We start from the raw sequence: 144,179 nt of genomic DNA, 5'->3' as shown, positions 1-144,179 counted from the left end.
ACAATGGTTATCTATCTACACAGGGGTGTCACTAATTGCCCTTCTCCAAAGCCCAAATTCAATACCCCTAACTTTCATAAAGGAAAAACCAATCTACCTTTCTCATCTCCATAAGTAGAGTCACCAGTGAGGTTCCTCAAATGTATCTGAGACTTCCTTTTGTTCTTCTACTGTATGTATATGATCACTCATCAATTCATTCATGTTGTTTCTTGTAATTTTTAATCAAATTTTTTAATATACTGAACCTCTTGAAAAGCAATCTATGTTAAGTCACCCTAGATTATAATTTATGTGCTAAGTCTCACTTGATTTCTTCAAAAACCTTAAATACATTCTCTGCAACACAGCAAATAGGAATATTTATGAATTTAAAAATGCTTCACTTATAAACACTGTTATATTTAACACCTCAGGGTCTTGAAAATGTAGATTGCATCACATGATTTATATAGTTGTCCACGTTTACGGTTCTGCTTCCTCTTTCATCATTATCTTCTCTACCTTTTGCTTCATGAGCTTAATCAGGTGGTGCTCTATATGGAATGTATCTTCTAGGTATTAGCTCCTAGTATGGAACAGTTAATTTAGTGCTTGGTTCTGGATTCTCACCTCTTGACTTAATGAATTCATTTCTTCAATTTTTATAAACAAAAACATCAGAATATATTTGATTTTACATCACTGAGACAAGAGAATACTTTTGCTATTCAGTCTAAGCAGTAATTTTTTCTTCTCAAGAGATGTGCTGTATGTGGAAGAATTCAGGATATAGATCATGTTATCTACAATGTCTTTCAAATGGTTCAGGAAATAACTCTTTTTCTTTTCTTTTCTTTCTTTTTTTTTTTTTTCGAGATGAAGTTTCGCTCTGGTTGCCCAGGCTGGAGTACAATGGCGCAATCTCAGCTCACTGCAACCTCTGCCTCCAAGGTTCAAGCAATTCTGCCTCAGCCTCCCAAGTAGTTGGGATTAGAGGCATGCGCCACCACGCCCAGATAATTTTGTATTTTTAGTAGATATGGGGTTTCACCATGTTGGTCACGCTGGTTTGGAACTCCAGACCTCAGGAGATCTGCCCCACCTTGGCCTCCCAAAGTGCTGGGATTACAGGTGTGAGCCACCGCATCCGGCCCTATTTTCTTAATATATATAGAAATAAAGAAGGCAGAATTTTAAAAATTAATGAATCTAAGCAAAGGGTAATTAGGTATTGATTATAGTCTTGAAAATTTACTATAATTTTATATTGTTCAAAATATTTTAAAGATAAAAGTAAGTTCTTATGCAATAACAGGGACCAAATTCCCATTTGAAACAACCGAAAACCAACATAAATATATGAAAAAAATTGTTCAAAGATATTGGATAAATAACAAGTAAATCTAATAATCACTAAGCGTCAATGAGCAAAGCAACCGAGACCTAAAATTTTCCCAGCTTACTAGCCAGAAAGAATCAAGGCTGTGACATACAAAGGAGGAACCCAGGAAGTACTCCCTGAATTGAGGAGACTGATAGTATTCCAGGGAAGCCAATGTATCTCGAGTTTGTAGGTCAGAAAACCAACATGCCAACGAGCAAAAAGCTGTGCAGAGAAAAGACATTGCGGATGTGCAAATTTCTCATCATACCTTACAGATCCGGGTATAGATTAGGATACATGTAAGAGAAATTCACCTGGGCCAGGGAAACATTGCCTGAAATGCTTAGAAGTAACTGTGCCAACACACACACGTGACAAGTAAGAAGGGCCTTACTTTGGTACCCACAAAAAATTAGCCAGAGACAAAGTAAACACTGCATAAGCAAAGCATAAAGACTCGAGAGAATCAAATTGGTTTTAAGTAACTTAACTGAATTCCCCAATAATCTCAAGAATATTTATTTAGCAAAGCAAATATTTAGCACCCAACAGGGTAAATTCACATTATCTAGTATGCACTCAAAATTACCAGACATTCAAAAAGGCAGAGAAATACAACTCATAGTTAAGAAAAATATAAAATTAACCAAACATAACCAAAACGAAATGACAGTCATAACAAATTAGTAGAAAAATCTTAAAATACTTTAAAAATAAGAATTTTGAAAGAGTCTAAACAAAATGAAACATAGCAAAATTATTATTTCATCCAATTATATCTGCATCATTGAAAAGCCAAAATAAAACCTGTTTTCCTGTATTTATTTACCCAGTGAACATATATTTCAAAAAGAAAGTGAGAAACTTTGCTTAATATATAAAAACTTAAAGACTTAATCACCAGTGGATATGTACTATAGTATATTTTAAGGGAGTCCTTAAAACAGAAGAAAATGGTAGCAGATAGAAACCCGGATATATAAAGAGTACTGTCAATGGTAGCTACATGGATTACAAAAGATCTTTTACCTCTTATCCTTAATTGAATGTTTAAAGTAAAAATACTAATGGTATTTTTAGAGTCTAAAACATATGTACCAGGAACATCACAAAACTTGATAGGGAGAAATGGAAATACACTGTTGTAAGAGTCTTCATGCATAATTTGAAGGTATATTGTGACAACTTAAAGCTGCATACTACAAACCTTAGAGTAACCACAAAAATAATGCGAAGTGCTATAGCTAATAACCTGGAAAAGGTGATGACCTAGATAAAATGAATAGAATAATATTTAAACCCAAAGAAGGTTACAAAAAGAGGAAAGAAAAAAAAACGAATGAAGAGACAAAAAGAAAAAAATAGCAAAATGGTAGACACAATATTTGCTTTACAAAGATGTGATGTCCTAATTCCCATAACCAGTAAATATGTTATTTTACATGGCAATAAGAACATCACATATATGTCTAAGTTAATGATTTTAAGAGAGGGAGATTATCCTGAATTATTAAGTTGAGCTCAGTGTAATCACAAGTTTGTAAGAGAGAGGGAAGTTTCAATGTCAGAGAAGTAATATGACAACAGAAGCATAGGTATGTGTTTGTGTGTGTGTGTGTGTGTGTGTGTGTGAGAAAGAGAGAGAGAAAGAGATTTAAAGATACTTTACTTTTGTTCATTTAACTTCATTTTTTAAATCTTCAACTTTTAAGTTCAGGGTACACGTGCAGGATGTGCAGGTTTCTTACATGGGTAAACACGTGCCTTGGTAGTTTGCTGCACTGATCAACGCATCACCTAGGTATTAAGCCCAGCATTCATGAGCTATTCTTCCTAATGCTCTCCCTCCTCCCACTCCATCCCCATGATAGGGCCCAGTGTGTGTTGTTCCTCTCTCTGTGTTCTCATTGTTCAGCTCCCACTTATAAGTGAGAACATGTGATGTTGGTTTTCTGATCCTGCATTAGTTTGATGAGGATAACGGCTTCCAGCTCCATCCATGTTCCTGCAAAGGACATGATCTCATTCCTTTTTATGGCCTCATGGTATTCCATGGTGTATATGTACCACATTTTCTGTATTCAGTCTATTATTTATGGGCATTTTGGTTGATTCCATGTCTTTGCTATTGTGAATAGTGCTGCAATAAACATACACATGCATGTATCTTTATAATAGGATGATTTACATTCCTTTGGGTATATACTCAGTAATGGGACTCCTGGGTCAAATGGAATTTCTGCCTCTAGATTTTTGAGGAATCGCCACACTGTCTTCCATGATGATTGAACTAATTTACACTCCCACCAATAGCATAAAAGTGTTCCTTTTTCTCCACAACTGAGCCAGCATTAGATTTTTTTTTACTTTTTAATAATCACCATTCTGATTGGTGTGAGATGCTATGTCATTGTGGTTTTGATTTGCATTTCTCTAATGATTGGTGATGTTGCGCTTCTTTTCATATATTGGTTGGTTGCATGTATGTCTTCTTTTGAGACATGTCTTTTCGTGTCCTTTGCCCACTTTTCTTGTAAACTTGTTAAAGTTTCTTACGGACTCTAGGTATTAGGCCTTTGTCAGATGGATAGGTTGCAAAAATTGTCTCCCGTTTTGCAGGTTGTTTGTTCACTCTGATGATAGTCTATTTTGCTGGGCAGAAGCTCCTTTTAATTAGATCCCATTTGTCAATTTTTGCTTTTCCTCCTATTGCTTTTGGTGTTTTTGTCCTGAATGGTATTGCTTAGGTTGTTTTCCAAGGTTTTTATAGTTTGGAGTTTTACATTTAAGTCTTTACTCATTCTTGAGTTAATTTTAGTATAAGGTGTAAGGAAGAAGTCTAGTTTCAATTTCTTTTTGCGTATGGCTAGCCAGTTCTCCCAACACCATGTATTGAATAGGGAATCCTTTCCCCATTGCTTGTTTTTGTCAGATTTGTCAAAAATCAGATGTTTGAAGGTGTGTGGTCTTATATCTGAGTTTTCTATTCTGTTGTTTTGGTCTATGTGTCTGTTTTTGTACCAGCACCATGCTCTTTTAATTACTGTAGCCTTGTAGTATAGTTTGAGGTTGGGTAGTGTGATAATCTCCTGCTTTGTTCTTTTTGCCTAGGATTGTCTCGGCTATTTGGACTCTTTTTTGGTTCTATATGAATTAAAAAAATTTTTTTTTCTAATTCTGTGATGAATGTCAGTGTTAGTTTAATGGGAACAGCATGGAATCTATAAATTGCTTTGGGTGGTATGGCCATTTTAACAATACTGATTCTTTCTACCCATGAGCATGGAATATTTTTCTATTTGTTTGTGTCCTCTCTGATTTCTTTTAGTAGTGGTTTGTAATTCTTCTTGAAGAGGTCCTTCATTTCCCTTGTTAGTTGTATTTCTAGGTTTCTTATTCTTTTTCTAGCAATTGTGAATGGGAGTTCATTCATGATTTTGCTCTCTGCTTGCCTGTTGTTGGTGTATAGGAATGCTAGTGATTTTTGCACATTCATTTTATATCCTGAGACTTTGCTGAAGTTGCCTATCAGCTTAAGAAGCTTTTGTGCTGAGGCGATGCAGGTTTCTAGATATGTCATCTGCAAACAAAGATAACTTGACTTCCTCTTTTCCTATTTTTTTCCTTTATTTTTTTCTCTTGCCTGATTGCCCTGGCCAGAACTTCCAATACTATTTTGAATAGCAGTGGTGAGAGAGGGCATTCTTGTCTTGTGCCAGCTTTCAAGGGGAATGCTTCTGGCTTTTATCCATTCAGTATGTTATTGGCAACAGATTTGTCATGTATGGCTCTTATTATTTTTAGCTATGTTCCTTCAATACCTAGTTTATTGAGAGACTTTAACATGAATGGATGTTGAATTTTATTGAGGGCCTTTTCTGCATCTATTGAGATAATCATATGGTTTTTATCTTTAGTTCCATTTATGTGATGAATCACATTTATTGATTTGTGCGTGTTGACCCAATCTTGCATCCCAGGGATGAAGCCAACCTGATCATAGTGGATAAGCTTTTTGATGTGCCGCTGTATTCTGTTTCTTAGTATTTTATTGAGGATTTTTGCATCAGTGTTCATCAGGGATATTAGCCTGAAGTTTCCTTTTTATGTTGTATCTCTGCCAGGTTTTGGTATCAGGATGATGCTGGCCTCATAAAATGAGTTAGGAAGGAGTTCCTCCTTTGTAATTTTTTGAAATAGTTTCAGAGAAATGGTACAGCTTTTCTTAAGATATTTTATTTAAGTGATGGATTTGAAAATGGAAGACAGAGTCATGAGATAAGAAGTACATGCAGTCTCTAGAAGTTGGAAAAGCCAAAGAAACATTTTCTTAGAACATCAAGAATGCAGCCCTGTCAACATGCTGTTCCCATGACTTCTGACTTTCTGAATATAAGATAATAAATTTGGGTTGCTTTAAGGCGCCAAATTTGTGGTGATTTGTTATAATAGTAATAGAAAATTAATACCCATGTCAATAATCACAATAATGCAAATGGTCTGAACATCTCAATTAAAGGGCATAACTTTTCAGATTGGATGAAAAAGCAAGACTTAGCATATGCTTCCTCCCACTTTAACATATGAAACAAATCAGTTAAAACAAAACGATAAAAAATATATCACCTGATAACACTAAGGAAAAGCAAGCTGGGATGACTATATCAATATAAGAGAAACCATTTTCAGAACAAGGAAGATTGTCAGACAAAAAAGAGTCTTTTGATAACAGCCATTTATTAATACTTATCAATCTAAAACAGTTTTAAAATTAAACAAGGAAAATGATAAAAATGTAAAGAGAAATACAAAATCTAAAATTATAATCAGATTTTAAACATCCTTTCTCAATAGAAAAATTATGAAAAAAGTTACTAAATATGTAGAAAATTTAAACAATACTATCAATTCGACCTAATTGATATTTATGAAACACTTCACTTAGGTACAGTAGAAAAGCACTGCTTAAAATGTAGACCAGATTTTATTACCTAAAACAAATGTCAGTAAATTTAAAAGTATTCAAGTCATACACAGTATGTTCTCCAACTACAATGAAATTCCATTTAAATCAATAGCAGAACAATATCTGGAAAATCATCAAATATTTAGAAAGCAAATAATGCTTCTAAACAATTCAAGGGTCCAAGTAAAAAATCAAATGGGAAATTAAAATGTATTTTGAATTGAAAGAAAATTAAAATTCAACATATCAAAATTTGTGGGAAGTAGAGGACATAGCACTCAGAGGAAATATCGTAGCACGAAGCACTTGGGAGAAAAAGAAGAAAGCTCTTACATTGTTGAGCTCAGTTTACAAATTGAGAATCTAGAAAAATAAAATCAAATAAATCTCAAAGTAGAGTGAGCAGATAGAATAATAAAAACAGCAGTTTAATCAAATCAAAACAAGGAAAAACCAGAAGAGAAAACCAAGGAAATCAAACAATCAGATTTATCTGATCAAACAATCAAGCTTATCTAGCACTTAGGATATGAAAGAGGAGAAGAGGAAGAAGGAAAAAGAGAAGGAGCTTCAATGCAAACAAGATCCTGTCTGTCTCAGGGAGTTATTTGCAGACACTTTTGGAATAATGTATGGCCCATGGGAGGAACTCAGTAAGTAGTAGGTGAATAAATTAATTAATATTTCATTGAATATATTCTTATAAGAGCATCCTTTTTTCTGACTAAATAGCATGAGACATTAAATAGAAAGCATTCTGTGTTCCCAGGTGTGGTGTTGTGGCAAAATATTTTGTGATTAAAAAAAATACTCTCCATAGTTTTTGACATAATGAAACATCACTTTGTTAAATTTTTCCTAGCACAATGTATTATGTAAATGTAGAGAACACGCAGAGCAAAACGAAGGCTAGTCTTAAGTATATGCTACATGAGAAGAGTGAACACTGCATATAGAACATCTATCCAAACTTCAAGCAAGCAGCAAAAGCATTCAGGTGTATTTTACAATTTAATTTTACTTTCATGTAATGTTTCGCTTGTACTTGCCTGTTACGGTGATCACATTATGAATGTGTCTAGCAAAAAAAAATGCTATTTCTTGTACAATACACCTGGGCAGAATCACAAGAATTCATGCTACTTTGAAAATATACTATTCAAGGAATATATAATATTTTACAAATAAGAATATTTTCTTACTGATTCTTATTTAAAAATTCTACATTTTAATTATCTAGGGACATTTTACTTCCAAGAGGTAAGTTTCCTCAAGGTATTTAATGTCTCTAACCTATAGTTGCTAATCTAAGCTAACAGTATCCCAAATCTACAAATTTTCACCATATTTAGCATTATGTGAGAAAGCCTAAACATACATCCATTAAAATAAATATAAAATAAATGCACACCTTAAATGAAACATTCTCTCTTATACTGTCTTAAACAACACTAGAATACTAATGTCTATTTTAGCCAGGTAAAAGTGTTTTCAAACAGTTTGTAGAAACAGTAGTGTATTAGTTTTTCCCTAGTCACATCACAGTAATGTCTATTTCCTTGTGAAAGTGCTTAAACTGTAAAAGTAAACACAATAAAGTGCACAGCAGTTAAGAACCTAACAGATGCCTAAATTTGATAATTATTGCACACTTCATTTAACCATAACACAATCACACATCAGCCTGGTCTTTTCTAAAAATATTTGAATATGAAAATATTTTGCTTTGAGCAGCATGTTTTACCACTAGGTGGTAGTATCTCCTTTATTCCTCATTGAAATTGCATTCAGCATCTGAAGATCACAATTTCTGTTTATAGATTTAAATAGTGATGAATCAAAGAAAACGCATTATTTGCGGTGAAATTTTGCATCTTAACTCTCGATATTCTGTAAGACATCGGCTTTCTTTTATTTCGTGTTTCCAGGAGTCCAGTAAAGACGTATGAGCTAAATGTATTTACAATGGTTATTGTTGAGGTTTGTTATTATTAATAGAATAGGAATGTCATTGAGTTTCTTAATATCTTGAGAGTGGTCTAGACAATATGTATTGCCCCAGATTGAAATAACATCACTCTGTACAGCTGGATTATTTTGATACATAGGTTATAATTTACAGACTTTCTATCTCGCCACCCCTACAAAAATAATTGCTCTTCTATAAATGTTCTACTTGGTGAGAAGGATCAACACTTCAGTATTTTCAAAAGAGCAGAAAACACAATGTAATATAATTTATTTTTTAGTTAAGTATAACAAAAGATTTTACGGGGATATTAGTGAGCTATTTCTCTTCCTTGCTCTTTTCTTTTAATCGGTGTTTATACTGGTTCTAAAGAAGTCCTGAGCATACCTATAACATTGTTATTTTCAATACTTACCACCATACATTTTATGCAATGTTTTTGGAAATGTGATCTATTTCTACAGATTTACTTGTTATGACAAATTAAACATTCTTAATATGAAATGTTGGTAAATTCTTAGAGAGTTATGCTTCTCAAATACAAATGATATATATGTAAACCAGGATAAACAATCTGGAGGACAATTGGGCAATATGTTTGTATTTTGAAAAGATAAATGAGTACTGAATATATATTTCCAAAGAAATATTCAGAGTGAACAAATCGGCCATAAAGATGTCTAGTATATTTATAGCAGTAAAACATTTGATACAATCTCAATATTCAGTAATAAGAACTTGTCAATTTTTCATGATACATCATGTAATGGGAAATAAATATGAAAATACTATTAGATAAGAATATTTATCAACATGAAAAATTTATGGTTAAAAATCAAGGTAAATTTTTTAAAACATTAAGAAAATTACTTTTGTAAAAATATACTGATGTGTTTATACCTATGTGTGTATCTAAAACCATACGTATAACATCATGCCTCCAAATATTTTTTTTGGGTTGGCATATCTGGAAAACAACATTGGCCTTCAGATTAGCTACAATAATAAAATGCTTAACTAAATACAGGCATTTCAGAAATTTATTTTTAGAAAATCAACATCAATTAGATTTTCAGAATACTCTAATCAATGATATAGTTCGAACGTGGAATGAGAAAGCACATATTATATCATGTCATCCACATTATATCATATCTCATATCATATTATATCATATATCATATTATATCATATCTCAGATAGTTAATATAGTAACTGCGAAGTGCAAATCCGATATACAATAAATTAGGTAATCTCGACCTAAAAGTCGATTTTTAGATGCACATAAGTCCATTTGTCTTTCTTTTGGTACTATGACTAGCAAACACTTCCTAAGCTACTTTTAGGTAGAGAACACTGGACATGATGAAAATCTATTATGCATTTTGCAGTACAAGAATCTCAAATAATAAAGTTTACTTCAGCATTCCTAGTAGACACGGAAGGGGCTGCAAGCAGGTGCCGAACTTCATTTGACAATTTTCAGAGTAGGAAGGAAATGAAATGTCAAGGCTAAAGGAAAATAATTATTCTTGCAACTTCCAGGAGCATATTGTCTCTTCTTATCAATTCTTATTTCTAATTACATATGAAGTGTGTACACAAACTAATGTTTACCAAAGAAAACTCTTAAGTATAAGGCCAGTTTCATGTTTTTTCGTTGTTAATTATTTTTTGATAACCTATTTAATCTACCCTTATGAGTGCTCACTTGAAAAACAGAATATCTCATACCACCCTTTTTATATTCATGTTCTTTTTGTAAATTGATGTTACGTGATTTCTACTTCATTTCACAACAACAGTCTTAGTTTCAAATTTCAAAGTTTTTTTTTTTTAATTTGGTACCATTAATCCTCATAGCATCCACTTTTTTCTTTCTTTTTTTTTTTTTTTTTTGAGACATAATCTCACTCTGTCGCCAGGCTGGAGTGAGTGCAGTGGCTCAATCTTGGCTCACTGCAATCTTTGCCTCCTGGGTTCCAGCGATTCTCTTGCCTCAGCCTCCTAAGTAGCTGGGACTACAGGTGTGCACCACCACGCCTAGCTAATTTTTGCATTTTTAGTAGAGACAGTGTTTCACCATGTTGGCCAGGATGGTCTCGATCTCCTGACCCCATGATCTGCCCACCTTGGCCTCCCAAAGTGCTGGGATTATAGGCATGAGCCACTGCACCCAGCCCATAAGCATCCACTTTTATGACACACAATTTGAACATTTAGAAGTCAGTCATGATATTAAAGACTTTACATTATCTCATAATCTATACATTATCTATTTCTGTTTTATTAATTAGAATGTTGTTGCCTATTTTAAAGACATAGGATGATTTTTTTTCATAAAATTTTGTAACCTCTTTAAACCACACTTTAGTTGACAAATTAGGGAGCACAGGCTCTGAGTGAATAGAAAATATCAAGTAGCAAAAGTTGTAACTCATTTGTTATCCTTATATTTCAACTAAGCAATTATACTTGATTGAATTACTGTCTGTTCACTTAGAATATGACTAAATGATATAGTTGCCACATTTTGAACCAAATTCTGGTTCAAATTATATAGAATTTTTATTTTTGAGACAGGAGTTTCTGTTTAAATAAAAATACACTCTGCATAGCTCAAGCACCTATGTCTCATTCAAATCTCATATAGTTAACAGGTATCCATTTCTAAACAATATTTTTACAAAATAAATGCTCTTCAGATGACACCATTTCATTTCAGGATCTTCGCTAATGAATTTGTTAGTTGTTGTTTGTAATTATTTATGAGCCATTAGCTCAACGTTGTTATTACATCCTGACAATAGTGTCATTTTAAAGAGCTTTGGATAATAAAATACACTTCTTATATACAATGCAATGTATTCTCCATTATCTTTATAACAACGTTTCTAGAAACCAGAATTTCTAATGTCTCCCAATACAATCGTTTGCCACAAAGCAGAGGTTCCTTCTCAAAGTGTTTGTTGTGCCCCAACCAGTAGCACCAGAATAACCTGGGAAGTTTCTAAAAATAAAACATCATCAGGCCCCCCTTTTACTGAATTAATCGGAAGCATTGGCAATGGAGCTCAGCAATCCATATTTTAATACTTCTTCCAGGTGACTATGATGCATATGGCAATTTAATAGCTATTGTTATATATTTAAAAGAGAGGTGAATAGTGTTTAATTATTATGTTATTAATGTATGCTTTATGAGATACTCAAAGTTTTCACTTTAAATTACAAAGGATCTATTAAATCTGTGAATGATTAACCTGTAGGTTCAACTGTCCAGTATTAGCCCAAATGCTCGACTGTAGAGAATAATAGTGCAGGAGGTGTCACCATACTGCTTCTTCCAGAAACATAGCACATAGCTGATGCATGTAATAGAGACACGTTTGAACTTCAGTTTTTTATTAAATGAGAAACATTCTAAGGTTTTCTAGAAAACCATTCAGAGTAGATTAATTTTTTCCCAAGACAACTATGCCTGAAGACATTCATAAGTAAATGCAATAATCTTCTGATAATGATTTACCAGGTTCTCCTTGGCAGGGTAGTCTGATGGCCACATTTCAATTAGGACTTGGTGGTACAGTCACGACCAAGAAATAAATGTCACCTGTAGCTTTACTAGTCTTCACTTCCAAACATCCTCAATTCTTACTATCTAAGTAAGGTAGTCTGCCTTCCATCAATGGCAGTCTTCTTACAGCCTTCATTCTTTTCAGGGGTGTCCAATCTTTTGGCTTCCCTAGGCCACATTGGAAGAAGAATAATTATCTTGGGCTACACATAAAATACACTAACACTAATAATAGCTGATAAGCAAAAGAAAAATGCAAACTATTTTCATAATGTTTTAAGAAAGTTTACTAATTTGTGTTGGGCTGCATTCAAAGCCCTCATGAGCCACATGTGGTCTGCAGGTCATGGGTTGGACAAGCTTGTTTTAAATCTTCCTCAAGCTATTTAGTTGGTGTTTTCAAAGGTACTGGATTGTCCTTCAAACAATGCATTACTTCTCTATGTTCATATTTCTAAAGTTGTTAAGGCCTCTTAGTGATTCATGATCACATATCCAGGAAAAAAGATGATAACATGTTTTGTTTCAGTATTAAGAACCTGTTGTATTTTAACCCCTCTTAGTGTGAAATAATAAAGCTTCCACAGCGTGTAAGGGGACCTGAGTGGGTTGCTGCTGCTGCCTGGGGTGGCCAGCTTTTATTCCTTTATTTGTCCCCACCCACATCCTACTGATTGGTCCATTTTACAGAGGGCTGATTGGTGCATTTACAATCCTTTAGCTAGACACAGAAAAGTTCTCCAAGTCCCCACTCAACCCGGAAGTCCAGCTGGCTTCATCTCTCATTAGGATTTATAGAACACTGAAATCTAAATAATTATGTATGTTTAAAATGGAAGTTATAGACTTAGAAATCTAGTTATTGACCACGTGATGACTTTGTAAGAGTTTACAGAACAATATTTAACTTTTGTCAGTAGAAAGATTCTACCTGTAAAATTAGAGTACTCACAATAGTTTCTACTGAAGAGTAGGCTATCCCATGGGGATAATTTCTATATATCTGGAGACAGTGCTGTCAAAACTACTGCAAGTGATTCTCTTTCTTTCTCCTCTTCTCTCAAAATAACAGCCAACAAGTAACTGAGCCATAAATCAGATTGCTCTATTTGTTAAATCAGCTGAAGCAAGCTGGGTGACTGCTTTGTGAACCATTTATTTTAGTTGAATTCTACTCAGTTCTTCACATGCCCTAGATTTTACATGTATAATGGGTTAGTGGAGTTTTCAGAGTGTTCTGACAAAAGACCTAAATATATATGTTTGTTAAAATTCAAAGATGTGTGCTAATATGTAAAATATTTTGATGACCTTACTGCTTGGAAAAAAAACTTACTTGCTTATAATTTATTTAACAACCAGTCAGTATTAGAGTATGGCATAAATAGTCATTCTTTACAATGCACTGTGGTACAAGAGCCTTGAAAATAAGGTATACAAAATCCTTTCTTTCTGTGTGTTTAAGTAGAGGCATAAACATGGTAATACCACGTGAGAGATGACAAGAACCTTAAGAAATTAGAGTGAGCAAAGAACTGAGAAAATATCTATAAACATACATAGGTAAAATACGCAAGATTTCTTCTACAATATCCTGCTAGAGGCTGGAGTCTAGAACATGTAACACCGCTGAAACACTTTGAAAGTATTCTGAACCACATTACAGTTCACGTCTTTCCCAAAGTTGTTGCATTTCCAGAGTAACCACGAGGTAGTACAAATAACACAATCTGAAGTGATATCTGAAGGTGGAGTTGCTGGATATAAATTTCTTACACCATGTTATGTTACTGAGGTGGGGAGGGGACCGGATATTCGTGAGCATAATGAGCAGAGCATTGTTTTGGTTTTGGTCATAAAAAATAAATTGTCTGATTTTCTTTGAAGTGAAATAGAAGTAGGAAGTAGGATGAGATCTGTGAAAAATATACCTAATAACTGTTTGGAAATAAGGGAAGAAATGTTCATAGGAATAGGAATCTAGTCTCCAAGTAGTTGAGGAAATGTTTACAGCTATCTCTTTAGATACCAAGCCTTATTTTACTTATAAAATAAAATTAAATTGTGGTGATAGGGAGAGGGCATAGGTGAATGGAACAATATTCAGTATAACCACTTTTCTTTTGGTCCTAGCTTGAAGGTCTTACTAAAAATACTTCAAGTCTGTGACTATGGAAAAAAATAATATGTCAGAGGCATGCAGAATAAAATTTATGGCCAAGAGCAGTGGCTCACACCTGTAATCTCAGCACTTTGGGAGGCCGAGGTGGGTGGATCACGAGGTCAGGAGATCAAGACCATCCTGGCTAACATGGTGAAACCCCGTCTCTACTAAAAAATAAAAAAAATTAGCCAGGCATGGTGGTGGGCACCTGTAATCCAAGCTACCTGGGAGACTGAGGCAGGAGAATGGCGTGAACCCAGGGGGCAGAGCTTGCAGTGAGCCGAGATCATGCCACTGCACTCTAGCCTGGGCAACAGAGTGAGACTCTGTCTCAGAAAACATAAATAAATAGAATAAAATAAAATAAAATAAAATAAAATAAAATTTATGTATCAATGAGAAAGCAGCACTTCCAGGACGAAGAAAAAAAAATAATTCAGAGTAAAATGATGTATTAAGTAGACAAATTTAATCTCTATCCTAATTAGGTGATAGAGTTGAAAGGATTAGGTAGAAGCTCAATATAAACTTTAAAAACTCAACTCTACTAACAGAATAATGGCCCTCCAATGATGTTCACATCCAAATCTTCAGAAATTGTGAATATGTTACCCTATATGGCAAAAGGACTATAAATATGTGATTCAGTTAAGAAAATTGGAATATAGAGACTTTTCTGGATTTTCTGTATAGGCCTGATTGATCAAAAGAGTGCTTTTAAGAGGACTTAGCCAAGAGCCATGTCACGAAACAACTCCCATTCACAATTGCCACAAAAAAACAAAAAGAATAAAATATTTAGGAATACAGCTAATTAGGCAGGTGAAAGATCTCTACAAAAAGAACCACAAAACAATACTCAAAGAAACCAGAGATGACACAAACAAATGGAAAACCATTCCATGCTCATAGATAGGAAGAATCAATATCATTAAAATGGCCATACTGCCCAATGCAACTTATGGATTCAATGCTATTCCTATTAAACTACCTTTGAGATTCTTCATGGAACTAGAAGAAACTATTTTAAAATTCATATGGAAGCCAAAATTGCCTGAATACATGAGGCAATCCTAAGCAAAAAGAACAAAGCTGGAGGTATCATGCTACCTGACTTCAAACTATACTACAGGGATACAATAACCAAAACACCATGATACTGGTATAAGAACAGACACATAGACCAGTGCAACAGAATAGAGAACCCAGAAACAAGGCCACACACCAACAACTATCTGATCTTTGACAACCTTGACAAAACACAAGCAATGGGAAAGGATTCACTATTTAATAAATGGTGTTGGAATAACTGGCTAGCCATATGAAAGAAATTGAAACTGGACCTCTTCCTTACACCATATACAAAAATTAACTCAAGATGGATTAAAGACTTAAATGTAAAACCCAAAGTATAAAAACCCCGGAAGACAACCTAGGCAATACCATTCAGGACATAGCCACGGATAAAAATATTATGACACAAATGCCAAAAGCAATTGCAGCAAAAGCAAAAATTGACAATTGGTATCTAATTAAACTAAAGAGCTTCTGCACAGCAAAATAAACTATCAAAAGAAGAAACAAACAACCCACAGAATGGGAGAAATTTTTTGCAAACTATGCATCTAACAAAGATCTAATATTCAGCATCTGTAAGAAACTGAAACAAATTTACAAGAAAAAAAAACCTGATTTAAAAATGGGCAAAGGATATGAACAGACACTTTTTAAAAGAAGTTATTCATGTAGCCAACAAACATGAAAAAAAGCTCATCACTGATCATTAAAGAAATGCAAATCAAAACCACAATAAGATACCATCTCACACCAGTCAGAATGGCTATTATTAAAATGTCAAAAAATAACAGATGCTGGTGAGATTGTGTAGAAAAAGGAACAATTATACATTGTTGGCAGGGGTGTAAATTAGTTCAACCATTGTGGAAGACAGTATGGCAATTCCTCAAAGACCTAAAGACAGAAATACCATGGAACTGGAGGTCATTATCCTTAGCAAAATAATGTGGTAATAGAAAAGCAAACACCACATGTTTTCACTTGAAAGTGGGAACTGAATGATGAGAACACGTGGATACATATAAGGAAGCAACACATATTGGGGCCTGTTGGAGGGTGAAGGATGGGAAAAGAGAGAGGATTATGAAAAAGAACTAATGGGTACTATGCTTAATACCTTGGTGATGAAAAATCTGTACAACAAACCCTCATGGCACAAGTTTATCTATGTAACAAACTTGTGCGTGTACCCCTAAACAAAAAAATAAGAGTTAGAAAACAAGAACAGAAGAGGAAAAAAAAGAGTAAGGCAGGAGACACAGAGTTAGAGAAGGAGCTGAGACCATGGAAAAGTGGTCAGAACGACGGCACTGCTGGAAGGGGGCCACAAGCCAAGGAGTGTGAACAATCCTTAGAAGCTGGAAAAGACTAGGATCTTTCAAAAAAACAAAAAACAAAAAAACACACACACACACACAAACCACAGCTCTGCAGACATCTTGATTTTAATCCTGTAAAGCCCAATTTTGAATTCTGACCAAAAAGTACTATAATAAATTTGCATTGTTTTAAGGCCCTAAGTGTTTGGTAATTTGTTACAGCAACAGGAATCTAATATGCCTGCTTAAAAACATATGTAATAAAAATTTCCATAGAATTTTAGAAAGAATCGGAGCCTCATAACAATATACTGAGGATATAAACCAAATTAATCTGGCATATAAAGAACCAGGCAAATGTCAACTTGCATGGTAGAAGAAACCAATAAGTTATAAAGCATAGCTGGGCACGGTGGCTCATGCCTGTAATCCCAGCACTTTGGGAGGCCGATTTGGGTGGATCACGAGGTCAGGAGATTGAGAGCATCCTGGCTAACATGGTGAAACCCCGTCTCTACTAAAAATACAAAAAAAAAAAAATAACTGGGCGTGGTGGTGGGCGTCCGTAGTCCCAGCTACTCAGGAGGCTGAGGCAGGAGAATCGCGTGAACCTGGGAGGCGGAGCTTGCAGTGAGCCAAGATGGCGCCACTGCACTCCAGCCTGGGCAACAGAGGAAGAATCTGTCTCAAACAAACAAACAAAGCCCCCAAAAACGAAACAAAAGAGATATAAAGCCTAGATGTAACATATACTAGACTAACCAGAAATTAGTTTAAAACCTATTACTCAAATGTCCCAAGGAGTAAGGGCAGTTCTTGAAATAAATGGACACCTGGAAAGACTTAAGGAAAGAAATATAAGTTATTAAGACAAAACCACCAAAAAAAAAGACAACTGAAAAATGTAGTAACAAAAATTAGAGATTCAAATGGTTTGAGTAGCAGAATAAAGATGAGTCAGTGAATTTGAAAATACATTTAAACAAACTAAAACTATCAATTTGAATAATAGAGGACAAAAGATTGAAAAAAATATGGGCAAAACGTCAAGAACCTGTGTGACAATTACAAAATGTCTAATATTCATGTCATCAGAATTATAGAAATAAAGAGGAGAGTGTGACATGCACAAATATTATTTGAATAAATGGTGGATGAAAATTCCCAGATAAACTGAAATACATGTAACTAAAGAATCAAGAAACTCCATTATCCCCAAACAATATAAGCACAAAAAGAAATCCATTCTCAGACATATAAAAATCAAACTTAAAGACAAAGGAAAAAGTCTTGAACAGCCAGAACACAATGATACATTACTTTAGGGGGGCAATAATTTTAAATACTGAACATATCTCAGGAAATATGGAAGCAAGCAGAAATGGAACACTGTTTAAATATTGAAAGAACTGTCAACCCAGAAATTGGTATCCACCAACAATATATTTTAGGAATGAATGTAGAATATAGACATCTTATAGTAAAAAGAAACTAAGATAATTTTCTCCAGCAGTCCTGCTCTAAAAAAAATTCTATAGAATGATCTCCAGACAGGAAGGGAATTATATTAGAAGGAAACAAAGAACATCAGAATTAAGAAAAAAATTCATAAATAATAGTTATCTGAATAAATATAATTGACTATTCTTCCTCTCTTAAGTTCTTTAAGATATGCTTTATAGCTGTAAATAGAATTATAAACTTGTCTGATAGTGTTTTCAATATATGTAGAGTCAATGCATAAATAGATAACTACATCATGAACATCATGAAGAAGAGAAGTAGGCACACCAATATGGTGATAAAGTTTCTATATTTCCTAAATAAAGTGATAAAATATTGATTCTAACTAGACTGTAAACCTTAGGTGTGTATATTTTAATTTTCAGAAAAAACACTAAAAATAAAAACTAAAATATAGGTGAAATAAAAAGAAACAAAACAGACGAAATAAAAAATAGATAATAAAATATGTACAAATAATCTCAAAAAAGGATAAATTGAGAATTAAAGAACAGAGAAAACTGACAGAATGACAAACAATAATATGGTAGACATGAATTCAAACATGTATATAATTGCAATACATTTAAATGATTTTGATACTACTATGAAAATATTGAGATCGACAGACCTGATAAAAAAGACACAATTATATACTGTCTACCAGAAATTAATTTCAAAAAATAAAAGAATTAAAATTAAAGAAATGGAGATACACTATATAAAACCTCGTTTTAAAAAAATGTCTATAGTGGTGATACTAATACCAAAGTAGAATTCAGAGCAAAGAAAAGTACTAGGAATAAAGAGAGACATGAGATAATTGTAAAATTGTCTATTTACAAAAGATACGTGGCAATCCTAAATAAGTAGTATGGTGTCATAAATTATATGAAGCAAAAATGTTAGAACTGAAAATAGGCATGAAAAATCCAGAGTTTTAGAAATAACTACTGGACAAAATAATCAGTGAGATGAGAAAAATTGAACAACTTTGTCAAACTAAATCCAATTGAGATATAGAACACTTTTTTAAAAAAATGGTAGATACAAATTTTTTTCAGATACACATAAACATTAACCAAAATGGACCCTACAATTAATTATAAGTAAACAGAAACATGGATGCATACATACATACCATACATAGATATATCATACATAAATATATACATGAATATAACAAATAACAAATAAACATTTTAATAGATCTTAAAATACTTAAAAGCATGTAAAGTATGTACTCTGGCCATTCAACTAGAAATTAATACAAGAAATATTACAGAAAGATGTACAAACACTTGGAAATTAAACACTACAATTCTAAATAATCTAGGAAAGTATTAAAAGAAAATATGGTCTTGAGGGAAATTATAAATTATTTTAAACTGACCAAAAATACAATGAAGTACATTAAGTTTCTGTGACACAATTTAAGCAGTTCTTGAAGGGGAATTTATACTGTTGAATCTGTATCTTAGAAAAGAAGTCTTAAATCAATTACCTAAGCTTCAATTTGAAGAAACTAAAAAAGACCCACACACAAAAAGAAGAAAACAGCATCACATATGCAGAGGAAAAGAAATAAATATAGAGGCAGAAATCAATGAAATGTAAAACTGAAAATCAACAGAAAATCAGTGATACTAAAAGTGGTTCCTTGAAAAGATCAAGAAAACTGGTAAACTCTAGCAGTAATGACAAAGATAAAAAAAGGACACATGCAGTGACAATAGCAGGAAAGAAACAAAAGATATTAATACAAATCCAACCAGTAATAAAATGATAATAAGGTAATGCTATAATTGAGGACCTAAATAAAGCAACTTAGACAGAATAGACCAATTCCTAGAAAACCGCATTGTCAAACCAATGTCAAAATTTAACCAAAATGAAAAAGTTAACTTGTGTATACCTACACTTTAAAAGCTTGAATTTGTACTTTAAAATTTTCTAATGATTAAGTATCTAGTTTCAACTGGTTTTATGATGAGTTATACCAACCTTTTAAAGCACAAGTGACACAAAATAAACACAGGTGGGGCACAGTGGCTCATGCCTGTAATCCTAGCACTTTGGGAGGGCGAGGTGGGTGAATCACTTGAGGTTATGAGTTCAAGACCAGCCTGGCCAACATGGTGAAACTGTGTCTCTGCTAAAAATACAAAAATTAGCCAGGCATGGTGGCATGCACCTGTAATCCCAGCTATTTGGGAGGCTGAGTCAGGAGAATCACCTGAACCCAGGAGGCGGAGGTTGCTGTGAGTCAAAATTGTGCCACTGTACTCCAGCCTGGGGGACAGAGCAAGCCTCAGTCTCAGAAAAAAAAAAAGAGAGAGAAAAATAAACACAAAGCTCTTCTGAAACATAAAAGAGGTGGACATATTTCTCAACTTATTTTAGGAGGCCAGGGTTGCTCTCATATGAAAAACAAACACATATAGCTCATGATAATAAAAATGTAGACCAATTGCCCTCATGTAATAGACATAAAAATCCACAGCAAAATATCCAAAATATGACAGCAATGTATTATTGAAGTGATATTTGTCCTGTGAGTGCAAGACTGTTTCAATACTTTCAAATCAATCAAAGTGACAAATCATATTAAGAGCCTAAACAAGAAATAATCACGATTCTATCAATAAATTCAGTAAAAGTTCTTGACAAAATTCAAAATACACAGAATCAGTATGCTGTAAATGACATAACACTGATAAAATAATTAAGATAAGATGTGTAAATGAAAATATATATCACAATCATCTATTGAAAGAACAAACGTGGTAAAAACGTCAAATCTCCTAAAATTAATCTATAAATTCAGTATGTTCCAATGTATAAGCAATCCCTATTCTCCACAGCCTTGCTGGGCATTTGCTATATTTTGTTTTTTTAATAATAGCCATTCTGACTGGTGTGAGATGGTATCTCATCATAGTTTTGATTTTCATTTCTCTGATGATTAGTGATGATGAGCATTTTTTCATGTTTGTTGGCTGCTTGTAAGTCTTCTTTCTAGAAGTGTCTCTTCATGTCTTTCGCCTACTTTTTAATGGGGTTCTTCGTTTCTTGCTTGTTGAATTAAGTTCCCCATACATTCAGACCTTTGTCAGATGTATAGTTTGTGAATCCCCGTTCTGTGGATTGTTCACTCTTTTGATGGTTTCTTTTGCTGAACCGCAGCTTTTTTTGTGTGTGTGTGATGTAGTCTCACTCTGTTCCCCAGGCTGGAGTGCAGTAGCAGGATCTCGGCTCACAGGTTCAGGAGATTCTCATGCCTCAGACTCCCAAGTAGCTGGATTACAGTTGCACACCACCACACCTAGGTAACTTTTGTATTTTTTAGTAGAGACAGAGTTTCACCATGTTGGCCAGGCTGGTCTCGAATTCCTGACCTCAAGTGATCTGCCCGCCTTGGACTCCCAAGTTCTGGGATTACAGGTGTGAAGCACCGTGCTCAGCCAGAAGCTCTTTAGTTTAATTAGGTCTTTTTTGTCATTTGTTGTTGTTGTTACAATTGCTTTTAAGGAATTAATCACAAATTATTTCCCAAGGCTGATATCTGGTGCTCCTATTATTGGATAAATATTCAAAAGAAAATAAATTGTTCTACCAAAAAGACACATGCACACTTACGTTTGTTGCAGCACTATTCACAATGGCAAAGACATGGAATCAACCTAGGTGCCCATCAGTGGTGGACTGAATAAAGAAAATGTGGTACATATACGCCACAGAATACTATGCAGACACAAAAAATAATAAAATCATGTTCTTTGCGGCAACATAGATGCTGCTGGAGGCCATCATCTAAGCAAGTTAACAAGGGAACAGAAAACCAAATACTGCATATTCTGTGTGTGTGTGTGTGTGTGTGTGTGTGTGTGTGTGTGTTTTTAAATGGAGTCTCGCTCTGTCACCAGGCTGGAGTGCAGTGGTGCGATCTTGGCTCACTGCACCCTCTGCCTCCCGGGTTCAAGTGATTCTCCTGCCTCAGCCTCCCGAGTAGCTGGGGCTACAGAGGCCTGCCACCATGCCCGGCTAATTTTTGTTTTTCGTAGAGATGGGGTTTCACCATATTGGTCAGGATGGTCTCGATCTCTTGACCTCGTGATCCACCATCTCGGCTTCCCAAAGTGCTGGGATTACAGGCGCAAGCCATCACACCTGGGCTGCATATTCTTATTTAGAAGTGGGAACTAAACATTTGGCAGTCATGGACATAAAGACATCAGTGATGGATACTGGGGACTACTAAGGGAAGTGGGAGGAATGAAGGCAAGGGTTGAAAAATTATTGGGTACTATGCTCAGTACCGAGGTGACTGAATCAATTATACCCCAAACCTCAGCAACATGGAATATACTTATGTAACAAACCTGCATATGTACCCCCTGAATCTAAAATAAAAGTTTAAATTATATAAAAAGGTAAATGCAGATAATGAAAATTGTATTAGACAATAAAGAATAAAAAAAATCTGCTTATTCTTTTCAGGAGCTTAGATATATAGTGCACTTTATCAGGCTTCACCCTTTTGAAGCTCCTTTTCCTCTTTCATGGAATATTTTGATTTTAGAATTACAGGACTAATGAGAAAATTGATAAAACTATGCTGGAATTCAAAATGTAATTAGTAGAAAAGCAAAGAAAACTGAGTAGGGATGAAGAGGATTAGTATAGTAGAGACATACAGAAGTGATGGTCACTACTGAAAAAACCAAATTATCTCACTTGGTATTTTAAAAAATTGGAAGATAATTACATGAATATTAAAAACAATACAGATAATTTTTGTATATTCTTCACTGAATTTTCTCTAATATTAGTATTCTGTATGAGATACTATTGAAAAATCTTAACTAAATAAGCATTAGACTAGTTCTATTAATTAGACAGATTTATTTATAATTTGCAAATTTTTTTCAGATTGTTCTTGTTCTGTCCCAGGTTTAATCTCTGGATACCATATTGCAGTTAGGAACATGATAATTTTAATCATATACATGAGAAGATATCTTCACTACATCTTAGTTTTATAGAATTTGTAAATTCAACTAAGTGCAAACTTTTTTTTTGAGACGGAGTCTTGCTCTGTTGCCCAGGCTGGAGTTCAGTGGTGCAATCTCGGCTCACTGCAAGCTCCGCCTCCTGAGTTCACGCTATACTCCTGCCTCAGCCTCCCAAGTAGCTGGGACTACAGGCGTCCACCACCACGCCCAGCTAATTTTTTGTATTTTTAGTAAAGATGGGGTTTCACCGTGTTAGCCAGGATGGTCTCCATCTCCTGACCTCGTGATCCCCCCATCTGGGCCTCCCAAAGTGCTGGGATTACAGGCGTGAGCCACCACGCTGGGCCCAGTGCAAACTTTTAATTAAGAAGTGATGGCCGTTTCCTGTTATGTTAATCTTAGGAACTAACCTGATTCACCAAAACTTCCTCAGAGATTATGTCAATGAGCAGATTTGTACAACTGGATTCAGGTACAACTAACAAAACAGAAAAAAAAAATTTACATCTGATTTCCATTTATCACAATCTAATAAGGTACATTTTTTGCAGAAAACCCCACATTTATTATGTTTCTATAATAAATATGACAAAGAGATTATATTTGGTTATACATTTTATTTTCTAAATTTTTATTCAGATCATTGTACTTAGTAATTCTGGAAAACCTCTTTAGAAGTCAGTGGACTAACCATACAGGAAGCCTTGGTGGGCATTTGAATAACTTTACAAATGTTTTTAAAAAAGTTATATGGCTCTTAAAATTACAATTTTCCTTTTAGCACTTACCGGAAAATAGAAAGTGGCTGAAGTCATTGGTTACATTCTGCTTTTATTAAAACATTGACATTCCATTTTTCTGTGGGCTATATGCAGTAAAACTGATTTCAATTATATTGATGATTTTATGGATAAAGAGTGATCTGCTCATTAATGCATAATCTAAACCATCATATAGAATTTAATTTGGAATGAGTATCAAAATAAAATGCTTACTGAACTACTTTGAAAGTTGGATCTCCTAATGTTAAAATATTTTTATTAATCAAAACTTTTAGAAAATAGCTGGACGTGGTGGTATGCACATGTAGTCCTAGCTATTCAGCAGGCTGAATTGGGAGTATTGCTGGAACACAGGAGTTCAAGGCTAAAAGGAGATATGTTCACACCACTGCATTCCAGCCTGGATGACAAAGCAAGAACCTGCCTTTAATTGTATATATATTAAATATATATACACATATGTATATACTAAATATATATATAATATATTATATATAGTATACTAATATTAAATACATATTTAATATTAGTATTAAATATTACATATAAATTATGTATTAAATATTTATTTTTAATACTTAAATATATTTTTATACTTAAATATATTTAAGTATTTTAATATTTAAGTATATTTAATATTTAGGTATCTTTAATATTTAATATTTAAGTATATTAAATATATTTATTTAATACTTAAATATATTTATTTAATACTTAAATATATTAAGTATATTAAATATATTTATTTAATACTTAAATATATTTATTTAATACTTAAATATATTTAAGTATATTAAATATATTTATTTATTTGATACTTAATATATTTAAGTATTAAATATTACGTATAATTATGTAACTAAAAATATAAACATATTTAATACTAATATTAAATATATATATACATATTTAATACTAATATTAAATATATATATACATATTTAATATTAGTATACTATATAGTATACTAAATATATATATTAGTATACTATATATTATACTGAATATATATTAATTAATCGTTATGTCATACCAACATTCTCACATCAAAAGTAAGACCTTTAATGTAGTGGTTAAGTTGGAAGTGTGAAGTCAGTGATTGACAAGACTTTGAAGCTAGCAAGCTCACCTATCACCGTTTCGTATACAACATACACTGACAGAAAACACAGGACCCTTCCTTAAAAGACAAAGACTGTTCATTAGTCATGATAAAAGCCAGCAGCCACAAGAATATGTTGTGCTGATTCTGTGAGCCCCAATTCCCACAGGGCTATGCAGTAAAGGTCAGAGTTATTTTTCAATTTCTTCGAGAAAATATTTCTAAAACAGCAAAGTACAGTTCAGTGAAACATTATTTTAATTTATAAACAGGGTGTAGAGGTGCTTGAGTTACTTAGAAAAATAGATATTCCTGCAGTGCTTTGCATTTGTAACTTGTTTTCTTTTTTTTTGAGAGACATGCTTGGGTCTCTAAATACTAAGTGTTTTCAAATGTTAAGGCCTGTTAATGCTTAGCTTTTAATAGTATTTTCTTACAGTGCGATGAAGAAATTGATCGGGAAAAGTCAGGCTGGAAAGCAGAATTTAAGGCCCCAAATAGGAAAAACAAGATGAATAGAAAATAGGAAGAAGTTCGAATGTATACTAATGTCTGATTGTGCGTGTTCTGACCCCTTAGAACACTACTAAGGTGTTCTCTTAGTCAATGTATTTACCACATTCTACTACCAATTACAGTATTGTGAACTAAAGTATTATAAATTTAGCAATTAAAAAATCATACAATACCGATATTAATATATGTGATAAATGGTTTCCTCATGCCTGGATTTCTGCTTGGTATTCAAAGAGCATTCTGTTCATATAATTTAATCCCTTTTCCTTCCAGCGTCTCGCTTCCAATTTTCTCCTCCTTACTTTCTGTTTATTTGCCATTAATATGCTGCCTACAAATGAGCAGGTAAAACCTTTCCAAATTGGCATCTTTTTACATTTGAAACATTTTGATGCACTGCTTATTGGGCCTTTCTTAATCTCTATTAGGAAAGCCTAAATCCATCTCAAGATAACTTGTGCATTCTATTTGTATATTTTCAACTACTTTTCAGTTTGCCTTCTAGATAATATAGAAACTTGTATAATCCAAATCGGCATTTTCTTGTTTTCTCAATCAAACCTCTTGATTTGATTCTGTAATCCATTGGTCCTGTCTTTCCAGTCACCAGAACTACAACTTTAAGTACTTCCTTTCTTCTTATTGGCCTTTATAGTAAATCTATAATGAAGTTTTAATATTTTGTCATTTTGTTTATATGTTCCTGTCTGTCATATATATCCAACAACATAATCTGGGGCAATTTTTATCTCATAACTGCATTAGAGAAATTAACTGTAATTTATATTTTCTAAATGTCCTCTCATTGCAAAGTGCAAAAAAATCTAGATTAATTTTCCTTTAGGACTGATTTCATAACAAAATCCCAAACTCAATCTTCTGTACAAAATAAAGACTAATTGCTGTAATCTGATATGAGAGTCCTTCATAGCTAGGGTTCCACATTACTGTCAACTTTATTTCATCTAAATATAGTATATAAATTTTAACTGACATAGTAATTTTTAAAAAGTGAAACAATGTAATTTTCTCTATTTTTTCCTAACTCAAGTTTTCATTCTATGTGAGTGTCAGAACACTCGGAGTAGGTTTGAAATTCCATGTTGCCGGCATCTGTCCTTGAGTTGGAATTAGTTCTAGGTGGCGTATTTACTGCCAAGGCATCAATGTGGACAGGCCCACAGTCTCAGATACCTGATTGCGTTTTTCAACAAAGATATTTCGATTTTTCTTCTTGAGTCTCAGTTATTAGTCCATGTATATTGCTGCTAAGATAACCCTGATTCCCAAGAACATGTTCCCTTCTGGTCCAGTGGCAATCTCCGTGCCTTATTTTAGTGTGTGATCTGCAGGTCCAATGTCTCACTAAAGCATGAGAGTCACTGAAGTTTGTTTAAATATGTGTCTGCTTCGATCGAATATACAGCCTTTCTTTATTAGACTTCTTGAGTGTTCAGGGTTCTTCTTCTCTCCAATTTTGCAAATTTCTTTTGAGTACTACCATTTCACTCAAGCCAAGACCAGAAGCAGCAATATATTTTTCCTCCATATATGACTCGATAAATTTAAACTTCATTGTCATTCCTTCTGTCCTCTTCTCCTGCCCTAGAAATATCTATACTTCTATATCTGTATCTATATATTATGTTTCTTTTTTTTATTTGGGGAAGGGAAGGCCAAACCTAATCAAACCATATGTTAGCAAACCGTTTGTTTAAACTTCTTTATTTCCTTAAGGATATCTACTCATAGAGTTCCAGGGGAAAAAATATTTTTGTGATCATCCTTGAAGTAATGAACATAGAATAACCCTATTTGTCTATGGGAAAGGAGAGAAACACAAAGAAAAGAAATACAAAAGAAAACAATGAATAAGTAAAAATATACTCCAACATCAATTCATGTACCAGAATCTAGTGTACATTAAATATTTTTCAACTTGACAAACCAGTATATATGATGGTCCACAAAACCTGCATTGAATTTTCCCATTTCTCATTTGTGCTTACGCAAATCCTTTTACCTGTCAGTGTCCTTCAAATTTAAATTATTCTGTAAAAATTTTCATGACTACATCAGACGAAAGTGGTTTCTTTTTGTGGTTGATCCGTGCAATAAGAATGTACACCCAACCAAACATTTAGTCAAGTTGTCAAGACTGATAATACCATACACAGACATCAAGAGGCTATGAAGCAGTTTATTACTCAGGTAATGAGGCTTTGTGGGATGAACATGGCTAGTTCTTAAGCAGGAAGAAAACAGTTTGAGATAGCAGAGGTTGAGATGGGGGTGCAGCCAGCAGCTTGACTTTTCATATGGTTAGGGAGAGGAATCAGAGTGAGGGTTCACACATGCAGGCCTGAATTTGGATCTGCATTTGCCAACAACCAATATCAAGAGAATGAGATAGACTTACTTATAAGCTCCTGCTTTGCACTAAAATATTCCATAGTGTGCATAGATGATGTGACTCCAAAAATAATACATTAAAATAAAATTAAATGTTTGGCACTTACAATCAGCTTCACAGAATTGGACCTCATGGGTTGTCCTCTCTGGTCACAATACTTAATATGGCCACATACAAAGTTAAACAGAGCCTTCAAAGATCAAAACACATTATACAAGAACTATTTAGAGAAGGGGTAATTATCCCCACGGTTTCTCTTTATTTAATAACTGTATTTGGTCTATTCTTAAAACTGGAAATAATGACTAACACTTAATGATGGATTATTGCAACCTTAATGTCATAATCTCACCCATTAAGTCTTCTATACCCAATATTACTTAAATTACTGACTCTATTCAATCCAATCGGAAACCGGTAAGTACTTGGCAGTCACAGATTTAGCTAATAAATTATTTTCATTGCCTATTTCAACAGCTTCTTAGATGCAGTTTTTCTTCACCTTCAAAAAGACAATACATCCTTATGCAGCAACCCAGGGGCATCGCAACAGATTTACTGTTGCACACAGCCTTTGAAGGTAAGAACATAATCACATTAAAATTTTTCTAGGAACATATGTATGACATTATATTGATGTCATCCTCCTCCTAGGAGACTCTATTTACACATTTATTCAGGACAACCAAACAGTCACAACAGAGCTCACCAAAATTAGTGGACTATTGACTCACACAAAGCAAAAGGCCTCACCACCTCAGTAAAATTTCTCACTGTAATTTAATTAGATGGAGGGTGCTCCGTTCCTGACATGGTAAAGAAACAGTGGTTCACTCTGTCATCACCCACAATGTTAAAACGAATTCAACATCTTTTCAACCTTTTGGATTCAGAAAGAAACATATTCCTTATTTACATTTATTTAAGCTCATTTATGTTGTTGCTCACAAATTGACTTACCCTGAATGGGTCACCCTACAACAAAAGACTCTAGAATCTATCAGTATTTTAATACAACAGAGACTTAAGTTAGTGTCCCCCAAAGATTGTTCACTGTGGAAGCTTTGGCAACCTCCTCTTATGTCTTTTAGAGGTTCCAGACTACCCATGTGACATGGTTAGGCTGTGTCCCCACCCACTTCTTTTCTTGAATTGTAGTTCCCATAATCCCCACGTTTCATGGGGGGACTGGTGGGGGATAATTGAATCATGGAGGTGGGTTTTTGCCATGGTGTTCTTGTGATAGTGAATAAGTCTCACTAGATCTGATCGTTTTATAAAGTGCAGCTCCCCTGCACACTCTCTCTTGCCTGCCACCATGTAAGACGTGCCTTTGCTCCTCCTTTGATTTCCACCATGATTGTGAGACCTCCCCAGCCATGTGGAACTGCGAGTTCATTAATACACCATGATGGACGGAAGAACTGCCATTACACATAATAGAGCCCACTGCATAACAGCCACTTTCTGTTGCTTAAACAGAATGTCCCTGATCAAGAATGAGACCCAAGGCTCAGTGCAACTGGCCAAATACCATGCAGTAATCTTAACAATAAATGCTCTGGCCAAGAATCAGCCACACCTGCATAATTTTACAGAATATTTATCTGTGGACAATGGTCTGGCCATTTGGGCAGGCCAGTGGTAGCAACAAAATTTTCATGTCCATCATCCTCCTGTTTGGAAAAAATAACTCTGAAATTTTGTGAATTACAAGTATCCACTATATAACCAGGGTTGCATGTCTTTTTACATAATGATGCCACAATACAAATCTTTATCAAATTATTCCTTACCCCTTCAGGGTTCTACACATTAATAATAATGAGCAATTGATTGTGAGCAATTTATTGTGAGCAAGGAACACATTTTACTTCACAAAATACACAACGCTGGGCTCATGTACTAGTTGGAAATTTCCAGAAAAAAAAAACAAACAACAAGAGAAGGAGAGAGAGAGAGAGAACGAATGAGATTTATTAAGGAAATTAGTAATATCATGGAAGTTCATGGAGGCTAGCAGGTCCCAAGGTTTACGGGGCAAGTCACAAAACTGGAGACCCAGGAGAACAAATGAAGTAGTTCCAGTCCAAAGGCTGGCAGGCTTAAAAATCAGAAAAAACTGATCTTTCAGTTTGAGTCTGAAGTCAGGAAAAGAAGCCAATGTGACAGTTCAAAAAGTGTCAGGTAGGAGGATTCTTTCTTACTTTAGGGCGATTCCGACTTTTTGTTTTATTTAGATTTCCAACTGATTCGGTAAGGTCCAACCACAATATGGCAGAAAATCTGCTCTACTCAGTTTACTGATATAAATGCTAATTGCATCCCAAATACCCTCACAGAAACACCCAGAATAATGTTTAAGCAAACACTGGAACATCCCATCACCCAGTTAAATTGACAAATAAAATTAACCATCACATCTGCTAACCAAGGTATTCAATGGAAGTTTTATTTCCTTACTGTTCTCATGCTGTGAGCCTCATAGGTAACCATAATGGCTTACTGTAACAACTTCAAATGCAATTAAATAAATCATAGCACATTTTAATCCTCAGTCAAACATTGGAATGAGTTATAATAAAGAGTCTGGATTGATTTTTATTGCCCTATTGTTAATAATTTTTATGCCTTACCACCCGCCCTTTTGTTTTGTTCTACATCTTGGCAAGCCAGTTATATATCTTAGATCTCTACTTCAGTGCCAGTGGAAAGTTCAAACCATGTAAACTTCATCCCAAATGCATAACTCCCAACCCCAAGCAAAATAACAGGCAAGCTACTCATCCCTCCATGTTATCTTAAGCCATTTTCAGACCTGTTTTTGAGCTTGCCATCATCTGTCCACAAAGTCTCATTATGCGAGAAATAAATCTTTTCATACTTTGTGTATGTGTGATATAATCAGCTTAATATCCAAATTAAGTTTGGCTCACGGGTTTATTCTTCTATCATACAGTACTCACAGATTCTCCCTTTCTTCTGCCTTCCTGTAAAATCACATATACCACTTTCTAATCTAGAATTCTTGCCTTTATATCCTTACCTTTGCAACTAGTGATTAAGGTATGACCTTATAAAATTGGCATGAAGATGCTATATGTACCTGAAACTCAAAATTCCCAGAGAAAGTGAGGTGATTAAAAATGTGATTATTAAGAAAATAAATATGAAGCATATTGAATATGGTATTTTTTTTCTGAGAGATATAGTGAAAAGTGTTATATGTGTTATCCAGATAGGCAGCTTTTTTTGGTGCTACCTGTTAATCGAATTTTCTTGCTGGAAAATGTGTGTCAATGTGTTGTAAACTAATGATGATTAGTATTTTCCTTATTGCCTACTTTTCTGCCATATTACTAAATTGTATAAAGAAAAAAGTAAAAAAAATATAATGGAGCTTATTGAAGACTATATATAATAGTTATGGTTAACAGTATAGTGGCTCCAGATGAAGCCCTTAAAATATAAAATAACCTAAGATTATAGAGCAGAGCACTATTGTAACATTCATTATCAAGTTCAAAATGTGTTCGAAAGTAGACCACTTATTTTCTTTCCTTAAGAAGCACAGACTGTGTAGGTCAGGTAGTCAAGCAAAATCTCCACAGCAGGATACATAAATTTGAAATCTCTCAAAAGGCAATGTTTTTATTCCTTATAATTAGGCAATTAATTCTATTGGCATTTATAGGCTGCATGTGGTGAGAGAATAAGAGATAAAGAAAAGTAGTAAAATTAAATATTTCAATTTTACTTTAAAGGTCACCGAATTATATGACCCACCTTAGGAATATTTAACTTGGAATAAAGAAGTCGGGAAACAAATGAGTTGAAAAACTCAAGTTGTGAATTTTGCTACTTTAATTAGAACATAAAAGATTTCCTTTTTAAAGAACTTACTGGTGTGTTTGAATACATGATCTCTTTATGTCTTGAACTAAATCTTATTTACTCCCCATTGTTTTATTCTATATATGCATATTCTGTATTCCATATCTGGTTTCTCTTTTATGATACAAAATACAGAATTAAAATAATAGAATTTAATTTCTCTCATATGGCAGAAAATCATATTTCCACAGAGTATAAATGAGCTAGTGGAAGTTTAGATGTCATGCTCTTGGAGCAGAATGACTTTATCTGCTAATAAATCATCAATATTAACTAAATTTATTTATTATCATTCTAAAAAATTCAGGTAATAGTGTTAATAAATTTGCCTCTTTATTAATGATTTCTCCTTTACTGGAAAAAATAAATATTTCTGTAATATAAACTTTGACTCATAAAATAATTCAAGAGAGATATCTACAAAGGTTTTGAATATGATGCATAATAGCTCTATGTGAAAAATGTTTTATAAAAGAGATATGTTTTCTTTGAAAGCCCCAATAGGACACACAGGAAATATACATTTATTACATATTAGGCCATAGTAAAAATCTGAATACATTTTTGAAAGGGAAAAAAAAGTACTGACAACAAATAACTAATCTTCTATGAGTAATAGTTTATGTGGTAATTACAAATTAGTGCATTTAAAAATACTTTTCTCTTTCCTTTTTTTACATATACAGGGTCTGTTTATACACAAGAATATAAGGATGCAGCAATCTTTATCCCAGAGATAACACACATAAGTTCTCAATAACTTGATTATCCACATGAGGTGCTCTTTAAATGCTGTCTGTTATCATTATTATATTACAAGCTTTAATTTAATGCACTGAAGTTTTACTGGATTAAATGTAAATTTCAAAGTATTTTTCCTCTGCCCAGAAATATATTTTTTTATTACGCTTAAGTTCTAAGATACATGTGCAGAACGTGCAGATTTGTTACATAGGTGTACATGTGCCATGGTGGTTTGCTGCCCCCATCAACCCGCCATCTACATTATGTATTTCTCCTAATGCTATCCCTTCCATTGCCCCCAACCCCCAGACAGGCCCTAGTGTGTGATGTTCCCCTCCCTGTGCCCATATGTTCTCATCGTTCAACTCCCACTTATGAGTGACAACATGCGGTGTTTGGTTTTCTGTTCCTGTGTTAGTTTGCTGAAAATGATGGTTTCCAGCTTCAACTATGTCCCTACAAAGGACATGAACTCACTCTTTTTTATGGCTGCATAGTATCCCATGTTGTATATGTGCCACATTTTCTTAATCCAGTCTATCATTGATGGGCACTTGGGTTGGTTCTAAATCTTTGCTATTGTGAATAGTGCTGCAATAAAGATATGTGTGCGTGTGTCTTTATAGTAGAATGACTTATAATCTTTGGGTATATACCCAGTAATGGGATTTCAGGTTTAAATGTTATTTCTAGTTCTAGATTTTTGAGGAATCACCACACTGTCTTCCACAATGGTTGAACTAATTTACATTCTCACCAACAGTGTAAAACCATTTCTATTTCTCCACATTCTCTCCAGAATCTGTTGTTTCCTGACTTTTTAATGATCGCTGTTCTAACTGATGTGAGATGGTGTCTCATTATGGTTTTGATTTGCATTTCTCTAATGACCAGTGATGATGAGCTTTTTCTCATATGTTTATTGGCTGCATAAATGTCTTCTTTTGAGACGTGTCTGTTCATATCCTTCACCCAATTTCTGATGGGGTTGTTTGTTTTTTTCTTGTAAATTTGTTTAAGCTCCTTATAGATTCTGGATATTAGCCCTTTGTCAGAAGGATAGATTTCAAAAATTTTCTCCCATTCTGTAGGTTGCCTGTTCACTCTGATGATAGTTTCTTTTGCTGTGCAGAAGCTCTTTAGTTTAATTAGATCCCATTTGTCAATTTTGGCTTTTGCTGCCATTGCTTTTGGTATTTTCGTCATAAGGTTTTTGCCAATGCCTATGTCCTTAATGGTATTGCCTAGGTTTTCTTCTGGGGTTTTTTTGGTTTTAGGTCTTACACTTAAATCTTTAATCTATCCTGAGTTTAATTTTTGTATAAGGTGTAAGGAAGGGGTCCAGTTTTAGTTTTCTGCAGACGGCTAGCTAGTTTTTCCATCAGCATGTATTAAATAGGGAATCCTTTCCCCATGGCTTGTTTTTGTCAGGTTAGTCAAAGTTTCGATGGTTGTAGATGTGTGGTGTTATTTCTTAGGCCTCTGTTCTGTTCCCTTGGTCTATGTATCTGTTTTGGTACCAGTACCAAGCTGTTTTGGTTACTGTAGGCTTGTAGTATAGTTTGAAGCCAGGTAGCATGATGCCTCCAGCTTTGTTCTTTTTGCTTAGGATTGTCTTGGCTATGCAGGCTCTTTTTTGGTTCCATATGAAATTTAAAGTAGTTTTTTCTAATTCTGTGAAGAAAGTCAGTGGTAGCTTGATGGGAATAGCATTGAATCTATGAATTACTTTTGGCAGCATGGCCATTTTCATGATATTGATTCTTCTTATCCATGAGCATGGAATATAAGAGTATTTTCCTTGGCAGAGACTGCCATTTATCACTTAATGTAAGTTCTCAACTTACCTATTAACTGTAGTTTTGGATGGAACTCTGTCCAGCAACTGAAGACTACTTTAATAAGCCTCTCTTCCACGTATATGGAATTGGGCCTGGATTCTGACCCATCTTAAGAGGGTAGAAGTGGTGTGTACAACTGTTAGGTTCTGCCATTAAAAGGAAAGCACACACCACCACTCTCCTCTTTCTTCTTCCATTTGCCTGCAATGAGAATGGGATGATGAAAGCAAGAACAGCCGCAAGGATCGTTTGCTGGACATGACAGAGTAATAAGAGAGAACCTGGAACCATGACACTGTAAACTATTTCCAGCACTGAACAAAACTACTTGGATTCGTACAAGACAGCTAGCAGAACTTCAATTTTTCTACACTACCATACCTGAGATTTATATTTCCAGTTGTAACACTGGCGCTTTCCACTACAGGAGAGGGAATGCAATGCATTGCTATATCTACTGGAATTCATTTCTTGCCAAATTATTATGTAAATTAAAGTAATAACAGTAAAAATTATCACTTTAAATTAGTTCATTTGTTTGGAAAATATTTAACTGCAAAATAAAAATAATTTAAGAAAATGTAGACTTATGAAGACTTTCAAAAATGCTATTAATTATAAAGCAATTAAATGGTGATATACTAGAACAAACTGAAAGACTAGCTATAATAAGAACTGTGGTAACAAATCTTATAAGGAATTTAATATATGCAAATTTATTGATGGCATTTAAACACTTGACAACACATGTGAACAAAACAAAGTTAAAACTCCTACTTCATTGAATGTTTGCAACTTATGAGATTCACTCAGGAATAAAATTTTCAATAAAAAAGATTCAGAAAAGAAAAATCTACAAGAAAAAATAAGCAATTGGTAAAATATTTTTAAGAGACATACACCTATGTATCACAAAAGATGAAATCAAATGTTCAATTACACCAATAATCAAATAAGCAGTTGGTAAAATATTTTTAAGAGACATACACCTATGTATCACAAAAGATGAAATCAAATGTTCAATACATAATAAAAAAGAGTAAAATATTTTTAAGAGACATACACCTATGTATTACAAAAGATGAAATCAAATGTTCAATTACACTAATAATCAAGGCAATATAAACAGGAATACTAGGTTAATACTTTCCAAGCTACTAGGGGTTTCCTAATACACTATTAGACAGCATCTGGGGTTAGGGTGGGATTACCTGAATCAGCATTTTCTAATGCAGTTGGGAAACACCATGTTTGATGCAACGGGGGTTGGGAAAAGTTTGCTTTTCCTACATTTTCAATATAACTAACTCATTTGTTACGTAATAATAATAATACAGTAGGGCACTCAAGCTTAAACTCAATTTTTAACATTAATTTTATGAAAAAATAGACTTGTCAATTAGCTTCTGCATTTAATTTATTCAAATTCATGGTGTATATGACATATTTAACATTTGTTGCCAATGTCAACACTATATTAAAAAGGCGAAGTGGCTTATCTACGTAGTATTGCTTTAAACGGAACTGATGCTGGCTTGTGTTTATTTTCACTTTCTTGATGAAAACTCTACAGTTATTTTTAAATTATCCACTCAACAACAATTGGGCAATCTCGAGGTTATTATGCCTTATAATACAGAATTATCCTTTTGCCAATTTGAAAGGAAAATAGATAAGACATTACATACAAAAACCCAAACAGAACACAACAGGGGCTGATAAAGTAAAGTCTTTGACCTTTTGTCTAGATGATAATATGAGCTGCTAAAAATAAATGGAGATGACTAAAAAATAGGTGAATAGGAACTGACATAATGGGGAATGTGAAGAGGATTGGAGAAGATATATGCAAAATAGTTGAGAAGTAGATTCAGGATTCTTCTTGCTCTGAAACGTGATACTTTGTGAAGCATGCCTAGCTTAGCTAAAGATTCTGATGCTACATAAAATTTAATAAATAAATGTCTTTATTTTGGATTTTGGTTTTTGGATTTTGTTTTAGAGACAAGGTTTCACTCTGTGGGCCAGGGTGGAATGCAGTAACACGATCATAGCTCACTGAAGCCATGAACTACTGGGATAAAGGGATCTTCCCCTCTCAGTCTCCAGAGTAGCTAGGACTATAGGCATGTGCCACCAAGCCCAGCTTATATATATTATATATATATACTAGAGATGGGGGTCTTGCTATGTTGCCCAGGCTGGTCTCCCACTCCTGGCTTCAAGTGATCTTCCTGCCTTGGCCTACCAACATTTTGGGATTACAAGTGTAAGCCGCCACACCTGGCCTTTTTGTTTGTATTGACCAACTATTTTCTATTTAACACTGCACAAAAATCTATGTTTATAAGTGTGTTCTACATTTTAAGACTATCGTCACATTTTTGTATTTAAGTTACTCTAGCTTCAGAAAATGATTGAAGTAGTATTCTTTTTTTCATACAGTAGAATAATTTGTACTATATTAGAGTTATTTATCAATAAGACTATTCTATGAATTGATATATTCTATTCCCATTTCCAATGTATTCTTAAATTCATTGCATTGTTGATAATTGTTGTTTTTATGATATGCATATAGATTGATATAGATGTAGATATAAATATGTAGATATATTTTATGGTGTATAAACTTATGGCATATTATGGTATATATGCTTTTGATTCTCATTTTCATGTATTGCTTATTGGCAAATGCACTTACTTGCTCAAATTTGTTTGCAGCTTGAAAATCACTTGCTGTACTTTCATGGTCATTTATGGATATCTGCAGAGAGCCAAAAATACAAGTTGCACAGTGCATACATTCCCAAGTGAGATTAAACACAGTGACACTTTGCCTTTCTGTTTCAGCTCACTTACTGCAAGAAAATGTCCTTTCTGTGCTTTATTTAGAGCTGTGTTTTTCACATTTTTGTGGTTTTCATTGAAAATTTCATTGTTTAAGATGGCCCCCAAATGTAGTGCTTAAAGTGCTGTCTAATGTTCCTAAGTGCAAAAGGTGGTAATAAGACTTAAGGTAAAATTATGTGTGTTAGATAAGCTGTCGTCAGGCATGAGTTGCAGTGCTATTGGCTATGAGTTCAATGTTAACGAATCAACAAAATACATTAAATAAGTTATCTTTAAATGGAGACATATAAAACAAAGGTATGTGTTGATGGATTAATAAAATAATGTGAACAAAGGGTCACAAATCTAACTGTATTTTTGTCTGAGTTCAGTATTGGTTAATTCAGTGTTTGTGGGGATTTATAAAACAGAAATACTGCAAATAATAAGAATAAACTATAGGTATATGTAGTTATATTTTAGCTATACATATAGGGACATAGAGATAGAGATGCAAATAGAGATGTGTTGTATGATATATAGTGTAATTTTTATATTTCTATAATTAAATGTATACATATTTTTACGTGTCCAACTTTGATACTCATGTTTCTAGTCTCTGCACTTTCTTCCTGCATTTATGTTATTATTATTATTATTTTTGTAGAGATGGACTCTTGCTCTGTCACGCAGTCTGCAGTGCAATGCCACAATCATGGCTAGTTGCAGCCTTGAACTCTGGGCTCATATAAGCCTCCTGAGTAGCTAGGACTATAGGTATGTGCCACCATGCCTAGCTAATTTTTTATAATTATTATTGTAGAGACAGGGTCTCTCTATGTTTCAGAGACTAGTCTGGAACTCCATGCTTCAAGTGATCCTCCCGCCCTGGCTTCCCAAAATGCTGGGAGTATAGGTGTGAGCAACCACACCAAGCAGGTATTCTTAACAATGTGTATTCATGTGTTTTTTTTTTTCCCCGTATTATTCTCACTAAAGATTTGTCAGTTTTATCTCTTCAAAAATTATCTTTTGTTTTTTATATATTTCAGATTTATTATATATAATTTCTGACGATAATGTACAGTTTTGTTTGTATTCTGTATTATGTTAATTTTTCCAAGTTCTTGAGCCTTAAGTTTGGTTATTGGCTCATTCACTTTCAGTCTCTCTTTTTTATAGTATAATCAATTAAAGTTAAATATGTTTTATGTAGGTGTTAGTTTTGATATGTAATATTTATATTTTATTCAACTTTATGTGTTTTCTGATTATTGTTACAGTAACTTTGGCCCATAAGATGTTTAGAAGTGTCAGGTTTTTTTCATAATTTCTACATATAAGGGTTTTTTTTTCTCACTGTTTAAACTAACATCTAAATTTTATTGGAGTTTTAGAATATATGACCTACATTACATCAATGTTTAAAATTTGAGATTCAATTTCTGATCACTTTTTAGGCAGTTTCCATAAGCTTTTTAAATAAAAGTAATTAGCAACAAAATCACTATGAAATATTGTTGAATACGGTTTTCCATTTATTTCTGTTTAATCACCTAGCTTGTCTTCTACATTCTTATTATAGAGTCTGGTTGATTTACCAGTTTTGAAGAGAAGCAATTTATACTATATCTCTTAAAATGATAGTGAATTTTTCCCCTTTTTTAAATTGTATCAGTTTTTCTTTATCTATTTAGACCTAGATTATTAGATACATACAAATTTATTAGATGCATACAAGTTTCGATGTAATTTTATCAATAACATTCATATACTTATCTATATATATAGACAAAGTAGGTAAATCTTAGTAAGATAGAACTATTTAGCATCACACATTTTCTCCTACATTAATTTATGGATTTAATAGAAAATGGTAGCTATTTAGTTGCCAAAGGAATAACATGTGTATGATGACATTGATGCTTTTTGTTTTTGTTCCTTTGTTTCATTATTTTTACTTTTATTTTATTTTATTTTTGAGACAGAGTTTCGCTCTTATTGCCCAGGTTGGAGTGCAATGGCACAGTCTCTGCTCACTGCAACCTCTACCTCCCAGGTTCAAGCAATTCTCCTGCCTCAGCCTCCCGAGTAGCTGGGAATTTCAGGCATATGCCACCACGCCTGGCTCATTTTTGTGTTTTTAGTAGAGGTAGGCTTTCACCATGTTGGCCAGGCTGGTCTCAAACTCCCGACTTCAGGTGATCCACCTACCTTGGCCTCCCAAAGTGTTGGGATTATAGGTGTGAGCCACCGTGCCCAGCCTGTTGCATTATTTTTAAAAGTCAAGAATAGACTGTGTTTCAAAAATGAAGAGAAAGTTATCGGATGAATTTCTGGAGATAAGTAGATAAAATTAAGAAAAGGAATATAAGTATTGGGCTTAGAAATAATTTGTACCAACATATCCATTGCAAATAAGGGATAAAAGGAAAGAGTATTTGCTAATCCAGCTATATTAGCAGTTCATTTTTCAAAGATAAGATGAATTTTCTATATTTTGTATGTAAAGTCAAAGTGACAATATAAAATTTGACTTAGATGGAAGAAGGGTAGCAAGTTTAAGAAGAGTAAGGAGAGCGATGATAGAAAAGGGAGAAATAGACCAGGCTTGGTGGCTCACGCTGTAATCTCAGCACTTTGGTAGTCCAAGGCAAGCAGATCACCAGGTCAGGAGTTCAAGACCAGCCTCGTCAATATGGTGAAACCCCATCTCTACTAAAAATACAAAAAATTAGCTGGGTGTGGTGACGCGCAGCTGTAATCCTAGCTACTTGGGAGGCTGAGACAAGAGAACTGCTTGAGCCCGGGAGGTGGAGGCTGCAGTGAGCTGAGATTGCGTCACTGCACTCCAGCCTGGGTGACAGAGCAACTCTGTCTCCAAAAAAAAAAAAAAAAGAAAATAATTTCCTTGAGTAGTTCAGCGTCTAGTCAGATTAGAAACCATAAAATTGTGAACAGCATCATTTAGTAAATTTTCTTATTCTCTCAATAGTGTTCAACTTTTCACTTGTAGATTCATTGTAAGAAAAAAATTTCCAAGGAGACGAGGAAGTAGAGAAGGTCTCAAAAAAAAAAAAAATTGTTAGGATTAAAAAAGGAAAATCTCAAACAATTGAGGAAGTAAGGATGGCCACTTAGTTTAAATAAAAAGGTTCAGGTCACACTGGAAAAAGTCCTTATGAAAAAAAATAAAGGTTCAGGGAATAGATATCTTTACAGAAAATACAGGTATAGTTAAATAATTATTAAAAAAATGTACAAGATTACGGTCAAATAATAGGATACCTCAATATCCTATAACACTGAAGGTTAAAACTACTAGTAAATTCATGCGGTATGAAGAAACTTCAGTTTGAAGTAGAGGTGAATTAAAGTATCTGAAAATGTGAGGTAAAGAACTCGTCTAGAGCAGTGTTTCTCAAGAAACAGGAAAAAGAGATTTTTCTTTAATTTCAATTTTTTTTTCACAGCAGTGCTTTTATCTAAAACCAAACCAATGAATTTGGCAAATTATTATATGCAGGGATCCTGTGGTTTTAAGGTTTCTAATGTCTTACTTTCAATTTCTGTGCTTATTTCATAGGACAGAATTATAGTTTTTTGACTGGAAATCATACTTTCAGTAATACTAAACAGTTGGAATATCAACATGAAAAATCAGACTAATTAGGATGTTGGAGATAATTTGGAATCGAAAGAAAACAAAAACAAAAACAAAAAACTCCATTCGGTTGGGCACTAAGTAGAATAAATGGGGCATTAAAATGTTGGTTGAAAACCAGAGGAGAAACAGGTGAAACATGGTAAAGCCAAGATTTTCAAGAGTAAGCATATTTTCTGGAGGTTAGCAAGGTAGTAATGTAACTTATAGGATAATGGACATGGTATAGGATGCAAGAGAGATGATATAATGGAAATGCAGTTAGTTTTTAGTTATTTAAAAGCCTTTAAAAGTGTTTAAGTTTTGTTGATGTTTAAACAAACAAAGTAAAAACAAACAAGTGTTCCAGCAAGAGAAATAGGTATCCAGCTGGTAAGAAGAGAAAACTAATGAAGAGTCGGGGGTGGAGTACAGTGGATGGCCACCCAGAGGGGAAGCAAATACGACGATGACCAAAGATATGGTTGTATTGATGGGGTTAGTTGATGCTACATTGTCACAAGAATTTTGATTGAGCTAATAAATGGCTGGGGAAGGAGGGGCAGGCAGGGTTTAGGGTAACTCTGTTAAAAGCCTATTACATGGCCTTGTTTCAGAGTGCCAGGAAAATGTTCTTTTCTTACTAAGATACTATTTTTCTGCATTTTTAGATTTTATTTTTCTTTCATTTTTTTTCCTCCTCTGGTCTCTTAATGCAGACTTATGCTAAAACTGATTACAAATGAAATCAGATCAATGACCTACAAAATTAAAATTAAATATTATACCATTGTTGAATTGATTAATTCTACTTAAAGTTAATGAAAGATTATTAACTCTTTTGTAAGGTAGAACAAAAATGTGTATAGTAAATAATATCCAAAAAAGTACCTGATGAATTCCTCAGTTATCTTAGTATCTAGTTTTGATTCCTGTTTCACAAAATTGTAATTTTTTGGGAGATAGATTTCTAGGTCAATGTTCAAATTAAAGAGTTTATTGTTATATTTGCTTACAAAATGTACACGGTTTAGCTCCGAATTTTAACTTTGCAAGTGATTCGGAATTACTATTGCCACTAATAATCATGTTTATTTTTAAGGTGACAGATTTCTTCACGAGATCTTTATCTCTCAGTTTTGATTTTAGATTTCTTTTATGTAAAAGATACTGAACATTTTTGATTGGTATAGGGAGGAATAGAGGATTGGCAAGAAAACTGCATACAATAAATTTTATAAATATTCAGCACGCAAAAATCTTCCTGGCTAACATGGTGAAACCCTGTCTCCACTAAAAATACAAAAAAAAATTAGCCGGGCGTGGTGGCACGCTCCTTTTGTCCCAGCTACTTGGGAGGCTGAGGCAGGAGAATGACGTGAACCCGGGAGGCAAAGCTTGCAGTAAGGCAAGATCATGCCAGTACACTACAGCCTGGGCAACAGAGCAAGACTCCATCTAAAAAAAAAAAAATCAGCATGCAAAAATCTGTTTCTGTAGTGCATGCTTATGCTGTTGTTTCCATGTGAAAATTACTCTGTTTGTGGGGGGGAAAATAGGCTTTTGTTTTTACACATCTCAGGAAAGTGATTGGTGAAGATAAAAGTGTTGTATGATTGATAAACAAAAAACTCCACACACTTAAGATATACAATTTGGTGAGTTTTGACATATCTATATACCCATGAAACTATCATTAAAATCAAGGTAATAGACATATCCAAAACAACACATTCAGCACTTCCAGAATTGCATGCTTCATTTGTGTGTGCATGTGTGTGTTTGTGTTTTGTGGTAAAAACATTTAATATGAGATTTACCCTCATAATAAATTTTTCAATACACAGTATAGCATTGTTAACTTGTAGGCACTATGTTGCAGGGCAGATCTCAGGAACTTACTCATCTCACATGACTGAGACTTTATACTCATTAAACAGCTTCCCTTTTTCTCCTTTCCCCAATTCCTGGCAGCCACCGTTCCTCTTTCTGCTTTTATGAGCTTAATTATTTTAGATACTTTGATAAGTAGTATCATGTAATATTTGTCCTGTGACTGACTTATTTCATCTACATAATGGCCTCCAGGTTCATCATGTTGTCCCATATGGAAGGATTTTCTTCTTTTTTGAGGCTGAATAATATTCCATCATATGTATATACTGCATTTTGAAATCTATTTTTTCCATGGGTGGATATTTAGGTTAGTTCCATATCTTAGCTATGGTGGATAATTTAAATTCTTTAAACAATCATAAATGCTGATGGCTTAGAGCATGTTATTTAATGTTAACTGAAGATTACAAAATAGAAAAATAGTAATGAAGAGCTTAATTAAAAGCTACTACATTTTCAACTAAGTTAAGAAAACTCAGGTGAAATTTATTGTTTTGCATCAGTTAAATGATGATGATTTTATGTGGCAAAAATAGTCCATGCTTTTAAACGTTATACTTTAGTAATATTTCATTTATATAATAAAATGAGAAAAAGTATAACTCATTCAAAATTTCCTGTAATTCTTTGGCTTGATATATACCAAAAGAAAAATCTGGTTTTAACTGTTAGTAGGTACTGATGGGGTTGGCTATTTTCCATTATCTCTCAAGTTTCATACTAACCTTTCTCTGCTCAATCACAACATTTGCAGAGTACACTTTTCAGGCTCTTTTTATAATACATAAAATTTTTGTTTTATTCTGTCAGTAGGATGTAAATAGGCATACAGAAGATAGTACCTTTGTAGTTCTGGCTTGAACACCAAGGCGGTTACTGGTAGTTGCTGAAGGTTGAAGAAGCAGTAGCAGTTAGGTGATTCTGGAATCCAGCAGCTGAGCAAATGTAACATTATTTTGACAGTTCTAGCTTTGGTTGAAAAAGCACCTCTTCTTCATCTCTATATAAAATGCAGCAGCTGGCGTAGGCTTATGACTTCCAAACTGGGGGCTTTAGCTGCTTCAAATCTCTGAGATTAAAATATTTTTCTTTTTGTTCCTCCATTTCTTTTCACATAAACGATTCCCTGTTTCTCTTTTAATTAACTGGTTTGTAAGATTACTCTACATTAAATTGCCTCTATTTGAAAAAAAATTTATTTCTGTATTCTAGTTTTTAAAAAAGCAAAATGAGAATCTATTTTCTTAAAACATATTTTAGAGCATTTTGTATAATATTTCTTCCATATAAAATAATATTGAGGTATATACCTCGTATGTTCCAGAAATTATTTGATGCCCTTAGGAGATTAAACATGAACAAATAAGAAAGAGAAGGATCTTTTCAATGATAGTGCTTAAATTATAGCAGCACAAAATAAACAATAAATATGAGAAGTATGTTATCTAATATATCAGGTATTAAATGTTATTCATACAATGAAAACATAGAGATGGCTCAAGGAAATGGGAGGGCTAATTAGAAAGAGAAACTTAATGATTATCATTGGACATCCAAGAAAGAGCCCTCATTGTGAAGGTGATATTTGAGCAGATTTCAAAGAGATGTGAGTGAGTACTGGGAAGAACCAGTGCAAATCCTACAACGCCAGATGGTGCTTGGTTCACTGATATCTGGAAGGGACTCATGTGGCTGTAGTGTGGTGTGAAGGGAAAAGCAATACAGAAATGAGCTCACTGAGAAAGTGAGTGGAGGACAAATCACAGAGGGTGAAACTGTGTAAGGACTTTGTCTTATCTCTGAGTAAAATCCAGGACTACTTTTGGATGATGAGCTGGGTATTGACATGATCATATCTTCACTTTGAAAGGATCTTTCTGTATCAGAGAGCACATGAAGAGGTGGAGAAACTTAGGAGGCTTTTGCAGTAATACCAGTGAAGGTGGCGAAAGAGGCTGAAATAGAGATGGTAGCAATGGATGTAATCTAAAGCAATTGAATGTTGAATATATTTTGATGAAATCAGAAAGAGAATATTCCATTCCTCAGTCAAGGTACTAGAGACCTGGAGTTCCTCCTAATTTCAAAGATGTATCCAGCTTTGATCTGATGAGTATAACAAAAACAAGGTCCGAGGATAAGAAGAGTGACTCTCATTTTGCATATATATTTTTTAAAATTATACTTTAAGTCCTAGGGTACATGTGCACAACGTGTGGGTTTATTACATATGTATACATGTGCTGTGTTGGTTTGCTGCACCCATTAACTTGTCATTTACATTACATATTTCGCCTAATGCTATCCCTCCCCCATCTCCCAACACCATGACAGGCCCCGGACTGTGATGTTCCCCGCCCTGTGTCCAAGTGTTCTCATTGTTCTATTCCCACCTATGAGTGGGAACATGCGATGTTTGGTTTTCTGTCCTTGCGATAGTTTGCTCAGAATGATGGTTTCCATTTTCATCCATGTCGCTACAAAGGATGGACATGAACTCATCCTTTATTTATTTATTTTTTTTGAGATGGAGTTTTGCTCTGTCGCCCAGGCTGGAGTGGAACTCATCATTTTTTATGGCTGCATGGTATTCCATGGTGGATATGTGCCACATTTTCTTAATCCAGTCTATCACTGATGGACATTTGGTTGGTTCCAAGTCTTTGCTACTGTGAATAGTGCCACAATAAACATACGTGTGCATGTGTCTTTATAGCAGCATGATTTATAATCCTTTGGGTTTATACCCAGTGATGGGATTGCTGGGTCAAATGGTATTTCTAGTTCTAGATCCATGAGGAATCACCACACTGCCTTCCACAATGGTTGAATTAGTTTACAGTCCCACCAACAGTGTTCCTATTTCTCCACATCCTTTCCAGCACCTGTTGTTTCCTGATTTTTTAATGATAGCCATTCTAAGTGGTGTGAGATGGTATCTCATTGTGGATTTGATTTGCATTTCTCTGATGGCCAGTGATGATGAGCATCTTTTCATGTGTCTGTTGGCTGCACAAATGTCATCTTTTGAGAAGTGTCTGTTCATATCCTTTGCCCACTTTTTGATGGGGTTGTTTGATTTTTTCTTGTAAATTTATTTAAGTTCTTTGTAGATTCTGGATATTAGCTCTTTGTCAGATGGGTAGATTGCAAAAATTTTCTCCCATTCTGCAGGTTGTTTGTTCACTCTGATGGTAGTTTCTTTTGCTGTGCAGAAGCTCTTTAGTTTAATTAGATCCCATTTGTCAATTTTGGCTTTCATTGCCATTGCTTTTGGTGCTTTAGTCATGAAGTCCTTGCCCATGCCTATGTCCTTAATGATATTGCCTAGCTTTTCTTCTAGGGTTTTTATGGTTTTATGTCTAAGATTTAAGTCTTTAATCCATCTTGAATTAATTTTTGTATAAGGTGTAAGGAAGGGATCCAGTTTCAGCTTTCTACGTATGGCTGGCCAGTTTTCCCAGCACCATTTATTAAATAGGGAATCCTTTCCCCATTTCTTGTTTTTGTCAGGTTTGTCAAAGATCAGATGGTTGTAGATGTGTGGTGTTATTTCTGAGGCCTCTGTTCTGTTCCATTGATCTATATCTCTGTTTTGGTACCAGTACCATGCTGTTTTGGTTACTGTAGCCTTGTAGTATAGTTTGAAGTCAGGTAGCATGATGCCTCTAGCTTTGTTCTTTTTGCTTAGGATTATCTTGGCAATGTGGGCTCTTTTTTGGTTCCATATGAACTTTAAAGTAGTTTCTCCAATTTTGTGAAGAAAGTCATTGGTAGCTTGATGGGGATGGCATTGAATCTATAAATTACCTTGGGCAGTATGGCCATTTTCACGATATTGATTCTTCCTATCCATGAGCATGGAATATTCTTCCATTTGTTTGTGTCCTCTTTTGTTTCATTGAGCAGTGGCTTGTAGTTCTCCTTGAAGAGGTCCTTCACATCCCTTGTAAGTTGGATTCCTAGGTATTTTATTCTCTTTGTAGCAATTGTGAATGGGAGTTCACTCATGATTGGGCTCTCTGTTTGCCTGTTATTCGTGTATAAGAATGCTTGTGATTTTTGTACATTGATTTTGTATCCTGAGACTTCGCTGAAGTTGCTTATCAGCTTAAGGAGATTTTGGGCTGAGACGATGGGGTTTTCTAAATATACAGTCATGTCATCTGCAAATAGGGACCATTTGACCTCCTCTTTTCCTAATTGAATATCCTTTATTTCTTTCTCTTGCCTGATTGCTCTGGCCAGAACTTCCAACACTATGTTGAATAGGAGTGGTGAGAGAGGGCATCCTTGTCTTGTGCCAGTTTTCAAAGGGAATGCTTCCAGTTTGCATATTTTCTATAGATCACTGACCCTGCTTGGATCCTTCTTTCAGAATACTTTAACTGAACTTACTTAACACTTCAATGCATTTAAATTGACATATTGATTATATTTGACAGCACTTTTTCTTGGCAATTGTGTTTTTAAATATGTAAAGTAATGGTAGACTGTATGCATAAGTAATATAAAGTATAGCTTTGGGAAAGTGGATTACATAAAGAAGACATTTTATAGAGTATATGCTCAGTCTATTGTTTGTATAAGTAAACTAACATGGGCAATCTTCTATTATCAGTCACTATGATTAGCTGAAGGAATCCAACATGTTCTAATGTGTATTTTAAGTAAAATAATGGCTAATGTAATTGAGTTTTGCATATAAAAATTTAATAGAAAATACTTGAGCATAACAGACTTTTCTTATTATAAAATATAATGCTTTATATTTCAAATGCCGTATTTATGATAATTGTAAAGGGACAACTGAAAGAAATAAAACTAGAAAAATTATATCAATAATTTAACATTTTCTACCTTAAAGAAGAAGATTGGTATAAAAATTAAATGGTTTTATGTGTCAAACATAATTCAGTAGAAATAAACTGCCATCTGTTCCATTTAAGATCATTATAAAAAATAAGGCATATAGTGCATCTCATTTTGTGATCTTATTTAGACTATTGAGAATAATTTTTTCTCAATACTTCATAGATTGAACAGTCTGCATAAATAGCAGCCTTCTTCATTCCTTATTTAAAGTAAATGGAGCCATTTAAGTAAGATGAAAAAGATTACGGAGCAAACTAGTTTGATTTAATAATATATATTAGCATCCAAATGTAATGTTTCTTAGTATTGTTCTAAGCTATGAAATGGTGCATATTTATATCATTTTTCTTGCATGCATTTTAAAGCATTTATTCTTTATTAGTTATGAAAGTGTGAAATCAACAATAAAGCACACCTCTAACAATTTATATAAGAAACACACACATCCATATGCACACACGTACATACTCATATGTTAAAAGTTGTTTGTATAGTATATTCGTATTTTAAATAAACCGTTCATGCATACATATGATTATATCCAAATACACACATGCATATGCACTGAAAAAAAGATTCTTTGAAGTCCTACATTAAGAATGTACAGCCAGGGTTAGCCAGGGCATGAGTACCTATTCTGCTCAAGAGAAAGATAATTTTAAAATAAATTGAGCAGAGTGATCAGAAATGCAAATAACCTAAGTAAATGCAAAGTCTGGATAACAGGTGGCACATCTTTAAATTCCAAGGGGCCACTCAAGACTGATGAGGTGGTAAAGTATGTTAAATTAAGTAAAGTACATTTTAAGTGTGGAGGGAGGTTGCGTGGTGTGTTTTTCTAGACAGTGGTCTATGGAAGGCCCAATTTGCCTGTAAACTTAAGACCTGGTATCTCTGTCTCCACATTTGGCATAATCCAAACCTTTACACCTTGCCAGATATTAGTCCAACCCTGTGTGGTTTAGCCAAGGCAGGCTTAAGAACAAGCCTGACTGGATAAATAGCTAACTCATTTAGAAAAAGAATGAAAACCTGGTGGAGACTTAGCTCCAGGACCCTGAATCTTTATAGTTTTTGTTTTTATTACAAGTTTAGATGCTAAAATCAGGTAAAAACAAAGCTACGCAACATAGCATTTTTCAAAAGCATTGTCAATTATAAGCAGTTAATTTCTATTTAATGATACAAATGCATCATTTGACTTATTATTACTTCATCTGTTGATTATGCAATTAGCACTATTCTTCATACCTTGCAAAGATAGTCACTGTTTTCAGCCTTCTGTAATGTCATAAATTATGTTTCCAAGTTAATGAAGAACTGTCATTTATTAAAAATATATAACTAAAAATGTACAACATTATTATAAGATATCACTTCCTATAGTTAGAGGGTGCCCATTTAATTTTTGTTCTTTCATTTGAGTGCTGCAGAAATATTTAGTCTTGAAACTTATTGTAAGTTCTGAAACTTAGAAATTAAGCATTCTTCAGCTACTTACATTAGGTTATAGCAGGTTATCTAGAAACGATCCTGGGGCAACACACTTATTTGAAAATATTTATTCCATTCCTTTTAAAGGAGTATTTTATATAAATATCCAAAGCAAATAAACTTCTTTAAGATGAAATTTAATGTTCGCATTTTATAAGAAAAAAGATATACTTGAAATAATTACACCTGACACATGCAATCTTTACATTCATTTTCTTAATCATCTGTCTTTATATAAATAGAATTTGATGCCACCTAAAAGCATAAATACTAATAATGCATAAAACTGTTATTAAATGATATATTCAAAGGCAGTGATATAATTGGAAGTGTTAGCCTTCAGGGTGATTTCTGTGAGTTATCATTTAGTATAGCTACCTCATATAACTACCTTATAAAATCATCATTTGCCTGAAACAATGAAACAAAACATTTCCCAAAATATCATGACAGAAATGTTATTGTGAAAGCTGATATTAGTTGATGTTTAGATTTTCTGGTTAATCCAGATATTGAATAAAATAACAATTTCACATTTGAATTTAAAAGATAAAATGTTCCTTTAATGTGTTATGCATGATTGCTTAACAAGCTGATTTTTAAATCCATCTCACACCAACCAGAATGGCTATCATTAAAAAGTAAAAAAAAAAAAAAATAGCAGTTGTTAGCTGATGGGAATGTATATTAGTTCAGCAACTTTGGAAAGTGGTTTGGAGATTTCTCAAAGAACTTAAAACAGAACTGACCCAGCAATCTCATTACTAAGTATCTACCCAAAGGAATATAAGTTATTCTACCAAAAAGACACATGCACTTCTAAGTTCATAGCAGCACTATTCGTAACAACAAAGACTGGAATCAACCTAGATGCCCATCAGTGGTGAACTGGATTAAGAAAATGTGGTACATATTCACCATGGAATACTATGAATCCATTTAAAAGAAAAGAAATCATGTCCTTTGCAGCAACATGAATAGAGCTGGAGGCCACTATCCTAAGCAAATGAATACACAAACAGAAACCAAATACTGTGTGTTCTCACTTGTAAGTTGGAGTTAAACACTGAGTACACATGGATATGAAGATAGGAACAATAGACATGGGGTCTACTTGAAGGAGGAGGGTTGGAGAAGTGGGAGGGTAGAAAAACTACCTATCAGGTACTATGCTCACTACCTGGGTGATGGGATCATTTGTACATCAACCTCCAGGGACAGACAATTTATCCAAGTAATAAATCTGCACATGTAACCCTCTAAACTTAAAAGTTAAAAAATATCCAATTTTTAGAGATAGCTAAATTGTCATTGGATCTAACAAATTACAGATGTTTAAAATCAAAATCTCTGATTTTAATATTACGTAGTTGAATAATTTGGATTTAAACTCATTTTACATTGTCCTAAGCTTCTATAAGTCACCTTGATAGGTAAAGGGGAGAACAAAGGTTGATTTTCTAGGCCCCCAAACCACACTTCCTTCTGTTTTCCTGGTCAGAGGAACCTGAAGACAGAATGTTAAGAGGAATAGATTTTAAATAATAAATGAATCAATAGCAAAACTGGAGGAAAATCAAAGGTTGCTGGCTTCCTCCCTTGTACTACAAACATCTGATGTCTTTCTCAAAAAGCCTCTTAATATTTTCTTTGACTTAATTTGAGATCCCTTGAAGCCCGGTTATTTCTGTCTTAGTTGCTACTCTTTGCCCTAAATCCATCCATGACTTCACGTGCCACATACAGTTTTTTCAAATTCTTTTACTTACCGATTCTCTTATTTCACTCAAAACGCAAGCTAGCTGTTATATCAGCAAATAATGTTGAGATTAATATTTTTTATTTATCGTGACAACAGGTTTACAAGAATACAGAGCTTAGAGTTTGTCCAAAAGCTTTAACAATAAATAGGATTCAGCAAAAATTTACCACACAGTCTTAGATTGGGAGGTTATAATTCACCAGTAGGTTCAAATACTAGCCTATTTGACCAAGTAATCATGCCAATACAATAATATATATTAGTATTCATTAGTCACACTTGAATTCATCAAATATTTAAAAATCGGTCCTGTCCATTAAATACACAAGACTGGAAAAGTTGATAAACTGAAAATGATTAACACTAGAAAATTGCAGAAAATACATGAAAAGAAATAAATAAGAAGAGATATCATATTCAAAATTATAGAAGAGTAAAATTTAAAAAATGACATTTTTCAAGTAACAGCTTGGAAAAAATGTTCACAGTTTGCATTACGAGCTTTTTGCAGTATTGGGGGAGAGGTAGGTGTAATGTGAAGTTGTTATTTGTTGCCTCAATGGCTTCCTGAGTGCCAGCACCTGCCATTCTTGCTTTGAACTATTACACACTTATTGCCCATTTCTGGGTACCCATCTCCAACATGTGTCTTCAAGTGCCAAGCCTCATGATGACTTCCCCATTTTATCAGTTCCTCCTTTGCATGTTGACCCAGCTACATTCAAATTACTCAGATAGAGTGCCCCCCATGTGCCACAAACTACCCCTGCTATGAGCCTCAATAAAGGAACTAGCCCAGGGGTCCTCACTCCATTTTCTCTCTCCTTGCCATGACTTTGTGTGGCCCTCTGGACTTGCGGTGCCTCCCTCCCTAGGACCTGTGAGTATAATAATTCCTTCAATTTCATATGCCTCTCAGAGTGTAATTTCTGCGGTTAACACTGAAGTGATTCTTAAAGACTGCACAAGAGAAAATAGCTCTCTCATTGACAACACAGTGCGTAAGTATAAATCCTATACTATTTACAGGAATATGAAATAACTAATAAATGACATAACTGATAAAATAATTGTTAAAAATTTTTGGAGGAAAATGCGAAAGTGTTAATTTAAAAGGTTATGCACATGTTACGTTTCTTTCACAAATTCCAACCTTAGGGCTTCACTCTTCAGGAGGACTTAAGAAAATGTTAGGCTATAGGTATAATGTATTTACTATTGGTTACATTTGAAATAAAATAGTAGGAAATGACATTTATATTCATTAGTAGGAAACTATTTTAATATGTGGTGATTCATGCACAAGATGAAATAATTTGTAGCCATTAAAAATTAATGAAATACACCAGCATGTGATACATGGAAAGTTCTCCAATGCATATTTTTAAGGTAAGTAGAGCAAAATTCAAAGAAAGTATATGTGAAGCCTCTGAAGAAGGACTGTCTGAAATTGATATCCTCATTTTGAGGGTTATGTTACACTATTTCTATCTCTATTACACAACAAAAGTTTCAAGACAGTTATAGAGTTATTACTGATTGTTTTCTAATGATACTTTATTTTCCTTCTATTCATTACAATAAATGTAAATATTTGGCTAAATTATTGTTTAGTAAATTATACACTTTCATTTATATTGGTTTTCAACTTTGGACTTTTTGGGAGAATGGATCTGAAGCACAGAAAACATTGTTCTTTGAAGTAGTAAATCTGTTAGTTCTCAGAGTTCTCATTTACAAATTACATTTTGTTCTAAAATTTGTCTATGAACATTTGTTAGATCAATAAAATAAACAACGTTTCAAATATTTATACCATCATTTTTAGCAAAATGCACCATGAATTTACATGTAAGTCACATTTTTTGATGGTCGCATTTTTTTTCCACAAGTTGTCCATAAAATGTAGTTTCAGCCCCCACCTACTTGTTTGTCATTCAAGAGACATTTTTCCAAAATTCCCACAGTTTTCATTTCCACCAGCAATATATTAAAGGTCCTTATTTTTCACATCCTCACCAATGTTAGTTATTTCTGATTTCTGTCTTTTTTTTTTTTTTAGCTAGACATACTATTAGTTTGGTGCAAAAGTGATTGCGGTTTTTACCATTGGAAGTAATGGCAAAAACTGCAATTACTTTTGCTCCAACCTAATAGTATGTATGAAATGGTATCTATGTTTGAAATTTACATTTCCTTGATGACTAAAGATGCTTTTACTGGTAATATAAATCTCTTATTAGTAATTTATATACCTTAGTTAATAAAACATCTACTTTTATATTTGTCCATTATAAAATTAGGTTGGTTATTTTCTCATGGAGTTTCAAGAGTTGATTGTATATCCTAGATAAAAGTCCTTTGTCAGATATCTGTATCTTTGTACTTCACAAACATAGTCTCCTAGCCTCTTGCTTATAGTTTTATTTTCTTAATACTGTCTTTTGAGATGGAAAAGTTTTGAATTTTGATAAGGTCCAAATTATGTTTTGTTTGCTTAACAAATCATGTTCTCAGTATCAAATTTAAGAAACTATTACCTAGCCCAAATCTGAAAGATGTCTTTCCACATTTTCTCCTAAAATTTTTAAAATAAGCTCTCACATTCAAATATATCACCCATTTTGGGTTAGTTTCTGTGTGTTGTGTGAGATAAGGATTTAAGTTCATCTTTCTGCATGCAGATAATCAAATGTCCCAGCACCATTTGTTGAAAATGACAATATGAATGCTAACATACCCTGATTTTGTGACTGTGAGCAGGTTACTCAAGTTCCTTTGTTTCTGCATTTTTTTTTTGTTTTTTGTCTTTGTTTTTTGTTTTTTTGAAATGGAGTCTTTTTCTGTCACCCAGGCTGGGGTGCAGTGGCATGATCTCGACTCACTGCAACCTTCGTCTCCCAGGTTCAAGCGATTCTCCTGGGATTACAAGTGCCCACCACCACACACGGCTAAATTTTTGTATTTTTAGTAGAGGTGGGGTTTTGCCACGTTGCGCAGGCTGGTCTCAAACTCCTGACCTCAAATGATCCGCCTGCCTCGGCTTCCCAAAGTGCTAGGATTACAGGTGTGAGTGACCGAGCCTGGCCCTTTTTTCTTAATTAAAGGGTTGAAAAACCCCAAATATACTGTGGAAGCACATACATGTGAAAGCTCATATGAAGACTCTTATTGAGTACTGACTAAGCAACACTTAATGATATTTTGCTTTTTTAACAGAGCCTTGATAAATATAATCCATTTTTGTAATCAAAAATTAAATATCCTTCAGACATCTATATATGTTGGTAGACAGATAAAATATTTTCTCCTAGAATAAAAAGCCCACTAGTAACTATGATTAATTTGGGGAAGAAAAATTTGGACTGAGGGCTGAGAAGAGCTTTTAATTTAATTTTATATTTTCATCTACATTTTGAATTTTTAATTAAGTTTTTTATCATCAGCACTTTTGTAGTTTATGAGCTGTTTACCCATTTCTCTATTTCTTTATATGTTATTGTGTTTTTACAGTGTACCAATCAAATTTCAAAAACTATATTTAAATGTGTACCTTGTTAAAAGGTGAATCCATTGTTTCTAGACTGTTGTTAACTTAATGTATGATTTCTCACGAATTATGCTAGCTTTGATTTTAAATGGCATAATGGTAATATTAATATCAGCCTAAGTGTAAATCAGCTATTCGTTTATACTTTGTGATCTGCACATAAAACAAAATACTCACACATTCAATAGGCCTTCTAGATTAGAAGATACATTTTCCAAGTACAAACATAAGAATCTTGTAAATATGTATTGTTGGACGAAAAATATCATTTATTTATTTATTTATTTATTGTTTTGAGATGGAGTCTCGCTCTGTCACCTGGGCTACAGTGTGCAGTGGTGCGATCTCGGCTCACTGCAAGCTCCACATCCCGGGTTCGCGCCATTCTCCTGCCTCAGCCTCCCAAGTAGCTGGGACTACAGGCACCTGCCACCACGCCCGGCTAATTTTTTGTATTTTTAGTAGAGATGGGGTTTCACTGTGTTTGCCAGGATGGTCTCGATCTCCTGACCTTTTGAGCTGCCTTGCTTAGCCTCCCAAAGTGCTGGGATTACAGGCATGAGCCACCACGCCCAGCCAAAAAATATTATTTTTTTATGGTGAAATCATCAATTGCTTCGTAAGTTGAATATGAAACTGTCAGACTAGTTATTTTTGTTCAAATCTTGGCATTTCTGCTGACATCGAGCCAACTGAGAAAAATTTAAATAAAAACCCAATAGTATCATTGAGAAAGCCAATGAAAATAACCGTATACCTCCACTTTTCTAGAACTGAAAACAGTTTAATGCCTCAGCAATCAGAACATCATATACTAATCTTAGATAAAGATGCAGTGTTGATGTGGAACTTTAAAAAATATTCAACTTCTAGACATATGGAAAGAAACTTCTTAGCAATAAATAAAACATAAAACAGGCTGTGGGTTGAATATGAGATTTTTTTTCGACATTCCCTGAAATACACCAGGGGGTTCTTTTTTTCATATTGTGCCTTAGAATTCTTAATAGCTCTGTAAGGGTCTCTGAGTGAAGGCAAAATGGGCTCTGAAGGTCCTTGTGCCTCTATCAATTAGAGAAGACCAAGGTTATAGGTTGTAAACAGTTGTGTGTTTTATAATATTGCACTTGAGATAAAGTTATGCTAGATAGAATAAAAACCTATAAAAAGACATCTACGTGCAAACAGTAAATGATATAAGTCTGAACCTCATATTCAAACTCTCAACGACAATAGTAATAAATGAAAAAGAAAGCTTAGGTGGGAGATTTCATTAGGGTAAAGGATGCCTACAAAATTGGAATCTTAATATTTAGAATGCCAAATTGACTCCACTTTTAAATGTTATCGCTCCCTGAGTTTTACTGTTTAGCTCAGCGTGCTCTTCCTATTTCACCCAAAGGCCAGTCTCTTTCAGGAATATTTGTAGCTATGCCTGTACCATTAGTATCACATCAGATTTATGGTCATGCTCCCATATGCATTTGATGGTGCCTATGACCATGTTTCTTCATAAACATAACTCAGTTTCTACTTTCTTTGTATATCTTGGTAATTGGTTCATCAAATGTTTGTTTATTAGTTATCTGTCTTAAAGGGGAAGACAACTGGGTGACAAGTATGTGTACAAATAATTACATCAAAATAGTGGTAAATCTTAATAACAATACATATGGAAAGCTGCAGGGCTATGAGTTGATTTAAAAAGGTTTTAACATTTAGAATCACACTGATGTGGGAGCTATTTGATCAGTAAGCACACTCAACTTATATGTGATATACATACAAGTATGTACTTTCTACTTTCAGGGCTAGTGGAAGAGTAGATAATTACAAGAAATCTGGGGGGCATAAACAGCATTCTTTCACCTTACGAGAATTCTAAATCAGTTTAAAAATGAAGACAAAAAAACCTATACAGGTAGAACAAAAGTATCTGTTTAGTATTGTCAAACACTAAGGTAAAAGGTATAGCTTGATTAAGAGACAAAAACACTTTGTTGATGCTTTAATCCTGGAACACCTTGGGACATCCCACTGCAGGGAAAGTTGGAGCTCTTACTCTATCACATCATCAGGCTGCAAATTTTCCAAACTTTTGAGGTTTGCTTCCCTTTTAAACATAAGTTCCAATTTCAAATCATCTCTCTCAAGTTTAACGTTACACAGATCTCTAGGGCAGGGGCAAAATGCCAAGAGTCTCTTTGCTAAAGCACAGCAAAAGTGACCTTTACTCCAGTTACCAACAAGTTCATCTTCTCCATCTGAGATCACCTCAGCCTGGACTTCACTGTCCATATTAATATCAGTATTTTGGTCAACACCATTGAATAGATCTCTAGGAAGTTTCAAACTTTCGCACATCTCCCTATGTCCTCTGTGCCTTCCAAACGGTTCGATCTCTGCCTGTTACCCAGTTCCAAAGTCACTTCCACATTTTTTGGTATCTTTATAGCAGTACCCTACTCTCTGCAGTGCCAATTGACTATATTAGTTTATTCTCATACTGCTATAAAGATACTATCTGAGACCGGATAACTATAAATAATAGAGGTTTAATTGACTCAGTTCCACATGACTGGGAGGCCACAGGAAACTTAGAATCATGGCAGAAGAGGAAGTAGGCACATCTTACCTAGCAGGAGGTGCTAGAGTGTGTGTGAAGAGCGAAGGGGGAAGAGCCCCTTATAAAACCATCAGATCTTGTGAGAATTCACTCACTATGATGAGAACAGCATGGGAGAAATTGCCCCATGTTCCAATCACCTCCCTCCCTCAATACGCGGGGATTACAATTCAAGATGAGATTTCGGTGAGAACACAGAGACAAACCATATCATCTGTAGTCATAAGACTCTTCATTTGGTAGGGCTCGATGGCTTAAACCTGTAATCCCAGCACCTTGGGAAGCCAAGGTGGGTAGATCACCTGAGGCCAGGAGTTCGAGATCAGCCAGGCTGAGATGGCGAAACCCCATCTCTACTAAAAACACAAAAATTAGCTGACCGTGGTGGCGGGCACCTGTAATCCCAGCTACTCTGAAGGCTGAGGCAGCAGAATCGCTTGAACCCGGGAGGCAGAGGTTGCAGTGAACCAAGATCACACCATTGCACGCCAGCCTGGGTGGCAGAGCAAGATTCTGTCTCAAAAAAGAATCTTCATTTATTCTCTATCACAAAAATTAGCATTGCTAAAAATTATAAAGAATACGTTACTTTCCTCTCTCACTGTCACCTTGTCCTCTTACACCCAGCACTGTGCTAAGGTTATGAAAGCACCCTGCTTCCAGAATAGATGTGTACATACAAACTCATATACACAGAGTTTGGTTACTTCCGCAGATTTTATATTTGATTAATAAGTTATACACCACCATTGTTGTTTCTTTATTTCCAATATATGGCTATCTGTGTCTTTGTAGAATTAGGCAATGTTTAATGAATTACAGGCTTGGGATTTTGAATAAAAAGTATTTGTTTCAGTATGGCTTACTACATGCTCATAGATGCATGTTTACTTTTGAAATATAATCTGAAATTTCCCTGTTTTTCCAAACTCATATAACCTTATCCTTGCTAGGCAATGTTCGCTAGGCTTTTCCGATTGTCAGACAAAATTCTAAAATGTTCAGCTTTACTTCAGTAATTATGACTTTATTTAAACCACACAGGAAGAGCAGCAAAAAGACTATAAAACATTAACAAAAATCCTGCATCCTTATATCACACAGAATAAGTTATCATGCAGAAACTAGAATAGCCTTCAGGATATAACACAAACTGCGTCTTGCTCTCTTCACAAAAGACACAAATTCAATTTTCTCCCTTTCAGTATTTCTCCTTTGTAGCTATGTCTTCTTAGGCTCCAACAAACTAAAGTTATTCTTTCCTATATATTATGGCTCATGCATTTTACTTTATCTTTGTGTTTCTGTAGAATACTATGCCATTTACTATTCTGTTTCAGTTAATGACCACAAAGAGGACCCAGTTACAGAGATATCTGGAATCAGACCCTCTCTTAGGGATTTAATAGCCATCCAATAGCTGACTTAGAATTAGGTATCTATCTTTATTTGTTGTTGACAGCAACATGCTTTTACAATTACAAATATAGTACTCAGAGTATATATTTATAGTAATATTTATATGTGTACTTATTTTTAAATGTATATGTATACTTATACATATTTTTATATTTGAATATATGTATTTATAATATATATGACAACCTTTGAACATGGTAACACTTCCCAACAGTTGCATCACAAGGTGGATGAATATTATAGGATTGGCGACAAGTTGGGAAACTCTAGCATTATGTTTATTCATTATCTTTTCTGAATGAACCAAGTGTTATTTTCCTAGTTTACAATAATATTACAAATATTTCAGTTTGACCCGATCGTTCTTCTGAATGAGGAAGGTTTATGTGTGTGGGTGCATATATGCAAATGTGACGTTGGCTGTATGCATAACCTCATATGTTTCATTTGTTAAATGATAAATAAACTTTCCATAATAAAGAAAATATAAGGCCACATTAAATGAAAATACTTAAGAAGTCTAATTTTAACATAGATATTTTACAGGTCATTGTTTCATGTCACCATTCTGTGATCATCCTCAAATAATTTGAGGGTATTTACAGAGAATAAATATAAAAAAATAAAAATCATTCTCAATATCAAAAGAGAAACAGAAATATGATGGCATATATCATGAGTTTCTGACTCCTTTACTAATTTAATATAGGAATTACAAAAAAGAAAAGGGAGAAGTTGACAGACCCCAGACTCTCATAAAAGTACTAAGATACCTCAAGGATACAGAAGGTGCTCAGCCATTGCTGGGTGTATGGACTAAAGAGGAGAGTACACTGAGAGCTAAAGTTTGTGAGCTCCAAGGATCAGGGAGTCTTTTCAGGAGCTTTACATTTGTTCATTTTCACTTTTATCACATGTCCTGTTTTATTTTATTTCACTAAGTTTAATTTTAGCATTTTCCTTTGAGAATGCTAATATATGGAAATGATTTAAAAATGCGAACTATAAAATATTTACAACTGAAGTAATTTGAGGGTTTACACAAAAAATGCAGCCATCTGTTTGTATCATTCTCATAGCTCATGTTCTCACTTCCTTTAAGTCTATTTCAGTGTTGGAACACCTTAGATAAAACAGCATCTACCACCGTTTCTCTGTCCTCTTTATATTGCATTATTCTTTTTCATAAGTGCATCTCTTACTTGAAATACCAGTATTGATTGCAGGTTAGCATCTATCTCTCTACATTGGAAGGTATGTTTAGGGATATCAGTATGTCAAGATCAGTGAAGGGTATGAAAACTTACTTTATCTGTAAGCTTGTGAGTTAGTGTGTCACAGCTTTATAGATGCTGGCAGAAGACACAGGTTCCTGGTTTAGAGCCAAGGGCATTTTTTTTGTCCTCACAGCACAGTAGGTAGCATACATTTGCAACTATTCCCCTTTCCCTGAGGACCATGTGGTTGATGTGAAGTAGCACAGGATGGTACTGAAAACACAATGAATTTATGTCACAGCTGAGGAACTTTAGCTTGGGAAGCCCATAGCCTTATAAGTGTGTTGCTGGAAAAACCAGCTCAAATTTTTCCCTGAACAGGAGTATCATCTTTATTACCCTGGTCGGGAAACAAATCTGCCCTCCTGAAAGACACAAGTAAGGGAAATTTTTCTTACATCTTTCAAAACTGTTTGATATACAAAATATTCTTAAAAAAAAATCTGGAATAAGGTTGTCAATGTTCCTTGCTCAGAAAACAGGCAGTAGTGGGAGAGACCCATGGAAAATTTCCACTCCCTCTCCAAAGTTTTTCCCTTATTTCCCCACTGTTTTGGCTTCTGGAAAGTTTTCTCATGAATACATCATTTCATCAGCTAATTTGACTGATGTGTAATGGGACAACTTTGTTAAATTTGATTCATGCATCATTTAATTGAGGCCACTATCAACATACTGCAAATAGCAGAATGTTGCAAACCTTCAATGTTAACTTAGTCATGCCTGGACCTCACCAGCTCCAGTTGCCCAGCTTAACTAATCCAATAAACTATCACAACCTACCTTAGAAAGCTGAGTGTCTTTCTTTTAAGTTTCCATATTCCACTTGCCAAAATGCAAATGTTATTTTTTTCACATGCAAAATGGTACAGTCATTTTTGTTTTGTTTTGATTTTAATTTAAACCTTCAATTACCAAATGACTAAGTATTTCTACTCTATGTGTACACTCAAGAGAAATAAAACTATATGTCCACACACACTTGTAAATTAATACTCATAGAAACTTTATTCATGAGAGTCCCAAAAGGAATAAGCTAAAATGTCAAAATGATAAATGGATAAGCAAACCTTGGTGTATGCATGCAATGAAATACTGCCCAGCAAATAAAAAATAAGCAAGATACTGATACAGCAACCTTGAAACCTCTAAAAATAAACTAATGATAAGTAAAAGAAACAAGTCTCAAAAAGGACATACTGTATGATTCCATTTATATGAAATTATTTAAGAGGCATAACTATAGTGTCAGAAATCTAGTCAGTGCCAGTGGCCAAGGATCAGAGGACAAATTGAAAGCAAAGCAACATGAAAGAACATCTGGGAGAGATGGAAAGTTTTCTAAAGCTATATAGTGGTAGTGGTTACATTTCTTATAGTTTTACCAAAACTCATCCAACTGGATACACAACACGAGTGGATTTTCTTGTATGTAAATTATACTACAACAAAGCTAAGGAAAATAACCTTAGATGAAGGCATATACATTGAATTATGTTGAAACATAACTATGAAACTGATGATAGTAGTTGCCTTGAGGAGAGAAATGGATAGACATTAGGGCTGGTTTCTTCTCTAAGCAACTGACGAAGTAAGTAGGGCTCGGTGGTGGCTTGAGTACCATTAGTTACAGTCTCATATTCCACTCCCAGCTTCCACTCCAATCTTGGAGCAAGATTGGGGCTGAGTCCAGATATTGTGTCAACCTGGCTGAGTGTAAAAACACTTGAGGCAGTGTTGACATGCCAACCCTGTGCCACCTCAACCCCTCTAGACTTTGGATGTCAATAAGCATGGGAGGGAGGCCAAAGTGGGTATAACGGAAAGCTTGGCAATGGCCTGCAGGCACCCCATGGCACAAACAGCCTGGGTGCCATGAACTGTGGCAAGTGGTTGACAGGCTTCTGGGCAGAAGGTGGAGGGTCCCCAGTGGAGCTCTGCCTTCAAGCCAGGGAGGGCCTGAAGCCTGGGGGCCAGGTGGTGGGCTCTGCACACTGGAGTGGAAACTTCTGGTCCTTTTTCCAGACCAGCCCATGGCCACCCATGGATCAATGGGCACTCACTTCCTCCCCTCTGAGGCCTATAAAAGCCTGGGACTCAGCCAGACTCAGAGAGTTGATGGGATGGCAAACTGGAGAGGAGCTACCCACTCCAGGGTCTCTCTCTGCTGAGAGCTGAGCAGATCATGGAATGACTCAACTGCAGATAGCAGCTACCCATTCCATGGTCTCGTTTGCTGAGAGCTGAGAGCACCTACCTGCTCCATGGTCTCCTCTTTGCTGGGAGCTGAACATTTGCTGGGACAACAAGTCTGCAGAGAGGAGCTACTCACTGTGGGTCTCCTCTGAGTTGTTCTGTAGCTCAATAAAACTCTTTGCCTTGCTCCCCATCCACTTGTCCACATACCTCCTTCTTCCTGGATGCAGGACAAGAACTCAGGACCCACCAAATGGTGGGGGTAAAAGAGCTGTAACAAAAACAGGGCTAAAATACAATCCCTCCTTGCTCACCACAAGGTTGTGGGAGACAAGAAGGAGAGAAGGGACAAGAAGGGAGACAAGAAGGAGAGAAGAGAGAAGGAGAGAGGAGCTGCAGCCCTTTGGGGAGCCCTGACCTAGGAGCTCTCCAAGCCAGGGCTATACCCTCTTTGGGACTTTGTGGTCCCTGGCTTCTCCAAGCTTCACCACATTCCCCAGTGCCAGCCATGGAAGCTGCTTGCGGGACACCTGGTCCAGCTGCAACTTCACAGTTAGCCAGTGCCCATGCCAGAGCCTGATGCTACCCACCCTGCTACACCCAGTGTGCCCAGGCTGTGTGCAGAGAGCAGACCCCATGCTTGCTTACACACCCCTTGCCACTTTGCACTTGGCTTGCCTTTGGCAGGCATGGGCCAGTAGCACAAGCTGAGCACAGAGTGCCATGCTGAGTGGGCAGAACAAGCCCAACGGCTGAGCAAAACTCAAGCAATGGTGCCATTGACCAGAGAGGTTTCTGGCTGGTGAAGCAATACGTCAAGATTCCTGTAACATAGATATGAATGTTTTGTTAAGATGCCATTCCAGAAAATTCAGGAATGCAGTTACTGGTAATTATGGCTATTCTAAAATGAAGTTAACAATAGAAGAAAAAATTAAGGAGAGGCCAGCTTTTGTGTATAAAGGGAATGTAACCATTCTAACCTTAGGTATTAAAGCAAGAGGCTCCCAATTATATTCATCAGAATATCGGGAATATTTAGAATAATAAAGATCCAGACAATACTTCACATAGCTTTACAACATTATACGATTTAGTAGTGAGATATTTTATGTTGAATTTGTCACTTTAATCAGGCTTAGTGGTAAACTCACAATTACATATGCATCATATTTATTGTACTTGTGAACTCATGAGCAAATGCTGCTTATGACCAGATACTGTCTTCCAAAAGGTGATTGTTGCACTGGAGTAACTGACATATTTTGCAACAACCAAACATTACACAGTAGCATAACTTTTAAGTAAACTTACCATAGGAAGAGTCTACACTTGCTTTAAAAAAATGTGCACTAAATTGTTCTAGTGCCTTTTGAATTCCTCTTATCAATAAACATTATTAATGACAGTATGTGCTAAAATAATATTTTAAGTCACTAACTGTATAAAATATGTCACATAAAATTGGCAAATGCGTCTTTTCTGTAGATAAAGATTAAGGTTGCTGTTCTGATTAAGTGAAAAAGTATAATTATGTCTTTAATTAAATTCACCATGGTGTGACTCTTCTGATTACATGACAGTTAGCCCAAGTGAGCTTCATTTAAAATAATGATCTAGTGTAAAACTGGAATTCTAGTCATCTGTTTGAAGAATGAGGAAAGAATCATTCTTGATGGTTATAATTCCACATATTCACAACACAATGGCATTTAGTAACCTAAAAATGAGACAATCCATTTTACAGCCTGAGTATAAATAAAAATTCCAGGATTGATTGTCTTTGTATTAGTTCAAAATTAAGTCGAATATAAATAAATTTATCCAAATCTTATGTTTTACCCTAATTAATTCAAATGATCTAGAAAATAAGTCAGGTAAAAGATCTGTCAGTTGCTCTAGTTCTGACTTTATTTGTGTCAAGTTTCTTAATACCACACTAATGTTAGGTCACTTTTGTAATAAAACAAGCAATACTCTTAAACCCTTTTCCAAATAGAGAATAACTCCTCTGCAGGCTTCTCTGGAATTAATATAAAAAGAATGAGCTTGAGCCATTTAATTAATTATGAGAGGTCATGTGCTCATAGGCGAAGTAATTTAACATCTGATGTATTCATTAAATTTACCAAGCATGAATTTAATTTTTTTAAAATTATTACTAGAATTTATTTTTAAATACAAAATGGAAGCAATCAATAAAATTGCATTTAGAGGGCATCTATTACAGACAAACTACCTAGAATAGTGGAGTAATTTTTTGTTGCATCCCGGAGTTTTGTAATTACTTGTTTGCCAGTTTTCAATCAAATGTTTCCTAAAGGTGAAGAGCTATCACAATTTATTACACAACTGCTTTAAGAGTGCTAAAAATGTCTAGCAAATTTAAAAAATGGGGTCACAGCAATGGAAAGCTTAAAATCAGAATTTTCTTGAAATGTGTTCGATGAAAAACAAAAGTGAATGTTTGAGGAGAATAAATCATGCATGCTATTTTTACTGAGTGAAAATAGATCTAGAAAGTTTCTTATGGACAACTGCCAAACTATTGTCTTATGTAAGTCTCCTGCATAGAATAGTTCTGTCTGATTCAACATGCTTTTTCTTAATATCTGAATTTAGACATATTAGATATATTCGTCTCAATTTAGCTTATTTGAAATTAGAATCATAATGTAGAAAAAACTGGTTTTGGGAATGTAATAGAAAGTAAGAGAATAAGAGTAATTCTAACATTTAGGTCAAAGCTAATGAACTGTAACAATACTGGGGTAGGCAGGGATTTAATTGACTCAAATTTACAAATCAGCAGACACACTGTGATTAGAAGTGTAGTGTTCAGAAACAACAGAGCTCTACTCCTCAGATCACACCTTACCTAGTCTGTTTATTTTTAAGATCAATTTTCAATGAGGGATATTGACAAACTGAAGGATAACCAAAAAGATTACACATTTGAAAATTCATGTGTTATATAGTGGAATTAATTATTCTTCAGTGTGGGAAACTGCAAACCATAATAAGTTAAATATATTTTTCATTTAAAAGATTGTCTCATGAGGAGGAATGCATCCCACATCATACAATTCAAAGATCAAAACCAGGACTAAAGGAAAGATGTCATAGAAGTTTCCTGATCATATCAGCACTTTTGCAATGATGAAAGCTATTATCACACTGTGATAAAATGAGTTCCCATAATGGTGAATGCTAAATTAAAGGATTGATGACCCTATGACCTTTCAAGCAGCAGCAATTACTTCTAATTTTGGTATAGGGTTGTGCTGAATGATCCCTATTACCTGTTTATAATTTATGACCGTAATTAATTTCATCTACTATGCTATATTATTCTAGTTGGTGGAAGTATATTTGTATACAGCTTCCTGTTGATGTCCCACTAGGATGTTTTTAGAATATATTATGATATATCCTATATAGAACATATCATGCAATAAAATGCATAGATTAGTGTACAGCTCAATGATTTGTAGTGTAAGCTCAATGACAAATATATTTGTTTCTGTACTCACCATTTCAGCAAAGATACAGACCATTATCATCACTTTAGGAAGATCCTGTTTTTCCTTTTAGGAAATCTCTTTCATGCCCTATCTAATGCAAACATTGATCTGACCTTCACTATCATAATGGTGCATGTTCTAGAGCTTCTTGTAAGTGAAATTGTACAATATTTTCTGTTTGACTTCTTTCATTCAACATAAACTGAGATTCTCCCATATTGTTGCATTACTGGCAATGACTATTAGCTACACTTATTTTTGTTGTTGTTGAGTAATATTCCATTGCATGGCTGTACTATCACTTGGGTTGTTTACAGTATTAGATTTTAAAAAAATCAGAGCTCTATGAACATTAGTATAAATTCTCCCTGTGCTTATATACTCTCATTTATCTTTGGTGAATAACTATAAGTTAAACTTCTTGGTGAAAGAATGAATGTGTGTTTAGCTTGATAAGAAATTGTCATATAGATTGTAAAATGGATATACCATTATATGGTCTTTTCAGTATAATGGGTTCCAGTTGCTTCTTGTCCTCAGCAACATTTGGTATTGTCGTTCTTTCAAATTTAAGCCATGCTAGTACACTGAATAATAGTAGTATCTTGTTGTTCTTAATCTGCATTCCCTTCATGACTAATGATATATTGAGCATTGTTTTACCCACTGGTTTTCCATTTACATAAGTTTTGTTGTGAATTGCCTGTTCCAGTCTTTTTGTCTATTATTTAATTTTAATATCTTCTCATTATTGAGTTGTTGGAGTGCTTTTTTGTACTCTATTTAAAGCTTTTTAGTTATGAATTGTTTCTTTTTTGGTTAATTTTTGTATTAGTGCCATTTCTTTTTCTACAAAATAAATATTGTAATGAATAGATATTTTTAACTTTGATGTAACCCATTTGTCCTCTATTTCATATGTAGTGCTTTCATGTTCTGGCCAAGAAACATTTACCTCCCCTAGGTTTACAAATATTTTTGTACTTTTAAAATATTTTTTTCTATGATTGCTTTGCAAGTTAATTTTTGTATAAAGTCAGGTTGTGATCAAGGTATTTTGGTATTATTTTATTTTTTTAAAATACAGATAATAGGTTATCCTAGCACTAACCAACAAGCTAAGGGTCATTTTATTCTGTAACCTATTTGATTAATGCTTTCTTTTCAGGAGAAAATAAAACATTATTTGTATTCCTGTGGGGTTGATTCCAATACGTGTTTATTTTCACCCCCAGAAATATTAAAATTATATTTCTTATCACCACAACCTGAGAAGGTTTAGATTTTTATTTAAAATATTGTTATTCATTATGTTTATGATATAATGTTGATTCATCGTTTGACAACTGGGGGTTAACTAATAAATAGCTGGTTAAAATACTGGGACAGCAAAATGGTGAAATTATTAGAAATTACCTGGGTCAGAGATACTAGAGCTCTTACACACACACACACACACACACACACACACACGTACAAGTTATTCTCTGCAAGCTCCAAATCCAAAAAAGTGCACAAGACTAATTGGATTTTTGGTTTCTAGAGAAATTTCATACTATATTGAGGAACATACTAACCTATTATTCAAACTATTTTTTTCTTTGTTTTGTGTTTACCAATTTATTTTTCTGAATGTTAATTTGCATGGGACTCTGAGCAAAAGCCATCTCTTTTGGAGCTTCAAAGAGTCCTAACCCAGCTAATTCCTCTGAGAATGCAAAACAGGCTCAACGGTATTTGAAATGTCAGCCACTGTACTCACATTACTAGGAATTTTGGAAAAAGTTCTTAACTGCCACCCATGACTGTTAAGATTTTTACTAGAAAGTGACTTGAGGCTGCTACTAAATACATTTCTTTGAAAGGCAACTGTTATTCCGGGCTTTATTTAAAACTGCTTTTATTATTATTATTTTTTAAATTCTTCATTATAAGAATGCATAAATTATTATTTGATATCATATACCCATCATGAAATGGACTATGTCAGAACAACATTCCAGTAGGGAGGGAAATGTACAAACATGTTTCCACATCAAATGCTCAAGCACCTGTGTCAGAGGATGCCTGGAGGCACATATTGCCTACATGAAGAGTTTCTTCCATGTCTTTGAGTCTTGTTATTTTGGTTCCTCCTGAGGAGTTGCCCTAACTTCACTGCCAAATGAGTTCCTATATATGATCAGTTACTGGAGGTTGCTAAACAAGCAGCAGATTAGCCAGGCACGGTGACTCACACCTATAATCCCAGCATTTTGGGAAGCTGAGGCAGGCAGATCACCTGAGGTCAGGAGTTTGAGACCGGCCTGGCCAACATGGCAAAACCCTGTCTCTACCAAAAAATACAAAAAATTAGCTGGGCATCATGGCGCCCACCTGTAATCCCAGCTACAGGGAGGCTGAGGCGGGAGAACCCAGGAGGCGAAGGTTGCAGTGAGCCAAGATCGCGCCACTGCACTCCAGCCTGATTGACAAAGTGAGACTCCATCTCAGTAAAAACCAACCAACCAAAAAAAAAAAAAGACACAGCAGAGTTTACTTTTCAAGGGTGGAGAGCTGGCCTTCAATCTGGAAGCAGCTGTATTACAACTGGTGGATAATTGCACGTACTTCATAAGGGATAAAGATAAATCCACTCAATGGGAAGAAAATGGTGTTGCCCATGCTATCAGAGAAACTGGGGAGTGATAATAATAATAGTGTATGGATTTATATCAGTTTTGGACAGTAGCCAATAAACTGGCTATGTGGTCAAAAAATGGGCCTTAAATGACTGGAAACGAAAAGGAATCACAGTGTCGAGTGCTTATCATGAAAAATTATCATGCAGTTGGAGAAGGAAAAAAAAGCATTTCTGACTTCAGCAGGAGAATATAATAAACAAACTGATGACCTCATTCTTTTATTGGAAGTGGCCTTTTAGGTAGACATAATGAGAGGTAATTAAGTCATTTGAGCAATGCAACAATTAGCAGAATAAAAGGAGAATACTCCACTTTCTTTTTCAAAAATTTAACTTTGAATAACACTTGGCCTTTTGTCAACAGAAATATAAGCCTAAAGACAGTTATGTTTCATGTTACCAAGAGGATCAGGCTGACCCATAAATGACAAATCTATTACATTTACCCACCTTCCAGGATTCTAACTGAATAATTTGGGGATACTGACTTAAATTATATTGATTCTGGATTTGGACTTGCATATCTGATATCTGGTACCTGAACAAGATGCCATAAAGATACTAGGGGTCTTTGGCTAAAAACATTATTTCAGTTTGGATCCACTGCTTTGTCAAATGATGAAGAGATCATTTTTCTGTACGTGCACCATAACACTTGTTTAAGATTAAGAAACATGTACAATGAAATTATCATTTTCCTTACAAGTCACAAGATAGTGGACTGATTTAAAAAAAAAATGGACAATTGAAACACCTGTTTGAAAAACTGAGGTTTCAGAAAAGACCGAAGAGATGAGTCACATGATTGAAAAAATGTATGTAGAAGTGAAGAGGTCATCATCTAATCAATGATTGAGATAAGGTAAGGAATATAGGAAAGAGATAACGGGGAATGGCATAGGAATTTACATACATTTTCACTTCTTCTATTTTTTTTTTCTCTGCCTAAAATTGCAGTGGCAGAAAATGGATTAAATTTATGAAATCCTAAGAAAAGCTTGGTCACTAAACTTGACATCATGATCATACCTTTAAATGTTGCTGTGAAAAAGAGACTTAAATATAATTGACATAAAAATAGGATTCCTAGAAAAGGATAAATGAACCTAAAAAAGAGTCATATTGAGGAAAAAAACGTTGATTATGTTGGCTAATTAAAATAGATGATATTTAAAAAGTGTCAAGAAATTTGAACAGATAATCTAGATTAAAGAATAGATCACACAAACTCAGCAAACAGTTGGACAACATGTTAGAGGAGGTCACATTTGGGAAAGATCACGGGCACTGATTCAAGATGAAAAATGAGACATATTCCTACAGATACTCAAACAGACAGGTGAAGCATCTTGTTAGTAGAAGTACAGTAAATCGATGTATGGGATAATTATTACCCCACCAATCTATGAGAATTTAAACAGGCAGAGTAGAATTTACACTTGGTTCCTCTGCCAACACCCAATGCCCAAATTAAAAACTGGCTGTGGGATCTCCTCCAAAACGATTTCTACCTGTTAATATCTGATACTGATATTACTTTACATTGTATATGGAACTTTGTGGATGTGATTAGTTGATGATCTTTAGATGGAGAGGTTACCGTGCATGTGATCACAAGGTCCTTATAGGATGGAGCCAGAGGATCAGAGTCAGAGAAAGAGATGTTATGAGAAGACGTAGAATTTGGAGGGATGTGGAGACACAAGCTCAGACATGCTGGTGGCCTCTAGAACCTGGAAAAGTCAAGGAAATTGTTCTTCCCTACCTCTTCCAGAAGGAATGCAACCTTTCCAATCCATTCTGTACAGAATATATCCAGAATGCACGTTTGCATCTGATGACTGTTTTGACCTATTTCTGCTATTGAATATGGCCATGCATTCAGAGGGGTAAAAAATATAAAAAACATCCCCTTGAGTATGAATGAGTCTTCCCCAAGCCAAGATATTATACATTTTTGGCAGTTCATGATCTGGAGACAAATTACATCCTATGTGATTGACAGTTAACCCTGGAAGATATGCCTCAATGTCTCAATCATCTTAGATGTTTGTCTGTATTTTCTTTCTACTGCTGTATTTTATCCTTTGACCATCGTAAAAATCTTCACTACTTCTTACAGTAGTATCCCTTGTTAACATCTTGATTAATTGCTATAACTGAAACCCTGTGTTGTCTCGAAATGCAGACACCTTGCAGTACCTGAATCTTGAGTGAGGGTCTGCTTATTCATGTGATTCACGTTTAATTTTTACCGGTTCTTTTAAATCACAAACAAGCTGCTGTTGTCCTGCAGATCCTGAAGAAATCAGATTTGCTAAAATCTATATTTTTAATTTATTTGTATAGTTTTTTAAATTTGTAGAAAATACTCATTTATTCTAAGTTTTGTATATTGCTTTAAATGTATACGTTATGCCTATAAATTTAAAATACCCACATGGAACATATACAAATGGAAAGCACATATAGTTAAAAATATGATTAGTTTTTTAACATTTTTGCTTTGCAAAATGTTATATGAATAACCTGTGAAGTAAGAACCTCCTTGGGAATAAAATGAAAATTTAACAAATAACCAATTAATGTCAATGTTTCTTGAGAACTTATGCCATGCTTAGTGCTAAGTACTAGAGATATAAAGAACCCCAAACCAAAATTCCACCAAGCTTACAAGTTTGAGGGTTAAATGAACAAAACCAAGTTCAATAAAATTTGAAGAATTCTAAGATTATGAAAACTATAGATTGACATGAAAGTGCTGGTTTCATGGGTTATGTTTAACACATTTAATCAAAATGAATGGAGTGGGGTAGTGGTCAATAAATATATTCTGGAAAAAATTGAAAACCAACGAAGATGCCAAGAATAGGTGCTAACCAGAAATCTCTGGGCCTGGGGAAACTGCACTGGGTAAGTGAGATTGAATGAACATCACATAGCAATAAAGAAAACAGGTGAAAATGCCTTTTTTGAAGAAGAAAAATATTTCCTGTTGGCAAATAACAGAGTAATTGTGGTGGTAGAGTGATATGGTTTGATTCTGTGTCCCCACTTGAGTTTTATCTGGAATTGTATTTCCCACATGTCAAGGGAGAGACCTGTAATCCCCAAGTATCAAGGGAGGGAGGTGATTGGATCATGGGGATGGTTTTCTCCATGGTGTTCTCATGACAGTGAGTGAGTTATCACGAGATCTAATGAATTTATAAGTGTTTGGAGGTTTCTCCTTCAGCCTTCTCTTTCCTGCCCACTTGTGAAGAAGTTGCCTGCTTCCCCTTCCACCATAATTGTAAGTTTCCTGAGGCCTCCCCAGCCATGATGAACTGTGAGTCAATTAAACTTCTTTCCTTAATAAATTACCCACTCTCGTTCCATGCATGTGAGATATGGAGTCAAAGGAGATCATTTTGGAGCTTTAAGATTTAATGACTGTCCCACTGGATTTTGGACTTGCATGGGGTCTGTAGCCCCTTTGTTTTGGCCTATTTCTCCCATTTGGAATGGGAGCATTTGTGCAATGCCTGAATCCCCATGGTAATAAAATTACTAACTTGATTTTGATTTTACGGGCTCATAGGTGGAAGGCCTTGTCTCAGATGAGACTTCAGACTGTGGACTTTTGAGTTAATGCTGGAATGAGTTAAGACTTTGGGGGACTGTTGGGAAGGGATGATTGGTTTTGAAATGTGAAAAGACATGAGATTTGCTAGGGGCAAGGGGCAGAATGATATGGTTTGGCTCTGTGTTCCCACCCAAATCTCATCTTGAATTTAATCCCCATGTAACAAGGGAGGGACCTGCAATCCCCAGGTGTTGTGGAAGGGAGGTAATGGATTATGGGGGCAGCTTCCCCCATGCGGTTCTTGTGATAATGAATGAGTTCTCATCAGATCTGATGGGTTTTTACATGTTTGAAAGTTCCTCCTTTGCTATTCTTTTTCTTGCCAACTTGTGAAGAAAGTGTCTGCTTCCTGTTCCACCATAATTGTAAGTTTCCTGAGGCTTCCTCAGCCATGCCAACTGGTGACTTAATTAAACCTCTTTCCTTTATAAATTACCAAGTCCTGGGTATTTAAAGCAGTGTGAACATGGACCAATACATGGATTGTAGAAACGGTATCAGATCACAACTCAGAGGTGCAAGAACACAAGTTTACATAGTTAACAGTGGGGAAGAGACCCATAAGGTAGAATTCTAATGGCCTCTCATACCCATGCAGCGCCTAAATGGAGAAATCGTTCAGTGTAACAATTTCCTGTTTCCAATAATATGCTCCACCTATTGATCAATATTGGCTTCACAATGTCATTCTGGGTTTTACACTTGCCTTTCCATTTGAAATCTTTTGTAATAATCTCCAGGTGATATCCCATTTATCTCTTCAAAATGAGGTGATATCTGGAAATTAAATGAGCAAGCCATTTCATCTTCCATTTTATTGGTGGATATTTTAAATAATAAAATAAAACATGCAGCAGATGTATGTTCCACTTATTCTGCCTGAATTGGAACCAGTGCTGAAATATTTTTATGATTTATTTTGCAGTCTTCAGTATTAATGAGGCTCTTATATAGTACATTTGAGAAAATGAATATATGGACACACACACACAAACACAAACACACATATGACCACTTTTGCATTCTTGGAGTTTCCTATAGAATTTCAGATAATGGCAAAATGATCACTGATATTTTAGAAGTAAAATATTTGCTTCATGTACAGAATTGAATAAAAAATTATTGAAAACAAAACCTGTGCATTGTTTCCTACCTTTCTGAAAATCCATCAGTTTTCTTCATTCTGGGGTTCAAGCCAGAGGGACGGTGATATTCAAATAATGTTGTTTCCCTATTGTGATATTTATTATTCAATTAATTTTTGATGCTTCCATCTCCTAGTTGCAAGAGTAATAAGAATTCCCCTAATTACTTTGCATTGCACATAAAGCTGTTTTGAGTGTTCTCAGAAAGCAAATTCTAATTAAGAAACTTAGAAAAAAACTGGGAAGTAATTTTACCTTATGATTTTCAGTGACTGTTGAAATTAAGGGTCAATATAGCAACAGTCAAGATCATAAACAAACCAAAACTCAAGTCTGTATCAAATCCTTTTTAACTTTTTTATAGTTTACAGAATTTTAATGTACTTTGTATATTTATTATCTAGATTAAGTCTGTGATAATGAAGTATGAGATTCAGAATTATTTACAATGAATTTGAATTTAATAAATATTCTGAAATGATTATAGCCTTACATTACTTGGATTTTTTTTTCTGTTTTTGGTATTTTGATGACTGTGCTTAATGTTTGCATAGTGGTTATTGTGCAGCTGATCAGAACTCTCCATTTTAGTCTGCTGTTGTTATAAACATGAACAAATATGGTCACAAATACATTACTCCAAAGCCTTTATAGCAGAGATACTTCTTCATTTCATCATATAAGCCATTTTAGAGGCTGGCTTCACTATGAATTAAGTATACAGTCAAGTATTCAGTGCAGTTGTGCACATATATCTATAATTTTTCAGTCAAATAAAATGGCTATGTGAGAAAAAAGAAAGATAGCTAGAAATCAGATCTAAATTCTAGTCAAGAAAGTGGAAAAGTCCAGGTAAGCACACAGGCTCTAAAGTCAAACTACTTCGTTCTAATCTCAGCTCTGCAATTTACCAGCCCTGTGATACTTTGCTTTTCTGCTCTTCTTTTTCATCTATGTAACAGGTTTAATGATATTTCCTTTTTCACAGAGTTGTTTGAAATATCAATTATTTAATCAATAAAATCACATAAAATAGTCTTGAAAATAGTATGTGCTCAATTAATTCTTGTTTTTACTATTGTCACTGGTTACAGAAAACTAGGACATAACTCTACTTCTTGTAACTTTAACCAAAAAATGAGATGGTAAAATAAGCAAGTACAAATATAAACAAATAAATTTTATTTCCAAACAATAGTTTATTATTATCTCAGAATTCTATAGTATCAACCTTCTGCCTTAACAGTGCTTCCTTTTATTTGCTCTACTTCACTCCTATTTAATTGCCTTGTCCGAATCATAGTTTCTACTACCTTTTTACTCTCTAACCACCAAATGCTCTCACTTTCCATTTTCCTAAACTTAAATTCTGTGGCCTATCATCATAATCTTCATCTTTCACGTACCCACAATTCCCATTAACATCCTCATTTTATGCAAGTGGGAAAAGTACAGGTTAAATACAATTATTTACTTGTTCACATCTTCTCATCATGCAGGCATGAGAGAACTAGTGAAAAAAAAATCATTATGAATGACTTCATTTTAATTTGATCACCTCCAATAGGCCCTATACCTCTAGGGAATCCTATAATCTTTCCCTGGACTAATTACTCTTCAATTATCTTAAATAAATATTTAAGTATCCAATGTCTCAAACTTCCAATGTGTAGTACTGCCTCCAGACATATGGAGAAGTAAATAATTAAACGGTTTCAAAATCATAGATAGGGATTAAGACGCATCAAAATATGGGTTCCAGAACAACAGACACATTAGAAGAAGCACATAATTCAACCATCTTTGAGACCGTGTTGGAATCAACAGTCCTCTTTTGCAACTCTGGCTGCACCAACACCATTATTACCTAAAATCAAAGAATTTGATAAATGGCATCTGTACATCATAGAATATCTGAAGCTCTCATTGTTTTCTGCACCTGCAGAAGCAATCCTTGAGTGTCAGGAAAATGGCTGCTGTTTTACTTCACTTTTCCAAGTTGTTTCAAGTTTATTTAATGATCAGAATCTCATTTGAATTCCCCTCCTCCCCGACCACACACACTTCGACATTCTGTCCCCCTTACTTCTATGTCTATGAAACTTACCACATCAAATGATGTGCTGTGTGCTTTGTTCACCTTTGAATCCTCGTGCCTCAGAAGATGCAACCTGAGGCCCCTCATCTTCTGCCTTCACTGTGCACTTTTGTCTTGACTTATGGCTTCCTTCTTGACCCTGGTGTGGGAACTTGTTCTTGTGAAGGCATAGGCCTATGCAGACAGGAAGTGTGGGGGAGTTAATTCTTCATAGTGTGAACTTTTACCAGTTGGAAGCCAACTAGCTTTATTTTCCTACAATCATACTTTTTGAATTTCACCAACTCTGCATTGTACAGGTTGAGTATTGTCAATATTTTTTCATCTTTCTCCACAAACATCTGTAAATACATATAACTTTCTTTTGTTCTTCAGTTTAATAGCATGTACTCACAATTAAATGTTGTGCTTAGATCCATCAAAATTATCAAAATTCAAAGTTCAAAGAATCTTTGTGGGCAGTAGAATGTATTCCTCCTTCTTTCTAACTTCCGATAAGTCTCAAGAGATTACACAATAAACATGTTGCTCCTATGATGGTGCCAGCAGTCTCAGAAATTCATCATCTTGGTCCATTTTGTGCTTCTATAACAAAATACTTGAAACTGGGTAGCTAATAATAATCAGAAAAGTATTTCTTATAGTTTTGAAGGCTGAGAAGTTCAAGATCCAGGCTCTAGCAGGTTTCGTTGTCTAGGAAATGGTTGCTCCCTGCTTCCAAGATGGTTCCTTGTTGCTAAATCCTCCAGAGGGGGAAATGCTGTGTCCTCACATGGCGGGAGGCAGAAGCACAGCTAGAACCAAATGGTGTGTGAAGCCTCTTGTATAAGGACCTTAGTCCAACTAATGAGGGAAGAAGTCCTCATGACCTAATCACCTCTTTAAAGCATCACCTCTTAATATCATTGTATTGGACCAGGCATGGTGGCTTATGTCTGTAATCCCAGCACTTTGGGAAGCCAAGTCAGGCAGATTACTTGAGGTCATGATTTCAAGACCAGCCTGTCCAATATGGTGAACCCCATCTCTACTAAAAACTACAAAAATTAGCTGGGTTTGGTGGTACGTGCCTGTAGTCCCAGCTACTCGGGAGGCTGAGGCAGGAGAATTGCTTGAACCTCGGAGGTGGAGGTTGCAGTGAGCCGAGATGGTGCCACTGCACTCCAACCTGGGTGACAGAGAAGGACTCTGTCTCAAAGAAACAAAACAAAACAAAGCAAATCATCACACTGGCAACACCTTAATTTTGGGAGGAACACATTCAAACCACAGCATTCATCTAACATTCATTGTCGTGAAAGACCCATAGAAAGTTATAATTTCTATGAGACGAACAACACGAGTGCTATGAGTTGAATTGTGTCCCTCCCCCCAAAATTAATATGTTGAAATCCTAATCTGTAGTACTTCAGAATGTAACTGTATTTGGAGATAAAATATTTAAGGAGCTAATTAAATTAAATTAGGGTCGTTAGGGTGCAGATTTAATTTAATATGACTGGTATCCTTGTAAGAAAAGGAGATTAGATTGTAGAACACACAGACAGAGGGAGACAGTGTGAGGATACAATGAGAAAGCACACAACTGCAAGCCGAGTGGAAAAGCCTCAGGAGAAGTCAAACCTGCCGACACCGTGTTCTTAAACTTCTGGCCTCCAGAATTGTGTGAATATAATTTATGTTGTTCAAGCCATTTAATGTGCCTTATTTTGTTACGGCAGTCTCAGCAAACTAATGCAATTAGGTATTCACTAAAATATTTAGCAATCATTTAAAATATTTTTCCAGTATTATTTTTGCATTTTATTAAGTATATTTGCCCCCTTTCCATTTAAAAAAAAATACCAAATAGCTAGTCTCATCAAATAAAACATTATAATTAAGTACTTTAAAAAATATCTCACCACATATATCAAACAATGCACATTTAGGCTATTTTTAGAAATGCAATTAAATAGGCTATTTAACCGAGAAAATTCACTTTTGTTTAAAACTTTCAAAGTAGATAATTTTAGAATCCCTTTCTCTATTTAATGTGTTAGACTTTGGACATGAAAAATACAGTCATGCACTTCTAGTATTTTCTAACACAGTAGTTCACCTACCTCTCCAGAAATCTAAGTATGTAGATGTTGGATAACAGCTACTGGACAGAGGTGATCCTATAATTATATTAGTTCTTCATCACATTGCCTTGTCCAAATATATATATAAGCTGTTTAGAGTCTATAACAACAGGGCCTCAGTTAAATACAAAAATAAAGTGATTATATGAAGAATAATGTTTGTATCAAGATGCAAGATGTTAACAAATAATTCATCTAAAGGTTAAATTATAATCATCAATAGAATATATCCATTCTCTATAAATTTTATATTTGGAGAAATTCAAGCTAAAATAAAATGTTTTATTGGAAAATGTGTTCAGTATACTATCCCTTAAAATTTTTAATTGAGTTGTGTATCCTCTGTAAAAAGGTTTGAGATGCAGAGCTCTTGACAATACAACCATGAAATGAGAGTTTACAAAGAAGTTTACGCAGCCACCTCATCTGGCTGCCATGAGTTTCTACCTCTGGTCACAATGCTTGCCTGAGAATATTGGAATTTCTTTTTCTCTCCCTTCCAACATTCATATGATTTAATCCCATTGGTAAACTCTAACCTGGAAAGAGATTCTTGGACATGTAGCTTCTGCATTCTTCTCTTGATTACAGAGGAGACCTTGGATGCAAACGGTAGTCATGTAACTCACAAAACACAATTCTTTTTCAAGGGTTCCAATAATGTAGGTTTGCCATCAAGAGACCAGATAGTCTTTGAGAAATAGTGATACATGACATTGATCCCTGTTAAATATGCAAGGATTGTAAACATTAGTAAATAAATTGGTCTTGGTAAGTATAAAAGTCTCTGTTCTTGGAACCATGCTTAACCCTATCTCTGCCACTGTTATGACTCTGTTTATATTGGTGTGTACTGGGGTGTCCAAAAACAAATATAGTCAGAGGCTGAGGCAGGAGAATCGCTTGAACCTGGGAGGCGGAGGTTGCAGTGAGCTGAAATTGTGCCACTGCACTCCAGTCCGGCTGACAGAGTGAGACTCCGTCTCAAAACAAACAAACAAACCAAATACAGTCAGCATATGAACAATCTGTTGTCCACTTTGTTATGTATGCTGCCTCCATATTCCTCTAACACTGTCCTTGAAGTTCCAGTACTTGTACTTACAGGCCCTGTCATCTCCATTAAGATGCTAATATATTCCCAGTCCTTCCTGCTGCTATAGCTCTTACTGTTGGTTACTCCAACTGCTAAGAACATCAATCCCAGCAGCGCACCTACTGGACCTCATTTATTATATGGTCCCTGTAATTCCAGACTGTAAAAGGGGATCCACAATGAGACTTTGGGTATCCAAATTGTAACTGGTCCAGGAATAAAGCAAAGAACCACGATTTTTATTGGGATGACTCTCATCACCCTCTTACCCTCTTCTGATTGTAGATATTAAACAGAACCTTATTTTTTACTTCTAAAGAAGGCAGCTTCCACTGTCACTACAACTCCCAGTGTCTGACTTTCTGACTTTGCCATTTCTTATGAATTCTGTGGTTATGTGCCACCATCTGGTCTCTGTTGATCCAGGATCTCATGTTCTCCATCACTATTAACAAACTAAACCCTGTGACTACCTCTTCTACCATCAGTCCTGATCTGCAGAAGATAGATAATCTTTTATGATGTTGGTGCCCTAATTAACAGCATATTTCTGATGATCTTAGTAAATAGTGGGTCCTCTGGGACCTCTCATATATGACAATCTTCTGGTAAGTTTCATGGCCTCACACAACCTCATTTTATCACAGCTACTTTTCTGAGCTTTTTAAAAATTCCTTCCTCTACCATCTGGCATAGAAACGTATATTTAAACTTCATGCAGCATAGACGATTACATTTTCTAGGCTTCTACTTAACTGTGCAGTGAATTTGCCCTACACCCTAAGGTTCTAAACCAAATGTTAAATCTTGTGTTTCATAAAAGGCCTCTAGTTAGTGATTTATTACTTATCCAGTTTACATTCTAGGTCCCTTGACAAAGAAGTCTCAAAATATACTTTAGTCATATTTCTCTTTTAGGCCCAGCATATTGACAGATGGCTTATACTGGAAATTAATGGTAATTATTGATTAACAGTTAGGAAGCAAGGTAGGCGACTTTCCTATAGGAAACATCTATTGCCCTATGAGGGAGTGACTTGTAAAGGGTCTTTTCACGTGTGATATAGTTTGGCTCTGTGTTCCCACCCAAATCTCATTTGGAATTGTAATCCCCATGCGTCTACAGAGGAACCTCATGGAAGGTGATTGGATCATGGGGGCGGTTTCCCATGCTCTTCTCATGATAGTGAGGGAGTTCTCACAAGATCTGATGGTTTAAAAACGGCAGCTTCCCCTGAGTTCTCTATCTCTGTCTCTCTCCTGATACTGTATGAAGATGATGTCTGCCTCCTCTTTGCCTTCCACTATGATTGTAAGTTTCCTGAGGCCTCCCCTTGCAGAACTTTGAGAAAAATAAACCTCTTTTGTTATAAATTACCCAGTCTTAGGTAGTATCTTTATAGCAGTGTGAAAACAGACTAATACAACATGGTAGAAACGTGAACTCTTACTTAAGAAGGGTGGGCCAAAAACATGCTGCACATATTAAAGATAAACAATTTTTTTTTGAGACAGAGTCTTGCTCTGTCACTCAAGCTGGAGTGCATTGGCAGGATCTCGGCTCACTGCAACCTCTGCCTTTCGGGTTCAAGTGATTCTCCTGCCTCAGCCTCCTGAGTAGCTGGGATTATGGGCACCCGCCAACACACCTGGCTAATTTTTGAAATGTTAATAGAGACAAGGTTTCACCATGTTGGCCAGGCTGGTCTCGAACTCCTGACCTCAAGTGATCCACCCGCCTTAGCCTCCCAAAGTGCTGGGATTTCAGATATGAGCCACCACACCCAGCCAACAATTTTTTTTTAAAGGGTGAGTCACTGTTGCAAGCTGGCATAGATATAGCATGCCATATTTTAGAGTTTCAGATTTTCTCAATTAGGACCTGATTACAGCAGGACAGATCTAATTTAGCTAATCATTTCAACATATTTGGAGCTCTGTGACTCTACTAAGTTCTGTACTTGCTTCCCAGCTGTATCCTTTCTTATACTCCTTATAAGCTGTATAAGAGGCCGACTTTCATTGTTAAATATTATTTGTGCAATGGCATCAGTTTTTTTTCCATCATTTCTTTGTGGTATCTCAATACACCTTAGCCTTTACAAGTTAATTTCATTATCCTAACATGCATACGCTATTCATTGCCCTGGTCCTTTCAAATGTCTAAATCATCTCACCGGGAAGAGCTTTCCCTTATATCAGGCTGTTTTCCTAGGTCACCACTGGTGAAATATTTGTAAGTTGGGTCACCACCTAGTTTCAAAAGCTATCTGCACCCAACCCAACATGCTACTTAGGATGCAATATTGATTGCCATTCAGAAGGTGGTAACACAATTATTTTACCTAATCTTACCGCCAGCTTTTTCAAGCAACTTCAGTTTCCAATTGTGTCAGCTTATGTCTTCTGGGATGCACACTCCAGGATAAAATTAGAAGAGCGGTGATTTGGAGGGAGCAATGCCTATGAAATCTGAAAGAGGAGCGACTGCAAAAATAGGCATGTCAAGTCTCAGGCTCTGAAGTAAGTCTGACACCTGTGAAGGGAGAGAGAGAAGGAAGAAAGATTGGAGTAAGAAGAGCAGAGCAGCTCTGAGAGGTTTTGCCAGGTCTCCAAAGAGGTTAAGAGAAGAAAATACCCAATAAAGGAATTCCACTTTTGACAAAAATATTTTAATTCTGTCAATCTTGCTATGTTGAGGCATTGGTTAATGGCATTTCCACTAAGAGCACGTCCTTTTTGTTTGTTTTGGCAGGGGGGGGCGACAGAGTCTCACTCTGTCGCCCAGGCTGGAGTGCAGTGGCGCGATCTCGGCTCGCTGCAACCTCCAGCTCCTGGGTTCAAGATATTCTGCCTCAGCCTTCCCAGTAGCTGGGATTACAGGTGCATGCCACCATTCTCAGCTAATTTTTTTTGTATAATTTTTAGTAGAAACGGGGTTTAACCGTGTTGGCCAGACTGGTCACAAACTCCCGACCTCAAGTGATCTGCCCTCCTCGACCTCCCAAAGTGCTGGGATTACATGTGTGAGCCACCATGCCAGTCCTAAGAGCAAGTTCTTGACATGAATGGTGCAGTAGGTCCCCAAAGGTACAGCAGCTGAAGGACTTCAGAATGTGCATTTTTTTTTTAATGAGGTTTTCCTGTGTTCCCATGGCTGGAATGCAGTGGTGCAATCATAGCTCACTGCAGTGTCAAACTCCTGGACTCAAGCAAGTGAGCCACCCACTGCATTCAGCAGAGTGTGCTCTCTTGATGGGAGGTACAAGAAGCATACTCCACAACTGCCACACTATTAACAATATATTTTCTTTGTTAGGGGCTATCATAGCGACTTTACACTTTCGATACAGCATTTATTAAAATATCAGTTTTAGTCCAATATCTCTTTCTTATAAACCACGCTTCTCCAATATTTGTGTTCCTTAAGAGAAGCATGCTGTTTTATATGCTGTTTGATTTATATCTGTGCTTCCTTCATTTCACATGCAAATACCTAGCACAGTAAATTGTACATACGTATATATTTAGTATTATTATCCATTTGTGGAAGGATGGAAGAAAGGAAAGAAGAAAAGTAGGAAACAAGTAAAGAAGAAAGAACAAACAATGAAAGAAAGGCTAGAATGTAGGTTAACCTATTTTCAAGAATTAATAATTTAAATTAAGGGAGGACAAAGCTTTCTATTTTGTTCTTACTCAATAATGAGTATCACACACATCACAAATACAATCATTATTGAGCAGTACTCATCCAGAAACTCAGGGAGGTTGGGGTGAATGATGAACTGGCACAAATGAATGTGAAAGAAAGTTTAATAATCACAGTGCAAACTTCAAAGGAATTCTCCAAACAGGAGGGCTCCTATTCAAGCTAGAACAAAACAAAGGAGGCTGAAGTGATGATGGCAGCTCTTTCGCATGGGTGTGTGTGGTTAGACGGTGGGGTTAGAATGATATTTTGCAAAGGCACAGTTTGTATGTGACTTTAAAATCTAGTTTCAATTTACCTCTGGGTGCCATGCCAGGGAGTTGGGCTTTCTTATTGCCTTTCTTAGATGTGCAGCAGAAAAACAGAAAGCAGTCAGCAATCAAACAGAAAAAAATGGAATTATCTACTTTAGTACTCATAAATAAAGCATATTGTACAATAATCTGAAATTTAACTGTATATTAAATGAATCAATTCATAAGTATAAAACTAATTACACAAACAATTGTGTGTACCAATTGCACCAAGAACAGCAAAATGGACTTTTAAAGAGTCTTTAAATATGTTACTTATATATACAACTCTATGGCATCATGAATTAGATACACTTTATTAAACTATTTATAGTAAGCATTAATTGCATAGACAAAACTAATAATCTTACTTGGCCCCTCAGAGCCAGAAAGGACGTGCAGAGGTGGCCTAAATGATGAAAGAATTTTGCACAGTTAACATGGAGAGTTAGTGGATGCTGCTTTTTCCCATGAAAGAGTTTTCCTTAAAAAAAAAGAGACAATCTTTACGATTACACTATTTTAAAATATATCCAAAATATTATAGTATATAATCAATAGATGTTTGAAATATTATAACTATGTTTTAATGGGAATCTTGGCGAAATGTTAGGGAAGAATCCTCATGTTGAACAAGATTTTACTTCGCTTCTTAGTAACAATTTTAAGACCATACTTTCAGTGCTTATAATTATGTAATAACGGTTAATAACTGGAGATGTTTATAATATTGCATGCTTTTTCTTGTTGTGTCTTCTTTTTTTGAATCATTTTTAAAGTTTGAATAGAATTCCATGCTTCTTGTCTTCTTATTATCAGTGGATAATGCAAAAAAAAAAAGTTTTATCTATTCCGGCTCAAAGTTTATTGACATAAACTGATCCCAGATTCACACCTATGAAAAGAAAATAGTTAGGCCTCATTTTTAATCAAATCATGGAAGTAGAAAAACTATATTGTTTAAAACAAGATGTGGGCTGGGTGTGGTGGCTCACGCCTATAATCCCAGCACTTTGGGAGGCTGAGGCAGGTAGATCACGAGGTCAAGAGATCGCGACCATCCTGGCCAAAATGATGAAACCCTGTCTCTACTATACATACAAAAATTAGCTGGGCATGGTGGCACACACCTGTAGTCCCAGCTAGTCAGGAGGCTGAGGCAGGAGAATCGCTTCAATCCGGGAGATGGAGGTTGCAGTGAGCCAAGATCGCATCATTGCACTCCAGCCTGGCAACAGGGCGAGACTCCATCTCAAAAAACAAAAAAACAAAAAACAAAAACAAAATAAACAAGATGTGAATAACATGTTTGAATATCTCATGCATTTGTTTCTACTTACTTCTCATTTATAAAAATGGATTAACTTTATTTTTATTGAGCAGTTTTAGGTTTACAGAAAAATCATGTGTAGAGTACAGAGCTCCTATAATTCCCTCATACACATCCCAGCTTTCGCTAATACAAAACCTTGCATAAGTGTGGTACATTTGTCACAATTGGTGAGCCAAGTTTGATACATTATTGAGTGAGGATTATAGTATACATTAGATTTCACTCTTTATCTTGTACATTCTATGAATTTTGACAAATATATAATGACAGATATTCACTATTACAATATCATACAGTATAGTTTTACTGCCCTAAAACAATCTCCTGTGTTCCACTTATTTGTTCCTTCTTTCCTCCTCCCAAAGCCCTGGAAACCCCTGATCTTTTTACTGTCTCCATAGTTTTCTATCTCCAGAAGGTCATGTAGTTGGAATCACAGTATGTAGCCTCTTCGGATTGTTTTTGTTTACTTAGCAAGATGCAGTTAATTTTTCCTTATGTTTTTTCATAACATTATTTCTTTTTAATGATGAGTAATTCACTGTTTGTATGTACCAAAGATTATTTATCCATTGGCCTATTGAGGGACATCTTGGTTGCTCACACATTTTTGAAATTATAAATAAGGGCATTATAAATATTTGTGGGAATGCAAGTTTGCAGTTCAGTTAGGTAAATACCATGTAGCATGAATGCTGGATAACATGGAAAGAATATGCTTAGTTTTCTAGGGAACTGCCAGACTGTCTTCCAAAGTGACTACTGTCTTGCATTTAAACTGGCAATGAATGAGAGTTCCTGTTGCTCCACATCCTCATCAACATTTTCTATCATTCATTTTTGTTTATATAAACTATGTCTTAAGTGTGGTTCTGTTCAGGTGTTAATAGCTTCTATATTTTACACTGTTTTAAGAATAGGAAAGTATTTTCACAGAACAAACATCAAGATTTTCTAGGAATCCCCTGGCCACCCACTACTGCTGGTGTGGTCTTTGTGCTAACGGTTATTTTCTAAAACACCCCACAATTCTCACATTTATCATTCTTTTCTGGGTCCAAATCTAGAAATTGTAACTGCCAATTTACATAAGAATAAGCCAAAAACTGTGATCATCTTTGAGACACTAATTGATTTTCTGGTGTCAGCAATCAAAATATTATTTCTTTATAAATACTTCTAGACTATTGTCATTTCATTACTGTGATGTTTTAAAAGTTTCCTTTGTAAAATTACTAAAATTAGCCTTTAATAAATAGACTAGATTTCCAGTGTTTTATACACATGTAGAAATTTAGTTATAAAGGCTCTGAGAAGCATGTTTATAAATTACATATATGTAGAGAGGAGAGTGCTACCTTAACTGAGCAAGGTTGAATATGCCTGGGGTACAGGAGAATTCAAGACAAATCTAATCTCAGCTTTCAGGGGGTTTACATTCAGTGCAGAAAAAAGAGAAAACATTATTCACAAAACACATAACTAAAAATAGATTAGCAAAATCAGAAATTACAAATTCTTAAGGGTTGTGGAGGAATCCAAAACTAGTAATTAAAAAATGAATTATTTTTTTTAAATCTAGGCCCAGTGAAGTTATTTTTTCTAATTTTTTTTCAGAAATTCTTCTTTTATCATCATCATTGCCTTTTGAATGTCACAAGTCTGAGGAAGCATTAGCAAAAAACCATATCCCATCTGATGCCCAATTAGCCTAATATTCTTTTCTGCTTGTTAAATTCCTCTCATATAATTTCAGTTCTAGAACAAATATTCTACTAATGACATTTCTTCTAAAGTTCAATTTTTGGCTGATGGATCAGAGAAAATGCATTTGAGAAAATAATGCTCATTTTGGTGAATAGTGTGTGTACATATAAAAATATAATCACAAGTGATTCTCCAGGGAATTAAAAAAAGTGATTCTGCCAGGGCTTTGGGAGGAGGAAAGGAGGAACAAATATGTGGAACACAGGAGTTTTTTTAGGGCAGTAGAGTCAACATATCTTTATATTATATTTTCAAATAGAAGACTCCAAGGCTCACTGCCTGACTGTTGAATATTGGAATATTTTCCTTAAAAGTTTAGATTTTTTTAAAATGACTTGAGTATGATCACTAAGCTTATAAGGCAAATATTTTAATAGCTATATTTGACAGCAAAGCAGTGCCTGGTTTAGATTATTCTTTTAAAACATAGCCTAACATGGAGTCTATATCTATAAATAATATTTGTAAATTATTTATAAAGAAAAAATGTTGTCCAGTTCTTTTAGATTTCATTTATCTGTTCCCACGGAAGTGTCCTAAACTTTCTTTTTATTATTATTATTATTATACTTTAAGTTTTAGGGTACATGTGCACAATGTACAGGTTTGTTACATATGTATCCATGTGCCATGTTGGTGTGCTGCACCCATTAACTCATCATTTAGCATTAGGTATATCTCCTAATGCTGTCCCTCCCCCCTCCCCCTACCCCACAACAGTCCCCAGAGTGTGATGTTCCCCTTCCTGCGTCCATGTGTTCTCATTGTTCAATTTCCACCTATGAGTGAGAACATGCGGTGTTTGGTTTTTTGTCCTTGCGATAGTTTACTGAGAATGATGGTTTCCAGTTTCATCCATGTCCCTACAAAGGACATGAACTCATCATTTTTTATGGCTGCATAGTATTCCATGGTGTATATGTGCCACATTTTCTTAATCCAGTCTATCGTTGTTGGACATTTGGGTTGGTTCCAAGTCTTTGCTGTTGTGAATAGTGCCGCAATAAACATACGTGTGCATGTGTCTTTATAGCAGCATGATTTCTAGTCCTTTGGGTATATACCCAGTAATGGGATGGCTGGGTCAAATGGTATTTCTAGTTCTAGATCCCTGAGGAATCGTCACACTGACTTCCACAATGGTTGAACTAGTTTACAGTCCCACCAACAGTGTAAAAGTGTTGCTATTTCTCCACATCCTCTCCAGCACCTGTTGTTTCTCACTTTTTAATGATGGCCATTCTAACTGGTGTGAGATGGTATCTCATTGCGGTTTTGATTTGCATTTCTCTGATGGCCAGTGATGATGAGCATTTTTGCATGTGTTTTTTGGCTGCATAAATGTCTTCTTTTGAGAAGTGTCTATTCATTTCCTTTGCCCACTTTTTAATGGGGTTTTTTTTTTTCTTATAAATTTGTTTGAGTTCATTGTAGATTCTGGATATTAGCCCTTTGTCAGATGAGTAGGTTGCGAAAATTTTCTCCCATTTTGTAGGTTGCCTGTTCACTCTGATGGTAGTTTCTTTTGCTGTGCAGAAGCTCTTTAGTTTAATTAGATCCCATTTGTCAATTTTGGCTTTTGTTGCCATTGCTTTTGGTGTTTTAGACATGAAGTCCTTGCCCACGCCTATGTCCTGAATGGTATTACCTAGGTTTTCTTCTAGGGTTCTCTTTATGGACATGATGTACTGGAATTGATTCTGTATACCTCAAGCTTCCATTTACTATGGCTACATTCTGAATGTAAACAACCTGCCCAATTAATGCCTGTGTGTTAGAAGTAAAGGCAGCAGAGTAGAAATTCTTAGTAAAATTTCATGGTATATGTTTTCCCACCCAGGAAGGTGAACAACTTTCAGTACCACTGAATCTGACAAGAAAATGGCTATGATGGTCATGTGTGCCATGTTTTTTTTTTTTTTCCTCCTTTCCAGCTTTCCTGTCTTTTAACATTTCATAGTGGGAGCTGGCCATCTTACCCCAATCAATGGGGAGACATATCTTTCTAAATTGTTGACATAGCAGTTTTATTAATAAAATGTTTTAAAAGTATTTTGGTACATATTTTTTGCCTAAAAATATTTAGTAGGGCTTACTTGTTAAATAGAATTTCTGAGTTATTCCAAAAATGTCTTGAAGCAAGATATTATCACATAACTGAAAAGATTCTATTGAGTAATACTTTTTAAAATACAGCATTTTAGTCAGCTTGGTTAGACATTGCCCTAAAGCATGCCAATGCTTTTCATTTGTCATAGAAACATTCTGGTTACTGAGAAGCAGTTTAGTCATGGAAGAGATACTTTTTTTTTTTTTTTTTTTTTTTTTTTTTTTGAGAAGGAGTCTTGCTCTTTCACCCAGGCTGGAGTACAGTGGCGCGATCTCGGCTCACTGCAGGCTCCGCCCCCTGGGGTTCACGCCATTCTCCTGCCTCAGCCTCCTGCATAGCTGGGACTACAGGTGCCCGCCACCTCGCCTGGCTAATTTTTCTTTTTTTTTTTTTGGTATTTTTAGTAGAGACAGGGTTTCACCATGTTAGCCAGGATGGTCTCGATCTCCTGACCTCGTGATCTGCCCGCCTCGGCCTCCCAAAGTGCTGGGATTACAGGCGTGAGCCACCGCGCCCAGCTGAGATACTTTTAAAGTATATTAGGAACAGAACATTGTTAATTCCTCCCATAATTTTGCTTGTTTTTGCCTCAGACATGAGAAATTGTATTGTTTGGAAATAATATAGTGTTTTGCCCTTAAATTTTGGTAATTTTCCACTAGAAATCACAGTTTGCCATTCGAATAGACATTATAAACATTATGGTTTTATATAATTAATATCATTAAAGACTATTTTATTCAAATAATTTATAGAAAAAGAAAATAAGGGTTTATTAATAACATTAATTGATAGTTCTATTATGAAGCTATCTATCATCTATTTATTTATATCTATGTATACTTGTATTTTTTTGAGTAGTATCTTCATCTGAATCTGTTAGTTTCCTCCATTTCAACTGATTTTACTCTCATCCAACACACTATTATTCTTCTATTTAGTCTTTTATATTATTTAGTTTAGTATCTTTTCTCCCTAAATTATTGTTTCACGCTTCCTTCCCTAGATCTGTCTCATGTATTCTCCACCCAAATAATATCACCTCTAGTAAAACACAAACCTGATAATATCACCAAGGAACTTCAGACTATCTTTGTGCTTCCCATTGCTCTTAGTCTAAAGATCTGCATTTTTTATACTCTTACAAAAACCCTGCACATCCTGGTTTCTCATCCTGAATTTCATTTTATTCCATACATCCCATTTTTTTAGTGATTTTGCTACTTGTCTACCTGTAGTTCCTGGAACAAGAAAAGCATTTATCCAGTGCTCTCCCTCCACTGTATGCACATCAGTAAAGTGCCCACATGTAGAGATTGCACAGCTGTGTCTAGAGCGTTCCTGCAGCCGTAGCATACCTAAACATCAGAGAGAACTGACGGGAAAAAAGTACAAACCATGGCCCCAGGTGAGGCACTGTTGGGTTGCAACAGTGTTAGTGAGACTTGAAAAAGCCTCCGGCTCAAAAGTGGGTGCCTCAGCAGGGGCTGAAATAAACGAGCATGGAGCAGAACAATTGTATGTGGTACCAGAAGTGTCCCAAACAATGGGGATAATAACAGTACTTACCTCATAGTATCAGTGTAACGAATGACTCGGTTGATATAACAAGATATAATAACAATCGATAATAAGATATAATTTAAAAGGCAACATCGGCCTTATTGTTAAAGCTAAGTCTGTGTTAGACATTTTAATTACATAATTTGCCATTTCTACTAATTTGTTTATCAACTTCTTTTTTATTTATAATTGACTTCTGGAATATACATATATATAATATTCTGGACATTAAAACTGATTATTTAGATGATGGAAATATTTTTCATAAGTTGTTAATTTATGCTACAAATTTTTATATGGTTTATTTTACATTACGATATAAATGCATCAATTCTTTTCTGATTGAGCTTTTTAGAATGTTTTCTAATATTTTAGGCATGTACCATGTTTTAAAAATATTCCTCTAATTTTCCTCCCTTTTTTATTCTTATTTCATTTATAATTTATTCTTATGATATAAGGTGGGTAATAATTTAACTTTTTTTATATGGAAATCGAATTTGGGCAATACCAGTTCTTGAAGAATACATTTTTATCAATTAATATCGAATGTGACTTACGTTATTTAGCAAAGTGTCAGAAACTTTGATTTATACGGAAGTAGCTATTTTGCTCCATTGATGCCTGTATATTAGTCCTGCTCCAATATCAGTTTGCAAAATATTGTTTCTTTTTTAAAATAATTACCATATTACCTCAGCTGTATCTTTTGAAGATATTTTAAACCAGTTTATCAGGTACCATTGTTTGAAATGATTGGATTTACAGATTTATTTCTGGATAATTGATATCTTGCCATTACTGACCCTTTTCATTCTTAAACATAGCATATCCTTCAATTTATTTGAATGATTTTTAACGTGCTGCAATGAAATACTCTGATTTCTCTGTAAAGAAATCACTTGAGTTTTTGATCCCAAGTAGTGCCTATCTAATTCACATGCATTTTGTCACTGCAATGCTAAAAGCTTACTTTGAGGGTTCTGATTTCAAGACAACTGGGAAATCTGGTATGTGCAGTACAGTTTTGATTGAGACACTTAACTTTATTTGTTCCAAATAGTAAGCGTCCCTGATGATCTTTATTGTTGTCATTAAAAGAAGAAAATCCACTCCACATCATTGATTTCCTTTTTGTATGTTTTACTTTTAGGCATGGTTTAACTGAACTATCTCTCTTAAATTTACTAATGTAACTGGCTAAATTTAATGCCTTTTCCTCTTCATATTAAATACATTCCTCCTGTGATCAATACTTTTCTCAGTAGTCATATTCCATTTTAGAGGGTTACTTTAGCCTACTTTTTATTATAGTTTGGAAAAAGAACTTTATCCTGTAGTTCAGAACAAACAGTGTAGGTTAAGAGTGTAGAGAGGTTGAAGAGAGAAATGAAGAGAAAGGAAGATAACCCTCTTCCATGATTTTCATCATTTCTTTTCCTACAATTTCCAAGTTGAGCCAAGTTTCCAAGTTCTTAGGGCTGACGTATTAATGGTATACGTTAATAACCTTGGTTGGCTTCTTTAGTTATATTGAAAGGTGGTTGAAGAGCTTCTTACCTGAGACAGTTTGTTCTACCGGGTTTTTATTTTTGGCTCAGTTAGTACAACCAGGACACACTAACACAGAGTAAAAGTAGGTCTTAGCAAAGGAATACTTAGAGGCTTCCTTATATCACATTTCCTCAAATCTAGGGTTTCAAAATCCTGGCTCAATTTCATAGTTTAGCCTTCTACAGGGAACAGTTCTGATAAGATTCAGTGCTACTAAAGTCTGAATTCTTCTTGAGAGTAAAGCATGTCAAAATTAATTCTGTTTTCCAGTGTACCTCTTTCATTTTCAATATAAAATCAAAACAATTTTTTTCTCAAGGAAAAAAGGAGGACAGAAATCGATAACACTTTATCTGAAAAGCAAAAAGAAAAGATATATTTTCTATGACTACTCAAAGTTTGATTCTTAAAACTTTGTCAATAAGCTCTAGCTAATCTGTTAAATGGAACTATTAACTTTTTGGATGAAGTTACCATCCATATGAGTACCAAGCCTTATATAATTTTTGTAAAATGTCTACATTGCTGAAGAAAAATTTCTATTTTCTTCAACATCTTAATAGATTTATACCCATAAGAATCATCATTTAATTATTATAAAGGGTTTTAAGGTCTATTCGATAATGACATGGAAAAAAATGTTATACATTTATTTATGATTGCTTATTGTCTTGGATAGGATTAGCTAAGTATGGTGTCTCAGGCAGAGTTTAGTAAGGGATTTGTAGGGGGATTTAACCCCAGGCAATTGTGAGAGCCAGTTAAGCAGTCTCTGTAAGAATGTTGTCTTCCTAGTTTACAGTCCCACCAACAGTGTAAAAGTGTTCCTATTTCTCCACATCCTCTCCAGCACCTGTTGTTTCCTGACTTTTTAATGATGGCCATTCTAACTGGTGTGAGATGGTATCTCATTGTGGTTTTGATTTGCATTTCTCTGATGGCCAGTGATGATGAGCATTTTTGCATGTGTTTTTTGGCTGCATAAATGTCTTCTTTTGAGAAGTGTCTGTTCATTTCCTTCACCCACTTTTTAATGGGGTTGTTTTCTTTTTCTTGTAAATTTGTTTGAGTTCATTGTAGATTCTGGATATTAGCCCTTTGTCAGATGAGTAGGTTGTGAAAATTTTCTCCCATTTTGTAGGTTGCCTGTTCACTCTCATGGTAGTTTCTTTTGCTGTGCAGAAGCTCTTTAGTTTAATTAGATCCCATTTGTCAATTTTGGCTTTTGTTGCCATTGCTTTTGGTGTTTTAGACATGAAGTCCTTGCCCACGCCTATGTCCTGAATGGTATTGTCTAGGTTTTCTTCTAGGGTTTTTATGGTTTTAGGTCTAACATGTAAGTAAAATGGTTCAACCGTTGTGGAAGTCAGTGTGGCGATTCCTCAGGGATCTAGAACTAGAAATACCATTTGACCCAGCCATCCCATTACTGGGTATATACCCAAAGGACTAGAAATAATGCTGCTATAAAGACATATGCACACGTATGTTTATTGCGGCACTATTCACAATAGCAAAGACTTGGAACCAACCCAAATGTCCAACAACGACAGACTGGATTAAGAAAATGTGGCACATATACACCATGGAATACTATGCAGCCATAAAAAATGATGAGTTCATGTCGTTTGTAGGGACATGGATGAAACTGGAAACCATCATTCTCAGCAAACTATCGCAAGGACAAAAAACCAAACACCACATGTTCTCAACCATAGGTGGGAATTGAACAATGAGAACACATGGACACAGGAAGGGGAACATCAAGCTCTGGGGACTGTTGTGGGGTGGGGGGAGGGGGGAGGGACAGCATTAGGAGATATACCTAATGCTAAATGACGAGTTAATGGGTGCAGCAAACCAACATGGCACATGGATACATACGTAACAAACCTGCACATTGTGCACACATACCCTAAAACCTAAAGTATAATAATAAAAAAATAAAAAAAGAATGTTGTCTTCCTGTCTGATTGATGGTAAAGCTCAAATATCATAAGGCAAGCATTTGGGACAGGAAGATAAGACATATGTATGGCCAGAGCAAGAACAAGCTGGCACCCACAAGTGTGAGCTGCAGCCCACAGATATAGGCGAACACTCCTTTAATTCTCATCTCATTGCCTCTGACCTGAGTAGGGTGGGGGCCCTGAATAAGCCCAAGGCCATTTATCATGGAGCCAATGCATGCACACAGACACACACACACACACACACACACACACACACACACACACACAAACACACACACACAGAGAGAGAGAGAGAGAGAGAGCTTGAAGAAGTTGAAGAAAGATCCAGTAAAGACTGAGAAACTAATGATAAAGTATTGTGATCAGCCTCAGATCATATTTTAGCATTCATTTGCTAAGTGAATGGAATGATTATAAAACAAATGTCTCATTTGCCACTAGAAAAGGAATTAATTGCATAATAATAGACTCAATTTTATTGCTTGTCTCACTGTCTTCCCATTTTCCATTTGGGCAGCATCTCATATATTTTATTTATATCCTCTTCTGGTATGCAAAATAGTTTGATCTGCTAGCATTGTGATCTCTGTGTTGTTTTTGTTTACAATCAGCTTTTCAGCATCCATCAAAGGCAAAAAGGAGGCATAAAAGCAGAGATTAGAAAACGTGTTTGCCTTAGGTATTGGTTTTCACATTCACTGTTTGTTTTTCAGTTTAATGGAGTGTTTCCTTTTTAATGGTTCAATTCATTGTTGCTTCAAATAACACCATTTATAAAATCAGTGAGAATGTTTTATTTTTCCTATCAACAATTGACGTAAAGGGCTAGGGTTTAGTTTCTATCATATGTATTATGATTTGTCTTTTATACTTCTTTTATCATTATCTGATATGTTATGTATTTATATATTTATTAATTTATCACTTGCCTTCTTACACTAAGTGGTGAGCTCAAAGTCAGCAAAGAGTTTTCAGATGTGTTCACTATACTGTACTCGGGCCTGTCACCAAGATGACAATAATTACTTATCGAATGAAAGTGATGTTAAATAAAGCATATTATTGCTTCAAAAAGTATCTCAGAAAAACTGAGATGGTATTATAATTTCAAATTATATGCTTAAAAATGTATGTGCTGATTTTAGCAAGGAATGTTTTACATCATCAATATAAAGTAATGTTAATACATGATACATAGATATATACCAATTTCTACCCCAAATTCCCATTTACTGCTTTAAAGTTTCATTTTTTAATATAAGATTACTATATATTTCCACCTAAGAAAAAAGGCCCAGTACTTAACTGAATACAAATTACCAAAGTGTGACATTTCAAAAAGCATTACATTATGTGATATATCCCAATGTCGATTATCTGAAAATTTTTAACACTGAAATATCTATATATTAGCGTTAAATAATGCAACACATGGAAATGTAGGAATATTGAATTTCAATATTTAAATTTTGATATTTCTGTTTATCAATATCTGCTGCTGCTCCTTGGGAGATTTTACCTCACTACACCAATAAAATTAGGCTAAATTCCATAACTTGAATCCTTCCAAATAATTCTTATTGATATTTCCTTAGTGATTACATGTATTAAATAATTTAGATATATGTGACTTTTCAATAAGAACATGATATACCTTTGCTTTTTTTTGATGTTTCAATTAAATTGTAATGCTATTACAGATCATGCACATCTTGTAAAAATTATTTTTTCTAAGTATGTTACTTTTTATTTTAATGGAATGAAATTTGGCTTACATATTTTGAGAAGTTATTGTTTAAAATAATATTCAATATTTTACTACATTTTTAAAGAAACTGTTTTTTTCTAGTTTCGTGATTAACATTTTATTTTTTTGAAATATTTCACGCATCATTTATTTTCCCTAGAATTTATAAAGATATTTTGTTAAGGCCTAATAAATGATTCATTGTTACGTCCGTTCCATAAAAACCAAAAATAATGTTTTGTTTTACTATTTTATGTAGATACATAAATATACACATACATATGTATGTATGTATATATACACACACATACATATGTGTGTATATACACACACACATACGTATGTGTGTGTATATATACACACATATGTGTGTGTATATATACATATGTGTGTGTGTATATATACATGCATATGTATGTGTGTGTGTATATATATAGATGTATATATAAAATATATTCCTGGAATAGTAAAACAAAACTATATTTATGTGTGTACATATACCCTCTAGCAATACGTATATGTATATATACTCTCTACCAATATGTATCATATTCTCTCTACTAATGATCCAGTAACATCCATGCATATACTAGGTTAAGTACGACCCTCCAATGATTCTTCTGTTAACAATAACAAAATTTAAAGACATGATTTTTTAATTAAAATGTTTATCTAGAAAATACATAATGCTAGATACAGATATTTATAAACTTGTATTTATATGTAAAACAAATATATAATTTATATATCTGTCTTAATAATTATTGCCAATTTTTAATTGTTTTAATTGATTTTATGGACTGAGAATAGCAAATCAAAGTGTTACACTTGAATGTGTTTCTGTTCCTTGAAAATGGAAACCATTTTAGACTAAAAAACTTTTATGTTGTTCTAGCATGCCTAGGTTTTGTGGTATAAATTTTCCAAGTTGCTGGTCACTGACTCTTCAGGGAGATTTACCATCTCATTGGTTTGTATGTTGAAGTGTCAATTGTATTTTGTTTGTTTTCTTTCTTGTTAGCTCATATTTAAACAGAAATTATTTAGTTATATTAGGACATTTTTCAGTCTGTTGTTTGGAGCTTATAAACATTTCTGTGCAGTTAGAAGCTCAGAATCATTGGAAATAAGAGAGCAAGCTACTAAGGGAAATAATGAAAGCCCACTACTCTGTAATTCATTGAGTCATTCATTTTGCATTTTCTCAAAATCTTTGCTGGTCTTTAACTTCAAGTACAGAGAATGGGAGATTTTTCTATTCCAGTGAGAAACTGAAATATTTTCGAAATCTTGAATAGTGCACTGGTTGAGACATCTTAGTTTCATACTTCATCTCCTTGTCCTGAATAATTTCTAAATGTTTCACACCTGCAGTTTGCATTCTTCCCTTCTGTCCACTACAAGTGGAGTAAAGGTGTTTGTTGTCTGCTTTTAATGTTTCTATTTTAATGATTGTTTTATTAGATCATTTTATTAGAAGTTCAGGAAAGAAGAGAGCTAATAACATGAACCTAAATGGTTGTGATGTAACAGGCATTTGAGGAATATCTTCTGTATAATATTCTGTTATGATGAATGGAAGATAATTTTGTCCTGATTTCTATACCTTATTGATGGCTTTTGGTTCACCTTTGCTCCCTGCATCTTCTCTCTACCAGTGATCTGGTAACATCCATGAATATATTATATATATATTTATGAACAAGAAAGTGTTCCTTCTTGGCACTACTTAGATCACAGTTGTGGATGATTTAGTTAATCTCAAGGCTTGCCATTACCAAAATGATATAAATATAAATATACGTGTATATATATATACACACATATATAACTTTTATATGTATATATTTACATATATAATATATTTTAGGTTATATAAATATATTTTGTGAAGGCCTAGTAAATGATTCATTGTTATGTCTGTTTAGGTTATATATATATATATATAATATATTATATATGTAAATATATATGGGATATGTAAATATATGTGACTACATGCATGTATATACTCTAACCTTTGGCAAAAGAAGAAGATAAGGAGTTGCTTTCTCTTTTACTCATTTACTAGATGACAGAAGGGAAATCTCAGTGTAATTGATATTTATTTCCAGTTCTCTCTATAGGTTCTAAGTAAATTTTATTTTTAGGTTGATATATTTAAGACATTTTTGAAAAGCTTAAAATTAATGAGCTTTTAAATTTAAGATATATGCAAAATAACTTTCAAGTAAACGTGTATTAAATTATTTTCTATTTCACATATGCTTTGTATAATCAAATCAGTAAAAGTTTCTTTTGCTTTTAGGATTGATGAAAACACTCTAAACAGAAAAAGCTACATCATTTTGCTGGCTTAAAGGGGACATTTCACAGCACACATCAGCAGAAATTGACAATTTTATTTTTACGACTAATGTGATACTCAAAACAACATTTAAAAATTCACAGAAAGTTAAATTTATAATTATCTGCTCAACTGATTAATGCCACAATAAGTGCATTAAAAACGGGGAATTAAGAGCATATTTACATTTATATGCTAAATAAAGCCAATGCATAGGTGTGGTTAAAATAATCAGAACATTGTCATCTCCTTATTATTGGCTGACTCTAAATTAAAGAAACCAACATTCCACCTAGGAAACAAATAAAAAGAAATGTCACAGTTTTCCAAAATATTTTCTCTTTTTTCTTTTCTTTTTTTTTTCCACAAATAATGCATGTTTATTTGGAAAATTCAAATCATAGCAAAAAGGCCAAAAAAGGTAAAAATTTCTTAAAATCCAGTGAATCAGAAATGACCGTGGTCAATACATTGATGGAACATCTTACAAGACATCTCTTTATGCACACACACACACACACACACGCACACACATAAATAGCTGATACTGAATAAGCACTTACTTTATACAAAGTACAGAGCGACAAAACAAAAACAAAAACAAAAACAAAAAAAACTTCCGAGAGTTGTAAACCCACACAGGCTGTAGGAATATGTGCATTCACAACAGCTAATTCTTTAATGGCTTGTGCCTTAGTTTCTTCCTTTATAAAAAGGAGAATGATAATGCTGGTAATCGTGACTACATTGTAAGGTTATCGTAGCATTTCTTTTTTCTTTTTTAACTTCCCTTTCAACTATGTTATGTGTCTCATTTGTCCATCTTTATTCTCTAAAATCAATACTAAACAATTAAATCAGAATATACAGATTTTTTAACATTAAACTAGACATTTTTAAATAATTAATAAGAAAGAGCTAGTTTCTCACTACAGGAACAAATTCTGAAGTATTAACCCCAAAAGACTGAACTATGTTGAAGTTACTTACTAGTAGTATTGAAGAATAAAGCTAGGTTAAATTTATAACCACACTAGTCAATTGCTACAAATATTAATGTTAGCTGAAATCTGAGTCTTATTAATTTAAACCTAGATTAGCTAACTTTTTATTGTAACTACAGTGAATTACCCAGGGAGCTGAACTTTTACGCTAGCTTAATAATACCAAAGTCATACATCCAATGAGTGTCACTGTATTTGTCCATTCTCATACATCCAATAAGTGTCACTGTATTTGGCCATTCTCACACTGCTATAAAGGACTAACTGAGACTAGGTAATTTACAAAGAAAAGAGGTTTAATGGCTCACAGTTAGCAGACTGTACAGGATGCATGGCTTGGGGAGGCCTCAGAAAACTTACAATCATGGTGAAAGGCAAAGAGAAAGGAGGCATTTCTTATATGGCTGGAGAAGGAGAAAGAGAGAGTGAAGGGGGAGGTGCTACACATTTTTAAACAAGCAGATCTCCTGAAAATTCACTCATCATAATAAGAACAGCAAGGGGGGACATTTGCTCCCATGATCCAATCATCTCCCAACAGGTCCCACCCCCAACGCAGGGGATTGCGATTCAACATGAGATTTGGGTGAGCCAAACCATATCAGTTACATTTTTGTTTTATATAAAAGCTATACAGGACTGTTCTACTTTAAAATCAAGAAAATATAAACAATAATTTAGAATTTGGAATTTTGGAGTTGCACAAGTTACGAATAGCCAAAGGCAACTCTGCTTCTGTTGCCATGAGAAAGAGTGTGAATTTTACAGGTCATGTCCATAAAAAAATTATTAGACTTACACATCTTGCTATGCCACTAATTATCTGTGAAAATACAAATCTTTAAAATATTTCTGCTTGCTTCAAGAGACAGATTAATGAAGAATATCACATTTATTTAAAAAGAAAATGAACTCCTTTGTCAATCTATAGATTACTTAAAATTGTTGGCCTTCAGCATTAGAAACTGTGCATTAAAAGAAATATATTTTTCAAAACACTACATAATTTACTAATGCTTTCTTGAGAGACAAAATGATTCTATATGATTAAGGCTGTAACCTCTGGAACCAAACATCCTTGATTCAAATTGCTTCTGAAATTTACTAGCTCTGTTAACATTGAGTAAATGACTCGCTCTTTCTGTTCCTTGGTTTTCTTATCATTTGAAATTAGAATAATACTAGACTTTATTCAAATCAAAGGTTTTTGTGAGATTATATGAGCTACTTTACGTAAAGTACCCACAAGAAGATCATCTAATGCATTGCATGTACTCAGTGTATGTAGCCATTGCTGTACTGTTGTTTGTTTTTTGTTTGTTGTTCCTGTCACCTTTGGAGTCAGTCAGTGTGGTACAAAACCAAACTCTTTTGCAGCCTACATGAACATTTTCATTTGTAGCTATGCATTTCTGCACCAATTCCTACTGCTATGATTCCCTGAGAAAGTACCATCAATTGCAACAGTGGATTTTGTATCTGATGAAATTGTAATGCTACAATAAATTTTATAGTGAATATATAATGTTTTGCATATAAACTTAATATACATTATGTTACACATATATGCATTCGTGTGTGTGTATATATATACATACACAAATATATACACATCGACATCACCCAGCCTCTCCAGCATCACCCACCCATCCATTCTCCTATATATCTGTGAGAGAGTATTCTTTTTCACTGATCTTTTATTTTCTTAGAGCAATAGTTAACTTTCTTGATTATTGTAACTTTATAGTAAATGAGTAAATAATATGGATTTTTAACATAGTTTTTCTTTTCTGAATTCTGTGGACAAAAGTTCTCAGAAGAGGAATTTAGAGAAAAGACACCTATTCCAGGGAACAGTTTGCAAACAGGGGAGATGCAGTCCTTGGTGTAAAATGAAATATTATTTCATGTTAAAAATAAATGAGGTATTAAGCCAGGAAAAGACAAGAAATCATGCTAAATGTTTAATAACATTAAACATTATTTTTAATAATGTTCATTAGTGAAAGAAGGCAATCTGAAAAGGTCATGTACTGTATTATCCCAACTATATAACGCTGTGAAAAATGCAAAACCATGAATATAGGAGAAAGATAGGTGATTTCTAGAGGTTGCAGAGAGTGATGAATAGGAGGCATACAGAAAATTTTTAGGGCAGTGAAACCATTCTATACGATACTATTGGTGGATATGTTGCTATATATATATATATATCTCAACCCATAGAATATACACCACAAAGAATGAACGTAATGTAAACTATGGACGTTGGATGATAATGATGGGTCAGTGTAGCTTCATAAGTTATAACAAAAATAGCACTCTAATATAGGATGTTTATAGTGAGGAAAGCTGAGAGTAGGGAATGGGGGTATTTAAGAACTTTGTACTTTCTCCTCAATTTTGCTGTGAACCTAAAACTATTATAAAAAATAAAATCTACTAAAAAAGACAAACCACAGACTGGGATAAAGTATTTGCAAGATCTGTATCTGATAAAGGATTTGTATCTAAGTATATACTAAGAACACTTAAAACTCAACAATAATCCAGCACTTTGGGAGGACAAGACAGGCAGATCACCTGAAGTCAGGAGTTCGAGACCAGCCTGGCCAATATGGCAAAACCCTTTCTCTACTAAAAATACAAAAATCAGTGTTGATGCATGCACATAGTCCCAGCATGGAAGGCTGAGGCAGGAGAATTGCTTGAACCTGGGAGGTGGAGGTTGCACTGAATGCACCGAGCTGAGATTGCACCACTGCACTCCAGCCTGGGAGACAGAGCAAGACTCCATCTCAAAAAAAAAAAAAAAAAAAAAAAAAAAAAATCCTCGACAATAAGAAAAAAAAAAAGAAAAAAATTGAGCAAAAAGATGTGAACAGATACTTCACCTAACAATATGTACATATGGCCCATAAGTTTATGAAAAGATACTCAACATCATTTGTTATTACGGAATTGCAAATTAAAAAAAGCAATTAGATACCACTACATGTAACTCAAATGGCTAAAATTCAAAAAACACTGACAATGGTAGACACTGGCAAGGATGGAGAGCAACAGAAACACTCATTCACTGTTGGTAGAAATATAAAATGCTACAAAAATTTTGACAGTTCAGGAGTTTCTTTTTTTTAGAATAATATCTGCTTATTTGTTTATTTATTTATTTACTTTTATTTTAAATTCAGGGGTACAAGTGCAGGTTTATAACATAGGTAAACTTGTGTCAAGGGGGTTTGTTTTATAGATTACTTCGTCACCCATGTATTAAGGCTAGTACCCATTAGTTATTCTTTCTGAACCTCTCCCTCCTCTCACCCTCCACCCTCCAAAAGGCCCCTGTATATATTATACACATCTAAGTGTCCATGTGTTGTCATCATTTAACTTCCACTTATAAAAGAGAACATGTGATGTTTGTTTGTTCCTGTGTTAGTTTGCTAAGGATAATGCCTTCAGCTCTATGTCCCTGCTAGGACATTATCTCATTCTGTTTTATGGCTGCATACTATTCCATGGTATATATGTACCACATTTTCTTTATCCAGTCTATCATTGATGATCATTTAGGTTGATTTCATGTTTTTGCTATTGTGAACAGTGCTGCAATGAACATGTGCATGCATGCGTCTTTATAATAGAAGTATTTATAGTTCTTTGGGTATATACCCAGTAATGAAATTGCTGGGTTGAATGGTATTTCTGTCTCTAGGTCTTTAAGGAATTGCCACACTGTCTTCTACAATGGCTGAACTAAGTTACACTCCCACCAACAGTGTATACGCATTTTTTTCTACACAACCTATCCAGCATTTATTATTTTATGACTTTCAAATAACACTCATTGTGATTGCTGTTAAATGGTAGCTCATTGCCACTGACCCCACAAAAATGCGAACAGTTAGAGAATATTATGAACATCTCTATGCATATAAACTAGAAAATCTAGAAGAAATGAATAAATCCCTGAACAGATAAACCCTCCCAAGACTGAACCAGGAAGAAACGGGATCTCTCAGCAGACCAAGGGCAAGTTCTGAAGTTGAAGCAGTGATAAATAGCCTACCAACCAAGAAAAGCTCAGGACCAGACAGATTAACGGGTAATGGCAAAGGCCGCTATTAGTTTTGCACCAACTAATAATCAAACTAATTATTAATAAATAATTATTAATTAAACTAATTATTAATTAAACTAATTATTAATTAAACTAATTATTAATTATATTAATTGTTAATAATATTAATTAAACTAATTATATAGTTTAATTATTGAATTAATTACTTACTAAATTATTAAATTTGGCACAGCCAAAGAAACTATCAACAGCATAAATGGACAACCTACAGAATGGGAGAAAATTTTTGCAAACTATGCATCTGACAAAGGTCTAATATCCATCCAGCATCTTTAAGGAGCTTAAACAAATTTACAAGATAAAAACAATCCCATAAAAAGGCAGTCAAAGGATGTGAACAGGCACTTTTGAAAAGATGACATACATGTGGCCAACAATTTTATGAAAAAAAGATCAATATAACTGATAATTAGAGAAATGGTATCTCTTTTATAAGGGCACTGATTACATTCACAAGGACTCCACTTTCCTGACATAATATTTTCTCAAAAGCACTACCATCCATCACATTAGGTGATGGGGCTTTAACATATAACTTGGGGGGTGGGTAGCAGCACAATTATTCAGATCATAAGAGTATTGAGTGGTATTTTGACCACGGACACCAAGATAATGTAAACACATCCCAGCCATTACATGCCTTCCCATAATGACTCCAAAGTAAATGAACAGACAAAGTTATAGTAAATAATCTAGCCCCACCAGAATTAGCTCTGTGATCCCCTTCCCACTGCTTCGTATCTAATGGTGAAGCCAACCCATTTAAGGTTTAGGGAACCGGAGAAACTACTGTCTCTTCATTGCCAAAGACTTTATATTGACTAACTCTTAGTTAAGAGCAGGAAGTTATGGTGCATAGGTGGTTAGAAAGTAGTCATTTTACCTGAAGATTTGAAGCGCATTATATTTTCTAAGAATTGGTCCCAGCTTTAATTAACCTGTTGACCTGCTAACATGTAATAAAGTTAACCTGCACATGGAAAAAAGACACTTGACTCTATCTGGTTTATCTTTATTTGTTCCTAAATAAAGATTATAAACCAATCTTCTAATAAATAAGTGATCTTTCTAGAAAATATTTTTTAAAATAAGTAAAAAATTGCACACAGTGATTTAAGCAAGTATTAACTGAAGCTCTTTTCTTTAGTACAAACTCTAATAGTTTAGCTATGTTTTAGAATACAATATTTGGGTCATTTCAGACCAATATAATGATGAAAAAAATCCTCATCAAATGACAATCTTCTTTGTCTTTGGCATAACATAAAATTATAAAATGCAGATAAAAGAAAGTGTATTGTAGCAATGTTGAAAATTAAATGTCCTACTGTAATTTACAGATTTTTTTCAACAATAAGTGTTCTTTGAAAAAAGTATTTCCTATGAATCTAACAGATTAAGATGAATTGAAGATATTAAGCACTGAAAATCTAAATTTTGTATATATGAGAGAAATATATTAGGTAATGAAATCCAGAAATATAAAACGCTATTTTTTACAAATGCTGTTAAAACAACTCATAACTATTCTAGAATGTTCATTTTTCTTACAAGAAACATCATTTGTTTTCAAATATTTATTGTTTAAATAAAAAAATAATATTTCTAAAATAAGATTTTCAATAGAAAATCTCATGTATGCGCAGATTAGAAATTTCTTTTTCTATAAATCTAGTGATTATTTTGAGCTCCATTTCTACCTGGAAAAAGAAAATGTAATCTTAAGCATCTGATATAGTTTGAATGTATTATGTTGGTGCAAAAGTAATTGTGTTTTTGCCACTGAAAGTGATGGCAGAAGCCACAATTACTTTTGCACCAACTTAATATCTACCAAAAGTTTGTGTTTGGAAAACTTGGTCCCCAGTGCAATAGGTGGCACCTTTGGGAGGTGGTCAGGTTATGAGTGCTCTACCCTCAGGAATGGATTAGTCCATTTATATATTGATAGATTAATAGAATAATGAGTTACCAGGGGAATGGGTTAGTTAGCACAAGAGTGGATCTGTTATAAAAGCCAGTTTTTCTGTCCGGAGCCCTCTCACCATGTGATATCCTGCCCTGCCTCAAGACTCTGAAGGGAGTTTCCACCTGCAATAAGGCCATCATCAGATGCGGCCCTTCAGCCTGGGGTTTCCCAGCCTCCAGAACTGTAAGAAATATATATATATATATATATATATATTTTTGTTTTTGTTTTTTTTTTTTTTTTTTTTGAGCCTGAGTCTTGCTCTGTTGCCCAGGCTGGAGTGCAGTGGCGCAATCTCGGCTCACTGCAAGCTCCGCCTCCCAGGTTCACGCCATTCTCCTGCCTCAGCCTCTCCGAGTAGCTGGGACTACAGGCGCCCGCCATCACGCCCGGCTAATTTTTTGTATTTTTAGTAGAGACGGGGTTTCACCGTGGTCTCGGTTTCCCGACCTCGTGATCCGCCCGCCTTGGCCTCCCAAAGTGCTGGGATTACAAGCGTGAGCCACCGCGCCCGGCCAGAAATATATTTTTATTCTTTATAAATTACCCAGTCTCAGGTATTCAGTTACAGTAACGTAAAACAAACTGACAGTATCTTTAGTTAAACTCAGACACTCCAGGGAGATTTTTCTTCTCCTCCCCTCTTCAGAGTTGACTTTAAATTGGAGAGTTGATGAAATCCTGTGGTGATTATGAAGGGGCTGATTACTTGTACAAATTATCTGCTCCTGAGTTATACTATTCATATCTGTTTCTTAAGGAATATCATCAAAAATATGGCACATTTGGCATCTAGTGAGAGATTTACATCTTAAATTGATGTATAAATCAGGACCAAAACTAAAGTCAGTGAGTCACCTAGAACACAAAATAGAAGGAACACTCACACTTGGGTTATTTGAGTACTCTCCTCTGATGTAAATATATGCTTACACTATATTAAGTTGAGGCTTCTCATTTTCTTTTTTTTTTTTTTTTCTTTTTTTTGAGATGGAGTCTTGCTCTTGTTGCTCAGGCTAGAGTGCAATGGTGCCATCTCAGCTCACTACAACCTCCGCCTCCTGAGTTCAAGCAATTCTCCTGCCTCAGCTTCCCGAGTAGCTGGGACTACAGGCACCCGCCGCCACACCCAGCTAATTTTGTACTTTTAGTAGAGATGGAGTTTCTCCACGTTGGTCAGGCTGGTCTCGAACTCCTGACCTCAGATGATCCGCCCGCCTCGGCCTCCCAAAGTGCTGGGATTACAGGCATGAGCCACCGCGCCCGGCGAGGCTTCTCATTTTAAAAATTAGAAAAAAAATTAAATCAGGCCTTAATCTCTATAGTGCTCAGTGAACTATTGATCACTTTAATGACAAAGGTAAGTTCTGTTACTTTCTTATGATTTTACTTAAGCTAAACTTTAGTGAACTCTTCCAAAAAAAAAAAAAAAATACTTTCTTCTATATTGTAATCTACCCTGGTGGCTTGAAAACATCTGCAAGCTTGCCATCTCTTTAAAAGAAGCTAGCCTCACAACAAAAATTCAAACTGTCACCCTAAAATTCTATACTAAGCATAACTATTTTTCAGAAATGAAGGTGAATTACAGACATTTAAAAGCTAGAACAATTCATCAGCAGCAGAACTATATTACAATACAATCTTACATTAAGACAATCAAGGAGAAGCAAATTGTTGTCAGGTTCAAATCTAAATCTACTGAAATAAAATGATGAGAATCCGAAAGTAACTGCAACAAAAGCAAAAATTGACAAATGGGATCTAATTAAACTAAAGAGCTTCTGCACAGCAAAATAAACTATTAACAGAGTAAAAGGACAACCTACAGAATTGGAGAAAAATGTTGTAAAATATGCATCTGATAAAGGTCTAATGTTCAGCATCTATAAGGAACTTCAACAAATTTATGAAAACAAACAACCCCATTAAAATTGGGCAAAGGGCATAAACAGATACTTCTCAAAAGAAGACATACATGTGGTCAAAAATCATATGTACAAATGCTCAACGTCACTGACCATTAGAGAAATGCAAACCAAAACCACAATGAGATACCATCTCACACCAGTCAGAATGGCTGTTATTAAAAAGTCAAAAAATAATAGATGCTGGCAAAATTGTGGAGAAAAAGAAATGCTTTTACACTGTTGGTGGGAGTGTAAATTAGTTCAACCATTGTGGAAGACAATATGGCGATTCCTCTAAAACCTTGAGACAGAAATACCATTCAACCCAGTAATCCCATTACTGTGTATATACTCAAAGGATAATAAATTTTTCTATTATAAAAACACATGCACGTGTATATTCACTGCAGCACTATTTACAAGAGTAAAGACATGGAATCAACCTGAATGCCCATCAATGATAGACTGAATGAAGAGAGTGTGGTACCTAGACACCATTGAATACTGTGGAGCCATTAAAAAAAGCATTAGATCATCTCCTTTGCAGGGACATGGATGGAGCTGGAGGCCATTATCCTTAGCAAACTAAGACAGGAACAAAAAAATCAAATACCACATGTTCTCACTTATAAGTGGGAGCTGAATGATGAGAACACATTGACATATAGAGGGGAACAATGCACACTGGGACCTACTGGAGGGCAGAGGATGGGAGAAGGGGGAGGATGAGGAAGAACAACTAACTGATACCAGGCTTAATGCCAGAGTGATGAAATGTACAACAAACCCCCGCGACACATGTTTACCCATGTAATAAACCTACACATCCTGCACATGTACCCCTGAACTTAAAAGTTAAAATAAAGAGAGAATCAAAAGCAGTAAATATGTGGGCAAATATAAAATATGTATTCTGTTTGGACTCTCCCTGGCCAGAGACCAGAGGACCAAAACTAAAGAATCACCATCTTGGCACTATAATTAACCATGACAGGCAGTAAGAAATAGAGTTGCTATGAACATTATGGGGCCAGGCAGGAATGTCTTTTGGACTCAGATGGTCCTGTTGCATTACTCTTTTTACTCTCTCTTTCTCTCTCATAATTGTGAATGTGAATAGATATGTGCAGTAACCTTTCTAGTAACAGGGCTCTGACGTCTCTGGAATGAGAATTTTTACCACACCACAAGTCAAATACCATGAGTAGCAGGTGTGGTTTTGTAAGAAAATGATCAGTATCAATCTTGAAGTTATCTTCATTGATAAGAGCTGTAGTTAATTCCACTAACCTCTCTCTTATGTTTGTTTCCTACCAGGCTCAGAGAAAAAGGACCACAGGAATCTTGGGTCTCACCTATATATGAAAAAGAAGTTTTATGTTGTGCAGATTATGGATGGTGAGAGTAATTTGTACAGTTCAGATAACTGTTCATAAATGAACATGCTGATTTACAAAAGAACATGCAAGGAGTGTAGCTAGCTGGCAGTCTTCAGTTCTTACAGACTTCTGGATCAGACACATCTTTCAAACTGAGGCTACACTCCTTCAAGGAAGCCCCAGCCAATGATTGAGCTGGTATTGAGTCTGCCCATTATTTTTCAACATGGGACTCCTCTGATAGGCAGTATTTGCTCTGGAACTCCGTGTTGTACCTCTGCACTGTGGTCTGAGTCTCTCTTTGCCTTTTCTGCTTTTCTTCCTTTTCTTACATGTATCATATATGCATTGCAGTCGAAGAATTTCTTTCTTCAACTCCAATTTGTCTTCATTTTATCTTTCACAGGTATTAACCCCTAATAAGCCTCTTGGACACCTCACTCAATCCCAGCATTTACTACTCATAATTACATATATCCAAAAAGTCAATAAATCATTATCTGCAAATGTACACTTTTAAATATATAGGTGGAACAATTATCCCATTAATTTGATGAATGTAAAACATAATTATAGCTGATTGAAACTTTAAACAGTTTTTTATTGTTGTTGTTGCTGCTTTGTTTTGCCTTTTTTTCTAGTGGATGCATACAAATTGTTTTATTTCAATTATTTGGACCATTTTCTTCTTTTAACTTTTAACATTACATATGAAGGAATTTAACCAATTCCAAAAGTGAGTCTTGTAAATAAAGTCCTCTCTATTATGGACTTTAACTTTGTTCTTAAAATATCATCATAGGGTATTTAAACAAATGCCTTAATAATACTATCCTTACCCAAGGGAAAAGGGTAGTAACAATACAACAGTTAACTAAACTATTTATTTTTCATGTGTGCTATTTACTGTAACATCCTTTCTGCTTGCATTCTAAATGATCCATTCTTGGATATTTTTACTGGTATCTTCCTTTCTGTCTCATCTTTGTCTGTCTATCTTTTAGATGCTGATATTTTAAAGTATAAGTATTAAAGGGAACTTTCCGTTATATCCCCAATTCTGTTACATATTACTACAGAGGACTTTTTTTGCCTCCTGCTAATTGCTCATATATTATGATTATTTACTCATCCACAAGTTTCATAATATATATCTCAACAAGGACTATCACTTTAAAGTTTAAACTTACTTCTTAAATCTATGTATTTACATGAATCATTTTAAGCTTCTGTATTTGTTTTAAAACATCTGTATGTATTTTTTCATTTTTTCTTAAGGGGTGAGGTCTCATATTGTTGTCCAGGCTGATCGCGAACTTCTAGGCTCAAGTAATCCTCCAGCGTCGGCCTCCCAAAGTGCTGGAGTTACAGGCATGAGCCATTGTGCCTAACCATAGAATTATTTGTATGTTTTTGTTATGAAAGATTAGGGTGACTGTAAATAAATCAACTGTGTGGTTGTAGTTCAAGTTAGTGTTACTGATTGTGGTAAGCAGAGTTCTAAAGATTCCCATTTTCAGGTAATTAATCCAAACACAAATCTCAGTACTGCTGTCAGGGGACTTTGCAGATGTAACTAAAGTGATTAATCAGCTCCCCTTAAAATAACGACATTATTCTGAATTATGCAGACGTGTTCAACATAATCACAGAAGCCATAAAAGACAGATAATTTTTCTTTGGTTAGGGGCTGAGAGATGTGTCAGAAGATGAAGTCAGAAAACACAAGAGGAAGAAAGGAAGGTGAGAGAGTCTTGAAGTGCGAGGAGGCGGGAGTCCTCTGTAGGCTAGATTGACCACTGGCCATTAAGGAAACAGGGACTGCAGTTTTACAACCACTGAGCACTGAATTTGAGCAACAACTTGAATGAGCATAAGAGCCAGTTCTTTCAAGAGTCTCCTGACAAAGAGCCAAGCCAGCCAGCAGCTTGATTTTGCCCTTGTGAAACTGAAGCCAAAGAAACCAGCTGAGCCAGCTTGGATGTTTGGCCTACAGAACTGAGAGATAATAAATCTGTGTTCTTTAAAGTTATTACATTTGTGGCAACCTGTTATAAGAGAAAGAGGAAACTTGCAAACTGATGGAGGATTTTTTCTTAGATTTTATATTGTAAATTTGCATATAATATGAATACCAAGCCTTTATAATATCAGATTGGTGGAAAAATAATTACTGTTTTTGCAATGTAAAGTAATAGTGAACAATTACTTTTGCACCAACCTAATAGAATACCCAGATTCAGTCTGAAGTTTCCACTGGGCTTCAAAGATATTTCATATTGTTTCTTCCCTTTCTGTGGTGACATGCTGGAAACAGTGGCATCAAAGAGGTAATGAGACTGTAAAAACAGGTTGTTACTTCAAGGATTGCCACTCATGTGAAATATACAATCTTCATTGAAGTGTGCCACGAACGAGAAATAAAACATATAGTGTTAAACCACCGAGATGTTTTTGTTCCCTTGTGTGTGGGATGGATGAGGAGAAAATCATATAAGCAACACGTTTCATTATTCTGCTTCTGAGATGTTGGGAGGTACTTCCTCCCTCGTAAGGGGCTCAGTGAATGCATTTGATGAAAAGAGTATGCAAAGAAAGTTTTGACTTACAGTAATTTTGACTTATTTTCAGATGATGGAAATATATATGAGACGACCAGAAGCAGGCGTCATTGTTTTTTTCAGTATTGACATTAAGTATTGTATTAGTCCATTTTCATGCTGCTGATAAAGGCATACCTGAGACTGGGTAATTTATAAAGAGAAAGAGGTTTAATGGACTCACAGTTCCACATGGCTGAGGAGGCCTCACAATCATGGCAGAAGGCAAAAGACACGTCTTACGTGGTGGCAGCCAAGACAGAATGAGAGCCAAGTGAAAGGGGAAACTCCTTATAAAACCATCAGATCTCATGAGACCTACTCACTACCATGAGAACAGTTTTGGGGAAACTGCCCCCATGATTCAATTATTTCCCACCAGGTCCCTCCCACAACCTGTGGGAATTATGGGAGCTAAAATACAAGATGAGATTTGGGTGGGGACACAGCCAAACCATATCAAGTATTTTTGTTTGTTTGATTGTTTGTTTGTTTTTTGAGATGGAGTCTTGCTCTGTCAACTAGGCTGGAGTACAGTGATACAATCTCAGCTCACTGCAACATCCACCTCCCAGGTTCAAGTGATTCTCCTGCCTCAGCCTCCCTAATAGCTGGGATTATAGGCATGCACCACAAGGCTCGGCTGATTTTTGTATTTTTAGTAGAGATGGGGTTTCACCATGTTGGCCAGGCTGGTCTCAAACTCCTGTCCTCAGGTAATCTGTCCCCCTTGGGCTCCAAAAGTGCTGAGATTACAGGCATGAGCCACCGCACCCAGCCCATATCAAGTATTAATATGAGTTTCTCCTGGATCCTACAATCTCATCAGGTATAAAATTAAATACGCTAGTGCAACATCTTTGCCTTTCCATGTATTCTCCTTGATATGCAGAACTAGGGTTGATAATGGCCACGACCTCAGCAATATTAACACTATTATGGTTGGAATACTATGCAGCCATAAAAAAGTGAGATCATGTCTTTTGAGGGAACATGGATGAAGCTGTAGCTGGAAGCTATTATCCTTAGCAAACTAACACAGGAACAGAAAACCAAATACCACATGTTCTCACTTTTAAGTTGGAGCTAAATGATAAGAACTTAAGAACACAGAGAAGGAAACAACAGAAACTGGGGTCTATTTGAGGGTGGAGGCTGGGAGGAGGAAGAGGAACAGAAAAGATACCTATTGGGTACTGGGCTTACTACCTGGGTAATGAAATAATATGTACAGCAAACCCCTGTGACACGTGTTTACCTATATACAAACATTCGCATGTACCCCCAAACCTAAAATAAAAGTTTTTTAAAAAAAAGAAAGAAACACAATGCTGGTAAGAAATACATCCCAGGACAGAAAACAAAGGGATCAAGGCTTGGAGATGGCACTAAGCATGTGGAGTTAGCCTAAAATCGGAAGGTTACTAGAGGTCCTTTGAACTAGGGTATGACCAGGTGAAGATGATTTTATCAACAGTGTGAAAGATGAATGTGAGGGTCCCGACACTGGAGGTAGAAACTGACCATAATGAGCCAGCAGTGTTGGAGAGAAGGAGACAGATGTGAGAACTATTTTAGAAACAGCATGTGGCAACTTGTAGAAGTATGGAGTGTTGAAGAAAATAAGGAAAGGGGAGTCTACAGCAACTAACAGTTCCCGTCATTGATGTTTTGATGATTTGTATAACCATAATCTGATTGAAAGTGTTCAAGAGGAAAAATTATTCCCTATGCATTTTTTTAAGTTTTATTTTTGTAGATAGGGTCTTGCTCTGTCTTTCAAGCTATAGTGCAGTGACATAATAGCTCACGGTAACCTGGAACTCCTGGGCTTAAGCAAGCCTCTCACCTCAGCTTCTTGAGTAGCAAGGATATCAGGTGCACCACCATGCCCAGCTAATTTTATTATTTATGTATTTATTTATTTATTTTTGGTAGGGACAGTATCTCACTATATTGCTCAGGCTGATCTCGAATTCTTGGCCTCAAGCAATCTTGGCCTCTTGGATGTTCTGGGATTACAGGCATGAGCCACCACATATGTTTTATGCATATATTTTTCTCTGAGTTTCTTCAAAGGTGGTTTCATGTTCATAATCTAAATCTTACTAGAGATGAATGGAATTGCTATCATGTATTACCTGATACAACAGCTCATTCGGTTATTGTTCTAATTATGTGAATGAACAGGTTAATGTACCGTAAAATCCCAGTCTATGGAGAAAAGCATCACCAAGTCTGAGATCCAAATAGGATTTTTAGAGTAGTTTTACCTATGGCTTTTAAATTGAAAACCTAATGTGTTTTCACCTTCAATTAAGCACAGTTGCCAAGTATAATTGACCATAGTAATATAACTAGTAATTTGAGGACATTCAACATGCACATGCTGTACACACTTAAAAATGGGTTTAGCTTATTTCATGGAGCTTTAGGCCTAGAAATCACTTCATGAAAAATCTAATTTAAACCTTTCTCTGTAAGGAGGAGAAATAATTATGAACCACGGTTGCTCAGCAAGTGTAAGGTATATCCAAAGGAAAAACCAGGCCTAACCCTTACATGAAACAAAGCCAGGCCAAAGCATTCTCCATTATTTCCAGAATTCCTGTTTATTAGCTAGCATTCCCATCTATCTCCTTCCTCCCTACTCACTCTCCACCAATCGATTATTAACCTGTTTTCATTCTCCTATCTGGCTACCAGGTATTAGTGGCTCAGATAGGATACATCACCAGTGCATTTTTAAAATGAGAAGGTTTCAGACACAAAACAGTGCTAGTTCCGTTTAGAAAACACAGATATTGGTGAGATAGAAAAAGACAGGGTTAGAAAACATAGATATTGGAGAGATAGAAAGAGACAGAGGGAGGGAGAAAGAGAATCTTGTCACTAATTTAATCCCTTGAAAGAAAAACCTTAGATGTGTTCTTTCTGAAGGAAAAAAACGAGAGGTAAAAATGTGGTTATATTTAACCACACCAGATTATTATACATTTTAAAACCTTTCCAAATAACTATTTTTTATTTTGTTCATTCTCTCCATTGTGTGCTTTGTTTTTTCCTGTTTCTTTACTTTGATTTCATCATTATCATTCCCTTCTTTCTGCATTCTACAGGTCAATTTTTTCAATCCTAACTTTCTGAGATCGATGGGATAGATTAATTTTCTCATTAATGTTGCATACCTATTACTGGTCATTACTGCTATGTATTTTTGTCTTTATACTGCTTTTGTGCATTCTTCAAGTCATCACCTGTATTACTTTGGTATAATTCAGTTAAAGATATTTTTTAATTCTATTGTGAATTTACAGGTAATGGATTGTTCAGTCTTTTATTTGTTGATTTCCAAGTTTGTAAGGACAATCTCGTTATCTTTGATTACTGATTCATCAATTACATTTTGAAATTTGTTACTATTTTGTTAATTACTAAGAAATATTTTGCTGAAATTGTCGGTTTGTCTATTTCCCCTTGGTTTTCTGTAAATTAGTGAGTCTGCATTTTAAAATAGTATCATTAAGTTCTGATATGTTTCTTACAACCTTTTAGGAATTGATTTTTTTAAACATTCCATTCATCTCTAGCAATGTATTTTTGTCTTAAAATTAGTTCATCTGGCATTAATATAGGTTAATGTTTGATTGGAATATTCTTTTTCATTGTTTTTATTTGCAAATTTCCTGTGGTTATGATTCAGTGTTTCTCTTCTAAATAACTTAGTTTTTTTTTTCATTTTGAAAGTATTTTTCATTGGCCAATTAATGTAATTATGTATATATATATATATATATGTGTGTATATATATACATATAGATGTGTGTATATATATACATATAGATGTATGTATATGTGTATATATATACATATAGATGTATGTATATATGTATATAACATAATTATATGTAAACATAATAAGTGCTTTCTATTTGTTCCTCTAATGATATACTTTTTCTCTCTTTGATTTCCTTATTCTGTATCTTTTTTTGTTTTTTCTGCTTCTATTCTATTTGGTTCAATGTTATATACAATATTTTATTATCATTTAATAGTAATTGTTCTATGAGGAACTTCACATCAAAGTATCTCAGACTTATAAGAGTCTTACATTGCTGACTACTTTTTATTCTTCTCTAAACAATGAACTGGACTTTTATTTCCCCCTTCACAAGAATATCTTATTACTTTGCTGTGCCTTAATTAAGTCTATATTATAAATTTTAAATAATATTGCTCTTTCTGTTTTATGTAGTCAAAATTTATTTGAACATAGAATATTTATCTTTAACTTTTCACCTGCCTGAACAATACATTCCAGTATTTCCTTCAGTATAATTCAGTATAATTATGCTGGTTACAAATTTTCTCTCTCTCCTTACCCTTCTTATCCTCTCTCTCTGTTGTCTTTCCTCTCTCTTTTGGCTTTCAAATGTATACATATTACCTTAATTACAAAAGGGTACTATTATAGGTAGTAATTTTGTTTTAGTACATGGCAGACTGCATTCAGTATACAGCATTTACAGCATTAGAATTATTTATCTTTTTGTTTCTGGCTTTAAAGATATCTCCTATTTGCCTTTGCTTTCTGCAGAAATAACAGTGATAGATTTATATGTTTCATGCTGCTTAGAGTTCTGTGGATTTCTTATATTTTTATTGTTTTCATTTATTTCGTTAGAATAGCAGCATTCTTAACCTCTATCTATTCATTAACTATAAATTTTTCTACATTCTGTATTTCTCTTCTGGTAATTCAGACATTAGACTTCTCTTACTATCCCCTGTATCTTTGATTTGACAAAAATATACACTTATTTTTTCACAACATGATAGCTGCAGTCTGTTGCATTTGCCTGAAATTATCCCCACAAGCATTTTGTGCAGATGACTGATTCAAAAGTTCAGAAATCAGTTCAAATATCAGTGCTTTAGAAAAATGTCTCCCTATTACATCTGCTGACATACCCAATCTCACCATAACTCTATTTTCTCCATTTCCTCATTTACTATTTTTTGTGTGTTTTTGCTCACTTTAAAACCTGAATAAACTCTATAACTCCAAGAAGCTTATTTGTTTAATTTATGATAGCTATAACATCTATAAAATTGAAGACCAAATGTACTTAATAAATATCACTTAAATTAATAAATAAAAGCATGAGATAATAGTTATAACTACATCATAAGATTGTTAGAATTACATAACATAATGCTCATATCTTATTAGTATCATGCATGGCGTCAAGTAATGTTTCTATTTTGACCATCATCATTATCATATTACTTATACACACAGTAAGATAAAATGCTATTCAATGAACTTGGGATCACAACCAAATTAATCTTCTAATTTTGGAGTTCTATGATATTTTTAGAAATGAATATCACTAACAAGTGAATTCCAATCTCATATCTATTTAAGAGGATGACATACAGAACTGCAACTGCTTTAACAAGTTCTAGCTCTACACTGCCATGAGCTTTTACTTTCCACTTGTATGATATTCTATGGTCAGCTCAATCACCTGTTCCCTTGTTTTCTTTCTTTTTATATTAGAACATTATGATTCTTAAGTATGATTTCTATGACATAATTTTAACTGTATTTTTTGAAATAACAATAATAAACTTTGAAATCTTAAAATTTCATTTTAACTCAGAGTCCATAAAGAAATTATTTTCTCATATACACTGAAAATTGTATAAAGCAAAATTTAAGTTGGTATTAAATTAATATTGTTTTACATTGACTATCTTCCAGGGAATAAAGAGTTGGAGTACAATAAAGATGCAAGGAAAACACATACTTCTTAGCTATGGGAGTTATTAATAGGTCCAAATACAAGCAATGGACACATCATATTGAAACAAATCAGTTGTCAGTGGGATTTATCAGTTCAGTAGACATTTGAAGCCTGTTTAGTGTTAATGAAATATCTTCAAACAAATTCTAAAAATTGTAATTTGTAGCAATATTTGTAATTTCTGTATTATGATCATGCTATATCCATTTCCAAATATCTTATCAACAGCCATTTTATACCTTAAATGAATAGTGATATTTCACATTAGATCTCAGACAATTTTATTATGTTTACCACTATTACCACCACATCATTTTTATGCTAAGATGGCAGTGCTAGGAAATTCCATTTATGACAATTTGTACATTTTCATGTGATATCCTGAGCATCACATGCAGAGAACAATCATATATTCATTCACCTTAGTGTGGGTGACCATTAGAATTGACTTTTCATGTGTGTAATACGTGCACATTACATGTTATTGAAATCTAAGAGAGTATTATTTTAATAGAGTAGTTGAAAAGTAATGCTGTGTTAATAAGCAATAACTTTTCTACATATATATGTAGAAAATTATCTCAACTCAGGAAATCACATTAAAATAAACTGAAACCATTTTTCTCATTTCAGTGGTCCATTTTGTGAGACAGATTTCAGTGAGAACAAAATAATCGAAACCTGTTGTTTCAATAACTCTTCCAACAAACTTAATAAAATTAATCCGTTGTACATCCAGACACAAACTGTCAGACTAAAAACTATAATCTGATGTAATTGAAACCTATTCTATTTGCCAAGTGTTTAAAAGGTATTTCCATATATCTCTTCCCTAAATTTTTATGAGGTGTCCGAAAGGACATGTTACTATTTTTAATATTTTTCTGGGCTCCGGATATGGCCAATTCTAAAAATGATGTGTTTGTTTTAGTTTCACTTTAAAGTGTTGTAAGATGTTAACCTCAGAGCTCAACCAACAGACCAGAATAATAGTAAAAAACAAAAATAAAAATTCTCACCTCTTTATATTCAAAGCTTTTGAAATCCTTGATCCTCAATGTCAGCTTGTGCAGCTTCTCAAAAGAGTTTCTCATGTTCTTCCTGCCCTGAACCTCCCAAATTGGGAAGGACATAGCTGTGGACTGGCAAGTTCATTTTCCATTCATCTAAACCTACAGTCACTTCCTATATCTATGACTTCCTTCGGGCGTTTTTCTCTGGGGCTCTTGCTCTCAGACTCGCCGTTTTGCTTTGAGGACTGGATGTACTTCTTTTAAGGGGTTATTTACTATTGCCCCAAATATACACATTTCTCCTAAGAACTTAGCTTTTTGAGAGTTTTCAGTTTTTTCTGATTGTCCATTTGTAGATCTAGTTCTGCACATTAATAAGATGCATAATTTGTGCCTCTCTGAAAGTGAGATTTTTTTGTAGGTACCCAAGAATGTGGCATTTGCTTTACTCACTAAATATTCCAGTTAGTATTTCTAGTGATGGTATTCCCAGGGGTTATTCTAAAACACTTAAAAAAATGCCTCGTTACATCTGACCATTAAAGGGAAATTTTACATGCCAAATACTTTCTGACTTTTGCCAACTTTAATCAATCAAATATTGGGAGAGTTAAATAATTCTTTAAAATTTAATTAAAGTGTGCTTTACTGAAGTATAGTGTTTCTGACTTTAGTTGAAACTAGAGTACAGTGTTTCCCTATAATTTTTTTACTTGGCCTTCTTTATGAAAATTGCAATACAACATAGTAAAGATCTTTAAGGATTAAAAGTTTTAGGTAAAATAAGAGTACTTTTCTATTGATAAATTTTGGTCACAAACATGAAGTGTAATAAGTAATCTTTGCCAATGTTGTCCTTTTAAATTCTGACTCCCTTTTTCATGAATGTGCTATCATAGCCCTATAGTAAACATTCTTGTTGTCCCCTCAATTTTAAAAATATAAGATGATCCATAGGCTCTTTATCGTTACAAATTAATGGTACCTTTCTCATAGAACCTTTGCTTAATAGTCATTAGTTTTGAACTGAGTGAATGCTTCCATGTAATACTTCTTTTTTCCTTCTCAAACTAGGGGTCTTCAAGATGTTCATAAAAAATAGATATCATAAAAAATTATGTATCAATTTTAAACATTTTTTGTACCAAAATAATAAACTTATACTAACTTGTTGCAACTTTCCTTTCCTTTCTTTTTCTTTTTTTGAGACGGAGTCTCACTCTGCCGCTCTGAATGGAGTGCAGCGGCGTGATCTCGGCTCACTGCAACTTCCGCCTCCCGGGTCCAAGCAATTGTCCTGCCTCAGCCTCCCGAGTAGCTAGGATTACAGGCACCTGCCACCATGCCCAGCTAATTTTTTGTATTTTAGTAGAGACGGAGTTTCACCGTGTTGCCCAGGCTGGTCTCAAACTGTCTCAAACTCCTGAGCTCTGACCGTCTGCCCACCTCGGCCTCCCAAAATGTTGGGATTACACGCGTGAGCCACCGTGCCTGGCCCGTTGCAACTTTTCCTAACTTGTCTCAATATGATTTAGTTTGAGGCACCAAGGAGAGGACACTGGTTTGACAAAAGCCCTATCAGAGCAACATGAATTCTGTGAAAATTGAAGAAAGAACAAACCTCAAATTTATGGTAATCCTTAAGTGGAAGAATGATCACATGATTAATACCTTATAAAAAGTTTATGGGTAATGTCCATCACAGTTTCCCTTTTATAAATTGGTACATTTGATGTCTTCATATTTTATGTAGGATTTTACATGCATTCATTAATAAAATTGGCTTGTAATTCTCCTGAATTGTAATGTCCCCATAAAGTTAATTCCAAAGTTATAAAAGTCTCATAAAGTGAGTGGGAAATTTTTCCATATTTTCTATTCTGTGGAAGAAAAAAAAAGAGAAAACTTTATAGAAACAATGCCCCCAATAAATCAGCAGTTTACAACAGATAGCTAACTTTAAGAAGGGATGAGATGATGTTGAAGATGAAGCTTGCAGTGGCAGAACATCCACACCAATTTCCAAGGAAAAAAATTAATCCTGTTTGTGCCCCAATTGAAGCAGACAGAAGACCAATAACAGAAACAATAGCCAACAACATAGATATCTCAACTTGTTCAGCTTACATAATTCTGACTGAAAAATTGAAGTTGAGAACATTTTCTACTTAATAGGTGCCAAAATAATTGTACCGAGATCAGCGGCAGACCAGAGAAGAGCTTTCAGTGGAAATTTTAAACCAAATGGGACCAAGATCTTGAAGCAATTATTTTAACCATATAACAAGAGATGAAACAAAGCTTCACCAGTACAATCCTAAAGACAAAGCACAATCAAAACAATGGCTACCAACAGGTAGAAGTGGTCCAGTCAAAGTAAAAACAGACCGGTCAAGAGCAAAGGTCATTGCAACAGGTTTTTAGAATGCTCAAGGCATTTTACTTCCTGAGTTTCTGAAGGGCCAAGGATAATAACATCTGCTTATTATAAGAGTGTTTTGAGAAAGGTAGCTAAAGCGTTAGCAGAGAAACACTCAACAAAGCTTCACTACCATGACAATGTTTCTGCTCATTCCTCTCCTAAAACAAAGACAATATTGTGAGAATTTCAATGAGAAATTATTAGCCATCCACTTTCCAGTCCTGATTTGGTGCCTTCTGACAATTTTTGGGTTTCCTAATTTTTAAAATTATGTAAAGAACAGCCATTTATTTATGTAATAATATAAAAACAGACTGCATTGACAGGGTTAAATTCCAAGGACTCCCATTTCTTTATAGAGGGACTAAATGTTTGGAGTCACTTATAAAAGTGTTTTGAACTTAATGGAGCGTCTGTTGAGAAATAAAGTTTATATTTTTTATTTTTATATTTTAATTCAATTTTTCCATGAATTTTTGAAGTCTCCTTATAGCTTCACCTTTAAATTGGGATGTGGAAGTTGACACTAGGCTTTTGATTATTTATTATTCTTATTAATTTTAAAAAAATTATTATTACTTAGGTGATGGCTCAGTTTTTCACACAGTTATGGTTCTTACCCCTCCTGTGAAGGCATTTGAATTTGTTAAAAATAAAGTATGAATTTAAAAGTATGAATTATTTTAAAAAGTCTGTGATCTCTAGACATGTGGCCTTGTATATTTTATTATTTCTTTGTGAATATAATATTGCTTTAAACTCCTACTCTCAAATTCTCAGCACATCACTGCATCCTCAGGACGTCTTCTATAATGATTCTGCCAAGGTCAAATAATTAGTAATTCAAAATATCCATAGCTCAAATTCATTAAGCTCTCACTAAGCTTCAGAGAATGTTGTTTCAGAGCATTTTACATAAACTTCACATGCATCATTGTTCTCATCCTTAACACTGGCTAAAATTTTTTATAAACACAATTGCTAACTACACGAAGCATTCCCTTTATATTCTTTTAAAACAGAAACTAAAACTTTCAAAGTTTGTGTAACTTACCTAATGTTATATGTCTTTGAAATTTCAGAAAGTGAGGGAACTTTTTTGAGCATTATATTATACTGCCATATTTCACTTATTATTATTTTAATTTATGATACTTCTTCATTACCAGTTATACAAGTTGGAATGTAACATTCAATCTGAAACTTTTTTTTATCATCATCTCTTCATATATGTGAGTATAAGATCCACTGGGGTAAGACAGATTCTGGTTTGACTTACAGCTGAATCTCAGACACCCTGTAAAGTGCCTGACATGTAGAAGTGGATGAATCATTTGTGGGAGAAAATGAGGAAGGAGTAAGGGAAGAAAGAAAAGAGAAAGGAAGGGGGAAATGATGAAAAAAGAAAGGTGAAAAGGAGGAAGGGCAGAAAAGAGAAAGCAGAAGCGCTTGCAGTTTTGTGTTTTAGATTCAGCGTGGTGGACAATATTGAGGAACAGGCCATTCCATTTTTCTCAAACCTACTTAATTCCACATATTTGCCTTTTGTGATAATTTAGCTATGTCCACATCTAATTATAAAAGAGGGAGAGACATGTATTCTAGCTGGGCAGTCATGTTAATTATCTCTGCTAATTATCTCTGCTGAAGATAAAAAGGGTAAAATTTGGTAATATCATAGGGATTTTAGCCACAAAGACTTTGCCTAAATTCCTTTGTAATCCCTACTCTGTATATATAAAATGTATTTTTCTTTATAGAAGGAATCCAATTTCCAATCCTTTCCTGACACCTTTCCTAATTTTACTGTGTAACATATGCAATATATTAGCATTCAATTATATATTAAATTAATTTACTTAGTGACCTGACTGTGAATATTATCTATCATAGCCAGTCTCTCTTCCACTTTCTCTGTCCTCGCTATGCTATTATCCTTGTTTCTTGAATAGCCAAACATGACTCTGGCTTAAGGCTTTTGCTTTCACTGGTCCTGCTCCCTAATCAACTTCTCTCTGTCATTGTCAAGGTTCACACCCTCATTTTTAGATTCTTCATTCAGATACTATCTTCTCATTAATGTGAACTTTTCTGAACATCCTCTTGAAACATCCCAAAGTCCCCATGATTTCAGTCTGTTTCTCTGATTATTTTTCCCTTGGCTTTTATTATTAAGTTACCATTTGTTTTGCTTATTTGTTTTCCCCATGTCTAGAGGGCAAAGATATTTTCCCCCCTTGTTTACTGCCTTATCCTCCACATTAGCATTACTACATGTTTAATAATTACGTGCTGAGAAAATCATTATTTGCCATCAGTATAACACCATCAGTATAGAGATCAATTTGCGTTAGAAGAAAATGTGACTATTTTTACATTTTTGAATGGTCATGACTTTCTGGGCAAAATGTACTGGCAATCCAAGTTAAAAAAAAAAATGAGGAAGAGGCAAACAAGTCCTGGAAATTAAAGATAAAAACCCTAGGGAAATTTACAAATTCATCATCTCTAGAGCCATTCATTTACATAACAACAGGTAATCAATTTCTGACCCATTCATTTACATTTTAAAGAGTTGAAGCAACTTAGGAACCTTTTTGTGCACTTCCCAGAGGGGATTTGTTTACATTAGAGAAAAAGCTTTCTCTTCTTTCTCAAGAAGGGAAGAAAAAATATGTACAAATTGCCCTATATAAGTTTGGAGATTTTGTAAGTGTGGAGCTCCAATCCTGTACTGCAGAGGCCTCTTCTATATGTGCAGGTTACTTCTGTAGAAATGAAACATGCAGAACATGTGTTAAGATATTCTATAAGTAAATAATATTTTTAACCTCTGATTCATAAACTTTGTTTTTACTATCAGATTTTAAAAAAATATAAATTAAAAAATATCAATTTAGGTAAAGAAGGTGGAATCTTGTCATAAACACGATTGACTGGAAAAAAAAAAAAAAGCAAGGGCCCGTTAGCTAGTAGATATTGGTAGCAAGCATACTGACTAAATCATTTAGCCAATTAGTAATATGTGGTTCTCTTCCTTTTTCTTTAAGGAGGAACTAAGAAGATGTTTGTTATGTAGGAAGTAGGATTAATACAAGGAGTTTAATTGTTGCTGCTGTTTTTCACTTTTTCTTCCAAAGAGAAGTGAAAGATTATTTAATTTCTATAGCTGGAACATGGTTTTGGGAAGCTCAGCTGCTATTCTTGAACCTGAAAGGAAATGTGTCTCATTCACTGACACAGATAGAAGTTTTTCCATGTTCACCTGATCTCTTGTGCCCTTCTACAAAGGACTTTACTACTTTAAAAATTAGGGGTGAGTCCAAGGTCTCACTGTGGATGTTATAGCTCATATTTGGAAATTTCAAGCAGAGAAGGATTTTAATTCTTATGGCTCTTTTGGATACTAGTACGTGAATGCCCATTCTCTTATGGATAGTGGGTACAGAGGTGGCTAAAGGCACCAAGAAATGTAGGATGGAACCAACGTAGGGTCTGAGGGGGCACAGTAAATGATCCCTTGGGCCATGGTTACTCCAGATGCACAGATAAAAACTCTGTGTCAAGTAGTCAAAAAGGAGAGAGAGAGAGCATGTGTGCCCAAGAGAGTGTACAAGCATGCTCACTCTCCTGTTGCTTAAGTGATCTCTTAGAGAGCTTTTGCCACTTCAGTTCCATCTTTGCATTACAAATTTTCTAGCCAGGAAATAACAGGATCTCAGGATCTTGTGGCAGCTGTGAGTTTATCTCTAAAACAATAAAATAATGGCTTTGGGCAAAACTTGTTGTGGAGAAAAAAAATAATTAAATGTTTTGTTGTAGTGTTTCATTGTTTCTGTTTGAGTGTATTTTAGGAATTGATGTGTTATGTTATTTGCTTATTTTCTATCTCATAAGCTCCAGAGTAGACTATCCCAATAAAGCAATAGGGGAAAGCTGTAATTACACAAATGAGACACAGTCCTCTGCCCTTTACAACCAGCAGGTAGTTTGGATTTAATACAAATGCCTCTAGTCTCTAAGGTCTGGCAGTCTTGCAATTCAAATTCTATCTCTTTTGCTCCTAACCAAGAAAAATGGAAGCAGCTATAGATACCCCCTTTTGGAGTTCTGAACTTGAGGTCTGACTAATTGAGAGACATACCCTTTTTCAAGAACAGCTGTTGGGTAGATAATGAGCCTTTGTTGAAATCCAATGCCTAACTCATCCAGGCTTAATTATTCTCCAGCCTGGGATACCCCCTTTTGACTATGTAATTGACATGGCGGAATGGTCTCAGCAGAGTCTTCCTATTCAATTGGATATGCTATGATAAATAATGTCACTGCCTGACCCCATAAGCATCTCAGTTTTACATTAGAATTTAGCAGCTATTACTCTTCTCCATTCCTACTTGTGACTGTGGTCTTTTGATGTTAAAATTATATACTAAATGATTGAAACAAAAGATGATTACCCAGTAAGGTAAAATAAAACAAATGTTATAAAAATTCATATGGCAACTGTCCTCAAGTCAGCAATATTTTTTTAGTTTCTTCTTTTCCATTTAGATTATAAACTTGGAATACAAAATAAATATGGCTGGCTTAACATTTTCTGAGTTATTCTAAAATAAATGCAATTTGAAACGCTGCTTGTAAAATAAAAAGAAAAATGCAATTGTAATCAGTGTTAAATATTGACCAAAGCTTTAAAGGCTTGTTAGTAGACGAAATGACATGGCAATAACTTTATTGATTGGCAATCATTCATACATCCATCCACTCAACTATTCAAGGAACATCTGTAATGAGCAACATAATCATTAATGTGTCAGCCCTGACAAATTTGGAGATGGATAAGTTAGAGCCATTATTTCAAGGAACTCACAACCAAATAAGAAATACAGCATTGAAAGAAGTATTGAGTAATTAAACATAAATAAATTTGGTGAAATTTGCCTTACCATACACATGAAAATCAATATTAATAAAATTAAAACCATCAAATACAGCAAAAGAAATTATATTTAATTATATCAAAAAGAGACGGGAGAAAAATAATGAATAGTTAAGGTCAGGACTTATTCAAAGACAGGCTTTTCAATTTTCCATGAATTGTGACATTGTGCAAGAATCATCCACTGTTTTCCCTTTATCTCCTCCCTTTTCTTTCTTTCACTGCTAGGATTTGCCAGGAAAAAAAAAAAAAAAGCCTGACTGCATATTCTAATTACCTTGAAAGCTGTTCTTAACTACAAATGCAAATAAGGATTTCATCAATTTGCAAGGAGTGCAAGTTCTAATCCCCAAATTCATGAATATGTTAGCTTACTTGGTGAAGAGAAATTAAGGTTGCAGATAAAATTGAGATTGTTAACCAGTTGACCTTAAATAGACAGATCATCCTTTCTTATTTAACTGGGTGCAATGTAAACTCAGAAGTCCTGAAAAGTGGAAGTGAAAGTCAGAGGAGTTGTGACTGCACAAGAATGGTCACAGAAATGCAGTGTTGCAGACTTTGAAGATAAAATAATGGGGTCATGAGCCAAACAATGTGTGAGACCTCTAGAAACTGTAAAATACAAGATAATGCATGCCCCACTAAATTCTACAAAATGTAATAAGTCTTCCCAAGACCTTGATTTAAGTTCATGGAGACACTACAGAACTGTGAGATAATCCATTTGTATTTTTTAGACACTAAATTTATGGTAATTAGTTAAAGCAGCCAGAAAAAACTCATCAAAAGAAGAGAGTTTCATAAGATTCATATAAACAGAATAATCTTAATCTTTGTGGCAAGTAAGTATAAAACAACTCAGAAAACTCTTGAGAATGTTGTTTTTGTATATTAAGAGACTATAGGAAAAAGAAGAGTTCTTTCAGAGAGGTCTCTAATAAAATAATCCATTCTGTTCTAAATAACACACTGATTTTTATTCAAAGCTGATTCGGAGAGAGTCCATAAAGTGAAAGCAAGTTTATTAGGAAAGTAAAGGAATAAAAGAATGGCTACTCCATAGGCAGAGAAGCCCCGAGAACTGCTGGTTGCCCATTTTTATGGTTATTTTCTTGATGATATGCTAAACAAGGGCTGGATTATTCATGACTCACCTTTTTAGACCATGTAGAGTAACTTCCTGACATTGCCATGTGATATAGTTTGCCATGTGATATATGCAATACATATACACTGTACCTATATGCATACATGTATGATATATGTACATACACATATGTATATGATACAGTGTTATAAATAAAAGCTGACATCTGGTGAGGGCAAAGATTTAAAAAATAGTTTAAATTTGAAAGGAGGGGTCATTTAAACTAATGTTGAAATCTTGATAGACTTTCAACTAAACCATTTTATTTGTTAAGAAGAAAAATTTGAGTAGGAAATTCTAAAAAAATCATTTATGTTTCCATTTGTACAATTGTTCTAAGTAATATTGTAAGCTGTTCACCATCCTTATACAGCATGTTATTTGTGATTTCCATAACAATTTGGCAATACAGCTTTATTTAAACTATGTATTTTAGATTACAAAGAAAAGAGAAAAAAATTATTTATAATTACACATTAGGTATTAGAAGTCAAAAAATTTCCTGAAATAAGTATTTTCTTCAAAGGTGATCTAAATTATTTAATTTACTTCTAACTTTCTTGCCTATTTTTTGAAATTCAACTAAAGATATTATCATTTGGAATTATTTAATTTTATGCACAATTAAGAACTGGGACCCATATGTCTGTTTTGCAGATTGAAATGAAAAATAGTAATACAGTAAAATAACAAATTTGTTTAGGGCAGGAAAATATTAACATAAAAAGAACTTGCTTTTATATTAAAAGTACTTGCTATGGCTTCTGTTCAGGGTCTCACAGGGCTGCAATTAAAGTGTCACTGGTAACTGTCCTGTCATCTGAAGCTTATGGTTCTCATTCTACCTCGTGGTTCTTGGCAAAATGTATTTCCTTTCAGTTATAGAATACGTTGTGCTGTGTCTCTTCAAAGCTAGCAGAAAGTGAGGGAGTGATATTAAGATTAAGAGAGAGAAGAATGGGGAAAGAAGTCTGTTGCTTTCTGTCTTTTACATTTAGTGCTTATTGTATTTTATTTTATTTCATTTCATTTATGTATTTAATTTTTGAGATAGGGTCTCACTTTGTCACCCAGGCAGGAGTGAAGTGGTGTGAACACAACTCCAGGAAGCTTCAAACTCCCAGGCTCAAGTGACCCTTCCACTTCAGCTCCCCAGGAAACTGGGACTATGGGCACGCGCCACCGCTTCTGCCTAATTTTTGCTTTTTTTTGTAGAGACTGGGTTTCGCCATGTTGCCCAGGCTGACATTGAACTCCCGAGATCAAGCAATCCTCCTGCCTCAGCCTGCAAAATGCTGAGATTACAGGCATGAGCCACTGAGCCCAGCCTAGACCCTATTTCAAAGGGCTTGTCTGATTTAATCAGACCCAGCTAGGTAACCTCTCTTTTGATTAGAAACCTTAACAACATCTGTAAAATATTTTTGCCATACAGTTCACCATAAACATAGGAATGACATCTCATCACACTCAGGGTTTCTGCTCACACTTAAGGGGGAAGAATTACATATGATGTGTATTTCGGGGGCAGAAATTTGAGAACCATTTTCTTTCCATTTCTGCTTTCCAATGGAGTTTAATATTTTTACTCATGGTTATTTGTAGGAAGGTAATAATCTATATCCTCTAGGTTTTGCATCTAAAAGTGGGCTTTATATGACATAGGAGTTTATACTTAGAGGTATCAGAAGCCACAAAATAAAATTGGAGCCTCTTATTTAAGTGTCAATTTTAGAAAAAAATTGAAGAAATGCTAATCGTATGCTAAAACAGTGGAATATGATATCATGGGACATTTTTCACCTGAATCCTAAGATTTGAGGGATTCAAACTTCTCTGTTCTAAAAGAGCTTCAGTGATGTTCCCTCCCCTGCCAGGTACCTCAGGGTTGAACATTTACTGATCTTTGCCTTTATGACTACGTTAGCGGAAGAGGGTTAAACTCATTGTACTCTATGGGTAGAATAGCCATATGAGAGATCTGAAACTACGGTATCTGGATAATCATAAAATAAAAAATTTAATGAGGAAACACTATCATTAGGGGAAAACCTCTAAAAATTATCCATAATTTTCACAAAAAATTAAAGAAAATTTGAGTATTTTTAACAAACATTTAGCATTCAAAAATTTCTAGACAATTATTTCTAGAAAATAATAGCTGTCTTGTTGCAATAAAAAACTCAATTGAATCACTTAAAATTAAAGAAATAAAAATTCCAATTTGTATGCTAAGTTCCCTATTATGTCTCACCGGCCTTTACAAGTCATTTCAGAGATGAGCTTTTAGGTATCATCAAAAGGCAAAGCAATAATATTTGAGCCTGAATCCTGGGCATTGCAATGTTTAACTCTGTTGATACTATTAATATACTATCCTGCTAAATATGAGTATTTTCATCAATAAATATAAATTGCAATAGCTTTATTCTAAATGTTTATGTTTACAGGCAAGAAGATCCATTCAAAACTAACTAAAAAAATTCTGAAATACTCAGGCTGACTCATGTCTTTTCAATTCACATTTCCTAAATTGCTAGGTGTCTTAATCCAGCTACATTATGACATCTGAGGTCCTCAGAGCTGAATTTGTTGCTGCTTTTTTTTTCATAATTAGCAGACTTTGTTGTTTGTTTCTCAATGTAGTTGCCACAGTATTTCAGCAAATCCTATCAGGCAACTTCTGAATGAAGAGGTCAGTGATGAAATCCATGGGTTGAAATATACCAATGCTTAATTACATTTGAAGAGCTAAACATAATTGCTTATCAAAATTTACCAACCCAAAGTAATAAAATAATCTGATATTTGCAGTATAAAATTGATTCACTCTTAGGTTCTACCATTGCGTTTATTTGTCCACAATTTAAAAATATAAACTTGAGAAAAGTAAAGTCAATTTTTCTCCTATTAAGCTAATAAAAATGATGATATATTTTTCATATAATGTCAAAATCTCATTAATGAACAGATTTTATTATACCAAGAAAAAAATTGTAATATGAAAAACATAGTATTTTTATTAATTTTAATCTACCTATTTTATTCTAAAATAAATTTCAAAATTAGACATGGATCAAATATCAGAAGTTAAATACTAAGGATATATTAAATGTACAACCCATATTCTAAAAATTAATATTTTAAACACTGCTACTAATTACTTTGCACATAATAGCTTCAATTTGTGGCTTCATTAAAGAAAATTAAAGAAGAGCTTTCCTCAAATGTATTTCATTACAGTTCATAGTGGATATTGTCAATCATTTCAAGGCTGACTGGCTCTGCCACTTTTAATTTGAAAAAATAAAAAAGTAAAACATTTTTTAAACATCTGCATGAATGACCTCAACCAATTAAAATATCTTGAACCAAATCCATAACCCAAGCATGCACACACACACACACTCACACACACAAACACGTATGTTGCAAGCAAATTTCCAGTGCATGTTTCATAAGTCATTCGATTTCAAAAACTAAACATTATATCTATTTTTAGGTTAATCTGCAAATGGAGAATATATGTATATGTTCAATTGAAATTTTATATATTATTAACAATCTCTGGGTCTGAATTAATGAAAATGAATTAAGTAAATACACTAGAAGGTAGACTTTAAACTATTTGCATACAATATTTGTTGAACTAGGCTTATATATGTGGTTGAAATGTTGTATATTAAAAATGATTATCAAATATGTCCATACATTACATTTGTTCTTAAATAACAACCTTAAATAATAATGATGAGATTTTGCAAAAATTTCTAACAGAAATTTGTAACCTCGATGTGCAATTATATTACATATGTTTTAAAAACCAATCCAATACGTTTTAGCTAGTTTATGCATGAGTATACTTGTATATGCTGTACATTTACAAAGTCAAGCTTATTTTTTGTCTCTGAATAAGTGTTTATAAATAAGCCATAGTAAAAATTAGAGGCAGTATCCATTACATTTACATTTATCTCCTATATACTACCCAGAAACTGGTAAAATTAGATGACAACCTGTTTGTTAGTGCTTGGTCCATCAATGCTTAATGTGACTATTGATATGATACGGTTTTTGTGAGCCATTTTATAACTTGTTTTCTATTTGCTTGCTCTTTTAAGATCTCTCCCTTCCGCTCTATATTCTTGATTATTTGAATATTTTTAGTTGTACTTCTCTAATGTTACACTTTGCTTGAAACTTTAGATTTCTGTCGGAGATTTGCTTCTTTTCATGGTTATTTCTACTACAAAAGAAGAGAAAGCAGGCTGCATACTGCTACTTGTTAAGCACCGTATCATCCAGTAAACCTACAATATAGAAATTTCTCCTAATATCCACATAAATAAAAGACATTTTAACCTCTGAAAATAATTTTAATACATTTTAACAGTTTTTGATTTACAGGTTATTTCTAATATAATACAGAGGGTTCTTATATACACATTTAGTGTTCCCTTTTATTAATATCCTACCTTAATAAAGTATACTTGTTACAATTAATGAACCAATTTTGATAAATTATTATTCAATAAAGGACATTCTTAACTTGGATTTTCTTAGTTTTTACCTAATCTCCTTTTCTTTTTCAGGATACCACATTGCATTGAGTTGTCATGACCTTTTTAGGCTCCATTTTCTGCAGTATTTTCTCAGACTTTGGCTGTTTCTGATAACCGTGACAGTTTTGAAGAGTGCTGGTCAGATAATTAGAATATCCCACATTCTAATTCATACATTAGCATTTGTATGAAGTTTTTCTCAGGATGAGACCAGGGTTCTGGACATTTGGGAGAAAAACCACAAAGTAAAGTACCATTTTACTAAAATCCTATCAAGGATATATTGTATCCACATCACTTATCATAGTTGAAGATGATTTTTATCACCTGCCTGCAGTAAGGTTTATCAGCTTTATTCACTGTAAAGTTATATCTTCTCCAACTTTTCATATTATATTTTTTGGAAGAAAGTAACTATGCACAGCCCTCACTTAAGGGGTGAGGAGTCATGCTTCACCTCTGTGAGGACAAGGTATCTACATAAATAATTTGGAAATTTTCTGCATGGAAAATTTTCTCCCCTGAATCTATGTATTTATTTATTCAATCCTTAATTGATTACAGCATGAATTCATGGATATGTATTTTATTTTTTAGATTAGAATCCAATATTGCTTTATTTATTGTCACTCGAATCTTTCCAGGTTTGGCCACTGGGAACTCCTTCATTTGGCTCCTGTGTTTTTTGCTTTGTTTTGTTGTGTTGTGTTTTTAGCATACTCCATAGTTGTGTGAAGAAAGTTTTTTTGTTTGTTTGTGTGTTTGTTTTTACAGCATTTCCTTAATTTCTGACACTGCAAAATGCTCCAGGTTCATCTTGAAACTTTCCTGCCCAAGTATTAAAGTCAGTCATTTCTCCAAAGACACTTGGTTCCTTGGTTCCTTTTATCAAAGAATATTAGAAATCAAGAACAGGTTAGGTATTAATATATTTATTGCTACTGGGATATCCTGCTTCTCTTCTCTCTTAGCTGTTAGAACAAGAAAATATATGCGTGTATATACTAACCAATGGATTTATACATCTCCATAAATATTTATATATGTAACCATCCATGTCTATATTAAGTAAACATCTGTTCAGAGTGATGTTTCTAATTCTAATCCATTACTCTATGGATCATTCTCCCCTCCTTCCCTCGTTTATCTATAAATTCCCATTCCAACAGGGAGAAATCTGGCTCCCAACATTTCTCATCCTTCTACTTAGTTGTTCAATTCCAGTATACACGAATAGTACTATCAGAATTTTTAACTTGTATCACCAGGGAATAAAATTTTAACAACGAAGCTTCAGTGGTTATGTACAATTTCTTGCCATTAGTTTTATGGACCTCCACTCATTTCCAAAGTTATTTTGAGGTCAACACCTTTTTCTCCTACCTCCTTTACTGAGGTTGTTTCACATACTTGCAGTACAGTTAGATTATATATATTATTTTACGTTCAGTCTTGTGATTTCTCCAACCTTGTAAAAATGTTTATAATTTTCATGCATTGAAGTTCATTGTGTGCTGTAAATCTCAATGTGTTTTGACATAGGAATAGTCTCACATATTCACAGTTAAAGTGTGATACATAATAGAATCACTACCCTAAAATATTTCATTTCGCATATTTAATCCTCTATCTCCCCCACACCCTTGACAGCCACTCATCTTTTTGTGTCTCTATAGTTTGCTTTTTCTAGAATGACGTATAATTAGAACCACACAGTACATAGCCTTTTCAGACTGGCTTTTTTCATTTTGCTCCATGAATTTAAGATGCTTTCATATTATTTTGTGCTTGATAGTTTATTTCTTTTTATCTCTGAATAACACTCATTGCATTGGGGTACCATGCTTTGTTTATACTTTCACTTACTGAAGAAAATCTTGGTTGCTTCCAATCATTTTTGGTGCTTATAAATAAATCTCCCACAAATATTCAAGTGCAGGTTTTCAGACATTTTTCAAATTAGCTAGTAAATATGGAGTAGCACAATACTGGATCATATGGTAAAACCATGTTTACTTTAGTAAGAAACTGCCAGATTGTCTTCCAACGTGGTACTGTTTTGTATCCCCACCAGCAATGAGGAAGGATTCCGGTTTTTCCACATTCTCATTTGCAGCTGGTATTGCCAGCTTTGTTTTGTCTTTGTTTTTGTTTAGCCACCCTAAAATGTGTATAGTGATATCACATTGTTATAATTTGTGACTCCTTAATGACAAATGATGTTGAAAATATCTTCATATGCTTATTTGCCAACTATATTTTCTTCGATGAGATGTTTGTTTAGATATTTAGCCCATTTTTAATTATCAGAGCAATTTTAGATTTACAAAAAAAAACTGAATGGAAAATACAGACAGCTCTCATATAGCCCCATCCCCACACACGCACAGCCTGCCCACTTTTGCCTATTTTTAAATTGGGCTGTTAGTTTTTTTACTGTTGGGTCGTAAAGATTCCTCGAGTGTTTTGGATACAAAATTACTTATCAGATAACTTCTTCTGCAAATATTTTATCTGAGCTCTGTCTTGTCATTTCTCTTTTTTTTTCTCTCTCTCTCTTAGAGGTGAAGTCTCCCCATATTGCCCAGGCTGGTCTCAAACTCCTGGGCTCCAATGATCCTCCTGCCTCAGCCTCCAAAGTAGCTGAGTCAACAGGCACGTTCCGTCACACCTGGCTTGTTATTTCATTCTTGTCACAGGGTTTTTCACAGAAGTATTAGTTTTAGTAAAGTTCAAATTATCTGTTTTTCTTGGACCATGCTTTTGGTACTGAATCTAAAAATACGTTGAGAAATACAAGGTCAGCTAGATTTGTTCTTATGATGCTTCTAGGAGATTTTTAGTTTTGTATGCTTACATTTATGTCTCTGATCTGGTTTGAGTTAGTTCACCTGAAATGTGCAATGTATATGTCTAGGTTGATTTTTCTTTTACATATGGACAGCCAAATGTTCCAGCACCAATTGGTGAGAAGACTATCCTTTCTCTATTCAATTGCCTCCGCTCCTATTAAAGATCAGTTTACTATATTTGTGTAGGTCAATTTTTGGCCTCCCTAATCTGGTCAGTTAATTTCCACATGTATCCTTTCTCCAACATTATGCTGTCTTGATTGTTGTAGCTTTAGAGTAAATCTTGAATCAAGAGTGTCAATCCCCTTCCTTTGTTTTTCTGCAGTATTGTGTTGGCTCTTCTAGACCTTCTGTCTTTACATATAAACTTTCTAACCAGTGTGTGGATATCTACAAAACAGTTCAATGAAATTTTTACAAGGATTACATTGAATCTAAATATCCAGTTGGGAATATTGGCATCTTAGCAAATTCATAACATGGGCTACCACTCTTTGTTTAGTTTCTCTTTGATTTCTTTCATCAGAGTTTTGTGGGTCTTTTAATATAAGTCCTGCACATATTTTGTTTGATGTATTTATTCCTGTTATAACAAAAAATAATTGACTTTTTTTTTTTTTCAGACGGAGTCTCACTCTGTTGCCCAGGCTGGAGTGCAGTGGCACGATCTCGGCTCACTGCAAGCTCCGCTGGCCAGGTTCACGCCATTCTCCTGCCTCAGCCTCCAGAGTAGCTGGGACTACAGGTGCCCGCCACCATGCTCGGCTAATTTTTTTTTTTTTCTATTTTTACTAGAGATGGGGTTTCACCATGTTAGCCAGGATGGTCTCCATCTCCTGACCTCGTGATCCACCCGCCTTGGCCTCCCAAAGTGCTGGGATTATAGGCATGAACCACTGTGCCCTGCCAAATAATTGACTTTTTTATTGAAACCATGTGCGTAAGTTTCCTAAGGCCACCATAACAAAGTACTATAAGCTAAGTGGTTAAAACGGTCTGGAGGCTGGAAGTAAATATTCAAGGTTCATGCTCCTTCTATGTAGAATTCTTCCTTGCTTTTTTTTTTTAACTGCAGATGTTGGCTTTCAATGCTTGGCCTTCCTTGGCTTGCAGCTGCATTATTCCAATCTCTGCCTCCGTTGTCATAAGATGTTCTTCCTTTTTGTGTCTGTCCAAATTTCTCCTTCTTATAAGGGCACCAGTCATATTGTATTAAGCTCCACCATTAATGACTGCACCTTTTGTTTGCCACTTCTGAAAAGACCCTCTTTTCAAATAAAGTTACATACACCGGTACCTCAGGATTTCTACAGATCTTTTGGGAGGCCACATTTCCATTCATAACACTATGTATCCTGTGGCATCATTATACTAGTTTAAGTCATTACAGACATTGTTGCTGTCGTTCCTCATTCTTTGGAATTTTCTACATATATAATCATATCATCTGCAAAAAAAGACTGTTTCCCCCCTTATTATTTGCATCTTTTTCTTGTCTTGTTGCATTAGCTAAGACTTCAAATAGGATGTCAAATAAAAGTGGTAAGAGAACATCGCTTCCTTGCTCCAAATCCTACAAGGAAAATGTCAAGTGTCCTGCCATTCAGCATGATGTTAGCAGTAAGTTGTTTGTAGATGTTCTTTATAGAGTTGACAAAGTCCCCCTTTGTCCTAGTTTGAACAATTTTATCATGACAGGGCATTGCATTTTGGTAAGTGCCTTTTTATTTTATACATCAAATGATATATGATTTTTGCTTTTTAGCTTGTTGATAGGATGGATTATTTTGATAGATTTTATAATGTTGAACTGTACTGAAATATTTCTGTTGAACATTATTGTATCTACATTCACGAGAGACGATGATATATAGTTTCTCTTTCCTGTAATGTTTTTACCTGATTGTGACATTAGGATAACTAGGAAGTATTCTTTCTGCTTCTATTTTATGGAAGAGTTTGTGGAGAATAGATAGTATTTATTTTTTTAAATGTTTGGTAGAATTTACCGGTGAACTCTTTAGTGCCTTGTACTTTCTCTTTGTAAAATTATAGTAGGCCTATAATTAATAGGCCTACTTAGATGATCTGTTTCCTCTTTTGTGAGTTTTGGAAACTTGTGTCTTTTAAAGAATTAGTTCATTTCATCTAAGTTATAAATGCCGTAGTGTTACTTGTATTTCTTTACTATCCCAGTTAACTATAACTAATAACTATCAAACTCTTGTATTCTTTGTTCTAAATTCTATAAAGATTTCTAATTTTCATCATGTCTCACTTTTTAAACTGAAAATAATGAGCTGTGGCCCATCTTCCTTCATATGATTATTCTTTTGTTGTTTTTTTAAAGTAAGAAATAGGAGATAATTAAAAATGTTGGTGGCATCCATAATCTTTATTTCAAATTTCAGTGAAGAGATGAAATGCTCTTGACATGATGTCACACTAAGTTTGAAATGTAGTATATTTTCTATGCAAAACATGATTTGAACACAACATTGCTTCAAAGACTGAAGAATAGCACAACTTCTATTATATATGGCCTCTGCCACTCTGTAAAAATAAGGAAAGCTGTAGCTTAATAAAAGTAGTAGTAACATAATAATATTTGATGCTGATGAAGTAATGTATACTTTGATATATTTTCACATGTGTTCTGTGAAAGGGTCATATTTACAAAACAACCTCCAAATGCAGAAAGATGTGCCAAACCAAAGAAGGAGGCAGAGAAATCCAGTTTGTTTACTGGGGTAACTTACTGATAGAAGAATGGTCTCAGGTGGCAGCAAGACAGGTAGATCCCCAAACTGTTACTCCTCAGACTCAGGGCTTATATACCACTGTGAACAGTATATGCTTTGTGCACGACAATTAAAGGCAACTCTCCAGGACAGGTAAGAATGCCATATGCTGATGATTTGTATCAAGATTGACATGTTCTTATGCTAAGGACAGCATATCAAGTAGAAATCTGGAGGCATTTGTGAAGTTGGAGTTAATCCGAAGTGAACAAGATGGGTTAGCATCCAAGATTAAGTCACTTTTGTTTCCACAGCATGCATTGTCTCATTTGACATAGTTTGTTTAGTGAGCATACTCTACAAGAGATGAGAATGTTATATAAAGATGTAACTTGAAAATTTGACATAGTCTAAGCTAGGAATTTTCTTATAAATGTATGTATTTACCCTCATATTTACAAATGGTAAAAAGTATCTTATTTAAGAGTGATTAACTAGGAACAGATCATTTCTCATTTTACTCATATTCTGGGTTGATTTTCATTGAAGACAGTTACTCAGGTATTAGTATTCATAGAATTACAGAAGGAATAAGAATATGCATTAACTTAAAGTGATCTTATCAAGCTTTACCATTTCTAATTTATATGAAGGAATTCACTTACTTGGATATTTATTCAAGAAGTTATTGCTATTCAATGTAATACAATTTTTCTTACCACATGCAGAAAATCCTGAGTCGTGTGCTGAATTTATAAATGTACAAAGCTAATTATATCGTAATTTTAAAAACTACATCACAAATAGCTTTACAAGGATGTTGGAATAAAATATATTTTGTAAAGTATAGTATAAATCAAAAACTCTGCATAGACCTGGGTTTAGGAATATAAATTCAAGGTTTCGAGGTCATGATAAATGAAAATTATAGCATTTAGAATAGCTTTTTGCATATTAAAACATTTATGGAAAAATATTTTAGAAGAAATGGAGCATATTTTAATTAACTTAACAATTATAAAGCTGTAATTTTGTTTTAGTGTTCTCTAGCTCTGATAGATTGATTTCCTGATGTTCTAAAAGATAGCTTTCTAAGCGAATACTTAGCCAAAACTCAAACCTAATTATAGACAATTGCTTTGTGTTTTATTTTCCTCATCAGGAAAAACAAAATTATATACTCCATTGAGTTAGTGTAAGGTCTAATGGAGTTAATAGATTTATGCCCCTTTGAAGATGGCTTAACAAATTGTAAAGCCTCAGGAATTGAGAGTTGATACTAATTTTGAGGATCAAATACTAACTCCTTTATGTCTCTATCCAAGTATACTCTTTTCCTAATCAATTGACTTACAACATTTTTATTAGAATTACAGTATTTTAGATTTTTTAATGTTTTATTTCATATTCAAATATAACAAATTAGTACATGATAACCAACAATTCATCAAACTATTTAAGGAAGAGATTAGCCATTTTAGCTCTTCCAAATCACATTCTCATAGACGCTTGACCAATATTGATGAATATCCTGATAATTTTCTTTATAATCCCCATTTATTTCTGAAGACGTTTCGTAGTATCATTTTGTATGTTCACTTACTCTTTGCTTCTTATAAGTAGCCTGCCTCTTTTCTTTTAATATGTCTTTATCTCCTTTAGTGTTCCAAATTTTCAGTATAATTTGTCCAAGTGAAAATATTTTTAATTTATTTTCTTGGTTTCAGTATGATTCCTGAAAATACAGAGGCATGCTTTTTATCAATTTGGGAAAATTCACAGCCTTTTTTTTGTTAAATCTTGTTTCTTCCCTCTTCCATTTTCTGTATTGTCTCTTTTCAGAATGCCAATTGGATGCATACTATACCTTCTCATTCGGTCCATAATCTATGCCTCTCAACTCTCCCCAGCTTTCAGAATTTTCATTCCTTGCCTTTCATCTCTTAACATGCATGCTCAGCTATATCTTCCAACTCATTGCTCATCTCTTAGCTGTGTCTGATCTTCAGATTAAACCATCCATTGAAGTTTTAAATTCAGTGAATATATTTTCATTTCTACAAGTTCTTATTAGTTAATTTTAAAACTGTCTTCTGATATTTTCTCATTTCATAATTATGAAAGCTGAGAGTTCCATAATGCAATGTTTATAAACTGGAAACCCATGAAGACTGGTACTGTAGTACAAAGGACTGAGGGTCAGAGAGGCAGTGGTGTAGATTCCAGTTCAAATCTGAGAGCTTTAGAACCAGGAGCACCAAGGGCAGCAGAAGTTCCCCCAGATTAAGTAGTAAGGCAGAAAGAGAATCCAACCTTCTTCCACCATTTGTTATATTCAGGCCTTTGATTAATTGGATAATGACACCCCCTTCCACATCAAGGAGGGCAATATGCTTTACTCAATCCAGCAATTCAAATGCTAATCTCTTCCAGAAACACCTTCATAGATAAACCCCAAAATAATGCTTAAGCAGATATCTGGGCATCCTGTGGCTCAGTCAGGTTGACACATAAAATTAACCATCATGGTAAGATTCAGAAAAGATTAGAAAGGAATAAGAATGGCTGAATAAATTTGGGAAAAAATAGACTGAATAAAGCTGTTGAAACAAAAATTTTTAATGGATAGATTGTAGAGAAGATAAATCATAGTTGAAAACAAAGTCAAGGAAATAGATCTGTCTGTAAGATTTAACCAGAATGAAGAAGAAAGAGGCAAGTAAGCGAAAACTACTGAAGATAGTTTTGAGAAATAAATCAAATGTAAAGTTCTACCATGATATTAATTAAAGTTACAAGAAAAAGGAAATTCATGAAAGGAGATAATGACAATAATCACAAAAATGATTAAAACATTAATGAATCAGGGAATTATTTTTCTAGAGAAGAGGTATAAAAAACATCTTCACTCTAGGTAGTGAAATTTCAGAACACCAAAGAGAAAAAGTGCAATGCACTGAATTTGCTTACCCCAAATTCATACATTGAACCTTAATCCCAATGTGATGGCATTTGGAGATGAAGCCTTTAAAATGTAATGAGGTCATGAGGATAGAGGCTTCATAAATGGCATTGGTGGCTTTATGAGAAGAGTGCAGAGAGCTAGCTGGCTGTTATCTGCCATGTGAAGATACAAAAAGACTTCAGCTCTCTGCAGTCTGAAAAAGAGCCCTCAGCAGAACCCAATTGTGCTGGACCCTGATCTAAACCTTCCAGCCCTCACAGAACTGTGAGAAATGAGTTTCTGCAGTTTATAAGACACCTAGTTTACGGTAATTTGTTAAACTTGCCCCAAATGACTAAGACCGAAACAATTTTACATCAGATATAGATTTGCATATTATCAACAGAAGGCCAAAACCTTCTGTAGAAATATAGTGTCAGTATATTTCTCAACAACAATGGAAGCCTGAAGATGATGCGATAATATCTTCAAAATATTGAAATAAAATAAAGTGTCAATCTAGAATTTTGCTTCAATAAAAGTATAAAAAATATTAAGTAAAATATTTTTAGTAAAAAACACATAGCTTATATCTAAAAGCCTTTATTAATAGAATAGAATACAAAAAGAAGAAAAAAATTCCATAATCTATCTGAAATGCAAGAAGAGTGTTTGAGAAAATTAATGGTAAATACAGAGTTTGCTCTCTCTCTCTCTATATATATATACATATATACACACACACATATACATATATATATATATATATATAAATACTAATAATTCAAGAAGTTGAAAAACGACAAAACCAAAATACTGGAGGAAAGTAACTTAGATGGACTATAGACTTTTGACTTAATGCTGAAATGAGTTAAAACTTTAGGGAAGTGTTGGGAAGGTATGATTGGTTTTGAAATGTGAGGACATGAGATTTGGGGGGCCAGGGGTGGAATGATATGGTTTGGCTGTGTCCCTACCCAAATCTCATCTTGAATTGTAGTTCCCATAATTACCATGTGTCATGGGAGGAACCTGGTGGGACGTATTTAAATCATGGGGGTGGGTCTTTCCCGTGCTGTTGTTGTGATGGTGAATAAGTCTCATGAGATCTGATGGTTTTATAAAGGTGAATTCTCCTGTGCATGCTCCCTTTGCCTGCTGCCATGTAAGATGTGACTTTGCTCCTCATTTGCCTTCAGCCATGATTGTGAGGCCTACCCAGCCATGTGGAACTGTGAGTCAATAAAACCTCTTTCTTTTATAAATTATCCAGTCTTGGGTATGTCTTTATTAGCTGTGTGAGAACAGATTAATACAGTAACATATAAGTTATAGAGAAACAATCAGAGTTAAAGTGTTCTGAAATATCTGTATTGTTCAAGAAGGCAGATAAATATAGTTTAAATTTTAAAATATTAATAAAATGTTTAGATAAAATAATATTTTAAGTACACAAATACAAGGAGCTTTCATATACTGAAACTGTTGAGTTAAAAATAAAATATAAAAATCAATCAGAAAGAAAAGACAAGATGAAAATAGGAAAGCAAATCACATTTAATAAAAGGTATTGATAGGCATTCAAATGTATTAATAATATTCAAAAGTTATGTTAGTTAACTGAATTCATCAGTTTTTATTAAAAGACTTTGAGAGATTTTATTTATGTATTTATTTATTTATTTCTGAGATGGAGTTTTGCTCTTGTCTCACAGGCTGGAGTGCAATGGCACAATCTCAGCTCACTGCAACCTCTGCCTCCTGGGTTAAAGAGATTCTCCTGCTTCAACCTTCCCAGTAGCTAGGACTACAGGCACGTGTCACTATGCCTGGCAAATTTTTATATTTTTAGTAGAGATGGGGTTTTACCATGTTGGCCAGGATGGTCTCGAACTCCTGACCTCAGGTGATACATCTGCAGCCTCCCAATTCCTGGAATTATGGGCATGAGCCACCACGCCCAGCCGGTGAGATTTTATTTTAAAATATTAACCCAATATTATTTTGAAAATAACAATTCCTATTCACTTGTTTAAAAATTAATCTTTATTAGGTAAGATGGCTATATCATGGTAGGCTAATAGTTCCATTCCAACAATAAAAAATCCCAAATAAATTGAGATCATTGTGTTTTATATGGTATTGAACACCTGAAGAAGAAGCAGGGACTGCACAAACTAAAATTATAGAGAAGAAAGATTCTTCCTTGATAAACTGATAATCCCTGACTATTTCCCCAACCCCTGGAGGATTTTACTAAATATAGATGTGTCCTAAGGATTAAGGATCTTCCTAAACAGTAGAAAATTGTGAGGAAACAGAGACCAGCAGATGTTTTCCGCTCATGCAAGGCACTTGCAGTGAACTAGAGCCCCAATTAAAGGCTTATGAGGTGGTATAAGACAATGGGTAACAAGGCCAGAAAAGCAGAGTAAAATTTCCCGAGACCTCATAGTACTTGGAAAACAAAGCCTCATTATAGACCATGAGACTTCCTAACACCACATGAAGAAAGTGTGACAACTTCAAGACGTATAGTATAAGCCCTAAATCAGCCAATGTAACACATTTACAGCTAATAAGGGAACAGAAGAGATGAAAAGATATCGGCTAATTACTCGATGCAAAAGGAGATGAAAAAAGAGAGAGAGGAACAAATAATAGATGGTTCAAATGGAAACTATATCAAATGGTCAGTTAAACAAAAGCATATCAACAATCACATTAAGTATATGGAGTGGAAACATTCCAATACAAACCAGATTGTCATTTTCGAATAAACACCAAGACTAAACTGTTTGCTAACTACAAGAATCCCATTTTCAATATAAAGAAACAAATTTTTTATAAGTAAAATGTTAGTGAATAAGCACATACACCATAGCAATACTAATAAAAATTAAATTGGACTACCTATGGTAATATCATACAAAATCAATTTCAGAACAAAGAATATCACTAGGGCTAGGAGGGGACATTATATTTTGAAAAAGATGTTCAATATTCAAATATCGAAATATTACCAGAGCTTCAAAGTACAGGAATTAAAAACTGATAAAATTTCAAGAAGGAATAGTGAAATATACATCGTCAGGACTTCAAGATTTTTCTCTCAGTAATTAACAGAATATATAGAAAACGCATAAGCCTGAATTAGAGTGCCAACAAACTTGAACTAATTGACATTTATAAACACTCCAAAAACCAGCAAAGTACACTTTTTTTAAGCATACATGGAACATTTATAAACATAAGACTCTATTCTGTGCTAAAATTCAAGCCATAAAAAAGATTGTCTCTTATGAAGTTAATTATAAATCTATGACACAAAGATATCTAGAAAATTCACCAACATTTAGAAGTGCCAAATAAAAAATTAAAAAACAAAATAAAAAAGTTTGACTTATAATAAAAGTAAAACATCAACCTTTGCAAAATGAATTAATCCTGAAATTACAAGAATGTTATAGTACAAAATATCCATATTCAAAAATAAAAGCCTCATCTCAGTGACGTCTGTTGCCACCTTAGAAAGTAGAAATAGAAAAGTATAGAAAATCCAAGTAAACAGACATAAGAAGATGACGAAACTCAGGGTAGAGAGGGTTAAAATTGTAAAAATAAAACAATGGAAAAAACTAATGAAACTAAAATCTTTCTTTGAAAAGATCTATAACATTAATAAGCATCCACGAGACTAACGAGGAACTTAGACAAATTTACAAGAAAAAGTATAAAAACAACCCTATCAAAAAGTGGGTGAAGGTTATGAACAGACACTTCTCTAAAGAAGACATTTATGCGGCCAATAAACGTGAAAAATAGCTCATCATCACTGGTCATTAGAGAAATCCAAATCAAAACCAGAATGAGATACCGTCTCACAACAATTAGAATGGCGATCATTAAAAAGGCAGGAAACAACAGATGTCCGCGAGGATGTGGAGAAATAGGAACACTTTTACACTGTTGGTGGAAGTGTAAATTAGTCCAACCATTATGCAAGACAGTGTGGTGATTCCTCAAGGATCTAGAACCAGAGATACCATTTGCCCCAGCAATCCCATTACTGGGTATATACCCAAAGGATTATAAATCATTCTACTATAAAGACACATGCACATGTATGTTTATTGCAGCAATATTTACAATAGCAAAGACTTGGAACCAACCCAAATGCCCAGCAATAATAGACTGGATAAATAAAATGTGGCACATATACACCATGGAATACTATGCAGCCATAAAAAAGAATGAGTTCATGTCCTTTGCAGGGACATTGATGAAGCTGGAAACCATCGTTCTCAGCAAACTAACACAGTATCAGAAAACCAAACACTGCATGTTCTCACTCATAAGTGGGAGTTGAATAATGAGAACACATGGACACAGGGAGGGAAACATCACACACTGGGGCCTGTCACAGGGTGTGGGGGAAAAGGGATGCAGAGCATTAGGACAAATATCTAATGCATGTGGGGCTTAAAACCTAGTTGCAAACCTGGTTGATAGTTGCAGCAAAGCACCCGGGCATATAACTATGTAACAAACCTGCACGTTCAGCACATGTATCCCAGAACTTAAAGTACAATAATAATAATAATAAAAAAACTACTAAACATAATCAAGAAAATATAATAAAGAGATATATAAATTGATCAAGGTAGTTCGATTTATTAGCACATGTTTAAAAATAAATAACACATGCAGAAAGCGTTTGATCAAATTCAGTATTCTTGATAAAGCAGTCAGTAAATCAACAATAAAAGTAAAGCAATTGAATCTTCATCTTGTCACAGAAAAAGATTTAAGAGAGAAGAGTCCAGAAGGTAATTGTAAATGAGGTGAATCTTTTTTTTTTTTTTTTTTTGAGACGGAGTTTCGCTCTTGTTGCCCAGGCTGGAGTGCAATGGCACGATCTCAGCTCACCGCAACCTCCGCCTCCCATGTTCAAGCAATTCTCCTGCCTCAGCCTCCCAAGTAGCTGGGATTACAGGCATACACCACCACGCCCAGCTAATTTTTTGTATTTTTAGTGGAGATGGGGTTTCTCCATGTTGAGGCTGGTCTCGAACTCCTGACCTCAGGTGATCCGCCCACGTCGGGCTCCCAAAGTGCTGGGATTACAGGCATGAGCCACCAGTCTTGCTCTGTCTCCAGGCTGGAGTACAGTGGTGCAATCTCGGCTCACTGCAATCTCTGCCTCCTGGGTTCAAGAGATTCCCCTGCCTCAGTCTCCCGAATAGCTGGGACTAGAGGTGCGCACCACCATGCCTGGCTAATTTTTTGTATTTTAGTAGAGACGGGGTTTCACCATGTTGGCCAGGATGGTCTCGACCTCCTGACCTGGTGATCTACCCGCCTCAGCCTCCCAAAGTGCTGGGATTACAGGCGTGAGCCACCGTGCCCAGCCGAGGTGAATCTTGAAGTTGAGTGGTATTCCCAAGTAGATGAAAAGTAAATGAGGCACACACAGTAGGCTAGTAGCCTTCAAGAAAGTTGAATTATTATTTTTTAAAGGCATACAATTACACTTGGAATATAAGGCATTGGAGAAGTAGGATGGGAAAAATATAAGATCACACAATAAATATAGATTTTGTTTTGTTTACTTCTGTTTGGTTTCCCTTCTATGCTTAGTTTGCTGAAAATTTCTGTCGGGAATAGATATTGGATTTGCCAGATAATTTTTCTGCATCAATTAAGATCATTTTTTTTAATTTTGGAAACATAGAATTTATCCTTGTAACTATTTTAAATGTACAAGTCAGTGCCATTAAACGTATTCACATTGTTGTTCAACCACCCTTATAAATCTTCAGAACTTTTTCCTCAACCGAATCTCCTAATCAATAACTCCCAATTATTGATTCTCCCAGGCCCTGGTAACCACTGTTCTACTTTTCATCTTTATGAATTTGACTACTGTAGGTATCTCATTAAGTGGAATCATACAATATTTGTCCTCTCGTGTCTTGTTATTATTATTTTTTACTTAGCATGATATATTCAAGGTTCATTATGTTATAGCATGTGTTTGGATTTCATTTTTTTAAAGCTGAGTAACATTTCATTGTGTATAAATACCACATTTTGTTGATCCATTCATTCATCAAAGGACATTTGGATTCTATAAACATGGATGCAAAATAAGCTGTTTGAATTGCTGTTTCAATTATTTTGTGTATGTACTCGAATGTAGAATTGCAGAGTCATAGGGTAATTT

The 144,179-nt window shown here is 34.5% G+C and overlaps 1 long non-coding RNA gene across 1 annotated transcript; it reads right to left on the bottom strand.

Moving 5' to 3' along the window:
- Positions 1–32,263: 32,263 nt before the first annotated feature.
- LOC115833163 lies at positions 32,264–116,514 on the bottom strand. The gene is made up of 6 exons (XR_004028609.1): positions 116,350–116,514; positions 80,471–80,651; positions 77,559–77,742; positions 76,999–77,119; positions 36,953–37,015; positions 32,264–34,449 (listed from the first exon to the last, which is right to left on the bottom strand). It is a non-coding gene; the product is annotated as an uncharacterized LOC115833163 (long non-coding RNA).
- Positions 116,515–144,179: the final 27,665 nt, after the last annotated feature.

This window comes from Nomascus leucogenys, chromosome 25 (genome assembly GCF_006542625.1).
Source record: "Nomascus leucogenys isolate Asia chromosome 25, Asia_NLE_v1, whole genome shotgun sequence".
In the NCBI taxonomy this organism is placed as follows: domain Eukaryota; kingdom Metazoa; phylum Chordata; class Mammalia; order Primates; family Hylobatidae; genus Nomascus; species Nomascus leucogenys.
Note: the sequence above shows the minus strand (reverse complement) of the source record. Positions and strands in the feature narration are given on the sequence as shown.